The following is a 121,896-nucleotide window of genomic DNA, read 5'->3' on the forward strand; positions in this document are numbered from 1 at the left end:
TCAAGAAGATCTGAACTGCATCATCAACATGAAGGCAAGAAACTACTTGCAGTCCCTCCCTGAAAAGCCCAGGGTTCCCTGGGAAAAACTCTTCTACAAGGCAGACCCGAAAGGTACTGGAAATACAGCCTCCTCTTCCGCTTCCACTGCCTCCACAATGTTGTCCTTTCAGTCCAGTTCAGTCCTTCCAGAGAAAGATGGCAACGGCATGTTTTCAAAGGTTTTTTTTGTAGATCTTGAAAGACAATTGTAGGAGCCATATTATAAGTCATTAATGTCTGAGAATATGCTGATGTGTGCATGCTTGATTGGCACTTGGGTGGAGGGTGTGTCACTTTGGGTGTGAATGCACACGTTAGAAATCGTTGCACTCACCTGAGCGCATCGCTTGGCTTTAAGGATGCAAACGTGGGGTGAGCTCGGGAGTGAACTTTTTGTTGACCACAATTAGATGCTTTTGTATAGTGGCCTACTCGGCGTATTGTTTGTTCGTTGTAATTTATTTGAAGTAACGATGAAAATAAACAAACGCAAGATGGAGAACATACATCATACTGCGCGTCATCAATATCTCCCGTGTTTAGCCTGCAGCGGCTGAAGAAGATAATGGCGTTGGACAGTTAGCCGCAACAACAATAATTCGAAGCTTTGGACAAGGGCAAAACCATTACAGTTGGCTAAAGACAGTGAAACAATTTTGTCCAACTTTTCTTTCATTAAACAAGTAAAAATGGGTTAAAAAAAAAAAAATTTTGCTATAAAAACATCTTTTGTATTGTTTAAATGAACAGTTTAGCAAAAAAAGTTCAAGAACAGTAAGGAAAAATGAACTGTGTATTGTTTTACTAATCTGTAATCTGAACCAACTGAAGCTCTTGATTTATTCCAGCCCTGGATCTGTTGGGTCGCATGCTGACCTTCAACCCCATCAAGCGTATCAGTGTTGAGGATGCCCTGGCCCATCCTTACCTGGAGCAGTACTATGATCCCTCAGATGAGGTAAAAACACATATTTTACAAACAATGTTTTGACTTCAGGAGCTACTGAAAGGCTAAAGAATGCTGTTTGTATGAAGTTAGAAAAACTGTGCCAGCTGCATAACAACATGGAGGAAAATGAGTCGGCCAAGTATTAAAATCTGTCCAAATGTTTTGCTTTGGCTGTGAACAATGACATGGGCATTTTTACTTTCTTTCTACTACAGTCCAAGATTTAATTGTGAGCTATTTTGCTTTGAGCTGGGAAGCCTCTTAACGGTGCATTTGGTATTAGGTTTGCTCAACAAATCAGCTTGAGGGAGATTAAAGAATCTGACCATTAATGGCATCTCAATTTTTGAAACCACAAACAGAATCCCAGTACTGTACTTTGAGCATCAATGGAATCACTTTTTTTTTTTTTTTATACGCCTCAAAATATAGATACCACTTATACACTTCCAACATCATTCCCCCCTTTTCTGTTGTACGTTATACTGATTTATCAAGCTTAATGATGCAGTGTTTTGCATTGCTATGGTGCGATGATTGTACATGGCATACACTGCATCTTTTGTTGAACAATGGCTTCTGAGCTGCTGTTGATAGTTGGTCCTGTGTTTGTTTCAGCCTGTAGCAGAGGAGCCCTTCACTTTCAGCTGTGAACTGGATGATCTTCCCAAAGAGAAGCTGAAGGAACTGATCTTCTCCGAAACGGCTCGTTTCCAAGACAACTACCAGTGCCCCCGTGACCCAGGTACATAAGAAGTACACAAGAGCACACTACAACACAAGGTTGTGCTATTAAAGGAACAATAGTTGGGTCATATAGCATGTGTTGGAAAATCTAAGGGTTTTATTTCTTATTTATTTGATTTTAATTCACATTATTACCTCATTTGCTGAATCATCTATGGATGAAAATTTTGAACATTGCTATTTTTTCTCAATGCTTGATGCTATTCCTGGTTACTCAGCCTTAAGTGCATATTTTAAACTTGCTGCTACAAAGAGAGTCAAATTTCCTTTGCCTGAGTTTTATCTGGTTGAAAAGAAGTTTTTTAGTCCTCAAGCCATTTCTTCTTGCACAATTGTGGTAGCTTTTATTTGAATTTGATGCATGAGGCAAGCAGGATCGATACAAAGCAGGCTAATTGTATGAACATTATTAAATTGCACAATACATCAAACAAGACTTTATATTGGACAAGAGCAATACCATACTATCCCCCACCCATCCACTCCAAATGAAGAGGAAATGGCTTCCAATCATTAAAACGCTGCAGAAGACAAATAGCTGGGAAAAGAAAGCACAAACATTTATTTATATAATGGTCAGTATGCTAAAGAGTTACCTTTCAATGAAAGGGTTCTATTATGCTATTTATAGTTTTCTGAGCGTTCTACAGTGTTATAGTGTTGAATATTCATCATACAAATGAGTAGCGCTGTTTTGTAGCACCTACTTTTCTACTTCGAAATTTTAGTGACGTCCCGGGGAGGGACTCACTGATTGGTCATCTTCTCTAGGTTGTGCCAGTGCCATTTAGTAAGAGAGTTACGACACTCTTTGAACTCGCCGGCACGCAGTCACGTGGTTCATGTAGGTCTCAATAGTTCCAAACAGTTCAGCACCGTCAGTCCATTTCAATGGGTTCTGGCAGGAGGCAGCGCAAATATATAAATTTTCCTCCCAGTTTACCTCAATAATGTGTATTGATTACGATATTATACTGTCTATATAATTTATCAAAACTTTATTTTTGGAAGCAGCGAAGACTAAATTTATCACAATCAACAGAAACGAGATGGTAAAAACACCAGTAAATACATTTACAGATTATACTTAGTGATTTTATATATATATATAAAATTACTAAATTTTAATTGTCTGTGTGTGTGTGTGTGTGTGTGTGTGTGTGTGTGTGTGTGTGTGTGTGTGTGTGTGTGTGTGTGTGTGTGTGTGTGTGTGTGGGTGCGCGCGCGCGCGTGCGTGTGTGTGTGTATATATATATATATATATATACATACACACATACATACACATACATTTATATACACACACACTACTGGTCAAAAGTTTTAGAACACCCCAAGTTATTTCTTGAAATGTGTGCATTTTAATGTCTCATTCTATTCTGAAATAAAGCATAGTACAAAAAAATCAAAAAAAGAAATCTGAGAATCGATTCATAGACCAAAATTCATCATAAACTTTCGACTCATCAAAGTAGCCACCTTTGGCAGATATAGCACATTTTATTATGTAAATTGAATAAATACATGTGTAACCTTGTTTTTTATGTTCTTGCCAGAAACTAACATAAAGTTTCAACAAAAATATCAAATCTGAAATATTAGCAAAATAGTACATGAACAGGAACATCCATGAAGAAGAAAAAAAAAAAAAACATCAAGTGTGTTCATTTCCCTCAATAACTTTTTTCCCTTCTTAAACCAGTAAGTATACTTTGAATGTTTTTTTTTATGCAAAGACGTCTCTATTCATCTGTAACTTATGGCAACAAGAGGCAAGTTGGCCACTTATAAGCTAGTTCTTCTGTGAAAACTAAAGTAATTGGTATTGTTGATTCCCTGGCTGCGGATGTGTCCCTTTTGGATCCGGCATCCCTCTTCCGAAGACTCACTCACACACACACACACACACACACACATACACACACACACACACTTTTATACGGTTATGTCGCTTACTTATAAAGCACAAGAGACATATTATGTTGTTAATAACTTGCTGCCTGACAGTCCTTCACTCCCACTCAGCAAAGCTGCCAAAGCTCCTTTTGCTAGAGGAAAGAAGTCCCACTCTTTATTTTTTTTAACTGGCATTAAACTGAAACTTGCGTACAGATTGTCTATAGCGACACACGTTGCACTCTAACAAGTAAAATAAATGAACAAATTACCATTGTGTTTTTTTTTCCTTTTTTGCTGTTGTAACGAACAACACGACAATCAAAATGTATCTGAGTAAAAGTATCATAGTCATCCAAAATATGTAGTGGAGTAAAGTGGAAAGTAGGAGAGAAATAAGTGATACTTCAATAAGTAGAGATACCACATTTTACTACTTAAGTGCAGTAGTGAAGTAGTTCTACGTGGTTACTATATATCTATGGGAGAGGAAACCTGGAGGTTCACCAGGCTCTGACATCCACTAAAAAAACATTAAACACACATTAATGCTATCAAATATTTATTTTTTAAACTCATAACATGCAGATTTATCCAGCAGGATCAGGCTGTCTCTGCATTAATGCTGGTGTTACTGAGACTTTTTCTCTTCATGGATGTATAATTCCAACTAAATTAACCTCATTAGTCTCAGAAAAAAAGTTATGTATGTAGTTAATATTGTAATGTCTAGTTTACAACCAGTAATTAAAACCAGGCAAAATAATTCAGCCATAACCAAAGGATAAATCTAAAATCCAACAAAAATCTTTCTATGCAAATAAACAACTGATAACTGCAATAAATTTATTATAAAAACAGATTTACTGACATCTTCTAGAGTCTGACTCCTGTTAGATAACCATAGTTTAAACTACCACTAGTAACGCAACTACCGAGAGTAACGCAACTCTCATTGGAGCACTCTAGGTTGGGTATGTTGACGAGAAGAAAGCCACGCCTACCTTCACTGCTCAATAAAACTCCTCCCAGCAGTTGACCAATCAGACGAAATGTGCATAATAGAGACACTTTAAGTGTCAGGGTCTCTTTGTTCTTGGTCTGATTCCCTACACAATCCTGCAACACTCTCCTGCAGTTTGTGAGCCATAGATTTTCCTGCCTTGATGTAAGCAATGTCTGATAGCTTGCAGAATCAAAACTTATTTTCTGTCTTTTTGTTATGAGGATTATGTTGCTTATGTCTCAGCGATTGGTAATAACTAGTGTTGTTACTGATAACCATAAAGAAATGTTTGTGCACTTTAGTTCTAAACACAAAGTGCATGCACTGATCAGTTTGTGCCAATATCCTGTCTGATTACTTTTCATTTGACTTCAACATTGTGTAGTGGTTTTAGGCCACTAGATGTCAGTGGAGCGCAGTCATTAAAATACACTTTAAACTTGCATATTTTGCAGCCTGTGAACCTGTTACAGGCCTAGAAGGTGGGAATGTGCTTAATACTGAAAGCCACAAAGGAAGATTTGACTGCAGAAGCTTTAAGACTCACAACAAAGGCTATCAAAAACTTTATTTATTGCTGCTGTGATGTTAATTTAACGAAACTGAAGTTAAAATTTGCACATGCTTGGAGTAAGAGAGTTGTCTGAGAAACATGGAAATTAAAAACTAGTATTTGTTTTTACACATTTTGGCATTTTATTTTATTTCCATGAACACTGAAAAAAACTTTTTAAAAAATTATATTGCTGATTAATCAAAATGAAACCCTGCTCAAGAGTGTTGTGGTTTTTATGTTTTAACAGCTAAGAAGAATATGACCAGTAAGAAAAATGTGACTGAAAGCAAGATGACTGTCGCCTATGATGTAAAGAGTGAAGCCCGTATGGTTGTTGAAAATACTAGGAAAGCAATATGGCTGTCGACAGGAATATGGTCAGCAACACCGTTCTGGCCGCTGATGGTGAATCGGATGACATTATTAACATCTTTCACCTGCAATGATGCTGGTAAATTACATTGGACCAGAGTAGTTCTTAATGTTTGCAGCTTTCTTTGCTATTTAGCAATGACAAAGGCCTTTGCATTACTTCAAGTGTTATAATAAGTTACGGGACCGGGGATCAGTGTCTTAGGCTTGAACACTATCACAGGTATCAGGAGACCCACCTCATGCATAGAAGTTCATTTGTGGAATTAATGCGCTGAGATGTATTTTTTTTAAAGCATTATTACATGCACTGTTTCACACAATTAAACACTCAGACACTGCATTTGGCATCCTACACACCTTCCACCTCCTCAAAGACACTTCTTCTGAATTGTCTTTATGTATATTTTCTTTTTTCTTCCCCTCTCGTAGTTCCCACTGTGTGACAGAGCAAGATCAAGACTTGGAACTGCAAGACTCTCAAGGAACATGCTAACACAAAAGAAAAAAAATCTAACTTTTAAGGAACCAACAGAAAGTGAAAACAAGAAATATGAACATTTACCTGCTTATCTTTTCATTTCTACTACAAGAGAGCTAAGTATAAATTTGATTTCTGTGGTCGGGTTGGGTGGTGGGATCTGTCAAACTCGTAATGTTTCCATTACATCAACGTTGGACTCTTCACTCACATCATGTTTGCTGTTTTGTTTGTTTTTTTTTCCCTTTCTCCTTATTGGTTTACCGTCTCAGCTTGTCCAGTCCCATCCACAGTAACTCGATGCCCCTTTCCTGATCAAACCTTTTCTTTAGCGTCGCTGATGTGTGTGAGCTCACCTGTCCCTCCTTTCTCGGTAGCTTCCCCTCATATAAATACATACTACTGTATTAACCAACATCATAACTCTATTATCTTCATCGATGTAAATTAAAACTCTGAAAAGTTGAGGGCTAAAAGAACGGTGATGCTACCTGGATGTGTGTTTGTACATAATAAATATATAAGTTTTTCTTTTTATATATGTGCTTGTCCCAATTCTCAATTGTACAAGTGTTTACCATTGAGTTCAGTCGTATGTTTTGGAGTTTATATTTGCAACCCTTGATTTTGAGAAAACATTCAATGTTTTTAATGGCATGTTGGCGGGATTTCTTTAGTCTCTCTTTAAAAGAAACAAAAAACAAAAAACAAAAGAACATATGTGTATGATGTTCATATGAATGCATGCATTCCTGAAATTTACCAAAGTGGCAGAAAGTTGAAAGGAACTTGGCTGGGGAGAAATATAGGAAGTTTGAATCTTAAACAAATGTCTTGGTCTGCAGTTTGTCCCAGTATCAAAACAGTTGTAATCTCCCTTCTTTTGTGGAAAGCTTGTTATATCCAGAAGGCATTATAGGATTTAGGCAAATTGGATTAAGCAAATACATTAAATTTTCCATAACTGGAGATACATAAAGGTAGTGCAGCTGTGATACCAAAGCCCTGTTTTCCAGAACCTTTATGGTGCTCTGTGCCATGGCAAACAAAAAGTATTCCTATTTTTTTCTCTCTGCACTGCTTCCCAGCTGCACCCAAATTATCAGTAAAACATCAGAAACTGAATCACCAGGGACCTACCCACGTTCTTCTTGTGTTCCATTACATTGCATCCTTTCACCATGCTGCAGCAGCCTACTGCTACAGAGCTGAAACTCAGTTTCTCATCTTATAAGCCAAATGAAAAATGGGTCTGGTTGACATCAGCCTATCAGCTGTTTTATTTATTTTTCTCCTTTTCTGTTTGCTACTGTTTGACCCACGATAAGCTTTGCATTTAGGCATTTCCATTGACGGCATTAGCGAACCAAATTTGTCCCACTGAGTCATGGCAGATATCCAGCTTACAGTAACACAAACCTTGAGCTAGCTCATTTAAAGGGAATGCACTTGTTCTTAATGTGACTAATAATACTTGTGCGTTTCTTGCTATGACATGTTGAAACATCTGCGACAAATGGCCAGTTTCCACAGAAGACTGATTTTACAATCTCAGTGAAGAAACTCTATTTGTTACAGATTGATCCTCAGTAAATGGCTGTAAACCCCTGCTCAGTCCACAGCCAAGCAACCTTCATCCCTCTGGGTGTACAGTACAGATCTGAGTTTTCCCGTCTGTGCCTGTTCTGTCTACTCCTGCTCTCGCTTCTTGTTTTGGGGAGTTTTTTTTTTTTTTTTTTTTTTTCTTTTCTCTTCTCTTGTTAAAAAACTGGATGTTTATTCGTTCATGTGGTGATGTAGTGCTACGGTGGTGCTCATTCCGTTTTCCTCAGAGATGGCTCCTCTCGTTTCTCTAAGTGTGTATGTGTCTTGTTCTTGCCTGTTCATTGTCAGTGTCTGCTTCTTTCCTCTCTTCATTCAAGATGCAACTGCACTAATTGCTGCTTGGTGAAGCATCCCTCATGGGTCCAGCTCAGTCCGAACCAATTTTTCTTTATTTTTGTTCCTTGTTTTACTGGGACCAGTAAGAGAAGCCTGCATATGAATAAATAATGGACCAACGCTGCACTGGATTGCACCCAGCTCTTGGCAGGCCGGTGATGCAGATCTCGCTGACCTCACCGTCTTGCACCAGAATCTCTTAAATTTGTTTTACATCTCTGGCTCGATGTTCTGTCAGAAGCCATAGCCAGCACTCTGGGATCAGTCTGAGGTTTTTTGGCACATGTGTGGTGATACTCATGCTTTTGTTCAACCTCCAAACCCTTCACCACACTTGACTCAAAGGGCTGCCTCTTCTTCCTGCCTCCTTCCCCTCTGTTTTTATGTGCCCACCTCTCCTAACCTTTGTCAATGACTGCTTCCCTTCTCTGAAAACCATAAACCCCTGGTTCACCTGGACATCATGGAGAGTCACATGCAGGAGATCTGCGCCAATCACATGACTCAATCAGCACGTCTGCACTTTGTCTTTTCAGCCACGTCGCCCTGCCCTACTCCTCTCCCCGTTTTGAGCTTTTTATTTTTTTCTTAATCTGCCGTCATGTATCTAGCTTGATGAGCTTCTAAGTTTTACATGCTGCGTATGTTAGGACTCTCGGATCGTCAGCAGAAATATATGTCTGTGTAAAAGTGTTTGTGTATCTGCTCATAAGTAACCGTTTTGTGAGTTTGGATGTGTCCATTGTTTCCTCAGTGCTTGGGGCGCCTCCCTGCAGTTACCTTTTGCTTTGTAAATCTTTCACACAAAAACAGTTGCACAGATAATAATGCTCTAGTTATTTTGTATTTGGCCAGTAGTCAACCAGGCCTTAGTTTACTGCTTTTTTTTTTTTTTTTTTTGGAAAAAGCTTGTTCTTCTTCCCTCTAATCTACCAGACCAAACATTTCACTGGGTAACCATGATAATAAACCAAGAGGACCATGCTCTGCAATCCTCCTGACACACAGTCACACCTTCTTTATTTTTAAGTAGTGTGTCCATGTGTTTGTGGCAAGTTGCACTTAAACACTCATCTACATTCATACAGTATTGAGTAAAAAGGCCCGCCTGTCAGGAGGCCTGTTTCCAGATGTTTTTAAATGGCTGTTCTTATTATTGCTATTGTTAAATTGGTGATTTTTTTTTTTTTTAACATAAAAGGGAGTTCAAGTTGTTTTTTTATTAGTATGTTTTTATTTGTATTTTTTTTCTTTCTCTTATGAGTGTAATAATTGGCAGTGTTTTCTTTCGTCTCCTTGAAGTATACTTTTTTGTTCTTTTCTTTGATTTTTCCCCTTCAAGATCTTATGAGGAATTATTTTAAAATATGATATACGTAGATTGTCAAAGAGATATGAGTTATTGAGGGATATAGTCTGTATATTCTTTGGGTATTATTAATTAAACAATTAATGAAAACAGAATTATACATATAAATAAAGTTTCCTGATACTGTTAAACCATTTTGTTGTCTTTTTCTTTGGGTGTTTCTCCTCTTGTCTGTTGGGTGTTCTGTTTTAACTTAAAAGCTTTAAAAACATATTCCCTTGAATACACTGATGATGTACAACCTGGAATTAAGTGATTTCCTTCCTGTCAACAAAAGATGTAATTATGAAGTAAAACTGAAAATGGAGGGAAAATGAATGGAGATATGACTTGAAAGTATGACCCTTTAACCTCTAAGGTATGTTTGAAGATGGAGAGTAACCCATAAGAAATAAGATTTATACTTTTTGAATCCTAAAAGGGAAATTAAAATCAGCACTGACCCCTATGTGATTTTTATTCATAATTGTATCATTATTTCATTTTAATTTTTTTCAATGTCAAAAATGATGTAAGTTTATACAATGATTTAATTTACCAAACCTAGTACTGGTAAAAATGGCATTTTCCCACATTATTATGCATGATGGTTTCAAAAACTGTTTTTGCATTAGGTAAATAATATTTGTAAAAATATAGAAAACACTTTAATAGATCCAGTTCTGTGTCAACGTAGAAGCCCTTATTTGACGTTACCTTCATGGTCTGGCTGGCTGGATTTTATGTAAGATACCAAAATGGCTGTTTGGACGTTTACTGCTGCCTTCCCTCATGGAGCTTCTTTAGAAGGATACTCCGCAACTTTCTTTAAGGTTAGGTCACAGAATGATGATAGCCATTTCATAAAGGTTTTCTCCCTTTTATAACCAGAGCAGACAAACATCCAATGGTATTTTTTACATAATGGGGTGATTTGTTGTCTTGTGTGACAAGAACTGAACCTCAGAAGACACTGTTCTTTTTATACCATGGTAGGTAATGGTCAGTTAGAAAACACGTATTTTGCAATGGTCATTTTTAACATTTTTCAGCACTCTAAGGGTGTTTATATGTGCCTTGTTAGTACATTGTGGCCATCCACCAATTGGAGCTCCGTCCATCTGGACCACCCAGTGAAACACAGCATGTATGTATTAATATAACTGCTTGAAAATTAGTGTTCATGTATTTGTGAGCCCACTGTGAACACTTGTCTTTTTCTCCATTTCTCCGTGCAACTGGCTTAATAATGTAGAACAACCACATTAAGTAGTTTCCCTGTGATTAAGCTCACCTGAGAAATTATTTGTCAAACCTGTTTGAGATTATCTGTGATCTAAATGAACAGGGAAAACAATCAGATTCTCCCACAGCAAAACTAAAATCAAAACATGAAATGAATTGAAATCCTACATGCAGAATGACTTGGAAACAAGGGTAAAATGTGAAAAAAATACAGAATGCAATGATGTGTAAATCTCATAAACCTGTATATTATGCCCAGTAGAACATAAACCATTGTAAGTTGTCATGGTTTTGATTTCTTGTGTCGTTTTAGTTAAGGTTTCCTGTTTTATTTTGTAGTTTTCCATGTTTAGTTCCCTCATCTCTAGTTTCCTGTTAATTTGGTCACCTAGTCTGATTTTCTGATTCATTTCACCTATTCCTATAGTTACTCCCTCCATGTATTTATACCCCTTGGTTCATGTTCAATGGCTGGTTCATGGCTTTTGTTTGCTTCATGTGTTTTTGTTAGCTTCATGTGTTTTGCTTTTGGGTTTTTTGGATATAAAATGCATCTAGATCAGGGGTAGGCAACTCCGGTCCTCGAGTGCCATGGTCCTGCAGATGTTAGGAGTTTCCCTGCTGCAATACAGCTGATTCAAATTGATGGCCAATTGGCAGACTTGTGCAGAGTTTGATGTCAAGCTTTGCACAAGTCTGTTAATTAAGTCTAATGTGTGCCAGGTGTGTTGCAGCAGAGAAACTCCTAACATTTGCAGGACTGTGGCACTCGAGGACGGGAATTACCTACCCCTGATCTAGATTCTGCAGTCCTGCCTCCCGTCCTGCAGTTGGGTCCAGCACCACCACCTCCTCGTGACAGGTGGTGTGACATTTTACCATTTGCATTTTGGAGCTGTAATTTGGCTTAAATTCATATTGCATGCTCTTAGTTGGATTTAGATCTAAGCTTAGATCAGGCCATTTAAATCACTAAATGTGTCCACATTTAATAGAAATTGTAATATTCAAATTGCAGCTTCAAAATCATCACTTTCTGTATCGGGATCCTATTTCTCCGTCTCACTTCTTCAGCACAGCAGTGTCCAGCAGGTTTTCAATGTCTCCCTGTTCTAACACACTTGACTCAAAATAAATCATTGTACAGAACGTCATGGGCTGAGGTCAGGTGTGTTGAAACAGGGAAAACACTGAAAACCTGCGGCCCTTAGGGTCTCTTTGGACACCAATGCATCTTGCAGATGGACCAGATTTTTTTTCTTCAAAGGTTTGACTGTAATAACCATCATTTATTTATTTTTTCTATCAGTGTTAAACTGTTACCCAGACCATGTGCTGATTATACCTTGATAACACCTCTCCCACTGTGAAGCATGGTTGAGGCATCATCACACTATGGGGATGCATGCCATCGGCAGGGTCTAAATTTGATGCTTGTGAACTGCAGTTTCTTTAATAATTTTGGGCAACTTTTCCATAAAGCCCAACTTTGTGGTGTTTATGGCAAAGCCACCACTATGGAGCAGCTTTCGGGGTTACTTTTGGCCTCTTGTTTTAGACCCTTCCAATCAGATCAGGGAGTTTTTAATATCCCTCTGAAAAATCTAAAGGGTAATAAATGTTCTTCAAAATGTTGTCAACAGCTATTACTGGAACTGTCTAAATCTTGTGTGAAAGCTGCAGCAGGAGTGAACTTTCAGTTAACTTGCTTTTCCTGCTGTGCTGCTTTTCCTTCGAACTTCATAGCATGTCTCAGCATGGCTGTTTTTCCCTCAAAGATTCCTAGAGCCTCATAAAAAATAAAAAAATAAAATAAAAAATGGATGACCATAACATTGTTTTGTGTGTTCAAAAAGACAAAAGCTGTACAGGTGAGACAGTGCTGGAAAGTTTTATTGCTCTGCGATGAATAGGTTTCTCTGTCCTGGTGAAAACCATTTCAGAGTATGCTCGGCTTGTTGCACCATTGTCACATTCCAGCTTTGGTGTTGAAACTGAACAATATAGTGCATTCTGCTGACTCAGTAGTGTATGTAAAGCAAGCTGTCATGCTTGTAGACATCTCAGTTTTCATATTTCTCAGCCTACAGATCAGGTGGCGAGATAGAATATCCTTTAAAATTACAGTGCCCTTTAGGAAGTTTTTAGTGACGTTTATGTCCAAATTGAGGACTACCTCTTATATATTCTAGGCAGAAAAGTATAAAGTAGGTGGTAGTCAGAAAGCTGATTTAGTCCTTTGAAGGATCATACCTGTAGCACTTTAATTTCAAAGAAATCCTGAAGTAATGTTGGCAAACATGCTGCTTTCGGGCGCAATGAGCACACACGCACACATATACACATACACAAACATTCCCAGCTGAACAAAGGCAGTGCGCAGAGTGATATGGTCTTGCTGTTGGCAAGGGAGAGGTTAGAGAGAGAGCATAATGAGGTTACAAGCTGGTGCTTCATTAACTCATATTTACAGCTCTGAAGGTTTCAGCAGCATTTTACCAAGAAGGGAGACATGATTGAGACATGATGTGATTGAGACATGAAGGTAGGAGGCATATTGTTTCATTTTAACCAGTTTATCTAGTCTATCTAGCTTTTTCCCCCTTATTTCTCAATCAATACCTTGGTGTGTTTTTTTCATGATAAACTCAGATCTTGTCTTTTTCTTCAAAGCACAGATGATTGATGGCTAAATTACCCTATGCTGAACAAGAACACACCTTTTCCACATTTTTTTTGCTTGAAAGCAGCTCTCTGCTTCCGACTCAGACTGACTCCCTCTGCGAGATCTTGCAGAAACTCTGTCATAGATTCACAGGACGCACTTGAAAGAAGGGATGAGCGGCTTTCTGTACTTTGTCCTCCCAGCTCTGGGAGGATACACTCTTACCTCTCTTTACCTGCTCAAGAACCCACATGTTCTCCATAGGAAGAAACGGACTGCTTTCCACTGCACACACATTTCACACAGAGGAGGTAAGAGGTGACACTTCATCTGATAGCTATAAAGTTCTAATATTCAAGTTTAAAGCCTGATCATGATGTACAGCTCAAACTGGTCGCTGGTAGTGGTGAATGTTTGGTGAAGAGTAGGAAGCCTTTATTTTCCCTTATTTAAAAAGACTAACTGACCTTACCATTTGCAAACTGGCAACATGTGGATTAAGACATTTTTACTTAACTCTGTCATGTCCTGTAATGCCTAGACACACAAGCTATTTTAGACCAAGTTCAAATATAACCTTTTGGACTAAAATATACCTGTAGTTGATGTTGAAAACGGAACAAAAAGGAAAACAATCAAAACATTGGCATAAAGCAAGTAAGCCATACTCTGGTTGTAGTAATGCAGTTAATTCAGCAGATGCTGTGTATTTACTGATCAGCATCCCCTGCACTCATCAATAAAGCTGATAACTTGATTTGTTTTCAGGAAGTGGAGAGAGGATAGAAAGCACCATTGAAGCATTTGAACAGTAAGTACTGAACTTACAAGCCCAACTTTAGCTTTTAAAGCAGCTCTGAAGTAAGATTACATTTAATTAAGTTTTCAGTGTAAACATTGAAAATACATTTATACACATACATACATACTGTACATACATACATACTGTACACACACACAACGATTGGGGTCTAGGGGTAAAAGGGGGTGGTAACACAAAATGAAAAGGGAACTAAAGTAAAAGTTTCATCATGAATTTATTTACAAGATAAGCGAATTCAACAGAAAATCTGGGTTTACCTCAACCAGTTCAGTAAATGGTGATAGAACAACATAAACAGGGAATATTCAACCAAAAACGCAGTTTGCACAGGATAAATCCCACTTAAAGACAAAACACAAAGAAACCAAAGTCTGTCAGCCAAAACACTACCCAAAACCAACAAATATGTGACAGCAACAGGGTCTTTAATTCTGCAGCCAAACAACCAGAAAAGGCTCTGTAAATCTACAGCAAAACCAAATCACAAAAGGCTCTGTAAGTCTACAGCAAGCCAGTCTTTGCACAAGCAGAGTAGTAGCAAACTGATTCACTGCCCAGCACAGCTGCCCCGAATGATGGTGCTGATTGTCCTTAAGTAGAGTGGTGGAGGTTGTAGCCAATAGATGAAACTATGCTACGATGAAACTGAGACACGATATTAGAGGCTGTATTTTTCTGAGACACGATATTAGAGGCAGAGACCAGGGAGGGTGGCCTATCATCGAAGTGTGCTAGAAGCATATAATTTTGCATATCAGCCTATTCCATCTGGCTGTACCTACCTGGCACCCTTTTCATTGTTGTGCCCTTCTGGATCCCTGACAGTTGACTAACTCCCTTCGAGTTGCCTTGACCTTGGTTTCTAACCTCCTCTTCCATGGTACCTCCTTCTTGCTCTTGATATTATGTCAGCCAAGCTTCTCCAGGATCACTGTTTCTGTACTGTATATCACCTTATTTGTTTCAATGATGGTCGCGGTATGGATTGTACTTATTGCTGCATTCGACTCAGTTAGAAGGCTTTCTGGTGGTACATCACTATTTCTTGCCAGTGGGTGCCACACTCTTATCTTAGTTATGATGCTGTCTCTGAGGCTGATTCCCTCACTTATCTCTATCTCTGGGGCTTATTTTTATGCATGAAGAAGAAAAAAACAGCAAAGGAGTGGAAGAAACTATTTAAAAAAAAGAACTTTCCAGAGTTAAGAACTTTTAAATACATTATTTTCAATTGGAAGGACAGTGGGGAACCATCAGCTTCAAGGAAGAGAAATATGGTCAGAAAAACATTTGGAATGATGGTGATTGGTGATCACAAACGTTGGTGAAATCAGATGGTAAAAGAAAGCCCACAGATGCTCAAGGCTTTGTTAAAAAAGGAAAGTAAGAACATTTTCATATGAAAAAGGTAAATGAAACTCAAACCATTTATCTACATAGCATTAAGCAAACCACTAATCAGTGAAGCTAACGGGAGAAAAATGCTTAAATTTGCTGGAGAGCATAAAGATTGACTTTTAAGAAGGAGGTCATGTGGTCTGATAAGTTTAGGTTTACCCCCTTTCAGAGTGATGGGAGCATCAAGGTAAGAAAATGGATAGCTATCATGTGCAGTACTTACTGTACAAGCATTTGAGGACAGTCTATGATCTGAGGTTCCTGCAGTTGGTCAGGTCGAGGTTCAGCAACATTATGTGCCCAAAAATGAGGTTAGCTGACTAGTTATATAATCAAAGACCAGGTTTTTCCTTCAATGGATTTGTTTTCTTCCATGATGTCACAGCTATTTTCCAATTTTGACAAAGCCAGGACTACACAATGTCATAGTTAATCTGTGCCACAATCAAAGCTAAAAACAGTCCAATGAAATATTAGCGTGTGCAACATGTTTATTTATTTTTTATTTTGTCTGTCTCTCTCTCTTATTCTGTATATGTATGTATGTGTACATATATATACCTTACTCAAATCAATTAATAATTAGCAGTTTGATGTCAAGTGCTGCACAAATCTGCCAATTAAGTCTAATGTGTATCAGGTGTGTTGCAGCAGGGAAACTTGCACTGAGGCTCTCGAGGGCAGAAGTTGGCCACCCCTGAGTCCTATCCCTGATCCTGTTTTGATATCCCAAATGTTCACTTTACATGTCACAGAAGATTCCCTCTCCTTGCCACAAAATTACATTCATGAGGGGAATGGGCAGCAACAGTAGCCAGAAAGGTCAGACTGTTCTTAATGAGTAGATTTTGAGAGATAATCAAGTCCATAGAGATAATGATATTTTACGCTACCTCCCCCTACAGGTAAATACCAAAGCAGGATTTCTGATTTTTTTTTTTTTTTTTCTTTCCACTTCTTCTGCTGTCAGTGCGGTCAAACAGGGCACAGAGATGCTGGAGATGGACTGTCACTTGACAAACGATGGATATGTGGTAGTTTCTCATGATGAGAATCTGCTGAGACAGACCGGCCACGATGTCACCATTTCCTCACTCAAACTACAGGTAGGGAGGACAGACCCTGCAGGTCTGTAAGTAAAAACAATGCCATTTGCTTTTACAGAGGTCAGGTTTCTTTTACAACCCCAATTGCAATGAAGTCAGGACATTGGGGGGGACATATCTAGAAAAACAGAATACAGTGAATTGCAAATCTTTAATTTAAGCATTTCATCATCTACATTCTATAATATCACCAGAATATTTAGAAAATTAAGCCTAATCTCTGCACGGAAGTGGCAAGGCGAAAAACAAGGAGTGACTTTTGATCCCTCAGATAGCACTACATTAAAAATAGACATCATTGTGTAAGGATATTACCACATGGGCTCAGGAACACTCGGTTAACAATTCATCGCTACTTCTGCAAGTGCAAGTTAAAACTTTTCCATGCAAACCAAAGCCATATATAACCAACACCCAAATACGCCACTTGGCTTCTTCAGGCCAGAGTTAGTCTGAGATAGACTGACGTGAAGTCTAAAAGTGCGATGTGGTCTGATGAGTCCACATTTCAGTTTTCTTTGGAACATCATGGATTTTGTGTCTTCTGGACCAAAGAGAAAATTACGATCTGGATTGTTATCAGCACAAACTTCAAAGGCCAGTATCTGTGATGGTTAGTGCCCATGGCATGGGTAACCTGCACATCTGTGAAGGCATCATTAATGCTGAAAGGTACATTCAGGTTTTGAAGCAACATATGCTGCCATCCAGGCGACGTCTTTGTCAGGGACATTCCTGCTTATTTCAGCCACACAATGCCCAGCCACATTCAGCATGTGTCACAGCAGCATGACCTCATAGTAAAAGGGTAGACTGGCCTGCCTGCAGGCCAAACCTGTCTCCTATTTTAAATGTGTGGCATATAAGGAACCGCAAAATCCAATAAGGAAACCACAGACTGTTGTGTGAAGGTAAAAGGAAAAAAAGGAGTTGTAAATCACTGTATTCTGTTTTAGTTTATGATTTTCATATTGTCCCAACATCACTGGGACATTGGGTGGATGTAGCTCAGGAGGAAGGGCTGTTGTACAGCACGTTGAGTGGTCAGCATGACTAGAAAAGGGCAACAAGTCCATTTACTATTCATTTGGATTGGGGTTGTAAAAACAAGAAAACTGTAAAGTTGGGCTCACAATTACAACACATATGATGTGGCTTAACTAAGATTTCACTAAGTGAGCAATAGTATTCATATGAGTTTGTAAAAACGGTTTTCAAAATTGAACTGAAATTTTTAAAAGGGTGTGTGCTGTTTGAATTTCATCCATTTAGTTTCTTAAGAAAGCAAGCTGTTGCCTGCGTGTTTGCTTAAGTTATAAATGTCCTTCAAGTGAATGATCACATCCGGTTACATTGCAAGCACTAACCAAGAACATTACCAAGGTTTATCTTTTTTTAAAGCACTTTTACAAAGACTAATGTACAGTTTTATGTGTTGATTAGACATGTCTGTGAATAATATAATTGTGGATTTAACAAACCCAGAAAAAAGTCACACAAGATACAAATCTAGTATGTGGAGACACTGGCACGTGAGCCTCTATGCTATGCATTGTAGTGCATTTAGACATTATGTGAGCCTCTTTTATGTTCATGTAATGTCTTATGTACTGTTTTTATACGAGCCTGTTTTTGGGTCTGAAATAAACTTTTTCCAAGAATATTCCAAGATGTATGTTAACTCATTTCACTTCCAGCATCAGTGTAACAAAATTAGTCAAATTTGATCTATTCTTCAATCCTTGTAGGATTTGCCCCTGTATAAGGAGAGACTGGATGTTACCTTTTATGCAGGCCAGTATCCTCTCATTATAAATTCTTGCCAGAAATCCTGTTTGAGGAAGGAGTTGGATAGTGGGTGTGTGTTTGTGCTTGTGTGTGTCGTGTGACTTGACTTTTCACACTTTCCACCCTTCAGGTCGTTACAGCAGCGGCACAGACAGGAAGTTTGCTCTGCTGGAAGATGTGTTCAGGAAGTTTCCTGAGATGCCCATCAGCATCGAGATCAAAGAGAACAATCATGAACTGGTGCAAAAGGTGAAGTGCAATCCCAAATGACCTCACTAAATTAATATTTCTTACTAGTTTCCCATACAATATGGGAAAAAACAGAAAAAATTAGTCATTATGTCCTGTTTTTTCCTGTGACCTTTAGAGATGTGATGACGTTGGTTTTACTCTGGTCCAGGGATCCTCAATCCTGGTCCTTGTGTCTTTAGAAGACATGTACAGAGCTTGTCTGAGTCTGAGTCAGGTGTTTTCCAAAAGGGACACCTGGAAAACCTGCAGGATACCGGCCCTTGGGGACCAGGATTGAGGAGTCCTGCTTTACTCTAAGTCTTGCATTTGGTAGCTGTTACACATATATGATGTATCTTTTCTTAGCTCTACAAAGATCAAAATCTCGTTTTCACTTTGAAAACGTATAATCATTTAACCTGTTTACTTGTAGTTACACAGTTTGCTTTCTGTCTGCAGGTGTCGGATATGGTTAAAAGCTACAACAGAGAAGAGATCACTTTGTGGGCCTCTGTGGATGCCACAATTTTAAAAGACTGCTGCAACACTGTAAGTTAACCAGCTGAGGGAGACAGTCTCCAGTACAGAAAAATACTTCATCACGGTACTTATGCAACAAATGCAAACACACTTTTGCTTCCTCTTTTAAAGCACTTGTTTGAATGATTGGATGATTTCTGAAAACGTGAAAGAAATAAAAGTTTTTCTTTTTCATAAGTTGTATCATCGTCACACACATTATTTAAAAAGAAAAGAGTTTCTGTGTCAGGATTGACAATCAGAATTTCTCTGTGCTTTGCAGAATAACTCCATGCCATACAGTTTCTCGATGAAACGAGGTGTCGTGCTTCTGCTTCTCTTCTACAGCGGCCTACTTCCCTTTGTGCCGCTTGGAGAGAGTTTACTGCAGTTCTACCTGATACGCATCATCAACAGGTGTGGTTTCCTGCTAAAAGGCCCAATTCTTACACTAAATGGAGTATCTCATCTCAGACTTTCATGTTTTGTCTGTCCTCATTATGCTGGCAGTTAATAACTGCTTTTTATCAGTGTAGTAGAAGTTAATTTTCTATCTTGTTTTGTCAACTTTATTTAATGTTTAATGCAAGATTTAAAAAAAAAATACAGATATGTCTTTTTCTCCCATCTCTGCACGCTGAAGGACTTACATTCCGGAGAGTAGCATCCTGAGGAACAAGCTGGTTCTGTCTCTCCTGGAAAAGTAAGTATAGTTTTGGGAAAAAGCATGAAAAGCTTACTTTTTCCTGCTTTGTTTAGTTATTATTATTATTACTCTACTGTGTAATATGCATATGGATTATAGTCCTGAGGAAGAACATAGAAAGAGAAAATTGCTCTCCTGGAAATAATCTTCCATTTAAATGGTGCAAAGTTTTATCAAATATTAAAGTCAACAGATAAATGTCCAAGTCAAGCGCAACATACAGGTGTCTTGCACTGTTTTACATTTCATATTAAAGCAGTATGATGTAACCAAAGCTGAAGTTCAGACTGACTGCAGATTATACAACTGTTTTTTATGCTTTCATTTCAGAGTGACTATGAGGAAAAGTCTTTTTAGACACCTTGCAGCCCGTGGAATACAGGTATGATCGCATCAAATCTTTAGTGAGTAATAAAATAATGTTTGAAAAGCTAAAAAAAAAAAAAAAGTGGGTCCTGTGATGGACTGGTGACCTTTCCAGGGTGTACCCTGCCTCTCGCCTGATGATTGCTGGGCCACGACCCTTCTCAATGGTTAATGAAATGCATGAAGCTGAAAATTTTATGAAAACTGTGATTTAAGACTGAATATACTAACTAACATAATTAGGTGCAGTTAAATGGAGCTGTTGATAAGGAGGGTTTTGCCACTTTGTGTGGGCAAATAGATGAACAAATTAATGAGCATTTTCTCAAAATAAAGCTGCACCACATTCATCTGTGGTACATAACAGCAATAACGTAGCAAATGATATAAAATCTCTCTACACAACTGACAGGGCTGAAAACCTCCTTGTAATTGGTATTAACCCCCCAGGCAATGATGATTTATAAATACATTCAGACTGGGACTACTTTGTGATCCATTTATTGCTCAAAAACAGACATTTTTCTTTAGCTCTATTGTACAACACAACAAAATAAGATTTGAAAGGTCAATTTAAAACAGAATAATAAATATACCCGAGTTAAATAGCAATGAAGCATAAAAATAATGGTAGAATATTTTATAAATATACAAGTGAAAATAAAAATAAATAAATATATGCTAAAACAGTCTGTGCTCTGGAATAAACAAGAGCTCTGGAATATATGTGCTCTGGGATAAACCCTGTAAAACCTGTTTAAAGAGTTATTCTTTAAGCAATGTCACTGCTGATGCCATGAAAGGCTTCTTGTAGCTCTTTTTTCATGGCCAGTCTGCATCCTGATGGTTTAAACTGCAGAATGTAGTAGGCCAGTGTGATTTTAATAACTGGATTGCTTTTGTGGTTGATTTTTTGCTAATGTAACTCCTGAAGTGACAGCTGTTTTTGTCCAATGAGCCTGTTGGCCTGATTAATATTTTGCAGCAGTTTCCTTGTTGGTGTTTCACTGAAAGATTTCAGACTGTCTCAGTTAGTGTTTTCTAGACCACAGCCAGAGTGCACTGGCTGGTGTTAAACATTTCCGTTTCCTGGGAAGAGCAAGGCACTGTCTCCTTTTTTGTGAATGTAATGAACATTTTCTTGGCATTTTGAAAAAAGTAACATGCTTCGCAGATTGATGCTTCATGCTGACTGGCATGAAGGTAACATGGAACCTGTGGCAAACAGAAATGATTTGGCAACAGAAATCTGGCATGATCTCTTAAACAGCTTAAAAACTACTGAAAATAAGCTTCTTACTGCATCCACACAATGCTGAATCTCATTCTGCACATATGTAAGATTCCAGGTGTAAACTGGCCTGCCAACAATCCAGGTCTACACCCAATAAAATAAACAAAACCAAGAACGGTCCCAAAGTGCTGCACAAATACTTTAATTCATCTGACCTTTCTGTTGAGAGACCTTCAACTATTTTATAATACTTCTGATCATTACTAAGAACTTTCTATAACCCTCTTTCACTTAAGATCTGGTCCTGCATGTGAAGATAAAATCACTGATCGGTTAGGAAGAGGAAAAAGTTCACAAAAATATTTTAAAACAAGACAGATTTGTGTCTTGTTGCTATGTAGCTAAACACTGCATTTTCAACTAAAAGGGCTCATTCAACCCTCTAGCACAGTGATGTAATGTAGAAAACACTTTGGCTATGACACTGTGACTTTTCTGAATTGCATCACCTCTGTCAATCCTGCTATGATGAGATCATCTTCATTGTTAGACTATGAGTGGTCACCCAAAAGAAGTGACCATGTACTGAAGTTACACACCCTCATCTTGATGCATTTAAACATATGTGATCAGGGAAGAAAAACATTCTCACTGTTAGCTTCATAAACAGGAAGAGATGGTTTGTTTGTTTTGCAAAAGTTAAGTAGTTTATTTGTATAACTGATGAAAATGGCAGGATACCTCATAAAACTGGTTTGTTCTCCATGCAGTTGTATGCTTTGTCATTCAGTCACCTGTCAGAAATTTTTTGATTTTAAGAAATAAAATCTAAAATTAAATCAGCTTTTTATCCAAATATGATAGAATCAATCACATACTGGACAATGTGTAAAATACAAGTAAATGGACTGTATATATTAGCATGAAAGTCCACATTGTAGCCTAAGCATCTGCTTCTTGATGTATGTTTTCTGATTATCACAATGTCTTAACCACAACTCCACAAAATATTCTTTTTAACTTGAACTGTTAATGTATGTATGTAACTGCAGGTGCATTTATTTGTTTGCAACGAAGAAGAAGACATAAAGGCAGCACTGGACGTGGGAGCCACAGGAGTGATGACTGATTACCCAACTCTGCTGTCAAACTACTTCTGCAGAAACAGAACCCAAGATTGATTCAGATCTCATTTCAGCTGTTGTAATGGCTTTCTTTTAAATAATGATTTTATAAGTACTTGAGAGGGGGAAAAAAATCATTTTTAAAACTATGAGACCCCTTTCCTCAACCATGACATGATTAGTTGAGGGATCAATGAAACGGCATGCATGGGGAACAGAGCAGTCATTCAGCTCTTGGATCATGAAAACCTCTTAATCACTGCTGAAAGATTAACTTGTGTGATCTTCTGTTTGATCATTTCTACTGTATGACTACAATCAGATCAGCATGTAAAGAAACAGTCACTGATTTTTGTCTGTAGCAAATCACAGGGGTTAATATTAAACCAGCTCTGCTGTGTAACCCATGATAGGACTGTAAATAAACGTGACTTTGTTTTGACTGTCTTTGATGTTATTTTCTGGCACTTTTGATTCATCTAAAAATTCTGAACTTAAGAAATATGTTTTTTAAGCAAATTACTTTTTTTGCTTTGGGTGTTTTTGTAGAATTTAAATGAAACACAAGCAGCAATAGACACTGAAGAAATGTTTATTGATACTAAGTGGCTACAAATGTACAGTATATTCATACAGGCCTACAAATATGCATATAAACATTCTTATAAATGAGAGTGGATGCATTTTCAATCCATTTATTTTACCCTAAAACTGAATATTTACACATGCAGTGAATATCACCTGTGTCCTTGTTTTCACAGGCAGCCACGGTCAAAGTCTGGCCATACGGCTGTGATAATAATCAACCAGTCTGTTGGTGAAACAAAGGCTGTATTTTCTGCTTTTGCTAAGTAGAGTGATGACTAAGTTAATGGGACATAAAGCAAAGTCACTTTAAGTTTTTTTAGGAACCTGATGTTTTTGTTTTATCTGTAAATATATATTGTTGAGTTTAAATTTTCACAGATTACAAGGCATTTAACACCTTCAAATGGATCTTTTAGGCAGATCATCTTAACAAATCTACTCCTTGGCTTAGATAGTTTATTAATCCAGTAAGTTATTTATTGACTTTAGCTGCTTGTATGTTGATATGAGCATGTTCATCTTTGTCCTCTTGACACACTTTTTGCTTTTTTCTTTTTCCTGGTCTGTGGGTCAAGACAAAACAGGACATACGGTATGCAGTTCGGTCAGACATGCAAATCAATCAGCAAACCACAACCAAGCCCTCTCCATATTATTTCACGTTTATTTTGGATTTCCTGAATTATGATTAGTAAGTATCATTACTTTCATTGTGTGTTTGTATTTTGTCCACTAAAAACAGTCTGGTCAACGAACTGACAAGTAGGAAATAAGATCCCACCAACAGCCTTGTGGCATAAAACTGGACCAACAGCGCTCAAATTGATAGCCATAAAAGGCTCATGTGAAGTCCAATCTGATTGGTTGACCCACATTCTGAACGTCACTTGAGCGTTCTGATTGGCCGTCAAAGATTTGTTTTGCACTCTTCACACTTCCTCCATCTGCGTGTTTTCATAAACAAATCCCATTTTTCTCCCGCCGGGACGCTCCACTCTCTCGCTGTCAGCCTGCCAGCATTGTGAGCTTCTAGCTTGTGTTTTTAGAGGGACGTAGAAGAACTTTGAGAGCTGGTTCGGATTCAAAAGAGAAACGCGGGTAAACGGGATTTTCTGCAGCAACCAAGGACTGGTTGTGTTGTCTTTTTTTCCCCCTTTTTCTGTTTTTTTTTTTTTTTTTAACCGAACCGTCAGCGCATGGTCGACTGTTGCATCTGCTCGAGCTGCACGAAGTACCGTTTTACCTGCTTCTTTTAGTGGGTGGTTTTAAACTATCAGTTGCATTTGGCCTTTGGGTCGATTGTGAAGAGTTTCGGTGTTTTCAGGTGAGTGGACACAGAAGGAATATCCTGCAATGCGCATCTGCTGCTGCTAGCGGTTGTGTGTTGGTAGTGCGTAGCTAGCAGGCTAGCTCCAGACAGGCTAGTTTGTAGCTAGTGGCTGTTGTCCTTTATAGCTGACAGATGTATGTAGGCCACTGAATGATGACAGACACACGGCCATCGGTGTTTGACATTGTACAAACGCCACTGTACGCCTCAGCAAGGCTTGAATTTAGGTTAGCTGCTGTATGCAATGAAGCGAGAAGAGTGTGCAGACAGGAAGGGCTGTCTGGTGAACTGTGTCCTAACCGGTCTGTTTGGTCCTCTATTACTTTGACTCACCTTTAACATGAAGAAACAATGCTCACCATGTTTACAAATGGTGGAAATAATTAATTTCCTTTGCTTAAGCTAGGCAAGTCTTAGCAGTTGCCATGAAATGAGAATGTGAATCATTGTAGTTCAATACAAAGTCTCAGCTGCAAAAGTTTTTATTTCTAAAGTCAAAGTTATGACTGAACAAGTCACACCTCTTCATCTTGAATCAAATTTAAAGTAGTTTGACACTGGTCAAGTTTAGGCCAAAGCATGGGCAATTTCTAAGTTTGCACTGCATAAACATGATATGTTCAGTAAAAACTCAAGTCTTTTCTGCACATAATCCATAACCTTATTGGCTCAAACTCCAACAATTGGATCAGATAATGATAAGATAAAACAGAACAGTCTTGTTTTTCTTATCAGAAATCCTGCAATGAACTCCTAAATCTGTTTCAAATGTCCAAGACTTGCACAATATTTCAACTTCCTCTACTGGTCTGATGTGAATTTTTTTTTTTTAACCAGATGGAGGCAAATTGAATTTATGCCTAGATGACCATATACAGTTATAAACTGCCTTCTATCTGCCCTCATCATCTTCAGACATGGTGAAGCTGACAAAGGCCAAGACTTTCCAGGCTTACCTGGACTCCTGCCACCGTCGCTACAGCTGTGTCCACTGCCGCGCCCATCTGGCTAACCATGACGATCTCATTTCCAAGGTAAATATGCAACATGCCAAAGTCGTCGGTGATAATTTTCAGTGGCTTGTACACCGCTTCATAGTTCATAAACTGTTAAAGAAGCTCTTAAGAATGAAATAAAAGAAACTCCCAAAGTTAAACTTAATTAAAAGATTTGTTTATGATGTACTTTGCAAGTTTGCATTCCTCCTTTTAATTTAGTCTTTGTGTCTTGTCTCGTAGTCTTTTCAAGGTAGCCAGGGACGGGCCTACCTCTTTAACTCTGTGTGAGTACTTTTATTCTCTCAAAGTCTTAATGCAGTTGGCACACTGGCCATTTTTTCCTTTGCAGTTGACACACCCAATGTTGACAAGTGCAAGTTCTTAGTTTTTTGTTAACCACCAAAATCTCTGTGTAAATGGGCAAAAAGTGACGTTAGTTTACATATACCTTTTGTCTTTTTAGTAGAATTGTTAAGAATCCTTAAATATCCTTTTGTGATATTTTGATCTTTACTTTCCGACTCAAGCACTCCTGAAACAGCCTGTTTTTCTTCTAAACAAACTCCTAGTATCAGACAACAGTGTTAACAGATAATTTGATTTGCTCTAGATTGGACCTTGAAGTAGGGTGAGTTCATTTTAGTCACACTCCTCCTGGGTTAGTGGGTCAGGAATACACATGAAGAACCCATTTAATGTGAGCTTGTTAAATAACAGTAGCTCTTAATCTAATATTAGCATCTATGTTGTTTAAGTCTTGATCTTTTCTGGTAGGGCTCAGTTTAAAACATTTGCCTGGAAAGGTAATTGTTGTATGACCTTTTCTGTTATAAATATAAAGTATTGATAACCACAGAGGGGGGGAGGGAGTTCTGGACCTGTTTATTGCTGTAAGGAAAGTAGTCCAGTCAAGAATAGATTCTTTATGGATCAAAGACTGGCTGCTGTTTGATAACACTGCTTTTGGTTTCAGGGTCAATGTTGGCTGTGGTCCTGCAGAGGAGAGGCTGCTGCTTACAGGACTTCACGCAGTGGCCGACATCTACTGTGAAAACTGTCACACTACGCTGGGCTGGAAATATGTAAGTAACTTTTCCATCATATTGTTCTGTCACTGTGCTGTGAATGTTTCACTGTTTTGTACTATGCATGTATGTATGTATATACTTCTGATTGGTTAAAACTCATTTTATACTAATCAGACATGTGAAACAAATGCTTTTGTTAGAGAAGTGTCAGATTAATTACTTATCAGACTTTGAATAAATTTGTTCCACTTCGATGAAATAAAGAAAAGGGAGAAGAGTCAATACAAAAGGTGTGTTTTCTGTGGCAGGAAATTCGAGTGTCAACATGGGTTTGTAACTTTGCTGTTTGTTTAGATAGACAGTAACACTGTATAGTACACTCACTGGGTTTCCATCTACAACTTTTATTAGTCGTATTTTACTATTGCATAAAGGTTGAGAGCAAAATTCAAACAAACCTTCTGAATACAGCAAAATAGTTTGTTTACATGATGTGGTTGAATCATCTGAAACACTAAATGAGTATCTTGCATAAATGATCACATGAACCATTGACTGCAACTGCTTTTTTAGGTCTCTACTTCCTCAAAGTTGTGTTTCTAGTTAGCAGCTTTGTTTAGTTACGGGATGGCCTGCAGTGCCATCTGTTGACAACACCGCTGACTCTAGTTTATTAGCTTCAAGACAACAAATAGAAGAGAGATTCTATTTTTCTTTTTAACCAAAGCGCTGGTTTACATATCCTAAATAACATCATTTGTTCATTCATTTTGTTTTTTCAGGAACAAGCCTTCGAACTCAGTCAGAAATATAAGGAGGGGAAGTACATCATTGAGCTCTCCCACATGATAAAGGATAACGGTTGGGACTGAGAGGGAAATCTCCAACTTTCTTCATGACTTTTTTTTTTAAAGAGTTGCATCCCTTCAACTTTAAAGATGTAGCTTCCTCATCCCATGTTCGAGCTGCTGCTGTGCCACACTTTTCACTTCATACAGCTTTGCCAAGAATAGCATGTGATGCCTTATCTTTGTCTGTTAATGTTTCTTCAGCATCCACAACAACACATTTGCTGATATGGCTATCCCAATTATTAGCAGTGCTGGGAAATGAACTGAATGAGTGCATGGTTTGTTTGTGTGGGAGATGTAGTCACACAGGCAACAGTGCGTGTTGGATTGTAAAGCATTCGTATTGGGGATCAATAGTTTATAATGACAACTAAACAGTCTCGCTGTGTGGTGGCGGGGCTGATCGCTGTCCATAGGAATTTGATCTTGGACAACAAATGCAGGTATTTGAGTTTTTCTTTGAGTTTAAGGGTCAGAATTAGACGTGTCTGGCCCAGACGGAGACTATTATCAAGGCTTGTTCAACCCACAGATAATTTTCAAGAGAAGGAGATAAAAGACTGTGGTAACGCACTGAGCAGCAAGAGGGTTTCTTTCTTTTAATTAAAGAACTTGGATTTCCTTTTTATGGTAAAATGAGTAACATTTAATCTTATTTTCCAAATGCTATCGGGATATCAAATTAGTAATGTTAAAGTTTGCAAAAATCTCCTGCAAGAATTCCTAAATCTGTAGAATGAGTCTTCTGTTCACAGGTATAACATTTAGGTTGAGTGTGTGTCTGCATGGATTTTGCAGTGTATGCTTAGGCCTCTTTAAGCCGGACAATGTTGAGAAGCATTGGTCCGGAGTTGGTTCACATCTGGAGTTTTCACAGTACACTTGGAATATCTTCACTTCCATTTAATGCTAATGACATTTATCCTTTATGCATTTGTGTATTACTTAACACTGAGCTGTCCCTTCAGATACATTAGCTTCACGGTGTTAGTGCGAAGTGTGATTAGCATATTGTAGCATATTTATGGTGATTTTAATGTCTGCTTTCATTTAAGTATTTTTATTTTAACCTGGGATTTCATTAAACTATGGTTTGCCAGTAACATTTGCTGTGAAGTTGTGCTTTTTGTGCTGTGATCATTATGGGTTTGTGTTGGCAAGAATTTGGCAATACAATATGTGTCATACTACAGGGGTAATGATAGGATATACTGCGATACAAAAAGGAAGTTGGTTTATTAGTTTTCTTTACTACAATTTTATAGTAAGAAACTGCTATTTGCTTGACTTTGACTTGACTGAATAAGAACAGGACGATCTACATGTCATTACAGAGTTAATAAAAAAAAACTTTATGGACAAGATTAATAGAATTAAAATCTGCCTCATCAGTAAAGATCTGTTAAAAAAAATAAATAGTGCTCTGAATGTTGATATTGTCACAAAATATTGCAGGATACCAATATTTTCTTACACCCCTGATGTACAGGTGTTTTTGTGTATCTGTTTTTGCCTCATCTCCCTTTTAATGCACCCTTTTCTTTTGATAATTTATAAAATACATGCTGAGACAGTTTGTCAATGTAAAAAAGACAATGAAATTAGGATAAATCATGCATAACATCATGGCTGTAGGTGATTTCTAAGGAGCTGCTAAGAACTGATGGCCTATGCAAGCCAAATCCATTTGTAAAGCACAATTCAACAACTGCCTACCTAAATAATCCAAGTAATTCACAATATTTTCAGGAGAAACTGCAAAAGAAAGACCAGATTATCTGTTTTCTATGTGGTGACAAAACTAACCAAACCTTGTATCCTGCACACAATCCCTGTCACTTAATTCTAGTTTCATTTTAATGACTTCTATTTTGCCATTTCAGATTTCTGATATGCTCATACCCCCCTGGTATGGAGCCTTTGGTATGTGCCCCCATACCAGAGGCAACAAAGGAGGCCCACAGCATGATCAAACCATTCTTTCTTTTTACTGAAGGTTTACATGTGCCATTTATTCACCTAATGACACATTAATGCAGCGTATTAAGCTCCATTTTAGTGTCATTGTCAAATAATGTGTAATTTGCAGTGATGTCTGAATTGTAAGGGATAAATAAAATTTCTAATGATAAGAAGGAACGGAACAAGTAGGACAAAATCCTCCTGACTTACAGCTTTTTTTTTTTTTTTATCTGCTGTTTATGACAAAGTTTTACAGTGATGTTTAGAACATTACTGTAGTTTCACTTATAAAAACTAATCAAAACCAATTGACCGTGAACCAAATAAATCAACCAGCAGATGGCGCTGTTTATTGTATTAGACTGGTAGTGTATTTGAGCATTCATATGCAGCACTGCACAGAATTGAGGGACCTTCACATTATTTTCAAATTAAAGTTTAAACATGTTATTAGTATATGAACTCCAAAATACAACCTTATGTAACCGTGGAGAGCGTGATGATATAAATAAATAATGATTAAACAGGTTCCCTGATGATGTGTGGTTTAATACAAATGTGCTTATTCTGTGAGGGAATCATTTTGTGGTTGCAGCCGTCTTGTTAAAAAGAAAAACATACTTTAAAAAAAAAAAAAAAAAAAAAAAAAAAAATATATATATATATATATATATATATATATTTAATGATTATTTTAAAAAAAAAAAGAAAATTACAAAAAAGATGAATGAAAATCTAACATGAAGTAAAAGCTGCTAACCCAACTAGGTTCTGAGCATAGAAACTCCACAAAAACAAGTAGGTATTTCCCGTTTTTGTGCATCATTTTTCATCTGATGAAGCAAGTGTGATCACCCAATCCTCTCAATCTGGTTGTTTAACCACTTTCTAGTGACTCAAAATTACGAGAGCTGGTGTGATCAACTCAGCCATAATACCAGAAAAAATTGTAGTCTTGCGAGATCTTTTTTGTTTCTTTTTTAAGAAGGTTAGTATTTGGGATCTGTCATCCAAAACTTGAGCCAATGGAATCACTGAATCACACCATGTGTTCCCTTCCCATCTTATTCCATATAGTTCCCATCTTATTATCACACATCCATGGATTGTTCATAATTCAAATATTACAACATATTAACCCTTTACTGTTTCTGTTGAGATTTCCTGCTGTGTAAAAGTTTGACTGATACTACTTCCAATGCAGAGTTGTTTATTTAATAAAAAAAAAAAATAAATAAAAAAAAAAACTGAACTGCTCCCTTATGAGGGATATTTTCATACATGATGAGACAACTGATATATTTTAGCCACTATTGTGAGGCCTCTTTTTGGGTTTTGCCATCTATTCTGTTTTCAATCTTTTCCTAATATTTAGCCTTATATTTAGCAATTTCACTTAATATCTGCTTTTCATTTTTGACTCTGTTAATTCCTTTTTTTTTTTTGTTGGGAGCATAACATTTATTGGAATATTTTGTTTTTCATTCCTTCCAAAATGTTTCAGTATATCATCATGAGGGATTGGAAGCAACTCGACTTAATGAAAATAAATAAAAAATAATAAATTGTAAAAGAATATGGACAGAGAGATTCCAAAGTTGGTTTTCAAGCCGTAAAAAAGATCTTGATCATTCTTTGAGCAGGAACCGGTCACATGCTGGAGCTTTAAAATTAATGGTACGTTTTTCCTATGTGATGTGATGGTGGGACTACTGACAGTCATGTGTGTGCACAACATTTTCAGCTGCCCTACTTCCTCCTTTCATTCCTGGGAACCGTTTTGTATAAGCACAATCACATGATTGAAGGAGTTAAAAGGTTATCCGGGAAGCTGGTAATGCTGAAAGCTATTAATTGGTTCTTTCTCTCTTTAAACCTCAGCAGCATATAGTATGCAATAGGTCCAACACGTGGTTGTAAAAGTTTTTCAACGAAAAATGTCCAATTTGGGTGGTAGAAATAGAAATATTCACAAAATAACTTGTTAGAGGTTAGTTCGACAAATTTCTATGCTCAAAAATATTATGTTCTTTAAAAAGAATATATCTATTGCTAAAGAACTGCAAAGAAGCTGCCAATAAATAAATAAAAAAAAAAGATAGAAAGAAACCCAGGTTAACTAGCTGGGATGCAACCATTAAGAATGCAGATTTTTCACCAGGACTATCAGGAAAAAGTTCATATTAGGCCTATTAATGGGCTAAGTGGCTGAACACTGGAGGATTAAATGCCTTCAGAAGACAAAAATCAGCAGGAAAACTCATTAACACAGCAGAGTTTAATGTCAAATCTGTGCATATTTACATCTTTTGCACTAAAGTAACTACAGTAGTTCGGGTACATTCTGAAAATCCCTTTTCATTAGAGAGCACATCCTAAAGCAAATTGTTCTTCCTTTAAATAAAAGGTGAATGAGGATGTGACAGTTTTTCCTTTTGCCAATTCTCCAACTATTTGACTTGCTAGTCGTTGCTAAAATTAGTTAATACGCAGATTCTACCACAAACTCCTGTGAACCTGCAGATTCCAGGATCAAAATATTGTATTGTCATGATTAAAAATGTTACCACAAAGGTCACTCATTTTTTGCAGTAAAATTTGCACTCACAATTTCCTCACAGATTATACATTTGAGCCTTTTTTTTTTTTTACACGTTTCAAAATCTCTTATACTGCATAAAAAGGATGATCTTTGACAATTCCAAACAGCTGTCAAAACTTATAGAATAACTTGTAACCAAAACTTGTAAAACTGTATGATAAAATATTTTCAAAAAGAAAGAAACCCATTCACTTATTTTGGTTTTACAACAGCAGATGTTCAGTAATAATCTAAAGTTACCAAGGAATAGTCTGACGACAGTTTACAGTTAAAAGAAATTATACTGATTTTGAGGGGGAGAAGTATTTGATAAATAGGATAAATAAAGAAATGTTTTAAAGCTCGACCACATTGGCAAGTGGGGTGAAATAGCCCTTTAGGTGACATCAGAAACACCCATTTTCATATTCGTGTCACCTTGACCAAGGCAGCTCTGGGTTTTCCGCAGCTCGCTTTTCAAACCGTGACGCTTCCTCGATTATGATTTATTTCAGGTGTATTTTTCAATTAGAAACAACATTCATGGCATGTTGTTAATTTTACTGAACATTTCGTGCCCAATGATTAATACGCCAGCGTGCAGTGACAACTAGCGTTTCAGCTGCAGTCAGTGCACTTGCAGCAGAACATACCATAATACACAAACTATGCACACAATTCACGGAATACGTGGCAGTATCAGTCATGTCTGTGCCTTATAATCACTGCTACAATTCCTTTTTAATTACAATATAATCATACAGCTTTCCTGATGGAATAAACATCACTGGTGAGAATATTTACGGCTATCTGTATCGAGCACCCCCGCGTCAACACAGTTGGGACATTCCGAGATGGTTGATCATGTGACTTTTTCCGTTTCGCCATTTTCCTCTTCTACACCGGTGCTCTTGCTGACAGCTACATTGTAGTCCCCTTACAGTGTTTTAACCTGTCCAGACGTGACGGTGGGATAGGGGAACAATTCAAAAGAAGACAGTCTGCAGTGTAGCGCTATCGTCCCGGGAAAAGTGCGAGAATGTCTGAGGAGAGCCCCGAGTACTCGCCTTTCTTCGCTGTGATGGGAGCCTCTGCGGCCATGGTCTTCAGCGGTAACTAAAACAGCTGCCTCAAATGACACGTCTTGTTTCACAGCCGTAATATAGACTTAGAGTAGCAAGACACCGTGTTCACGCGGAGTTTTATGAAACGACAGCTGTCGGGAGAGAAACACGAGTCGGTTGGGCGGTCACGGTCGCACACCTGCCGGGGATGTGAAGGAGAGGCGGGGGAAGGGTTCTGGCAGCATCACGCTGCTGGGGCTCCTCTATCTGCTCCCCGTACAGGCTCCTCTGTCTGCCTGCATCGTTGCGATTTGTTTCCCTCTGTGGGAACTAGCAGTAGCTTGTATTATATCCACACAGTAACCCTGTCTTCTGGTTGTGGCTGGTTGGTGGCGCAGGTAAACGGCGAGGTGATGGTTTTCTCTGCCACGTCATGTGTAATTTTCGATAATGAAGTTGACATAAGAACAAGATGGACAGTCGTAGGTTATATTTATACTTAAAATGTATAGCCAAATCACTCGGTTTGGCTAAAGCAATCGTTTCTTATTTGTCTCGGATAAGGTGGTACAGAGAGGCAGCATCCGAGGCCTAAGTGTGAGAAGTTAAAGGGGAACCCCATCCATCAATTCATCCAGGTTTATACAGCCTATAGGTCTCATATATTCGTGCACCTCCAGCTTGTCAGAGAGGAGACGCCCTCTCTGAAGTTGGTTTCAATACAAAACATTTTTTAAAAATGTCTGGGGTTTTGGTTTTTTTTTGTTTGTTTTGTTTAAATGATTTTAAATTCCGGCAGATGCTGGCAATTATCACGGGAAAAGGACGACCTCAATGAGTAACAAATGGGGTTATTTTTTATTAGTGTCTATAGAGATTAATATAGCAATCCTATTGCGTCCCATTTCAATATTTCCGTTTATTTTCTGTTTATTATAAGGATTTAGTACAGGATTTGTTCAGCCCATTTTGCATATCTTCACTCACTGTTGCTGCCTCTGCCAGATTAAAAATAATTTTCATTCAAAGCAAAGTGACCAGACATTGATATACCAAGTGTGTGTGTGTGTGTGTGTGTGTGTGTGTGTGTGTATATGTGTGTGTGTATATATATATATATATATATATATATATGTGTGTGTGTGTGTGTGTGTGTGTGTGTGTGTGTCCCTTTTGAAAACATTTTTAAAAAAAATTGTAGTGGAAATGATAAATGTGGCCTTTGGAAAAGCAGCTGTTTTTTTGGTCCCCACCAGCTCCAGTAGTTGGGATTTCTCCATCATGCAAGTCTTATTATATTATTAATTAGGCCTAATCCATTGGCTCTGCCCTGTAGGAGCCGTCCATCCATAATTAAATCAGAATTAATCTGACAACTTCCTAACAATTTCATTTTTGTGGGTCTTTCGTAAATATCCTCTCAATCTCTCACAATCTTTTCCAAGAAGACTTAAGGCTGTCGTTGCTGCTGAATATCTTTTAATAAAGTGGAGGGTCTGAAGATTTATGGTAATGTTATAAATCGTCTTATTTTAGATTAATATACAAAACACTACAGTGAAAAAGCTTTCTTTTTGATATAGTGAGGTATTTTTCCAGATTTAGGGAATTTGTGTTATAAATAAGATTTGTAACACAACATAGAAAACGTTAAAAGGTTTGGTGACTTTCAGCTCGATTTAATTATTCTTTTCTCACTCATTTACAGCTTGTGTTAGTGTGGTTTGCTTACATTTATATTCTTTTGACTGCAATACTTTAACACTAATTAATAATTAACACAAAAGTCTTCCTGTTGTCAGTTTCTGAAATCTGTCTTTACACTTCAGTTTGCAGCACAAAGTCAAACTACAAGTCGCTTTTCCCAGCATAATTTTGAACTAAATGCTGCCACACTGATCAGGGATTAACACTGCTGTTAAAACATTCCTGTTTCATGGTTTTCCCAACAGTTTTCAGGTGCAGCAACATTTTTTAAAATCTCCTCAGGCACAAAAACAAGACAAAATTCTGCTCATGCTGTTTGGATCAAGCTGTTGCTGTCCTTTTTAGTGCATGTGCAAACAGTAAAAATGTAATGGTGAAGATGGTAAAGAAAAAAAACTTTTTACAGTTGATGGTAATGTAACTTTTTTTTTTTTTTTAAGTACAGTTAATCCGTAAGAAATGGCCTTCAAGGCAAAACAATGTGGTGTGAAGACAGCAAACGCTTGAATCTGCCAAAACAAATATCACAGGAGACAGTTCACACAGGAGATGTTGAGTGTTAGAATTAATTGTGAGCCTCTCATATATTTACCTTTTTTTTTTTAATATCATGGTTTAAAAGGACATTTTATTCTAAACATCCAGACCAGCTTTGTCATCTCTTCCTGTTTTGCTGAGCTGCAACTATTCTTGAGGAGAACATAGAAACCAGCTGGAATCACAAATGAAATTGAGCACAGCGTATCATCAGTGCTGTTACATGATTATGTTTGCCAGGCCTAGAGCGCTGACAACAGGGTCGGCCTGACAGACGTCAGATGTGGAGCCACAGCTGTTGACATACAGGAAGTGTTGGGATTTAGTACTGTCCAGTTTTCCCGTCTCCGGAAAGAGATGCTAATACACAAAGTCCTTTACATCGTATCCATGTTAGGGAGGCAGACTGATGTCAATCTCACCTACTAAAATTTAAATCTGGATCAAGTAGCCTCCCTGCAGAAACTAAAAAGTTTGTAAGCCAGGAGTACATGTTTACTGTTGCATACTCTCTCCAGTCACCTAACCAGATGCACTCTCATCATCCGAGTCTGTGAAGGCAGCTGGTGACAGTTCTTCTGTTGTTGTTACACTTGAGGTGTCAAAAGAAAGATATAATACATTTAGCATTACTGTAGCACATTTTAGATGAGTTTCCCCTTTAATTCAGAATAAAGATTAAATCCTTTTTACACAGATTGAAACTTGTAAACACCCAAAAATAATGAAAATGACCATTCTGAATGAAACTTTAATCTGAAGTAAGTGGTAAGTTTATTCTGATTTTAAATACTAATTTATCGATCGTGTCTGTGTTGATTACGCTTTATATGAATTCCAGTCACTCTGCGCCTGCTCGTTCCCTTGTCCTGTCGCAATGATTCACATATCCCGGGCTGTTTGACACACATTCCCTTCTCGGTTTCCTTTCTCCGTCTCATCTTATTAAAGTGAAAAACTATGCTCGTGTCAAGCTGCTGCTTCAAAAATAATCAAAGCCGAAATGGTACTTATGTGGTCTTCCATGTTGTAACACAAAAGAAAGGAGCAGAAAAGACTTGGGAGTTTTTCTGTGCAATAAGAACCCCCCCCCCCCCCCCCCCCCCCCCCCCCCCCCCAGGTATGACGTGGAATTGAATAAAGGCAATTTAAACATATTTTCCATGTAAAAATCAATTCAGAATGACTATTTCCGTGTAAATGTGAAGGACAGAACTTTAATTCAGGATGATTTAATTTTGAGTAATTCATTCCAAATGAAAGAACATGTAACATGTGACTCCTGTAAATAATACTGAGGCAACACTTGTGTATGCTGCTGTATGATAAAATGCATACACCTGCACTGGTCCATGGTTAATGTGACTAGAATATTCATGGGATGGGTGGTCGGATTCCTTGGCTCATAGGTACGTTGACATCGGTCAGGAAAACATTTTTGCTTTTGTTTTGAGTTGCTGCTCTGTAAACCGCCACATATCAGCAGATTGATATCAATGTCTAAGTACCCGCGCTGTGTTATGCATTGAGCTTTTTTAAATTGCAGATTGTAAGAGGGCGGGGTATAAAGCTAGTCCATATTCATGTTTCCAGGTAGATAAGAAGTTGACCATCAGATGTTACCTGGGGTGGTTTAAAGATCATTATCTCTAAACTATTCAGAACTTTGCTCATGTGTCGTCACACAAATTGAAATGTAGAATTACTTTGACCTCACTTAAAAACACACACTTGAACATCTACTGTGTTCACATTTAATTTAAAAAATAAATGCTAAATGTCATGAAGTCTGTCATATACTTCTGGAGAAGACTTCATGGTGCATTCAAGTGTGCCACACAGGGTCAGAAAAGTATGTTCTAATGGTCACAAAGGTTACATTATATGGAAGTATACATTTGTCTAGTTTGTTCTTATAGAAATGTGTGTTTATTACTTGTTTCTATGACCTCAACCTATATGAAATATTAGAAAACTGATATCCAGTCCAGTCTTTATATGAATGGCAAATATGAAATATGTGCTATCCTGTTGAAAGTAGCTGTAGAGTGTTGCTTTTACAGATGGATGATAAATTCTAGCACAGCATCCAAAATAAACTTGTGAGCAATCTGGTAATGGCTTTCAATATAACACAGCCCTCAATAAAAAGGTTATTTGTTCAGTTGAAATATTCTAACTAAAAACAAGAATATACTCCTGGCAAAGCGACAAATAGATAAGCTTCTATAATACAAATTCCATGTAGTCGGATATCAGTCTTACATGTCTAGACTTATTTAAAAAAATATATATATATATCTTTTGAATTTGTAGGATACAAAAAGAAAACTGTCTACTCTTTCAAGTCCAGGGATTTTTTTTAGCCAGATATGTTGCAGTAGTTGCAGTTGGTTTATTAAGGTATTATTAAGATGTAGAGTGACAGCAGAGCAGAGAGGAAAACTGCATGAGAAGCTCCCATCTGTAACATTAGTCATTAATATCACCATGGGATTCAAAGTGGGTGGTGTTGTTTTGGTAGTAGAGCCACAGAATGAAAAATATAATCACAATTTCTCCTGTTTCATCAAATTATACAAATATATTTGGTGCAGTGAATTCTACAGTATACAACTTTGATCTGTTCTTATATTATTCATGTTATTAAAGAGATCAATCAAAGGATATTCTCTGTTTTCTCTTTCTCAGCATTAGGAGCAGCGTATGGGACGGCAAAGAGCGGCACGGGTATCGCTGCAATGTCTGTGATGCGGCCAGAGCTCATCATGAAGTCCATCATCCCTGTGGTCATGGCTGGTATCATCGCCATCTACGGACTGGTGGTAGCTGTACTGATAGCAAACAACATCTCTGAGAGAATCACCCTTTACAAGTAAGAAACACCTCTGATGAACTGATACTTTCAGTCTTGTAATGTTTTCATTTCATTAAATGGAAAAGATAGGGGACTTATTAGCATGTTTCTCACAAGTACTTTGTATTCAAGTCACATGACATGTTTTTATGGGCTCAGTATGAAGCTATAAAGATTTTGCTGATGGAACTGAACATTTTCAAAGAAGATGTTTTTTATGTGGAAACTGGGTTTTTTCACCTGCACAAAAAAAGTGCCTGAGGAATTGAGGTGTGTGAATGTGCACAGTTGTGAAAAGATAAGCATTGTAAAGAAAAACAGATTTTCTTTACATAGATCTGTTCTTGGATGCAAAGCAGAAACATGGTGCATAGGACACTAAAGTTGCAGATGCAACGTTTGGGTCTGTGTGATGTGCCGAGCAGTAAACGATAGTCAGGCACAGTTTTAAAGTTCAAAAACTGTCCAAAACGAGAGCAGACGGTTTCCTGTTCTTCCACCCCACTGCAGGCTCTGAAGAGGAGCAGATGGTGCTATTTCATATAGCACTCGACCTTTAAGGCTATGGCTACTGGGTTTATTGAGCAGCACTGAAACTTTAGACCACCTACTGGGTGGACCCCATTTCTGCCTTGAGTACAAGTTGGACTGAGATCAAACAATTGGCTCTTTTTTCTTTAGCCTCCAGAGCACTTACACGACTAGTAACTACACCCAAACCGAATGGAAATTATGTGCAGTGGTGTCCATCAGGGTCTGGTCTGCTAGACCGGCTGCATACTCTGTGACGTGTGACGGCCACTTCAGTCTGTTGCACGCCAGGATAGCGCTGGCTCCTCAGGCTGCCTGCCCGTTCTCTGAGCTGATCCCTCTGGAGGTGAAGCGGCACCAAGTGAAGTTCTTCACCTTAGTAGCTGAGGACATTTTTCCCACCATTGGACCTTCATCAACTGCTTTGATGCTTGGCGGTGTTCGGATAATTTCACCCTTATTTGCGGTTCCGGGGGCTCGAAGCTTGTTTCGGAAAGATTGGAGCAAGGTTTGTAATGTTATGTTAGGGTTCTGATTGCAAAGTCCAGCTGAAAGTGTAATGTGTACAGTTTGGATGAGGATGCAGGATGAGTCTTGAGAACAACTCCCGACCGGCTACCTTTCAAACCCAGCTCGTATCAGCTGGCCGTGTGTGACCAGCAAATGATTTTGTGATACTTAAGCGCCACAATGAGCCCTCGATTGTAAAGGAAACTATTGAAACCAGGTGGCTGAAATTATTTGCTAGCATTCACTTACAACTGAAAAACCTCTATGGTCCAGTTTCCATGGAAAGTAGTGAAAACATTCACCGAGGACCAGTGAAAGCTTGGGCTGTAGGCGTTATTGGCTTCTCTCTCTTCTGTTGTGCAATTTGACAAATTCACAAACTTAAGATTTTTTTGTTTCTGCTTCTCCCCATCAGGAGTTTCCTGCATCTCGGAGCTGGTTTGAGTGTGGGCCTGAGCGGTCTGGCAGCCGGTTTCGCCATCGGCATTGTGGGCGACGCTGGTGTGAGAGGGACCGCTCAGCAGCCTCGGCTCTTCGTGGGCATGATCCTGATTCTGATCTTTGCTGAAGTGTTGGGGCTTTATGGCCTTATTGTGGCCCTCATCCTATCTACAAAATAAGTGTCTCCATCCAACACCATCTCATTCATTCCACATCAAAGCAGCAAGAACAAATAGGAGATTTTCACCTTCTTCCATGGCACCCTGTGAGTCTGACAGGATGGGATGGCAACAGAAATATGTTGGCGGTCGACTTTGACAGCTCTGTCCTCAGTAGATGTGATCTATTCCATATTGTTTAAAGCCATCCAGTTGTGTCAGGTCTTGTGTGCAGAACGGGCATGAACATGTACTGTTTGTTGTGAGATGATGTGTGGACAGTCAGCCTGGTATATTGTCTAATCTTTAAATTGTACAGTGATCCAGAGTCCTCCCACCCCCAGTAAATGTAGTAACTTGTGCTGTGAGTGTGAGTATCAACGTTGACCCCTCTGCCCACGCCCCTCCCTTTGATTTTTGTTTCCTTTTTTTTTTTTTTTTTTTTTTCTTTTTTTCTGTCTTTTGTTGGTGGTTTTTAATTGTCATTCTCTGTTTTTGAGACTGCTGAAAAATTGTGCACACTAGTATTTTGTTTTTGTCATGTTCTTTTCGGGGACCATTTTTAAATCTTTTTTTTTTTTTTTCACTATTTATGGAAAGCTATAAAGATTTTGAAACTGTCTAAATGGGAAAACTGTTTATTAAATACCCTATATACATGAAAAAATAATAAATTATCTGTGTATAGTTAGATTAATTGCACTGTGGGTAATTGTCTAAGTGCTCAGAATTCCTCTGGATATAGTGTGATTTATTAATGGAGGATGTCCACATGTTCACATGGAGTTGACAGTGTGTTTTGGGATGTGTGTGTGCGTGTGAGAGATGTGAGTGTATAATGTGTGCAGGTGGATTTATGTTTAATATGACATTCTCAGACACTAGTATCGTTTACCTGTAGTGCTGCTGTATTGATTTTTGTTTTTGTTTAAAGTGAGAGCTCACTGTTCAGCCATGCCTGTCAGATTTCCAAATAAAAACTCAACCTCCTCCAAAACACCTCTGTGCAGCCAACTTTCTTTTATATTAATGCTGTAACTGCATATAGAGTTAAGCAAGTTAGTTCATAAATTGTTTAACTATAGTCTTAAATATTAATTTCAGCATATTGATCTTAATCAACTGGATAAAGGCATACTTTTCTACTGCTTGTAGAACTGCAATTTATTCAGGATTACTAACTACTGATTTTAGGTAACAAGTTTGTGGCGTCGTGAAGGTCACGTTGAAGCAATGTCTTCTACCTGTCTTTATGTTGCCTGATCTGGAGCCATATTCCTTGAGAGCACGCACATTTATTGAGACAAGGGGGGGGGATGCCAAAGAAAAATGTGTTGTATTTGTATTTGGTAGCAAGCTGTAATGTCATTGGGTAGTGAAAATAATAAAATGAAATAAATTGATATTTTTAATCCTAATGAGAATTTGAGATTAAGAAAGAGGCAAACCCACTGCAGCTATAAACTGGTTTGAGCTCAAAGAGTAAAGCAATAAATCTGATCAGAATTCACTCAGTCCTGGGAATGACCCCATCCAAGTCTCCATGCAAAGTCCAAAAGACTTACATCTACATTTTGATATTTATGAGATACTTTTATACAAAATAACAAACGCTGACAACCTTTTATTAACTGATAAGTATCAACTTATTAAGTAAGGACAGAGTACAAGTGGGACAAGTAAAAAAAGCAAAGTCAGTTTGATTTAGTCCTGTTATGTTAGAAGTGTTGGGAAATCTTCAAGACAAATTCTCACATCACAGCAAGGTGTGAACTGGTGAGAGGGAAGGAAAGGCATTTACTTAAAAGGCATCATGCTTCAGCTTATAAAAGGTTTGAGCCTTAAAATCCCTAAAACATAAAGAACATAAAGATAAACTGTAAGCTGAAGGCTATTACACTTAAACAATTAGATTTACTCCAAATGTTACATTCTGCTGGTCAAATTATAGACTAATCTATGCAGTTGGAAAGAAAAGTTAAACAAGAAAAAGACTTATTGTTTTCTGATTATACAGTCTAAGTAGACTTTTGCAGAAGATGCAGGTTTATTTTGGTTTCTGTACAGCAGAAACACACTCACTCTTCCTTTCTATTACACTTGTAAAGGAAAACATTCAGCTCTGAAGGCAAGTCACCCTTAAGAGTATTCTTACAAGTACTGTCTTACTTTGAACAGTATTAATTACCATTTAAACCTGAATGGATTTAGGGTCATTTTTGCACTGTGAAGATCACTGTATTTTCCTCGTCTGCTGTAAGTCAGGTTTCATCACCGAATGCTTGTATATAAGACATCTGAGCAGGGCCCTGCCTTCTCCTCAGGCCAGAGGTGGTGGTGTTGCTCTGCAGACTGCAGCGATGATCTGAACTATGTCAGATCTCCTGAAGGCTGGGCAGCTTTAACAGGTGTGTTTGGCACCTTGTCAGAATAACCTTCTCTGTGTTTGCTAGCTGTTTTATTGTGGAAGGGTTGGGCCTCTGTTGTGCACAACCTGTCTGGTGTGTGTATGATCAGGATTCCAGGAGAATGAGTTTCCCCTTCATGTATTTTGGACTGTGCAATGAAAAACCTGCGCTAAAGCATCTTGTACTTAGATGGTGTATTTAAAAAAAAGAGTTCAGTGTTGTGATTTATTCCATAATAGCTCAAACATTGGGTCCCTTCTGCTTGGTCTTACAACAGCAGCAGCAGTAGTTCATGCAGGTCAGCACCATCATGAGCAGGACCATGACTGTGGGAGGACACAGAATCAGTATCCTGATCAGCTGATTAGGAAAACTACACAACAGATGTGCAGCAAAAAAAAAAAGAGCTGAAACCTACCGATGAAGCTTAAGATGATGAAGAAACCTCCCATCGTTAAAGGGTGAGCATTTGGCAGATCATTCAGCTTCAGCCATAAATTGCTCAGGAGGCTCTGCGCGTCTTCTCTGGCATCCATCCTGGTGAGGACCTTTTCTTTTAAAAAAAAAAAGAGAGAGAAAAAAAGAACAAGTACATTGTGATTTAGTGAGCTCAGCATAACTAAAACCATGTTAGATTCGATGAAAGACATTTAAACAAAAAGATCATCTTATTTTTTTGTGCTGACATACATCTCTTTGCCTTCAGCACAGAGTGTGAAATGGGGGGGAGGTGGAGTATCAAGTTTAATATGGTTGTGCTGTTGTGTTCTTGATGAATTGCTGAAATGGGTGTGACAGTCTGGTTTTATAATTTAAGGAGTTGTTATACTGTATTAAATAAAACATTTAAACATCCAAACGCAGTTGACATCACTGAGTAGTTTGTAGTTTGAGCTTCTATCTATATATCTATATTCTATGATAAATAGTTTATCATAATTCCAGGAAAACAGGGAAACAGCGAATCTAAAATACCCAACAGAAGCATTTTATGTTATATACATGTTAGCATTTTATCTAGGTTTTAATAAAAATAGAGCAGATTTTATCCTCATTTTTAAAAGTTTGAATATACCTCCACAACTATGATATGGAGACACAAACACTGTAAATAAGTTTTTACTGAACATGCTTTGTTGATGAGCAATCCAGACTGTGACATGATGTAATGCCAATTTCCAATGACACAAAGTTAAAGAAGACTATAATCCGACTGCAGTTACCTTATCCTGTTTATTTCAAAGCAGGTTCACTTAACTTTCCATATTTTACATCCATTCCTCATATTCCTCTTCAGCCCGCAGTATTTCTAAGTTGTGTTGCTTCTCATGCGACTCTTGTACAAACAGCAATAACTTACCTGTAAGAGTATTGTCTGTTTTCTAACACATCCAATCTAGACTATGGGTCAGAAATTATAAGTAGACATGGTAGAAGAGACATAATGAACATGACTTTTGTTTCCCAGTCACCTGTCAAATCTTTCCTCTGGAAGTTTGTTTGCTGTCGCAGATTGTCATCTCAGAGGAGAGCTACTCAGATGCAGCCTGAGACTCTCAGTTTGACATTGACTGATGATAGCCGGATATGGACTTGGAAAAACTAGGAAAAACTGAAGACGCACAAAAACAAATCTTCCTGCTTTTCTTAAAGCTTCTTTTAATCTTTCAGTTTGAGTCTTTTCATCGCCTCCTCTGTTTCAGCACAGAAGTCCTCAGGTCTGTTGTTTTCTTCTTTTTGGTATTTATTGTCAGCGACACACACAGGAGTTTTCCGTTGTGTAGTTTGAAGGTCTGAAGCCTTTGTCCGCGTCAAAGCTCGTTTCTTCTTGACAGTCCTGTCTGGGAGTGACTTCTGCTTCACACAGTCTTTGTGTGCCTCTCCGTCTTTCCCCTCCTCCTTCACTGAGTTTTCTTGTTTAACACAAGAGAAGGTGGAAGAGTTTCCACTTCTAGCATGGTAGTTAGTGGGTTGTTGAAGTGGCTCCACTGACGGACTGTTTCCCAAACAGGCTTTGTGGTGTGTGGTTGCGTGAAGAATAGCTGTTACATAATCCTGGTTCTCATATTGGAGCAGCCTTTTATAAAGTGAATGATAAAAATCCCATCTGAGGAAGGAGTTTTATTAGGAAGTAATTTGTAGAAGAAGAAGTCAACCTCATGTTGGAAGTGATCTGTTGTTGTGAGTCCAGATAACTGGAGAAAATGAGTCTTTTCAGATGATATGATCTCCTGTAATTTATTCCACATGTTGGAACATTTGCTGATCTGTAGTCAGAGGCGAATCAGGAGCTCAGATCTGTTTTTTGTTAGTAACTGGAATATTTTTTATGCCATTAAAACAGATTGGACACTTATTTTAGAACAAATTATTGATTATGTTTGTGTGTGATGTTACACAACAACTGATAGATCAATGATGCTGTGTACTAAAAACGTCATCTGAACTTAGTTTACTTGTTTGTTTAAACAGCGGGAGCTGCGATTTCTGTCTATTTTATAAATCAATATTGCTGTTTTCACATAAATAAACACATCAATAAGAAATTAAAGAAAGCTGTGTCATACCTCCTCTTCAGTTGTCGTCATGCCATCATCTCCAAGTTTTTTGGGGACAAGACGCCAAACTGTGCAGGTGCCTGCGACTACTGTCGTAACCCCAAACTTGTGAGGGCCCAGTTGGAGAGAGCGGCTGCACTCAGCACCAAGACCGAAGCAGCTCAGAGCAAAGAACCCAAAGGACCGTTTGGGTTCCAGGTGGACGCTTATGGAGGAGGGAAGAAGGGTTACGGCTTTGAAAGGCAGGATAGTTGTGACACTGAAATATCATTATATAATACATCCAATATGAAATAACATCAGCTTGTTTAGTAAAACTGATGTGACAACTTGCAGGTATGATGAAGGGTCTGAGTCAGGCAGTGGTGAAGATGACTTCACTAAGAGGAAGAAAGAGTTTTCTGACCTTTTCAAGAAGCAGATGAACCTGCAGAAGGTAAATTATAAATATCACACAAACTCTTTTGCTTCCACAACTTTTTGTTCAGAGAAAACACAACATTATTATGTATTATGTCGTATTGCATCTACATCTGTATTCCAGCTGTTAGCAGAAAGGGTTAAAGGGGCCCTTGTATTTGCTTCTCTTGTTAAATCACTCCCACATGTTGCATGAAACTGGGACAACGTTGCAGTTAAACTGTTTCTGAACAGGTCCAAGTGGAAGCCGGCCAAGCATTTGCAGCATAATGTTAACCCTCTGATGCATGAATTATTATTTTAAACAATGCTAGATTTTTTTCACATGAAATATTTTACTTCTACAAACATTTACAGAGACCATTATCTTACATTGTTTATCTTTTATCCTTTCAATTTTATATAGAAATATTTATAATTGAATATATTGTCATATTTATATAGTAGAAATACTCTAAAATTTGACTAGTATCATTTTTTGTCATGTTTATCACTAAGGTCCAGTTGGTCCTTATATGTACATGTATATTGTAAACTATATTTGTTTATTCTTCAGTGAGAGGCAATGTGTTGGGCGACTCTCTTAATATCCTCTGATGTGGCTCACTTATGAATATACTACAAAACAGCCTTTAAATAGCTGTCCACTGTAGAGGACATGATGCATCAAAGGGTTAAAATGCAGGAATGTAGCAACTGTAAAACAGAAGAAACAGAGTAAAAATAAAGAATAAATTATGTCAGTGGTGAACATTTTAATCATCATATGGTCTGTTTACAGTCTTCACGAGTTAAGTTAAGGCAACCTTTTTGTCTTTCTCTAGAAATGAACTGGTTTTAGATCAACAGTGCAGAGAAGCATATCAGCATCAGATTATTCATAGCATGAGAAATATTCAGTTGTGTCAGAATGCTAATGTGTGCTAATTGCTAAGAGTGCTCAGGTTTCTTCATCTGACAGTCAAAGGGAGGAGTTTGTTCCAGCAGGTGCTGTCAGTAGAGGAATAAGGAGAGAGTCTTCAGGCTGATTTGTCGTATAACCAGTGAGTCCTGCCGTACAGGTCCAGATTGCCCACTTAGAGGTCAGCAGCCAGAGGATCCCCAGGCTCACTGTGAAGGTACAAGATAAAACTTAAACACTGCACGCACATTCCTCACATCTGCTGCAGTTATTAACAAGTCTGCAGGAACTCTGCGAAACGTGTGACTTAAGATGTGAATGCTGCTCAATGTCTCAGATTTAGCAGACTGTTGGTACAGCTAAATATCATCCTCTGTGAAATAATAAGCCTTACTTGCACTTGCTCTTTGGCAGAAACTAGATTTAACAAAAACAAAGAAAGAAAGGGGGTGCAAGAGATCATAGCCCAGTGAATACTGGGAACATGTTAATCAAACTAAATATTGTAGCTTTGAAAGAGAAACATTTTTTTTTAAAAATTAAGAAATGGTATAATTGATCATTTTCTCTTTTTTAAAAGAAGGAATTATGCATATTATCTTCTAATTTGCATTTCAACAACAAATGCCGATACATATATGCAAATGAGTCTGCAGATATAAGACAGTTCTTTCAGATCTTAATGAGAGGTTGCATCTGGTTGACCGTGGGCAGGTAACTGGTCCATCATAAGACCTACACAGAGAGACAAAATAACCAGCCACACTCACACTCATTCCTAGGAAGAGTTAGAAACACCAATTGACTTAACATATGTGTTTTTGGACTCTAGGAGGAAGCCAGAGTTCCTGGAGAGAGCCCACACATGGACAGGAAAATCCACACAAAGACCCTGACTGTGGTATAAACCAGGAACCTTCTTACTATGACATGACAGTGCTCACCACCCCACTACCATGGACACATGATAAATGATAACAGCCGAAGGAAATGGGATCTAAAGCCAGCAAAGTCTGAAGTAGTCATCCTTAACACCTAAACATGGGAAAACAAGGTTACAGAAGGCCACAAAGAAGCACCATGGACCGTGGAGTAATCAATAATAAATCACTTATCTGAATTTGGCATGGAGATGATGTTGGAACTGCAGGTTTGGTGCAGGTCTACTTCAACATTTATAGGTGACTGCCTGAAGAAAAAAATCTACTTTTTATCATACTGTGTTGATTTTAGGCAAAGCACCAGGTGATACAGCAGTCATTACAGCGGTATGCTGACATTTTAACACTTTGCTCTTCCCTGTCATTTGAGAGGTTTGGTGATGCTGAGGTCATGCTTCAAGTTGAAAAAAGCATAAAGTCATGGAGTCCTCTACAGGACCAACATATCAGTACAAAGACATGACCAGCAAACAGTACTGAAAACAATCTGACTGAAAATATATGGTAGAAATGTAAAAGGGTTCATCCTGAGCTGATGAATAAACATCAAGAGTTGGAATGGGGTTTTTTTCTGTCTCGATGAACTGAAGATGTCAGAAACGCCAGAGCTGCCGTCACAACAAACTGTTTTTGTTCTATCTCCATTTTTCTTAAGGAGTGAAATGAAATAATTCTATTGTCTCTTTCCTCTTGATCAGAAAGAAATCGCCTTCTCCTCATATATCACTTACAAAGCCGCTACGAAATCCTCCCTGCAACACTGAATTAGATCAAGCGATTTTTCTTTTTAAAAGTAGGAACCCATTAATCTAAACTTTACTGTATTCACTCTCCATGTTGTCTAGACACTGAAATTGCCAAAACCACACATTTTAATTGTATAACCTGACATGGATATGCATGCATTTAATAGAAAGATTTGGGTCACACTTCTCCCTACATAATTGAAAGGTTATCAACAGTTAGAGTTTTGATTATATGTAAGCAATACAGGATGAATTCATTCCACTTGTTTACTGTAGTACTTTACATGTTTGTACATATGTGCTTAAAGAAACCTTGATAGGATCATTTGCAGGTGCTGATAGTGAAATATCTTCATACACAACACTGCGCTTACATACATCCTAAGTAATACCAACACTGAAAGAGACAAGATAAGCCTTTATACAGAGATGGAAAGTTTACAAACATACAGATTCCTTAACCATTTATAGGGCTCTCGATTAAATACCTTAAAATTAGAAATTTTAACCTAAAATTATCTTTCTGGTATGTACCAAGACCTCCATTCTGTTGTTACATTAACAAAAAATAAATAAATAAATAAAAAATAAAAAAAATTCATGCTGAATACGAAAGAATACAAAGTGATCAAAAATAGTCACTTGCCCCATAAAGGGTTAATTTATTAGAAGATTATAGAAGTGAGATTTAGAAGAAGCTTAGACCACATTTTGTGAGTTTTAGACTCATAAATCCTGTAAATCAGAAAGGTTTTACAAACTTTTTCTGGAAAATCTACAGCCATATTTCACATGATTATTTTTAAAAAGAATACACTGGGAACAAACACTGGGAAAAGGGGCGGGGGGGGGGTAATTTAGACAAGTTTATACAGACGTTTATGTTCCTACTTTCTGCTTAAGGATTGCACTGCAAAGGGTAAAGATCAGAGTTCAACTTTGTTGAGTAAGAACAGATATAACAAGGCTTTAAGAAAAAATACACAAAAAAATATTGTTGCATAAACACACCAGTAAAAAAGAAAAAAGTGAAACAATAAAACTATTGGCATAGAAAATCACCTTTTAAAATGAAGTTGTTCAAGAATGCGTCAAGCTTTTCTGATGACCAGAGTTAAATCACCTACACTGTACTAACGGATGCTGCCATTAGAGTAGTTGTTAGAAATAAAACAATAATAATAAACGAGTAATTTAAGCAATCAGAGGTGTAACTTACATATCATTAATAGACACAAAGAACCATTTTAGTTTTTAGAGGACTAAAAGCTGCAAAGTGCATTCAGGTTTGTCTTTAGTAAGAATATCGACTGATTCTCTCTTTGACAACCTAATAAAATAAGTAGATGCCAGTGAAACAGGTAACAGACTACGTTGGTGACATACTGGTAATATTCAGGTTCAGAACGACACATTATTTGCATACAAGACACAGAAAATATCGGCTTTTCTCAAAACCACCATTTGCAAATATACCATGACCATCAAAATTTGGCCGTACTTGACGTCAGTGTTACACTGTACATATAACATTCCTGCACGTCACTAATCCTCACACACAAATGGCAACGAACAAAGCAAATTATAAAAAATACATCATATATTTGCACTTATTACTGGGCTGGTCTGGATACTGAAAACATGATAACTGGAAAATGTCTGAATGACACGAGTGAAGATCACAGTAAATAATGTGCAGGCAGAAAATACACAGCTTTCCAGCGATGCATGGCTCCTGACGCTCAATCAGCTCTGGGTTTTTTTTCCTTGACTACTGAATTACACTGAAGTTGAAAACAGCTTGAGGCAGGAAGGTAACATCAGACTGGATGCCACAGAACAGTAATGTCTGCCAGTGTTTAAGAGGAGGTAGCGTTCATGCGATCCAGTCATGTCCAGCGGCATCTTTTCCTCTGACAGGCCTCAGGATCAGATGTGCAACCCTCAGAGTCACTCTCAGAAAAAGACGGTCCAGCCAAAGGAGGGCCGGGAATATGTGAGGATTGCTCAGCTCCATCTGAGGATTCTCCTGTGGCGCCACCATTTAGACTGAGCACCCAACCCAGTTTGTTGTGGAGCAGCTGACGCAGGCCTGGCGGCAGAGGCAACACATCCAGGGTGTCTATACAGTCTGGTACCAGCTGGCGAAGACGTGCACAGCAAAGGTACAGCAGTGAAGTGGGCACGGAGCAGGATCTGATCACCTTCATGCTGCTCTTGGCTGCTGTCGAGCAGGCCATTGGATAAAACCTCTTATTGTGTAGCTCTGTGGCTGCAACACCTAGACGAACGGATGTAAAAATGTTAAAAATGTCCAACAGAAAACCATTTCTCATGGATTAGAACAAAAGAAAAAAAAAAAAACATACTCACAGTTTTGGTCATTTTAACTACACAAAGCCTATTTATGTAACAGTTTTATAACAAATATGGGCTTGAAGTCTTTCAGCTCTTTAATATGGAAAAGGTTCCTCTTCTGTGGTTAAAATGGTGTTATAAACACAGAGATTGTACTGTATGCAGGGTGGTGCGGGACTCCTATCTACTTAAATTTCAACAATTTCTTCAAAATGAACAGATCATTTTCATTTATATGAACAGATAGCAACAACTTCCAAGTTTGCCTTCAAATCATTTATACTGTAACTTTGCTTCACAAGTAGTTGTGTGGTTGTCGTTTGTTTGTTTGTTTAAGAACTTTGGCGCCCTCTAGACATGGGTATGTGTTTTCTTCATCTCTGTCTTTATGTTAACATCTATTCTGTTTTGCTATTTAGTGATGAAGTGCTAACTATTTTTCATAAAATAAAAAAATGATCAATATAAAAAAAAACTTTATTTTAAAAATAAAACATCGCCCCATAAACATTAGAATTGCACATTATTTACATCTGTAAATATAAAAACTAAATCAATTTAAAAAGGATATTATATTATTAAAGTAGGAGACCAATTCCTGAACACTTCACTCTCTTTGTTGCATTTCAGCTACTACTAATGTCATTAGGGAACAAATCAAGGAGTCTGATGACTTTTGCATTTGGCTTTGCATTTCACTAGCTTCCACGTAAACTTACTTTGATGTAATGTAAACGTTCCTGTCAGTTCTGTTCAGTGGCCCAGGTGCTTTCTGATCAAATGTTTAAGGAAATTTTCAAGATATTTTCATTCCATTTTATGGTAACACTATATAGCTGCATTCCCCTACCTTTATTTTAATTCATCACATTTATAGTCTCTACTCTTTTCTGGACTACCTCCACCATTCACACTTTGCAATCCACACCATCTAATCCAGTCTCTCTGTCAGCTGATTGAAATCATATGAATTAAGCAAAGCTTAAATGAAAAATATTTTGCATCAGTGCGATGTAATTAGTCTGGTCTTTAATCAACAGTGGACTTTGTACGAACCTATGCACTTTCGATTTTTGAAAAAAGTCAGTGTGCCGTGCCATGTGTCCAAATGTACTCCAATGATAGATCCTTGTCCAAACCGGGAGGAGAAGTTAATCTTGTCACCTTTATGGTGCAACAAGCCTAAACAAATAAACAAACAAAAACACAATTAATGATAAATCCATTTTCAGCAGCCACTCGTATATCATCACACCTCCTGTGAGTCTTACCTGTATAAGAAAGACCCCAACTGTCTGCATCTTTTCCCAGCAGGCTGCAGAACGCATGCCTATATTTGTCTAAATTGACATCAGATGTTCCAATACCAACCATCTGTTGAGAAATAAATAGTCACTTAGGCGCAAATAAACTTTTGCAAAGCCGGATTTCTGTAAAGAAGTTCAAAAAAGGAGTTTACCATGTCTGTTCCATACACTGGAGATGTCATCTTGATTTCCCAGAAGTGCTGGCCTTCAGCCAGCTCTCTCGAGCCCCGGATCGCTGCTGTACCACAGCTATACTCTGAGTGAAAGTTCACTTTACGATTGTCGCAGCTCAGTAATGTTGCTGTTGATCGGCTGCTGGCATCCCAAACCCAGTCAAACTCTAAGACATCAGAGATCATGGGTTGAAGACAAATGACATAAGATTTCAAATGTCATTGTGAACAGGTATTTCGGTGAATACCGACAAGTACAAAACAATATTATAGCTATTTATGATAGAATTTTACAGCAAAAACTAAAAATAAAAAATAAGATAGAGAGCGACAGGCCTATAAATAATGACATAATTAGTTCTTATTTTAGTTATCTCTTGAAATACAGTCGTTGTATTACAAGAGACCTTGGTCATCCTCTCCACAGTGGCAATCTTTGACTTGGTGAAAACCTCGGAGACGAGGGTTGTAGTTAGTCTCTGCCTGGGAATCACAACCACAGTAGGATTCTCCTGTGACAGGCACTGCACTGGGGACGGGAGGAATCATCACTGTTGAAAAGTCTGCCTCTGAGTCGGAATCACTGTACTTTGTGGCAAAAAGATTCAGAAAGACAGAAAATTAAATGTCAGCAAAATTGTTTATAGAAGACAGTAAATATTTTATATCAGCATGTAAAGGCACAAACTGGGCATTGCTTTTGAAATATAGATGTACGCATCTCTGGTCTCTGGAGCTAAAAAACTGAGGTCAGACACTGCAGGGCTTTACATGAACCTGTGCAATGTGAATAACCTAAATCGAACTTGTCTCTGTATTGCAGTCATCCTTTTCTTTGCACAGCCCATGAAGTCTTGCCTCTGAGTGGCTAGTGTTGGAGAAACTTGTGATTTTCAAAATAAATCAAATGGTTCAAGGTTGAGTGAAAATGTCAGGCTTTAATCCATGCAGAAACAGACTGGGGGCAAAATGCGACAAATGTTCATTTCAGACCCTGATGACACATTCTATCTCCTGTATCATATGTACAAAAATGTATATTTCCACTGATGCTTCATACCTCTTCATGGGATGTATGCTTACCTCTAGGCGTTCATAACCCCAGTCTTCAGTTTCAGAAGCCAACACAAGAGCCCGGGCATCAGCATCCCGGCGAATCCCACCCCAAACATATCGCCATGCACGGCTGTTCCTGCTTCTCCTGGACATGGCAGCAACAGAGTGTCACAGGTAGAATAGCTTGCCACTGAGTCACGTTTTAGTCCAGATGTTTAAAGAACAGCATTAGTCCAAATGCTGAAAAAAAACAGGACAGGATGATTATCTAAAAATCTAAGATGACAGTGTCACATAACCAGTTTCCATTTTAATCACTGCTTTTTATGTACAAAACTGGAGCCCATAAACGCCATTATAGCACAAACTTTTGTGCTTTGTTTAGTTTTTTGCTTTTCTAACAATATGTTTACTTTGTTATTTGTTACTAAGGAATACTGTAATGTAAGCATATTTGTCTGCACTAACATAATAAACATGCTTTGATCAGAGGTATGTATATATATATATATATATATATATATATATATATATATATATATATATATATATATATATATATATATATTTGTGTGTGTGTGTGTGTGTGTGAGATAAAAAGCACAATATCTTGATAAGCAAATTTTATAAGAACAACATAGCTGAAGGCAAAACAGAAAACACATTTTACAAGAGTTCACAAACAAGCAAACATATGGGGGAAAAAAAAAACAAACATTACGTGTGACGAAACAGAAATTAGTCGTCGGTAAGAGAAGCTGAGAAACATGTAGTTACTTTGTGAAATTGAGTTTTGTATTACAAAATGTTGTCTTAACTTTATCTCGAGTAAAGTTTTCCAACATGTAAATGTATTTCTACCAAACAACCACAACACTGCACACATTTCTATTTTTAAAGAAATGTTATTTGATCCCACATCCTCAATGCTGCGATTTGAAGGATCATCACAAAAACATCGTCCCTACCATATCACGTAATCCTGCCTGATTAACTGTAGACTCATAACTAATCACAAATCGCTTAAATAAGCTGAAAATGAACATCTAATGCATTGTTTTCTTTCTAACTATCTTTAGTTAGGCACACAGCCTGGTTTACGCGAAGCTAACGCTAGCTAACTCCGAGGATTCAGTCCGCTGAACCCCTCATGCATTAAAATTTAAGGAAGCTAAAACGAAGCTCAGACATTTATATTTAAGTCGGTGCATTGTAGTTATTGTATATTCCAATAATCATAGTTTGGTGCATTAAGGTTTTATTAGACAATCAGTTGACAGGACCTAGCGGGTTACGCTAGCGTAGAGTAGCTAGCTGTTGTTAGCTGTTTGCTGCGATCAACCAAAAGACTCGCGTCAACCTTACCTGTATGTTGTTAAAAAGCTGCATCACATAAAACCGATAACACGAACAAAATGTTGTTCCTTTACTTAGTGTATTACTAAACAATTAAGACACTATTACTGAATAAGTAAGCCGCCTCCTTCCCTTTTTCCATGACCTACTTCCTATGAGTGTGACCGTAAACAATAACAGCCAACTCAGAGGAAGCTCGCGGCACATCACGCTCCTTCACAGGAAGTTTCCAGGGATGTTATTAAATTCACTCAACCTATATATACAATCAATACGTGTGTGTGTGTGTATATATATATATATATATATATATATATATATATATATATATATATATATATATATATATATATATATATATATATATATATATATACATATATATATATATATACATATACATACATAAATGACAAGTTCAACTATAAAAATAAACGCAGCAAAAAATAAGTGGCTATCATTCTAGTGGAAAATAAATCGTGTATTTAAATTATAATATTGTCATTACAAATTAATATTCTTTCCTGCATGCAGATGGTAAAGGAAATTACAGATACAGCCATGTTTGTCTCCAAAACTAAAAACATCTTTTAAAACACATATTAAACCAAATGTTATGGCTTAATAAACCAAGTCGAGATTATATTAGTTGGTCTAAAAAATCCTAAACGTAAAATTAATATGATTAAGGGGGGATAAAAAGCATCGAGCACAACTGAGAATTTCTGTGGAGTATACAGTATTTTACCTCTATGCAATGACACATATTTGTTTGATAATGATACTTAGGATATATTAGAAGTTATTGTTATTTTAATGTATTCTAAAAAATATTTATAAAAATAATATGTAATTATGATTGTATTATGTAAATTTTCGATTAAATTTAACTGTATCATTTTCTTTTCTTGTTCATTGCAAAGGTAAACTTGCGTAATTACATTAGATTTAATTATATCATGTATTTAATTATTCTCCAGTGAGTGGAAACGTATTGTATGACTCACTAACACCCACTGAAGTTTTTTATTTAAAAAAAAACCAAAAAAAAAAAAAAAAACCACCATCCTCATTCATGAATATGCAAGAAAAAAGCTTGTTTATAGGTGTCCACTATATAGCCACTATACATGAAAGGGTTGAATTAACTTTTGCTTCATCAATTTGTGAGCACAAAAGTTACATTTGCAACTTAGATTCTGTGTAGTATTTGTAAATGGAAGGACGTGGGTTTGAAAGGACTTTGTCCACCATCATTATTACAAGATAAATATGAGACAAGCAAAAGGGCAGATTGTTCAAATTATTCTCTGCAACCATAAGGCTTCAACAAGTCATACAAAACATGACTATCTGAAAAACCTGAAACTGTTAACTACTACAAAAATGCTTCAGAAACCTTAACAATTTTCTTAAAAAAAACAAAAAACAAAAACAAACAAACAAACAAACAAAAAAACTTTTTCCTCAACATCATTTCATCTTACTGTCTGTGCAAGCAGGTATGCAATCAGTAGGCACTTATACATGTCACCTGACCGAGTTATTATACTCACATTGTTTATTATTATGATTCTTATTCTTATGCTTCTTCTTCATAATAATAATAATAATAATAATAATAATTCATTCATTTTCCGAACCGCTTATTCCAATTCAGGGTCGCGTGGAAGCTGGAGCCTATCCCAGCTGGCTTTGGGCGACAGGCAGGGTACACCCTGGACAGCTCGCCAGTCCATCGCAGGGCCACACACAGAGAGACGAACAACCACACTCACGCTCACACTCACTCCTAGGGGCAATTTAGAGTGACCAATTAACCTATCATGCATGTCTTTGGATGGTGGGAGGAAGCCGGAGTACCCGGAGAGAACCCACGCATACACGGGGAGAACATGCAAACTCCACACAGAAAGGCCACTGACCAAACCAGCGACCTTCTTGCTGTGAGGCCACAGTGCTAACCACTATACCACCGTGCAGCCCATTAATAATAATAATAATAATAATAATAATAATAATAATAATAATAATAATAATAATAATAATAATAATAATAATAATAATAATAATAATAATTGTAGTAGAAGTAGTAGTAGTAATAGTAATGTTGCGTTTGGCAGGGATATTTCTTTATTTAATAACGTTTTCAAGCTATTTCATAATATTAAATAATACCTTTTCTGCGGAACCAAAGTACACTAGCAATTCACACGGAATCATTTTTGTTCGGACCAGCTGAGCGGAAGTTGTGTGCCTTGCTTGATACTCGCCGAGGTCAAGTGACAGTACGTCTCTCCAGGTACATTTAGGCATTTTAAACAATATATTTTTTTATAATAATTTGTCCATATTTTTTTTATTTATTTATTTATTTATTTTTTACAATTGCACACTACTTCTTTAAGGTACGCTAGTAGTTTTCGATTCTTTTTAACATATTTATTTTTGCACTTAGGTGCACAAATGGAAAATGGAGTTGTATTCTTCTTGTTACTGTCTTCACGTGTTTAAATCACTTTTATATTAAGCAAGTGAGCTTATGTAAGTACTTTTTTTTTCCATTAATAGTATCACAGGCCTCAGTTTCTGTAGTACATCACGCAGTCATGGCGAAGAAAAAGAGGCTGCGACTGATCGCCGAAATGGCTCGGAAGATCCGGGTTTACAGAGAGCTAAAGTCACGGCCACGGGAATCCCAGAAGTACGCCTTGGATTATGAAACGATGAAACGGCCTCTTACTGGGAAGATGTTGCCTGTGTTGGCCTGGCAGGATGTCCGCAGGGAGAGCCGCCTCTTCTCTCTTCTGGCGGGGATGAGAATGTTTGGAGTAGGTCGTATGTTCACCAGAAAATCCTGGTTGGAAGACCACACAGAGCCCAGCTACTGGCAGATCACCAAGGTGAAGGTGGACTACACAGCCCAGGTGAGAGCAGGGATCTTTCTTTTGTTACTGGCTGTAGTAATAAGTCTCTACTGCTCACATACACTTGCTGCTATTTTTTTCTCACACTGGTGAAATCTCAGTGTGTGGGTATTTCCGTTCTCTGGTGAATATGTGCTAATCCTGATTTATCACTGCTCCAGACATTGGGTCAAGAGTGCAAACAAGTGAAAATCATGTTTGTATTGAGTAAGATATTCCCTGTAACTAAAATACATGTTTCTTATTGTTTGCTAGAACATGGATCATGGCAAAGCATGGGGAGTCCTCACCTATAAAGGTAAGATTAGATGCTGTTGATTTAATTTAAAACCAGAGTTCAACAGTTATTTTGTGTTAATCTTATTTATCTGTTGTTATCTTCGTTTAACAATGGGAACTTTTTCACGTGGAAACAACAATAGCAACCAAAGTAATATTAGTTTTAAGAAAATGAAAGCAGTATTTTTAAACTTTAAAATACAATAAATTATATGTCCTTTTGGCTAAGAAGAAACAAAAAAATTATTAAATGAAATTTCTTAGTTTAGTTTTTGTAATTTATATTTAGTTTCTTGAGAATTATAGCACTTCACAAGCTGCTGCTGCTGAAGAGTTGTTCATGCAATATTTGTGATTTCTGTGTATAGTTCTCAGATTAATTTACCCTTTGTGCTCAAAACAGTGTTCTGCATGCCAGCATTTCAGTGAATTTTTTCACTCATACTCATTCAGACATTTAAGTTGTATTGATTGAGAAATAGAAAGTATGTATTATGTATGAAAATAAACTAAATGATTTTATTTTAAAAACTAATTTTACTTGACAGGAAAACAAGAGAGTGAAGTGAAGGAGGTGGACAAAGTGATGTACCATGACTGGCGCCTAATTCCTAAACATACAGAGCAGCTGTTCAAGGACTTCACACCACTTCCTGAGCCACCAGTGCGCTACGTCCCCTACCCTCCCCTGCTTCGTGCTATGATGCTGGCCCAACACAGTAAAGCAGGACGCAACACAGTAGCAGAGGAGCCGGCCTTGCCACTAAAGAGGGATGTGCTACTCAGCAAAGACTATTTCCGCAATCAGGAACAAGAGCGTCAGAGTCAAGAAGGGACAGCAGTTTGAAAATGATGTGCTTCTCATCTTCAAGGGAAACACTCTTTGAGCATATATTTGATATATACACGTATATGTGTGTTTATCTGAGTGATATGTGCTAAATATTAAATTTGAGATAAAACATGGATCATTCATGTGTCACTTAGAAAAGAAAGGACACACTATCATTGAGTTTGACAAATGCTCGATCTCCTGTCGACAGTGTGCAAATAGATAGAGATAGAATTATAGAAGTATTTCGATCAGGAGGAGAGGAGTTTCCCTTCTGCAACAAACTTATTAGTAGACTTGTGCATATTTTGATGTCAAGCTCTGCACAAGTCTGCTAATAGTGTCTGGTGTGTGTTAGATGTGCTACAATGGGGCAACTCCCAAACTCCCAACACTTGCAGGACTGCAGCTCTCAAGGAGCGGAGTTGCCCACAGATTTGAATATTCAAAGTTCGTATATGATACTCAGTAACAGAAGGTTAACCTACTTAGAAGGAGTAGGCTAAAGCAAGATGTGCACCTGTATATAGATGTTCAATCAATACATTCTGATACAGTATAATACAATGTTACAGTGGTGATGAAAGATTTCATATGTATGTATGCAATAAATGCACACAAATCATGCATTGTGTTGTACCTCCTGGCATACTGTGAAGTTATATCCCAAACCTCTATCTTACAACATTCAGACTGGACAACTTTAAGACTCCTTAGTAATACTTGTAAGACAGTCCTTTTTAAAAATAATTTAAAAAAGTCACTCAATTGAAAGCATCAGTAATTATATTAATCATCATTTATTATGGTCTTGAAGTTAGCTTTTTCTTTTGTTTTAAGCTAACCCTCTAAAAAAATAATGGGAGACCATTTGGTATCAGCATTATAGTTTGTAAGACCTTTTCTTTTAATTTTCCAGATAGATTGATGGCATCTTCACAATTCCAGGATTACAAAAAAACCCAAACAAACATTGATACCAAATATGTGGGTATTGATAATTAGGAAAAGGGTGAATTATCTATGAAAATTTAAAAAAAAAAAATTAATCATTTTTCTATCCTAATGTCAAATAATTGTCAGTTATAAAGTTGATTACATTTTTCTTACCTGTGTTGTCCCTAAATGAAGTCTGTTTTTCCTTCATTCTGAAACAACTACTGCATTGTATTAGCCCAATTCCTTTCCTTTCATTTTTCCTAGCCAGATTTCCCTTTTTTGGTGAATGACGTGTGTCGTGTCTTCTTCCCCCCCCCCCCCCCCCCCCCCCCCCCCCTTGCCTTTTGCTCCTTCGGCTATAGGAGAACTTTAAATAATACATTTCGTCCTTCTCCAGGTTGGAAAGATGGGCTATTAGTACACCAGCTGTACAGGTATGAACTTAACCATTTGGCACATTTCTGAGTGGGATATGGATCTCAGAGAACGTCAATCTTTATTGTAAAAAAAAAAAAAAAAAATCTGCTAAGGGTTTTTTCAAGGTGTTCTAAAAATACACAAACACACATTTTCACACACTCACACCAAAAGAAATAAAAACATAAATACAACATAAAAACAGTTTGTGGCCGTTCCTAAGCAACGTGCGCCACGCGTGCGTACGTCTCCCTCCTTCAGCCATATGTCCTGCATACTGCAGTCTGCACAGCAGTGTGCTCCTTCTACTAACGACAATGATTTGCTTGATTCTGACTATTTTTGCTCACATCTTTAAGTCAGGTTGGTGTTTGTTGTTTGTTTTAAACGTCTTCTGACATGATCTGACCCTCAGGGAGATTTCTTCCGAATAATTTTTATCAGTTTTCCAGGAGATGCCGGGTAGACGCCTTACCACTTAGCTAAAGCGCAGACATCATTTAAAGTGGTACAGTGATGCTATGAAGCTCTAATGGAAACATTGAGTCTCTTTGTTGTGGACAATGACGAATAACACCAGACTGTCTATGCTTTGTTAACATAAGTATTAAGATAACAATAACTAACTACAAATAGCTCGTTAACTAATCTCTGTTTACAGGGTCTAGCTTTCTAACCGCACGGACTGCTGTCCTTGTGTGAACTTTAGACATGTTTTAATGGTATTGTGGTGCAATGAAGCTTTCTAAATGTTAATAGAAACATAGTAGCTGCGTGGTTGGGAAGTTTGACTAACGACTAACTCCCGCGCTCTGTTCACGTTTTAGTTACCGTAACAGCGTAACTGCAGTTAGCTAGTTACCTAATCTCTACTTATAGCGGCTAGTGTTCAAAACTAGCCCATGTGCGCTACTCATTGTAATAAAGTTGATTCATCATCCTATTAATAGCTCGTATTTTAGAGAGGCTGCCATTGGTTATATTCGGGCTCGTGCACAGACAGTGAGCGCTGATTGGCTGCGCCGCCAGAAGCACGAGCGTCGTGACGGTTCTTGACGGGGTAACACATCTCGACGCAACAGAATCGCCGCAATGAGGCCGAAAAAAAGATCTCAAGGAGATCTGCAGGAGTTGGAAGATTCTGCGTACAAACACGCGCGGATCGATGAATCTGGTGAGATTCATCATTTCCCAACTAATCAAATTATTCGTGCAGCTTTCTTAAAACTGTGTGGCGTTTTCTATGCGTCTTCACAGGGTGGCAAGATTGCAGACACTTAAGCTGCAAGATAATTATTAGGCACTTGCCCTACTAATGTCTTTTTTATAGACTATCCTATTGTCGACTTATAGCAGCCCTCTTGCGTTTTTATTCAATGCTTGTGGTTTCACCCAGTTTTCAGTTTTTATACATTTGAACTCTGGGGATACATGAGAAAAATATTACATGATTTAATAAAAAAGAATTGTATGCTTTAACAAAACAAAATATTATGACTGGCTTTCTGTAAAGGGGGTCAGGATAATCAAATCATAGACGAGAATGACAATTTAAATAATGATACTCATTCAAAATCCAGGAGGAATGAAGTTAAATATCTAACATGGAATAGAAAGTGGATGTTTAAACTAACACAGTGATCATGACTTACCCACAATGTGTTTTGATGTGTGTGTGTGCATGCTGCTCAAAGCTATCCATTTTCAAAGTTAAAAGCTCATTGTGGAATTGCTTTTTATATTCTAGGATGGACTGGAGTGAATGAGCGAACCTTTATTGCTGTTAAACCGGATGGCGTGCAGCGGAAATTGGTGGGAGAAATTGTCCGTCGTTTTGAGAAGAAAGGCTTCAAACTTGTGGGGCTAAAACTTATGCAGGTATATCTGGTACACATCTAAAATCTATTCTGGAGTCTCAGTGATCCAAATACATAATAAATTGATGACATCATCTAACATATTGTGTTCCAGGCATCTGAGGATCTACTTAGTGAACACTATTGTGCCCTGAGTGGTAAGCCTTTCTTCAGCAGACTGATGTCCTACATGCGCTCTGGACCAGTTGTTGCAATGGTGAGCCATGCTGCCCACATGTCCTCAATATCCAAAAGCATCAGTAACACATAGGGCTTTTAAATTTTTAGTACAGTTTTTGCAATATTTAGTATATATATAATTACAGCTCACTTCTTGTTCTTCTCAGTTGATGTTAAGCTCATTTGCACATTAAATTATCAGATATGCATGTAGACCCATAAATTACTGTGTTTGTCTAGGTGTGGCAGGGTATGGACGTGGTAAAGACGGCACGCAAGATGCTGGGAGAAACCAACCCTGCAGAATCACTGCCGGGAACCATCCGTGGAGATTTCTGTGTGGAAGTGGGAAAGTAAGAGCTGACAAGGGTTTCTCATTACCGTGCAAGACTTAAAACAAAATCCAAGTTTAATGAGCAGAAAAATGTTTTGAGAACAGTTTCATTGTTATTTCTAGTCATGATCCATGAAAGAGTTTTTCTGTGGTTGGAGCAAAAGCTGTTCCACTGCATACACATACCATCCAAAGGTCCCAGATCAAAAACAACCAAAAATAAAAGATGGAAATCGGGAATTTCTTTGCAGAGATATACACCAGCACACACACTAGTAATAAGCTATACAACAGAATTATGTGTGATTGCTTAAAAAAAAAAAAAAAAAAAAAACACACTTTACTGAATATTAGAATGTAAGAATCATGTTATAATTACAGAGGATGTTTGGGTTTACTTTGTTCCAGTTTAACAATTTTAGTTTATTGTACATAACTGGCCAAGAAGTTTAACTTTAAGACGTTGATACATGTTTCTTTTAAGCAATCTCTGGAGTTTGGTTTAGTCTTACATCTCTAACATTTATGCCGTCTATACGTTACAGAAATGTGATCCACGGCAGCGACTCTGTGGAGAGCGCCCAGAAGGAGATCTCTCTGTGGTTTCGTCAGAATGAGCTCCACCGCTGGGAGAGCAGCAACCTTCAGTGGATCTACTGATATGTTCACACCATCCTGTGTGTAAACTAGTGGTACTAAATGGGTGTTGTTACAAGAAGGGCATCATCATACCTCAGACAAATGTTTTTCTGGCTTTAGTAGTATGTTGGTACATCATACTACTGTTACGTCATCTCTGCCTTTCTGCATTTCTCTGTTTACATTTTTGTCTGAATTATGGTGAGACTACCTTAACAAAAAAGAAAACGTGCACTAAGGGAGCAATAACTTCTGTTTTTAAGCAATAAGTTTGACAGCTGAAATAAATTGAGGATCAATTCTGCTCATCCCAACATGAGACATTTGGAAAAGGCTGATTTAAATCTACTGTTAACTATTTTTAAAAGGCAAAAGCATTTTGATGTGGATTTGATAATAAGGTATCAAATTTTCCATAAATGTATTTAAACTGTCAGAAAAAAAAAAGTTTTACAAAATGGCTGTTTCTGTTTTCAGATTTTTGCACTTCAAGAAAACATATTTTTTCCTGGTTTTTGAACACTAGCTGTTCTTGTTGAATGACATTTTCTTTCTTGTATCATTCATTTTAAAATCTGCAGGATTGTAGAAAGAGATCTTATGGAAGTACTTGAATGTAACATTTCCAGCTTTCAGAGCAACTAGCTTTTAGTGCGATTTTGTAACTTCATGCAACAGTCACAGCAGTCTGTGTTTCCACTTTGTTAAACTACAATAAATGTCGCTTGCTAAAATCTTAACTTTTACTAAAACCTGGGCAGGGGAGTTGTAATCATGCATTTATCAATTGCTATGATGTCATGTATCTGAATTTTCCATAATTAAATCTTGACTTTTTAAAATATTTACTTGTGTGTCGTTGGTAAGAAAAACAAACTACTACCCGTTCAACTTGTTTGCTTTAAGCACACAAATATGTTTAATATTTAATTCACACAGATAGAGATCAATGCACAAATTTCCATATTGAACAAAGAGGATGAGCTTCAGTGCATCTGGAGATTTACAGTGATCCCTGTACATATCATAACATGCCACCGTTCACTTGCTCCACATGGAAACGCCCCATCAGCAGCCAGTCAGAATTAAATGAGTGCATTACTGATGTATCGTCACATTAAACTCAACCACTTTGAAGGGATTTGGACTCCAATCAGGTTATTGCAAGTGCACCACGTATTTCCTTGTGTTTCTAATCCCACACTGCAGCAAAACACCCTGAATCGGAACATCTTAACTAGATATGACTGAGAGCTGTGATGCAACAGCTGCAACTGTGATGCCCAACATCCGTATTGGATCATTCTGACATCTTATTTTGTCCATAACTGCTCATCTTCACTTATCCTCCACATTTTAACAGTCAGACATGTTTACCTTTAACACCAGTTGTAAAGGTAAACCAAGGCTTCGGGATACTGTTTACTTTTGTCAGAGATTATGTTGATCCATGAACCAGTAACATTTTTGTCCACTAATGTTACCAATGGTTTTTAATCAACTTGTTGATAAAAACTTAGTTTCTGGTGGGAATGCAAGTCAGTGTCTTCATTCACTTTGCCATATCAGATGCTTGTTTTTCTTTTGGTACTTGTTGGGGGTCTTGGTTTTGCTTTGAAATGAACTGGAGTTTTCACAGATGACAAATTAAATGGAAGAGGATTAGGAACATCTCTGGGGCCAATGCAGGGCAGCTGAGGTAAATATAGGGGTGTACAAGGTGAGTATGAGATCGATGCAGAGGAGGGAGGTAGTTATGAGGCTGGGTTACAAGGCTCATGATAGTTACAATGCCCTGTGTGGGACAAACAGGATGGCAGGCAGATAACTAGGTCAAAGGAGGTACTTACAAGGCATCAGAGTAACAAGGTGAAGGGGCAGGAGGGGATATCATAGTTACAAGGAGCAATGCACAGTTCGGTGGGTTGGAATTTTTCTTCAGAGCCAAAGGGAAACTTTTACATGACCGGGCATAATTACAAGGTTTGGGTGCCTAGAAGCTTCTGAGGAGGAGGATGAGACTGAATAACCAGATCTCGGAGTCACTCAGGTATGTAAGACACCTGCCAGACAATGATGTGGCTTCGCTCAGCTTTGCTCAAAGCAGGTTTCATCTGTGAAGCTCCACCATTCTCTCCTTCCTCTGTCTCATCATCCTCTCCATCACCTGAGAAAAAAAACAGATGGTAGAGCTGAACTATTTTATTTCCACAATATAAAGTCGACAATATCGATTTTGTTTAATAAATAAAAAGGATGTTACTCTGTTCATGCTAACATTAAATGATACAGCAGCATACTGAAAAGGGATTGCCATCTCTTCCTGGTTCAGCTGTTTGTTGTGTCACAAAGCTTCACATAATTCACGTTTGTGGCTTCTGCTTCATGGATGTGTGATTGCTCACCAATGCGGAAGTCAATGTAGCCCTCGCCTCCGCTCAGCACCAACACGTTGTGAACGCTTTGCGCCTCGGTCTCTGTGGGCGCGGAGGAGCCCTGCCCTTCTGATGGACTGTCCAGAACACTGCCATTTAGGGTGGCCAGAACATTGCCTGTTGCATGCACACACACACACACACACACACACACACATAAAACAGAAGATATGGAAAAATACAACTTCAGATAACCTACTTACAAATTTTCATTTAAATGCACATGAAGACCTAAACTGAGTTCCTTTTTGTTGAAGCAGATCTAAAGATGATGTAATGTATCCTGAGTATGAAACAGAGGGTTATTTGGGTATTGCTTAGAGATATTCTTAGCAATAGCAAACTGAACTTTATTGTTATGTAAAGAAGCAAACCCATGTTTACTGAAAACAGTGTCAAAATAGAGTATTATTACAGAATTATTGATTTTATTGTCAAATGAAAGAAACCTTGACCACGATTATGTACAGAAATGAAACAAAACTAATAAAGAGGTTTGAAAAATGTTTAATTTAGCTCCAAAGCTCTAAAAACAAACAAGTGGTCTTTGCTTTGGGCTTACCTGGTACAGAGACAAAGAACTTCACAGCATCACGGTGTCCATGGAAACAGAGCTGGGCTTGTGCCATTGAGCAGTAAGGGATGAAGCTGCCGCTGCTCTTCTCAGAGCCGTCATCACTGTACACGTGGATGATCCCACCAGAGGACGTAGGAGACACTTTATTGGCTGATGGAGAATACACATATTGGTGAGAAACCAATCAGAAATCTTCACAAGCAAACCATTTCTTGGCAGCATCATAAACATAAATACTCAAAACAAATATGCTTTTTAAAAATTATTCTAACAAAACAACTGCTTAATAAGACTCTCTTGCATGCAATGAATTTCCTACAAATATGACCAAAATAATTCACAATGACAGATTTCGTGCAAAGCATCTGGAGTAAAACTCCTCACCGATAAAGCAAGAGACACAGAGACCACACAGAATACTTTCTGTGTTCTTCAGAAAATATTCTCATTTAGAAAAGCGCAAATTAAGTGAATATGTGCACCTGAATCACAGCATAATAAACAGTAGAAGCATGCACTAGAGCGCACTTCTGCAGACATCACTGTCTTAAGGGGGTCCAGAAAGGTTTGACTGGGTGAGAACAGTTAGATCACAACAGCAGGAGGTTTTGGAGCGCTCCCACTTACCCCTCAAACCCAGGAGCTGTCCCCGGTGAAGGACCACCGCTTTGGGAGGTGGAAGAGGAAGAGGGGGAGGGTGGAGGGAGAGCAGGAGAAAGAGGACAGTAACAGTGACAGTTACGACCAAGACTGTGTGAAAAAGGTGCAAACCACTGAGGGAGGAAAGAAAAATTAAGGTGGGAAAAGTTGTGGGACAGGAAAGGGTAAGCTAAAGAGGGATAGAGATAAACAGAGCTACAGCTCGAAGACAAGAGTCTCTGTGGATTAAAAAATAAAATAAAAAGCTAATGGGGTTTTTATTTTGAGTTACTATAGAGAATCTGAGACTCAGAGAATCAATTAAATGAAACGAATGAGACAATTTGCCCAAATTTGGAGGCTGTTATCTGTTTAATATGTTTAAACCTACGTAAAGCTATCTAAATAACAGATTAGTAGAATAAAATAAAACATGGGCAAAAAAATACATCTTTAAACAAGACTAAGTTTAAAACAAACATATAATGGAGCTGCTGGATTATGATTGGTGTAATAACGTAAATCACTTGTTCCTTGAGTCAGGCTGCAATTTTTGTAAAAAGGAAGCCAGAAAAATCTTTTTCAGAAATTATAATAAAAGACACAAAGAAATCCCAACAAAACAACCTCCTAATGTCCACAGACTGTTTATTTCTTAAGATTTTGTTCATTATTCCCCCCTAAGAATGGTATTCAAACGTATATTTTGATGCGTATGTGTTTAGTTGTGAGTCATATTGTGTGAATAAGTGATAACTTACTCTCTGTCAGAGGGATTGAGATGATCACACCATTTCCAGTTCCCACCCAGAGGCGATTTCCACCAATCAGAAGGGCTGTGATTCGCACGAATGAGAAGCCAAGTTTGCCAGTACCTGCATTAACCATACAACCAGAGTGAATGGGGAGCTCCTCAGGAGCAGAAGAATAAAACATCTTTAGCATTGGATACATCAGTAAAACCAGATCAAAACTCACCCAACATTTTGCTGACGTATGGCTCAATGTCTACATCCTGGAGGTGCTGGTGTGTGTGTGCATGGTATAGACGCAAGGTTGAATCCAGCCGGATGGACACCCACACACCATCCCCGATCCATGCCAGCTGCCGCACCTGACTTTCCCTGCGAGGGTGGGCATCAAAAGACTTCTGCAGAGCATCAAAGAATCAGAAATGACCGAATCGCTACGAAATTACAATGCAGGCATCATAAAAAAAAGGGGATAAAATAAAGTCAGTAAACATTGCTGCAACACAAGAATAGGCTACATTTTGGACAAAGTTATCAGCAGGACAGGATGTAAAAAAGATATGAAATTCACCTCAATCTGCATGCTTTTGGGCTGAATGACGTGAATCTTGTTCTTGTAGCCGCACCACACTTTGTCATGGACTACAGCCATGCAGCGGATGGAGTGATGAGGTCGACCGAGATCCATGAGGTGGTAGTTGGACAAATCCCACTGTCCATCTGTTGACAGAAGCACACACACATACAAAGTGAATGAAAAGTTGTTCTCCTTAAACACTTAAAGCAGCTCCTGTGTCAGATTCAGGTTCTATGGAGCATCAAAAGTGTCAACACAAAACATTGTAGGGCTTTTGTCTTAATTCCTAAAACCAAGGCCGGATTATCTAATGGACATTATGGCACAGGCCCCACTTGGGGCCCATGTGAGGCCCACGTAGGGCATATACCAACAGTTTGGACATTAAATAAAATGTACATAAAATCCAGATAGTTACACCACAGTGTATAGTGTACTGCTATTGGTACCATTGGCTGAGAGATGTTAGAAATGCCGTTTCACAGTGTATCATTCACAGTTTTTACAATGTTGGGGTGGGGAAGGGGAGCCTGGAATACTCTGGACCCAGGGGCCTGCGCACTTTTACTCTGGCCTGCCTAAAACACACATGAAGTGTGGGAGAAGAGGCATTTTGGTTGACAGAAAATAAAGCTGCTGTACCTTCTGATCTGTGGAATATAGCGAGTGTCCCATCAGCAAGGGCAACCAGCACACGACCTTTCACGTGCCTGAAATCATACAGGAGAAAGAGGAAGTCGAAGTGCCGCAAAATAACATTTTCCCCACAATTAGACATGCAATAAGATTTTTTCTTACACCAGACTGAGCACTGAATCTTTCAGTTTGATGGAGTGGAGACACTTCTTCCAGTTTCCAACAGCTGAGTGGACATAAAGCCTGAAAACAAAAACAAACAAAAAACAAAAAAAAAAACAGTTTGTCACTGTGACATTTTTTATGTACGGAGATACATTTCCAAACAATCTGAGGGATTGGGACATTTCTCTTCCTTTCATAGTTTTTATAGCTTATATTTTCGAGTATCTGCCAAAAGTCAGCAGAAGTATTTCAGATGAGCGACTCACCAGCCATTCTGCGCCCCGAGCCACATGGTGGGGGCCACGCTGGTGTAGTTTTTGGTCTCTTCTCCTCCTTCCTCTGCCTCTGTTGGGTGAGAGGATTCCTCTTTGGACTGACCTGTGCTCCTGTGTGAACAGAAGGTATTTTTTTCCATATCCACCCTTCTCACCCTCCAAATCCATGACATTCCTGATTACTTATTTCTGCAGGGACACACATGAGCTCCTAACCTGTCAAAGGCATCTGCTGGACGAGGCTGAGGATCTGTGAACACATGCTCAGTAAATGGTCCTGGAGGTCCAGATCCCATTTCTGTGTGGTTTGCTGTTGATTCAGAGACCTCTGTGGCCTCTGTAGCTTCCTCAGCTGACTGGGCCGGGTGAATCTTTCCATTCATGGGGGGAGCAGTGGGGGCTGAAGTACAACACCAGTGAAATGAATGATTTTAATAGATGCACCCCTCATCTTTTTATACGACTACAAAAAGGCTGAAGATACACACACCTTGTCCTTTGTCCACTATAGGTGTGTCAGTACGCGATGAGCAGTTGCTCCGGGCAACGCTGCAGTTTGTGGCACATCCAACAAGTGTGATGCCGGCCAACATACCCTCCACTCCACCAGTGTCCTCCCCACCCCCTGCTCCACCGTCTCCTGGATCCAACACTATTTCTCCTGCAGGATAATCGCTCTCACTTGCAGCTGAGTTACAAACACACACAGAAGCATTAACACAAAAATACAATACCAGTAAACATGCTGGTGTGCAAAAATGGAAGAGTCTGGCTTTAAGCAGCTCTTTCCATCTGACCTGGAACACTAGAGATGCAGAGAACGTGGGCGTTGCAGACGTTGAACTGGTCAACCAGCGAGCCTGGCTGGTTGGCATCGATGATGACCACCTTGCTGGCAGAGTGGGTGCTGGTGAGGATCCACACTCGGCTGTTCATGCTGTCTGTCTCTTGAAGCTCCTTTGACTGAAGGAGAACACAAGATAAAGGGAAAAAGCACACATGCAATTTGTCATATTATGTTTCATTAAAGACAGCAGTAATGGGACTGACTGTTTCCTATACATAGGAATTATAAACAAAAGAATATCACCATATGTGCTTGTCTGTCTCTTTAACCTAGTTTGCATACATGTTCAAAATGTGCAGATTGCTGAGGATGAGGAAGTATAGAGTTGATTTTGAAGTTGTTTGAATGACTAAATGGCTAAAAGTTGTTTTCTGTAATGGATTTAAAACAAATAATGAGATGTTTTAGACACTTCTGTAAATTCCAGTTACAAAAAGCAACCTGTTTTACAATCTTCCTTGGCAAACAAAGCATTAATCTGCAATTACCACATATGAACAGCACCAAACACTAGAGGTAATCTAGTTTCCTTAGATGGGTTTCATGGGTGGTCTACCTTTCTCTTCTCAGGGGATGTATGGCTGTTCTTCTTGTCTGCTCCTTCCTCCTCAGCGTGAAGCGGATCACTGCTGCCTGATGCTGCTTTGGGTAGTGCCTCCTGGTTGCTGACCCGCCATCCTGTCAGATCCACGCCTGCTGCGCACCACAACTACATGCACAGACACACAAGTGCAAAAATAAAAAAAAGATGCACAGGATTTTAAATACTGTGGAAGCTTTGGATGCTAAAGACTACTGTGCTGCACTGTTTTGTTTTGGGTTTTTTTTTTTAAAGATCTGAACAAGGCATTTTACACAGTGGAATATGGCATTTTATGTCAGAAACTTTAAGTTGTAGGCCTCTAAGAAAAAGTTGTGGGCTGATTTTCAAAATGCCTTTGGAGTTGAAAGTAGTGTGGTGCAACTCATCTTAGATATCAGAACATCAACATTATGATGCCCCAAGGGTCACCTTTAGCTCTGTGATCTATCTTAACAATATGGACTAATATATAACGGTTAAATCATTTAATCTTTTCCAAAAGTCAAGAAGCCCATAAGGTCAAGTGGAGAACCGTAAGCCTTTTCTAATTACCTTTACTTGACTTTGAAGTTGCTTTTTTATTCACTAACTCTGCATTTGCAATTATTTCATTGACTGCTTATTTATACCAATTTTATCTTTGTTTATTTACTGATATGACTGTTTTTTATATTGACTTATTTATGGATGGTTACTTATTGATTATGTGTTGTCTGTGGCAGATCCCCCTGTTCATTCTCCAAAGGGAGATCAACAACAATACTGTGAAAAAACAGAAGTATGCTAAATGAACGCCTCTATCAGCCTTCTACAAATGCTCTTTTTTTGGAAGACAAAATATGTTAGAACAGGAAACTTCTAACCTTTCTGTTGGGATCTTTTTCCACCAGAGGGCGACAGTATACTGGGACAGGAACATTCTTCATGCGGTTATCATCTTTCTCATTGGTGGTCTGAAAACAAATGTGATGTGCGGTCAACAGACAAGAGAAGTTATAAGTTAATATCTGTTTTTTTCAAAGCATCTCAAACATCACTGGACGCAGATTAAAAAAAAATATTTGGTGTGTTGATGCACTGCATGAATGTGCAGTACATACGATGCAGGAAATAAAGGAAAAGTCCACTGCTTTCATCAATCTGTGACAGGGTCACTCTCCTCCATCTCAACCTGAAAGTGTCAGGGTACCCTGAGACTATTCACAGAGTTTTTATTGCATTAATCAGGATAAGTGGATAATTAATAACAAGAAGAGTAAAAGTGTTCCTGGATAAGAAATTAAATAGCATTCTCACTTACTCAAAACTTGACACATCTGAAAAGAGGTGTCAGAGGTGAAAATGACACATCTGCTGCCTGCATATTGCACATACCTGCTTATTGCTGCAGAATATCTTGTTGTAAATGTGTGCAGCAGGAGACAATCCTTTATTTTTAATTTATCTCCTATTTAAATTCATTTTGACGGTCTTCAGAAAGGTCTGATCCATCTTCATTTCAAGAAATTATAAAATGCATGTGGAATGTAGTAAGGTCTAGTAATCAGTAATCAGTGATTCCGTTATTGTATTTGTAGAATTTTACAATGTACTTTTTTGTTTTACACAATGCAGGCAACCAAATTTTCCAGTTAGATCACAGAAACAAACAAAAAAACATCCAATTAGACACCAAACAATCGGAAACATTTCATAATGACATAAAAGCAACACCTTTTCACAATCAAAAACTATTTGAGTGGATTTTTCCTTTAAGAAAAAAATGCTCAGATAAGATAAAGCACAGGAGTTAAGAGATGAATATATCGCTTTGTTAAGTAGGGCAGGTTGAGACAGACAGAGGTTAAAGGTTAAAAGGCTGCACAACATTGGCACAGGGAGAGAAAATCAGTTGGGATCAACTCCACACAAGTAGGATTTCATCAGAGAACTGCAGTCAACATGTTTACTGAATATGCGCACGTCTCTTCTTTGCATATATTTAAAATGTGCGATTCTGACTCATACCATGCTAAAACTTTAATATTCATGCATTTCTAGAAGTAAAGTTGATCACAACTCATTTGTGATCTTTTCTTCAGATTTTGTACTTTTTTGGGGTTTTAACTGTTGGTTTCTGCAGGGGTTGGAGCTTTAGGAGGAAGGTTAAAGGGAGGGGAAGCCATAAGGCACATGCTGGCACTCTGTCGGTCTCACTTGCCTGTTGTCTCTTCAGCGGGCTGTCCTTTGCGCTGTCCATCTGACCACCAGTCTGTGGGAGACCAGAGTTAGAGCTGCCTGCCTACCAACACGCTCTGCTCTCCTGCGTTTGCACCCAAGAGCTAATCTTTTCCTGCCAGCCATGATTTAATGCAGTGGTTCCCAACCTATTTTCCTTGTGGATCATCTGCTTGCCCCATGTTGAAACTTTGCCTGGTTTTATGCATTCATTAGCTTGCTTCTCAACATATTCATTCTGGCTGTCGCCTTTCCTTTAATAAAACCAAAGTTATGATAATGTAAATATAATATAGCTTTTATTTTCAAAATAATGATGAATCAGCTGTTCTGTGTAATTTCTCAGACATATCTCATTAATTTTCTGGTGCAAAGTTTGTGTTTTCGGGCTCTCAAAATACTGGTTCCATGTGAATGAAACCTTAACCCCCAAATAATAATAATAATAAGAAGAAGAAGAAGAATAATAATAAGAATAATAAGATAATCTTAGGTAAATACAGCTCAACTCATATATGTGTGGACACAGCCTTAATTTATGTCACACTGGCTCAGAACAGTCAAAGCATCAGGGACCCTCTGTGTACTTTGCGGGGCTCCTTGGGGGTCCAAGGTCCTCAGGTTGGGAACCACTGTTTTAATGTATACTAATATGCTATCTCTTGTCTTCATACCTGACACCAAGTTGGAAATAACAGAGTGAGAAGTTTCTACTCTTCTCCGGGAAGAGTCAGCTTGGAGTCATGCCAACAGATGTAGGCTAAATCATAACAGAGGTTTTTATGGGATTCATGTGCACCCATCTCAGAAAGAAATTCTCCAGCAAAAGAAATAATTACTTTAATGTAAAATCCCAATATAGTTTAGGGAATCGTGGAACCTCTAAAATAACTAACATGCAGCACAAAAAGTAACAAAATTAGTGTTTCACTGACTATTTCTTTGTTGTAACAATGTTTCTTTGCAATGAATCTTCTGTTAAGAGGTCTGTTTACGTCCCGCTAAAAGGTGCCACATGTGGAAAGAAAATCAATTAGCATGTTGAGCAGCAGAGTTGAGTCTGAGTTGCACCCATGCCAAAACTTTCCAAACCTTCTTTGTGATCTATAATCCTTCTTCATGCTACTGAGGCCTCTGTTTGTTCAAATAATAAATAATTAAATTACTAATAAGTTTTGCCTTATCAGACTTCAAACATCAAACCATACAAGCACCACTAAACAAGACTTGGTAGCAGACTTAGCTGTTTGGCGCTGGCAGAGAAAGTTTGGCAAGTCTTTCAAGGGTCACTTTGGATCTTTTTTTTTTTTAGAATTTCTCTACAATGAGAAACACTTACATGTAATAGTACATCTCAGCAATTCTGTATTAGCTGATAAATTAGACCCTTTGTTTTTAAATGGATTCTCCTCACTTCATATATGTGCTGCAATGTCCCAGTCTGACACTAAATATCGACAGCAGCCAACATTATCAGGTTTTGATCTAAAAATGAGCTTAATCTCTCCAATAGTTGATTTTATTTCAAAGTAATTTTTGTTGTGGACCATTAGAAATTTATTTCAAACTTTAAAAAATCCAGATTTTTGAATTTTCCTACCACAGCAGCATAATGAATGATACTGTTTGGTGTCTTTGACTTTGGCATACAAGCACTGACTCTAAGCAGACTTTAAAGGGCTCAGACAAACAGCAAAGACATCCTTAAAGGAGTCATAACCTGGTCTATTCATGTCTCCACTGCTCTCTAAGTGATTTTAAATAATTGTTGAAAAATGTATTGAACCAAAAAAATTTAAAAAAGGGCTTTTTCTGACCATTTATTCACAATAAAACTTTTCTTGTGAGATTTCATGTGAGGTTTTAATAAACACAGATATCTGCGACTGAGGCAGACCCAGCAGGTGTATTTAGTGTAGAAGAGGGGTGTGTTTAGACCTAGAACAGGGATGGGTTTACGCAATTAGCTCCCCAGGATGACACATTTCCCGGGGCAAATAAAAAAAAAGAAAAGCGTTTATGAGACTTCAGCCATGTGGGCAGTTTTGCTGCGAACAAATCGCAGAGACGGAAAAACTCAACCATCTTCAAAGAAAGGTTTTCGGGGATGTTAACACTTCCAGTCAACGCCAATACACACATTTTGACTTGAAAAAGTGCAATTCCTGAATGATGACCCCTTAAAGTGAAACAATGCTCAGGAATCAGGCGAATATCTGTATTGTATTTTGAATCAGCCAACATGTTTTACTTCTCTTTCTCAATGTTGTCATTTTGTTCCAACCATGTCATCAAAGACAACTAACCTGTAAATACATATAACAAGTATTCCACACGTTCAAAATCCACCAGGTTTACATTTCCTTTTGCGTTCAGTGTCTCAACCTTTAAACATCTGGAAGCTTTGCTTTTTTTGTGTGTGTGTGACGCCTACAGGGAGGTTCTGAAGAGTGGCTGCGTACCTGTTTGAAGCGAGATGGTACACTCCAGCCACAGGCCTGCATAATGCCGTCATCACGGCGCATGTGCTCACGCACCTGCCTGTACTGTTCGCGCCGCTGCTCTCGGCGGGCCATCAGTGCTGAGTCACTAAGAAGAGACGCAACACCGTTACTGGCCAGTCTGGAAGCAGTGGGAGGGAAGGGAGAAAGAGCGAAGCGTTAGCAGCCTGGCCAGCCAGCAGCAAGACACAGAGAGAAGAAGAGATGAGGTGGAGAGGAAGTCAAGAAAAGCAGCAGCAGTGGAAGTATGTGTTAACAGCCTCTACTGGGGCTCAAGCAAAGCCATATGTTCCATCACATTACACCCAAATTCATAGGAAGATATTAAGTTGTTCATGTAACATTTAAGGCGTAAAAGCAAAAAATTGGAGGACCCAGCTCGAGCCTAGCTTCTGGGTGAAAAGTTAGTGACTTGTTTGAAACACTTCTTTGTTTTGGGAAACTTAACTAATAAATTTTCAGTTCAGTCTCTGTAATCCAGTTGCCTTTTACATTTAAAACCATAAAGTCTTTCTTTAACAAAGATCGTGTTCATTTATCTAAACTTTAAACAAACAATCGTAGCAATATAAAGCAAAACCAATAAAAAAGACTATTTTTACAGTAACATTTGAGATTGTATTAGAACATGATGGCAGTGTGTAACTTTAAACATACAACCTCAAGCTGAATATTTATTAAACTTCTGGAAGCTTTCTACTCTGCAAACTGCCTCAAGCGAGCAAGCAACCAGGCATTAAGGCCAAAGGAGAGAAGGAGACAAGCAGGAGGTTCAGTGAGGAGAAGGTTGGAGCTGCATGGTGCTCACTCTTCAGGGAAGAACTCCAGCGTGCGGTTTGAGGTGGAGATCTGACACATTGTGTGGCTGCGTCTCTGAGTAAAGCCGGCCGGTGAGGGAGACTTGTAATGAATGTTGACGCTGTAGTACGGCCGCTTGACGGGCGGAGGGCTGGACGATGAGCTGAAGAGACGTGCAAAGCTTGGGGACAGAAAGCAAAAGAATTCCAGGTTTTACTTTTCCCAGTTTTGTTGAATATTAAGATTTTTTTTTTAATTTGACTACATTAAATATGTTCTCACAACTGCCATATGGTGGATTTCTTTTTTTCTTGGATTGGCGGACTCTCTCGGGATGCCCTGAAAAGAAACAATATTATGAGGTACTTTATGCAAGAAAAATCAAATAAAAATCTATTTTTGAAAAGAAATAATAACAAAAAACAACCATACTTTTTTTTTTTTTTTTTAAATTTAAAGAACAATAAAACAAAAGGCATAAACTTGTTATTCAACATTCTTCTCCTTTAGTTCAGGCACTTGTAGTGCCTACCTGATCATCTCTGTCCACCGTACCGCCTCCTGGAGCTCCATCAGTCTCTCCTTGTACTGGTTCCTTTCCATCAGAACACGGGCCATCTCCACCCGGGTGAACCGCCGCCGCTGCGTCATTGTCATGTCCCCATCTTGCATGGGTGATGAAAACTAGGCACAGGAAAGGACAGTGCTATTTTTACAATTATTGTAATCTAAAAGACATTTTGTTGTAAATATATTAGTTCTTTTTGTACAAAAAAAAAGACCATTATGAGCCCAACCTTCAACTTGTCAGCTGATCCTTGGTTTTATTAGATTTATAACAGTTAGAGTCTCATAATTCAAAGGTACATTGACGGACACAACAATGCAAACAGGACCACTGTATATTTTTACTTACATCATCACTTCCTTCATCCTTTGAGTCCCGAGATGCTCCAAGAGCCTCTGCTCGTAACCTACAGCCAAAAAACATAAACACAGTTGATCATTTTACATGTGATGTTTCAACTGTTAGCCAGGTTAAACAGCTGATGTCAGTGATGTAAACACTGGGAGTCCTTAACAACAACTTCATGGAAAAATACAGGACTTTATAATGTTGAAAACTGCTTTAAACACCAAACAAAACAAAATGCAACAGCTTGGATTGTCCTTCAAAGGCTATTTTTTTCTGAACAGAAATATGCAGTATTATCCGGACTGGACTGATAGGTCAGTCTGCAGTAACTGGTTGTTTGGGTTAAGTTTTGTCAGTCAGCTGAAATGATTCAATCTGGCGACAGCCTAAGTATTGAGCTTTTCCTTTATTCGAAAGCCACAAGTCAACAAGTCTGACGTTAACTAGCTCATCATTTTTCTGTAATGCTGCAACAGATTTTATTGCATAATATACAAAATAATAAACAGAGCTTTAATAAGCATTTATTCTTCTTTTAGCATTTTAGAAGCATATCCAGCAGATTACAAGTTTCTCTAGCAATACGCTGATTCTTCTACAATCAGAAATGAAAGAAATTCAAAGTCTCAGTGTTCAACACCAAATGCTCCTTTTAGAGTTTGAAATGAACGGCTCCAAGTCTACAACATAGAAAAAAATGAGTAAATTTGACATTTTGTCCCTGGTGATGATAACTGGATATTTTATGTTGACATTAACAGTTTACCAGGTATACAGGACTTCTTCAGTTACTTCTTTAGTGTCTTTTGCGAAAATGAAACTATCACATGCGATACCCTTGGCTTTGGATTTCAGATACTGCGTTATATAATATCCTACATTTAGCCATTATCTGTAACATCCTGCAGAATGACTTATATATATCCTGTCATTGCCATATCACCAGAATTCTGCTTGTTCTCCACATGGCAACTACATGAAGCTACAACACAGCTTTTAACCATTTTCACCTCTTGAGTTCTTCTTCTAGTTCCTTGACTCGGGCATCCACCTTGCTCTTGGACTGCCGCACTGCCTCCAGCTCCTCCCGCAGTACCTCCTGCTCTCCCGATAGCTCATCCACTTTGGCAATAAGGTCATTTTTCACAATATTGAGAGCATTTCTGTCAGAGAGCAGAAATAAAATAGATAAAATGTCAAAATCAGAAACATGAAAGCTGGACCATCTCTTATACAGGCGGTCTTTTGGTTTAGACTCGTATAGAGTCGTATGGGTATGAACAGAAAATCAAACCATGATTCACTGCACATTAGAATTCAAAGCATTTCTATGACATTATATTCCATAATGCTTTTATATGAAGGGCAAAATCTGCATATTATATATAAATTAAGACTCAAACACAATCTAATTGTTACTGTGTCTCTTACTTGGTCTCTAGAAGCTGTTTGTTCTCCGTCAGCAGGTTCTCCACCTCCTTGCCCATCCCTGAAAAAGTCACATTCATGTCTTTGTAATTCATCACTGTACAACTAGAAATCAATCCAGCTAGTCGATTGATTCACAAGCTAAATGCATTTCTCGGATACAGTAGTAACACCATGTTTCAGACCTACAGAGCTCAATTCTTGTTGTAGAACAAAAGATTTTTTTTAAAAATTCACATAAAATGTATTTAAAGTAAAGTAAGTTTGTGTCTGCAGTGACAGTAAGTCACCTGTTTCACTTAATATTGTGTCTTAAAAGTAAGCAGAGACTATAGAAATAACACTTTAGACTTAATCTTCTCAACTAAAAACATCAAATGTGCTTTAATACCAGTTATCTAAATCAGTAAGTGAAACAAAACATGCAGGATTCAGGGTTGGTCTCTTATTTCCAACTATAACTGTGATAATAAAGCCAATGCTCAACCTATTACCTTGCTATCAGTAATCTGACTTATTATTGTAAATGAACAGTAAATGTTGAATGACAGCAGCAAGCGTTGCTGAACATAAGCCGAGCAAAAAAAGTAGAAGCAGAAACTTCAACACAGACATTTTCTGACGTTAAAGAAAAACATCCAAAACAAACTAAGCAAAAATGTAAGAAGCTCTTTCATTTTCTAAAGTTTTTTCTGCATATAGAGGAAGGATTTCATGGCTGAAGTGGATTTCAGAAGGTTTATCTTGTGGTATGGGATCTGATTGTAGAGAAAAGTTTCCTCTGCTCAGGTTCAGTCTGCAGATCAGACTTGAACAAACATTTAGACTGAATAACCAAAGGTTAGCTGCTAATGAAAAGTACAAAGCTCTCCTGTTCTTGATATGTGCTGAAGAGCCCAAAGCTTTAATTTCTGACAAAAATGTGCTTCTGATTAATTCTGTTATCTCAATTAATTAATTTCCCCTTTTTTTCCCTATATATCCTCAAAAACATGCGTTCTCTGTACTTCATGATTAAAAGTTCTGAATTCTCTCATTAGATTAGCCTGCTGTGGTGCTCCAGCGGCAAATATATAAAAATACATATTATTGTTCTTTAGTGAGCCAATACAGGTGGCCACAGGTTTAGTGCATGGTACCTAAATGATTTTTACTGCTGAAAAATGTAAAACACTTGGAGAGTTTGAGTTACAACATGTAGATATAAAGCCACATGACACAAGGAAGCAACAGGAGGGATGTGAAAGCCTGCCAGGAAATGACATAACAAGCAAAAGAGACCATGAGTGTAGGCATGAAGAGCCTTACCGAAGAAATCATCACGGACTGGAGGCAAAAGAAGAAAAAGGGAGAGGAGAGAACAGAGAGGATTAGGGATGAGGGAGAGAAAGAAAAAAGAAGTGGAAGAGAGAAAGAGAAGATGCTGATAAGCCTCTAATCATCTAGATTTTCAGCCAGACCAAAGGAATTGTACGCAAAAGCTGCAATTTTACTTTCCTTTTTAAAAAGGTTCAGCATCAGTGCATATTTATGTGATTCAAAAAGTGATTTAGTCAATTATTACCAAATGTCTTTTATAGTCCCAGTAAAAGTATTGATTTTAAACCAGTTAAATATCATTCAGGTAGATCAAACTGTTTAAAATCCCCATGAAAAGGCCGACTTGATCTGCATTACAACCCTAACGCTGATACAAGTTTCATGTTTAACAGGATTAAATTAAAACATACCCAAAACTTTTACATGAGTCCATTATTGAAAAAAATTCTTACTGGTAAATTTGGCGTACTGTGGTATACCAGCACTGGATACCCATGAAGCAATACAGCAATATGCACATAATTCCTTTTCCAAACTTAAAATCCATAATTTAAAATTAAATTTCCTTTTATAATAAAAGTATTCTTCAGGACACATACCGTCTATCAAACTCATGTTGGACTTCACATAATGTGGCTGACAGTGAAAATTCTCATTTAACACTTTCTCTTCCTATAAAAACCTTAGTCTAATCTAACTGGTCAGCTCCACTGACTTGTACTGCCTCCATCCTAAAATAGTTACAATACCTACTATAACACCTTTTTGTCATTGTTAAAGAGGATACTGGTGTAGAAGTTATGTATAGTCCTGGATGCATCATATAAATTAACTTAAATGCTGGATTTGATTTCATGGGGACTTAACTGGGACATCACCAACTGGTTGTGAACTTAAGGCACAAGTGAGCCTGTTGGAATCAGTAAATATGCACATAATTTCTCCGCAATTTCAAAGAAATTAGCTGAACTGCATTTTTATAGATTTAAATGTTCCAAATGCCTGATCAAGAATAATGAATTTGTAAGCACTATATTCTCTTAAATGTGGACTTTGGAGATTAGAAAAGAGTCCAGAAAGTAAAGGCAAAAAAAAAAAGAACTAAAGCATGACAGGATACACACCTGAGAACTCGCCTATGGGTGTCACCAGCAGAAGCACATAAAAGAGGAACAAAAAGAAATGGGTGAGAGGTTAACAAACCAGAATAAAAATGGATCAGATTTCCCTCCCCCTACTCCTGCTACGTAAATTTCAGGGATTTGAAAAGAAACCCAAAAATGACAAAATTTTGATGACAGACATCAAAATGAAAAAAAAAAAAAAAAATCCCTCACACTGTGAACACCTAAGATGGAAAGATGACTAGCAACTGTGCACTCACTAAACAAGCTGCACTGATAAACAAGATTATAGAAGAAACAGTGCTGATTTAACATGTGGTCAAACTAATAGGAAAAAACAGGGTGAAACTAGACTACATGCATAACTGACCCTTATAAAACACAGAAAAAATAAGCAAGTTACAAACACAAAGTATTATTAAGATAACACTGCAAGAAAGGGCTATAAGGGTTGTGATTGCAGCCTGGTGTATGAGGCTGTATAAATTTTTTTAAAAATGGTTTTGCCATGATGGAGTGCTGCAGCTTTCCATGCAAGGGAAAAAGTAACCAGTGCAGTGGCACATTCACACAGCCTCACGTGGAGCTTATTCTCTGCAAAGTATGATAAATGCTGCAGCTGTGCAAAACACTCATGCATTGGTCCTTATTTTCATTCATTTAGTTGTGTAATTTGAGGATTGGCAACTCAAGAGACTGAGGTCTAATTTGTGTTATTTGTGAGCTGATTTAACATGTTTTCAAGCATTTGATTTTAAAGAAATTATACTGTTTAAAATATAAGAATGTCACCAAGTTGTAACAAGAAACTAATGAATGAGTCTCTCAGATAATAGCATCACCAATGAACCTAATGAATAACAAATGATGTTTTAGCCAATGTTCTGGTCATACCTAGCAGCTCGGCGCCTGCATCCACATCCCCAATGATGTCCGACTTGGCGTCTTTAATTTCGTGGTACAGAGAGTCGGTATTGATGCCAAAGGCCTCGTTTACGATGCCCTGAGAGGGGCTGAAATACAAAGAAATTGTGATTTCATGAGGCAACATCTTTCTATTTTTTCAATTAAAATATCGGTTTTTTTTTATTAGAGCTTTACTGTTACACATTTGAAAATCCAGCCAATATAGCTAGTAGCTAAACAATTCAAGAAATATACATGCAGCTTGTTTCAGTGCAAATCAACTGAACTGAAAGTGGAAAAAAAAAATTTCTGAATGAGACTTTATTTTTACAAAGACGTAGCTTGGTGTTATTAAAGAAGACCATGGTCTGTGCTGTTGTTGAAACTGGTAAAATACAGTTTCTTTACTCCTAGAAATGTGACATTTTTGTCATCCATATAATCGCAGTAACCTGTTTCCTCCACCATATACTCGAGGATCCACACACATTTCCAACTCAGGGGTAGAATCAATGATCTCCTGAAATTCGGACCACTCATCGCTGCTTCCCATCCCTGGAGAGACGTTACAGAAAGACATCACATCTACATGTTAGCAAAAACCTTTATATAAAAGCTTTGGAGAGTGTTATAAGTGTGAGCCATCTTCTCAGAAACTGAAGCTTTAAACAAAGTGTGTATTAGGTGACGTCTTCTTACCAATGCTGACATTCCTGGTTTCCTGGGAAACTTGCACTTCCATATTCCGACTGAGGCGCTTGCCGCTTTTCCGGCGGTTCCCAGTGCGCATTATGTCAAAATCCGTGTGAGGGAGGAAGCCTTCGTTGATGGGGGTGACAGTGGCGGAGGGGACGGAGGAGGTGGGCGTGTTGGACTTGCTTCCCGTGCTGCTGGGTGTGGCGGCCACCGAGTCAGACTCTGATCCATCCTCCTTGTTGTGGAGCAGCAATGTGCAGCGGAGAAGAAGCAGTGACACAGGAACAAAAGACAATGTGAGCAGCAAAATAAAGGCAGAAGAGGCACTTGATGATTTTTTTTTTTTTTTTACCTTGAACATCTGCACTGTATGTCTGTTTGTTTTTTTTGTTTTTTTTTTACAACAACTGATCAGGTTTTCAAGCATTTGCAACAGGAGAAATGAGACCAGACATCTTTAAAAATGTCCAAACATGGTAGAAGAATCTTTACAACTCTTTGGGGGAGATAATATCTCATGTAGTTGATGCCCAACATAAAGTAACAACTTGATTAGAGACTTTAATGTGCCCATTTTCCCATGAAAGCTACAAATTGCTTTAAAAGCAGAATTAAAAACATTGCTGCCTGTATTGGTCTTTTAATGGCTTTTTTTTTTTTAAAGCTCTTGGTAGGATTATAAAGTTTTATGATAACTGCAGCTAGAAAAGGGAAAAAATGGCCTGAGCAGTTCCTTTTCCACACATAAACACTTAATAATATTCATCATTTTTTTAAAAAATGAAGAATATTTGGAAACACAAGCTTAAACTTGCAAACACAAACTAAAATGCAACAACACATGGGAGAAGCTCCACAATAATTCAGCAAAATAATCACACAGTTACAATAAAACTGCATGAAAAACAGAATCATAAACACGGCCCCTGCTTGCTTGAGTCAACAGATGTATAGAAGCATAATGATTTATTATAACAGGGAAGATTTAATACTGATGTGGTTGAAGGTTGTTTTCTTATAAGTGACACAAGCAGGCGTGGGAGGGGAGGTGGTCCGCGTGGGTGCGGCTAGCAGCGGTAGTGCTAGCCCCTCACTTTTCCACTCCCCGGGTTGCGGCTGTAGACGTGACGGGGAAGGACAGCGCCGCTATCTGTCCCACCTGATAGGCGGAGCTGAAGGTAGAATGGCTGAGCTCGCTGACCTGCCAGATGTCTTTCCCGGGCATCATCCTAGCCCCCCCGAGACCCCCACGTACCATTCCTTCGCCGCTGGGGTACAGACTCAACGATGGCGGGCGCTCCGCTTTGCTGCTGGTGGAGGAGACACAAAGGAGGGCAGACACTAATGTGAAACTGCTGGTTATCAGTATCACCATATTCAGTCACGTCTTCCTCTGCCAGGCTGGAGGTCTTCCTGACATGCATTAATGCAAAATTATCCGAACAGTCTGCCACTTCACCACAGCTCACTTGATAAGACAGTCACTCACATACAACTCAGGATTTTAAGAAGTTTGGCTTTTAGTTGGAATCCAGGAGACACTGAAGCTGTGCAAAGCAGGAAGGGAGTTTAGCTTGGACTTAAAACTGCGGGAAACATGTTGAAATTACCCAAACCAGCTCTTTTAAATTCAGCAAAAAAAACAAAAAAAAACAAAACAAAACTCATGCTTTAGTTATTTGCAGCTTTAGTGTAATTTTCGCCTTTTTTAGAGGTTTGTTACCTTTGAACATCACCAGTATTTGTGATAAGCTAAGCTAACTAGTTTCCACTTTGTATTCATTCCATCTATTTCTATATATACCATCTATATCAGGAAAGAGGTTAATATAAGCATGTCAAGTGTAAATACATCTTTTAGCGTCCAAGACACAAAAAGTGTCTTGGACACATTGTGTGGATGTGTGTGTGTGTGTGTGTGTGTGTGTGTGTGTGTGTGTGTGTGTGTGTGCGTGTGTGTGTGTGTGTAAAGCCCATTGAGTTGTCAAAAAATGCAGAAAAAGTGTAATACAAATCCAAACTATTTGTTCCTTTAACTTTAGCACCAGCAAAGACCTGCAATCAAACCAAAATGCCTATATGTAAGAATTCAACGACAAGACAAGCACAGCAGGCAGAGACGGGAACATCTGACAGGCAGACATAAAAAGTGAGGGTGAAAGAGGAGAAGGTCGAGGGAGAAGTCTGGGAAACATAGAGGCTCCTGTATAACATGACTTGCAATCAGTTCCGTATATCATTATTTGCTTTTCAATTGCAGGATCCCTCATTCTTTCAACAAATAGCCATTTCAAGCATCAATAACTACCAGGGCAAAAATGTACCAGGAAATATTTCTTATTATGGCATGCAAAAGTTTAAACACCCCTGACTGAGATTTCTGTTACAGTGAACAGTTAATTGAGTTGAATATAATTTTCAAAAAGCCAAGTTATAATTAAACATTGACAATTCTTGATTAATATGGTTTGTGTTTGGTACACTTTAGGGGAGGCATACAACTGAAAAATAAATAAACAGAATCAAACAAACAAACAAACAAACAAAAGCTACGGACACTTCAAGACATTTGAGCTCTTGAATAAATGCAGCCAAGGTCTCAGACTTTAATCAGATTAATAGGGTTATAGTTTGCTTGTAATCCCCTGGCTGTAGGGAAGGTTACTTGATAACAACACAGTTTCATAAAAAAAAGAAAATAAAAAAAAATAAAAAAAGAAAAACTGTCTCCTCAGAACCAACAATCTGCATTCAAGTGCTTTTCCAAGCAGCTGATAAGTACTGTAAAGTAAAAGTACCCAATGCTCACTAATCAGGAAGAAGATATCAGAAGAAAGCAAAGGTTTGAAGGTTTTCTCAATAAACGTCTCACTGCTCATCAAAGAACTTCCAAAAGGGCAAAGGTGAAGCAGCGCCCAGTTCCAAACAAGTCATGGTTTTATTGGAAAAAACTTTTCTAACTTTAAGGAAGGAGGTGGAATAGTTATGTTTCTGTTATCTGCTTAAGCCGGTGGTAATAAAAAAAAAAACCTCGCTGTGGTGGGAACTGACTGAAATTAAACAGCCATCATCTCAATGTTTGTGAAACAACTGAAAACAATAAGAATAGCTTTTTCCAACAGGATAATATTAACAAACATCAAATTCCTCATGATTTGCAAGATGAATGCGTTGCTCTGGCCCTCACAATCCCACCAAAATAAACATAAATCAATAGATAAACCTTTATAATTACCATTTGAGTACCGGTAATTTAAAAAATGTAAATAATTTAAAAAAAAACAAAAAAACATTTTATGGAATTAGTCATTCATAGTAATACTAATTCAAATCATGGGTGCCCAAACTTTTGCATGCCACTGTACACAAGGTGTTGAAGCAAAGCAAATAAGAAGGGGCATCAACACGTCTTAGTCACGTTTAATTCCAAGCAGGCCAGTTAAAGGACAGAGCTGAGGGAAGTGGAAGGAGGGCACCTGTTGGGACCACGTTGGGTTTACCTTTTCCTCCACGTGTGACGTTGACTGTGCAAATGGCAGCACAGAGAGCAAGCCAGCAAGACAGACAAGACAGACACCAATTAGAGAGAGACAGGTGACCGGAATATGCCATGACCCACAAGAATGTAAACTTTTACTCCTTCATCTAGGCTGAAATTCTCAAATATTCTGCAGCAAAAAGCAATTCATTGTCAGATGAATAGTGGTTTACTAATGCAGCTTTCAGGGTTTCAGTCCCTGCAAGAGGCAAACAAATGCCAATCTTTAGTATTATTTTTCAATTATTTCCTTCAAGGTTGCTGCTGTATATCTTTGAACACAACCCCTCCTCTTCATCAGTGGGACAGATGAGCTGTTTCTTTCAGCTCCTGACAAACGATGGCAGCATCAACACAATGAGTATGATGAAACATGGAAAGCCTAAGACGTTCAGAACACAACATAAAACATTTTCAACACAACAAAGGGTAAAAGTTACAGTTTACATCCACACACAGACGTAAAAGTTGACATGCCATTACGTATAAACGAGCCACTCACGTTCGTCCACAGCCAGGGCCTTCTGATTGGCTGTTACTCCCCGCCTGCTGCATTTTGGACCGTTCTATGTGTTCAACATATGTCTGAATCATCTGTGATCATAAAGAATGGGAAAGGATTGTAAATATTTTTACTTTTGGGATATGTGAAGGGGAAAGGGGAGAATCACAGACAGAGTGTTTGCTCACCTCAGTGTGGCGCTGGTGAAGAGCATTGTACTCTTTCTTTAGGTCTGATTCCCGCTCTTCCAGGCGAGTGACTGTCAGACAAACAGATCAGTGTTCAGAGCATGAAACCAGTTGAAACATTGCAAATAAATGTGTGTCATGTTCTAGGTCAGACAGTGTGAAGATGTCATAGCTCTATATTTTTCCACAACAGAGCACTTGATTCTCAGATTGGTAGTTTACCTTTCCTTCAAAGAGTTTTTAGAAGTCGACTGAGAGGCACACAAATTCTGCTATCAGACCCTTCTGCTCCCAGTTTGGATTCAGGAAGCAGATCCCTTCTCCACCATAAAGATTTTAGGCTTAAAACGTTAATTTTTTTATTTGACTTGAATGGCCCTTAGCTTTCCCTTTGTCCCTTTTAGTTTTGCTTCTACACATTTAGGCTGCTTAAGGATGTCTCGAAATGCTCTGAGCACTTCCCAACATTAAAAGGCAACTTTCGCTTCCTGCCCCATGCAGCTCAGGGTACGTTTTTTCTTTTATTAGTAATGAGAAGATTTGATGCAATCCACTGATCTCCTTAGTAAGAAAACTGTTTTCTTTGTATTGCTTTTATGAATATAGTTATTATAAATTGGAGAAATACGAATCAGATTATAGACTTGTTTTAATTGGACAGCAATTAATTACATTAAATTGAACTGTGTGTAAAACTGCTTGTAGATGATTTATTGTGAATTGGAGGTACACAAATTAATCTGAATTAAGATTAATTTAACAACCCTCATTCAAATACTTTGAATCTGGAAAAAATGACTATAATTTGCTTCCAACTGAATGGGCTACAGTATCATTTTGTTACAAGTTTAGTAACATAAGGTACAATAGCTCAAATGTTAACTTCTGTAAACTGTGGTAATGCTGAATTCTGTACTTTACTGTGAACCTTGAAGAAATAAAATGTATTAAAAAATTTCAATCTAGACAGCAAAGAAAACTAGGTGGAAAATGATGTAACAAGAGTGAATGCAAACAAATCAATTTTCCAGTTCAAATTCACAAATGAACTAAAAAGGAATCTTGCATTTACTTCACCTTCCATGTTCTGGGAAGAGCTACAATGAAAACATTTGTTGGGTTTGCTGTTATCCTTCCAGCTCTATGTGTGGCTAAACAAAGAGAATTTTGTGGAAACATTGAGAGCTACTGAATTTAATTTATTAATAATACCATTTCCAGGTTTTGGTTCGAGGATCTAAAAACTTTGATCTGCTTTCACAGTCCAGGCATGTTGCATGTTCAGCAAAATATGAGATGTCTGTCTACTCACTCTGGTCAGAATAATTCTTCGACTTGAGTTCCAGTTGTTTGGCGTGCAACTCCAGAGACTCCACCTGCACCTGCAAGTCCTTCTTTTCAGCTTCCAGCGAATCCTCAAATTCAATGAATTTCTGGCAGTAAAAATAAAAACAGACGATAGACTGAATTCATAGTTTGTGAAACAATTCATGTGTAAAAAAACAGACAAAATCTATCCCAGCAATACTTCATCATTATATATACATGATCCAAATCAAATTGCATGTACATATATATATATATATATATATATATATATATATATATATATATATATATATATATATATATAAACTAGTTTCATGTACAAAAAAGCAGATGTTCTACAGCTCAACATAATATCCTGATTTGTCTAAATCAATAACAAGAGCAGACATAACAAAACAACACAACACGCCTACTTCACCTCCACATTTTTTTTTTCCCAATAAAGCTGTTCACAATGACGCCCTTTTTGTCAATGCAGCTATTCCACAAATTCTTAATACTGTAATCCTCTGACTGCAGGGAGACCTTGGAACCAGTAATATGTAGCAGACATAGAAATAGCACAAAGTAGAATATTATGTCCTCCTGAACACACAACTAATGCTGATACTGAAGTCATTCTGCAACAGGAAAAACAGCAACCTTGTTTAAAATGCCCAGTTTGCTAAAATGCAGAACAGGATCTGAAAGAAAATATTTGTTGCAGGCTCATTCAACTACATTTGTTCAGAGAACATCAATGTATTACAGAAAGAGGTTCAGTGAGTCTAAATTTCATCACTTATCAGACAGAGTATACCATGGTTTCTGTGCATTTTCACTGCTAATTAAATAACTGAAACCTAACTCAATACATCAAACACACAACTTATACAATGCATGCATGTCCAAGATCTTTGGGAAAGTTAAATAATTGGTCATTGCATAACTGTGACTAAAGCCTTACTAAAGGAGAAACTTCTCCAAGACGCTAAAGCTGAGATCATTTCCAGTCATATTAGATGTTTTTTAGACTCAGAGTGTAAAATGTGTTCAGTGATGCCTCGTATAACTATTCTACTTTAAGAGCAGCTGATGTCAGCTTCCCAAAATATCTTCCATAGGATATAGGTAACATGTCCTGCAGACATGACCTTCAAATGCAGTCCCCTATCCTCTGCAATTACCTGCATTGTAGTGCAATCCTGTTTAGTTTAAACTAAACTTTACATTAAAATACCCAGATGAAGAGGCAAAGCTTACAGTATCCATTGTTTTTGTGACTAGAGGCATAAAACAAACAAAAAATGCAGGTATAACATGTAAGAAACTGATTCTAAATGTCAGAATAATTATTAACATTGTGACATATTGTATGAATTAATTCTTGACTGGATATATTGTGTTCATTCTGAACAGTACGAATAATACAATAAGTATCCTTGTAATGTGCAAGTGGAACTAATTTGTCTTCCTGACAAGGCAAGGCTAAGCGCATCTGACAACAACATGGTCACACTTTCTGCTATTTATAATGTGAGATACCTGAGAAGAGACCAAGATGACAATAGCATAAAAATGGTTTAAGGGAGGAAAACATTTGCATAAATATTCTAAATCTCTGGAGATGTGTTGTCAGGTCATTCGGTTTTTTTCCCCCAAGAATATAGACTAGAGCTGATTGTGTGTGAGTGTGTGTGTAAACTGATTAAAAGTAGAGCTGATAAGCTGTCATACTCCCACAAAGCAGAGGCAGAGATGATCAGACTTTTATGGTGATTGTACTTTGATAAGTGTAACGGTGCAGTTAGATGGATGCTCGTGGTATTGCTCCAGATGGAAAACCGTAACGACATACAGACATGAGAAAATGGTCCAATTTGATTAAAACCTCATTTTAACATCTAATTATTGAGGTCTTGCTACATGTGCATGGAGAGATCTGATGGCTTTGTTTGCCATTAGCTAGAGCCCAATAACCTTGTAATTTGAGCTGCCTTTTGGTCGCTGCTTGCTGTACCTTGTGAGAGGGTGTTTTGTTTTCCTCAAGCTCTATGATTCTCTCCTTCTCATTTTGTCTTTTCCTCGTATTAACTTCTTACACTACCACAGCTCTATAGAACCTCAGCCTATATCTGTTTTCTCTCTCTCCCCCTCTCCGTTGTTGTTGCTCTGTCTTCCCATGAGCACAAATCGGGTTAGAGTTCCAGGCTTCCTCAGTGTGCTCTGTGCGCTATTGATTTCCTTGACTGCAACCCTCAGAACGCTGTCCCATCCCCCATCGTGTGCTACTGATAATCTGTGAAAATGCTCATGTTAATAGCCAAATTTGTCACTTTAGGAGGACAAAACACAGATCTGCACATATTAATGAAGGTGTGGGCATCCTTGTAAGAGGTATATTTTTATTAAACGGGTAAACGCAAACAGCTGCAGACAGACATAAAGATATACTGTCCTTAAAGTACTTTTCCAAACCTAAGGCGATGATTGACACATTGGGTCTTCTAGAGCTGGTCAGCAGATGACAAACCAGGTCCTGTATTAACATTCAAATGACTAAAGATTAAAAAAAAAAAAAAAAAAAAGGTTAGCTGATCATACAAAGCAGATCTATTAATAAAAACCATATAAAACTGCTCTCCAACCAGCATGTTTCACTGTCACTACCTTTAAGGAATTATAATGAAACTCTGGAAATCAGGACATGATTTTAAGACCAGCAGCGACAGTTATTTGTGCAGAGCTGATACAAATACAGCACTACTATGGCAACTTGTCTGAAAGCAAATTTACTTCTAACATTGACGTGTCAGTGTTTGAAGTCAGAAGATGGAAATATTCTTCTTTGGTTGTTGAATAGGATTTCATGAAATATCAGTAAATTGCGGATTTATTGTAATCTGAGAAAAAAAGACTCAAATCCAGTTGTTTTATTCACAATACTATGTGGCAATATTGTAAACATCCTGTCTACAATACAGTTTTTAAGGTCATTTATCTGTTATAGAAGAGTTATAAGGCATTTTGCGGGTGGACTGCTAAAGCTCTTGCTGCCAGCTCCAATTAGCTGTCATAAAATGGTTCAACAATGTCCAGACAAAGACAAAGTATACAATTACTGGTGCTTTATGAACATTACTGAGAAAGACTGAAAGGCGAGCAGTGATGTGCCAATAGGCTCACCAAAATCTCTTGGAAAATTAATACTATGCCTTTAGACTTTGTTTTTAAAAGTTTAAGTTGTTTTTAAAAAAAACAAACAAAAAAAAAACACTCACGCCACCAGTGTCTGATTCAGATAACATGATTTCTGTTCCACCACTGACTGACATTGCTTTGAATGAAGAGCTCCAGCTAGCTGAGAATCTACTGTCACATGTTGGCATTTCAGTATTAACGCGGTACAATCCGTGAATTTTTACGATGAACCGGAAAGTAAACATCTTAGAGTGAAAACACACTGTTGGATTGAAGAAACACGGGGAAGAGGGATGATAAAACTGGCTAAAAGCTGAGCTAAGCTGATCAAAGCAGGGTTGCCAGTGATACGCTGAGGCCTCTTTGGATAGGAGGAGGATTAAAGTTGCTTTATGATCCCACGAGTGCTGTGACACCAGCATGGGATAAAAACTGCTTGAGGAGGAACCTGGCTTGTAATTCATTAGCTCTGTATCGATGTACACTTTTGAGACTTGTGTCTCTTTTCGTCTCGGTGTTTTTAAGTATAAATGTCCTCTGAGAGCGCTGCTGCACTTTTCACCTGTTGTTTGGCCATGCACTGCATGCACTGCATAAACTGCTACTATATCTATATTTTAAAGTTTGCATATTGTGTGTTTATTTGCATATAGTCTACATCCAGGTTCTGCTCTATGTGAGCTCAGAGAATCCACTCTAACAAAAAGTCTTTACTAGAATGAGTGTGTTTGCAGAAAGCTGATGGACGTGGTGTCAACCATAGCAGCTTTAAGTGGTGTGTGAGAGGTCCTAGAAGTAGTTGGGATACTTATAGATACAGGCATCATAAACTTATTTGAAATGTAATATGCAGTATTATGTTGTATTGTACATACAAGATAAACGCTGCTAAAGCTTTAAGTGGATTATAATAAGATAATGTAATTTTAGTTATATGTTGAGGTTTGTTTACATTAGTGTCTATAATGTGGCCTGAACATGCTGAATTTTTAACTTCTACAGAATTAACAGTTTGATATCAATATAGGTAGAGGATTTTGCATTTGAGGAACATTAATCGTTTTGCTTCAAACTGCATTAGCCTACCTCAAATAATAGATGGGCACAATATATGTTTTATACTAAAGATTATCAAATCAGTCTTATTTTTTAAAATTAGCTATATTTTCAGTTGCAAAATTTTAAAGATAACAAAAGAGTCAGGAGTGTTGATACTAAAAATAAAGCTCAAGAATCGGTCACAGGCCTGAACATGAGTCACATGTCTGCTGAAACATTTGCTCTGCGCAGACAGGCCAGTGACTATAAAGGGAGCAGCAGGAAGCTGGATGTGGTGATGCGGGTGAAGGCTCTGCCTGTTGGGGGGGTTTACTCACCTCCTCTGCCTGCTTACGCAGCGATTTCTCCCTTTCATACTGGGTGATGAGCTGTTCGTTGTCCTCCTTCAGCAGCTCGAGCTCCACTTCGTGCTCCTGGTTCTCGGTGAGCACCGCGTCCAGGTTTTCCAAGACATTAACAACCAGTGGCATCAGCTCCTTCACCACCTCCTCGTCATAGCTGCGTATCAGCCGCTCGAACTCCCGGTAGATGCTGCTGGCCAGGCCCGACACCCGCTCCGACATGACGGTACCGGACCCATAGTCGTCCTGGTAGACCACCTCGTCTATCTGCAGCTCCATCATCTTGGCAGCTGGAGAGCCGGCTTCTCTTATCCAGATGCTGCTGTGCTCTACTAGTTTTCAGGCCTATAAGGCGAGACTGTCACGGTGTTTGAATCCGCTCAGTATCGAGGAAAGTAGACATTAAATCATTGGTTTTCTTCAAACAGGCAACAAAAAGTACTTATGCCATGTTGCAGTAAATGTCGATTTACCAAAGAAAAGCAGGGTGCCGATGCGTATGCATAACCTTGAGCTCGAAATAAAATAATTGGTTTCAATATTTTGATCTGAAGAGTGCCCCCTCCTGCTCCACCGTAGTCGCAGGCTTTCGCCTCCAGACGCGGCCCAGCTACAGCTCCCCACCCGTGGAGCTCCTCTGATCCCAGCAGCAGTGGATGTGCGGTGATCCAGCCTGTGGTTCGGCCCTCGCCGAGTCCATGACGAGAAACGAAATGCCTTCGACGATGATGTTGCACCTGCTTCTCAGCAGCCGCAGCCATAGACCCCAGCCATTACTGGCAGGGGGAAACAAATTAATAAATAAATAGTTAAATAAATAATCTAAATCTCCCGATCCCGAACCGTCACTATAGTACAGTTTCATCCATATTTCTCCCTCTTCCGGCGGGCCGCCGATGCTGCTGGGCAGGTTCGGGCGTTGATGGTGATGTCTCCCTTTGGGAGAGGCTCTCCCTGCTGTTCAGATGGAGGAGCCAGCTGACCGACTCTGGCTGACGTCACGCCGTCTGCATTGTGCAAGCGGAGTCACTGCGTCAAGTCAACCTGACCAAACCGGATATCAGTTTTGACTTGTCAAAATAAACTGCTGAAGATGTCAACAGGGTTTAAAGTTCTGCTAGTTTCCCAGCAATGTCAATAGCCAATGAGTCACCTCATTTTCAAATTACTTGACAGGTAATCGTCAAATAATAGAGGCGCTGCCTGACATATGAGGTTAACTTGATATAACGCTGGCCTTAAATGGAATATTTAATACTAACTGGCAAAATTATCTGCAGCATTACCAGAGACGGTATTAGAAATTATTTTGATTTTGGGAGTGGGCTACAGATCGGCAAATGAGTGACATGTGTAAATGTGATGTTATTATTATTATATTTTTAATTTCTCTATTGATTTTTAAAGGGGCTTCGATTTAGGGAAATAATAAAGTGACTATAACAACTGTGTAATCTCTTGAAAAAAGCAAATCAATTTATAGATTTTTTTCATCACCTTTTTCTTAGGATGATCCTATGTTGTTTGCCTGCATGGTCCATGGTTTTCAGGCAACCCCTCTGGGCCTACCTTTCATCACTACAGAGCCACTGGGTCACTTCATTATTATTGTCAAGGATTCAAATTTTTCTTTGTCACCTTTTACTCAACTCAACTCAACTTTATTTATAAAGCCCTTTAAAACAACCACCGTCTAAACAAAGTACTGTACACAATCAGCCAAAATAAAAACGGAATAAAACAGTTAAAATGCAAATAACACAATAAAACAGGTCATACAAGGAATATGGAATTAAAACAATAAAACAAACTGAATAGATAGTAAATAAAACCAATAATAAAAATAAACTATAGCACACTGACCAGAAGATGTCTTACACTGGGTTAAGGGCCAACAAATAAAAATGGGTTTCAAGATGAGTTTTTAAAGTAATAACTTTTGGACAACAGTGGTGAATGAACAAAGTTGGTTTTGTTTTTCAGTGCTATGGGTGGCAGTAGCCCAGGAGGTAAAGCCAGAAGGTTGGCCGTTTGGGTCCCTCATGATGCAGGCTTGTGTGCCCCTGAGGGCTGGACCCAAGCCAGGATAAATGAGGGGGTTGTATCAGGAGGGGCATCCGGCGTAAATGTGGCATTCATGACAGGAAATATGAAGTTAAGAAACATACAAACTGGGGACTAAGTAATAATAGTAATAGTCATAACAATTTCTGGAATTAATTTCACATTTCATTGGAAATGATGTTCACAAATTTTAATGGAAATCCAAGAAATGTCAAACAAAACTGTTAAGGCATACACTCTTTAAAAGCTTACTTGCTCATGCAAGTCCATGTAAAGAAATAGTGTGAACAGTCCTCTTTAGTGTGTAACTTTGTTTTGCTTACGTTTATTTTGGATGCACAAACCGGAAGTCAGACTCTTACCTTCGGCGACCAGCTTGTCCTACGTCTTCATCAATTGTTGTGCCAGAATCTGACAATAACGACAATAAATGCTTTCAGTGTTAGGTAAAATATACCAGACAGAAAGCTATAATTATATCTGCCAACATGTTTGACTATCTTGTTAACAAATTCTCTTAAAGCTACAAATAAACATTGTGTTTGTATGAAAACAGACTTTCAAGGAGGCTGCATAAAAGTACCACCGCGGACTCCACGAGCCACTCAAATATATAACCTACAGGAAACAAGACTTTTAACTCATTTTTCACTTTGCATATTTGATTTCCTTATCAAAGCTAATTGACAGTTTTGCTGCTTTTGTTAGCTATGAAGTGAAAACTAAAAAAAAAACTGCAGCAGGTGGGAAAATAAGAAATCATAACCTTATGAATTTGCATGCTTTGCATCTGTCAAAAGGCGTTAAGCAACGTAAAATTAAGTGTGTTTTTTTGTTGTTTGTTTCATTCACTTACTTTTTTGTTTTAATAAGAAACACACTATGAATGATCTGCACATGGAATATGTTCCCATCCTTTACAGCTGGAGAAATTCACTTTCTAAAGCACTCTGTTGACAGTATTTAACATGAACACTTTGTTTGCTTGTCCAAGAGCCATTGAGTAAAGCTCATGTGTACAATTACAGTAAGAAACTTCTTATCCATCCAACCTTTGTTCATACTTGCTTATTCCAGTGGAGGGTGGAGCCCATCCAAGTGACTACTGGCCAAGAGGCTGGGTTGCCTGTCCATCACAGGGCCAACAAAAAAAGACAACCAACTATTCACACTCACACTGGTTAACAACTTTTTATTCAGTTCAAAAAGGTCATTTAATTAAGCTAAATATTATTTTAATTATTTTCAGTGAGTCTTTAATCAATAAATGTTCCTTATCTGCAGAATAATTATGTTATTACACAAAATATCTACAAAAGTGATGCCTAAAGGTCTAAGCAGAACATGGATTTGAAAACATCCTTTCAGAGGTTGCAAATAAACTGGGTTTGTGGAAATTACAAGAACAACTGGAAATATAATTTAAAGCAGCCTACAAATAACATTACTTTTACTCACATCATCCAAATTATTTAAAGTAGTTTTAATAAATGTAAGAATAAGAAACATTATCGCTCCAAAAGACCCCAAAATATAACAGTATACCCTGTAAGATTATAGTTGACAGAAAATAGCATTTTAAAAGGTGGATAATTGAGAGCAAAGATTTATCTCTTTATCTTTCCTTCAGTTAGACAAGTGTTGCCTAGGCTGTTGTCAGCAATGGAGAAGATGAACAATGGAGACAAAAACCGTCTAATGAAGCAGAAAAACTGCCAAGACAAAGGGCGTACACTTCCCATGCCAAGTACATCTTAAATATCTCCATGTTGAACAAATGATTAAAGCCCAACACAAAGTAAAAAGTAGTCAGTACTTTTAAAACTGTCAGGATATTCTATCATAAAATGTGTAAATATCAAGTGTTATGGTCTGCGTCTGATCCAGGGGTAGTAAGAGAATAGTTTTAGTAAATATGTGGGCAGCAGCATTCTGGGTGAAGTTCATGTTGAAGTTTATGAAGTGATTGTTGTGGTGAATGAAAAAGAAGGGAGTTACAGTGGTGAAGGCAGAAAGTAATCATCAGGCTGTGGACCAGAGTGGCCGTGGAGTGAGGGATGTAGGAGGGGTCAAGGTGGTTAATGATGGAAGTTTGCAGACTGAGTTATGTTATTGATACAAGTTTGAAAAGATATGGTGCTATTGATAACACCTGGACTCTTAAACCTAAGGGGAAGAGGAAACTGAAGAGTTATTGATAAAGAGTGGGAAGCTGGTAAGTTTTGGAAAGAGTCAGAGGTGTGCTGATGAGAATGAACTTAGTTTTATTTATATTAAGTTTGAGGAAATCCGAGAACAAGATTTTAAGTTGTCTCAACAACTGGTAAAAGAGTGGCAGGTGGGAAGAGGGAGTTATGGGTGCTGAAAATAAAGAGCTGGGCGTTATCCATGTAGGAAAATTAATATGAAGTAAAAAGTTTTACCTGAGATAAGGAGTGATGGACTTCAAACTGTTCTGGGGTGAATCTTGACTTACTCGGTCAATGTTGGATTTCTCAGGCTGGTTTCTTTCTCTTAGCCTTAAGATTTTACATGAACCGACTGAGTCAAGGCAGTGTGAAACAAACAAACATCTTATTCAAAACACTGCAGCGACTCTCTTTATCAGGGCAAAATGGCACAAAAACATCACCCATGTGCTTACTTTTCCGCTTAAACTCTTCCATTTTGTCCTGAATTTAAAACTGAACCAGTATATGGCCTTCAATGGCCCTGACCATTAAGATCTGCAGACTGCACCTTCATTATTCACTGTTTATGAGAAACAATGGAGCCACTTTATTTTCTGCCCACTGAACTTGGACACATCAAGTCTTGAACTACCTATGGATTACGTCGTAAAACTTGACATAATTTTCCTTTAAACATTTTGTAGAAGCAGTATACAATAATGCTTAATCTTAACCTTACACTTGTGTTAGACTGGAAAAAACAGCATTTCCCGTAATATCTCCTGTAACTTCAAACCTGAAGTCTAAATTATCAGCCAAACCAGGGCAGATTTTTTTATTTTATTTTGGGATTGCCTCAATACACCATGCTTGACCATTCATTCTGAGCACATCTCCCCTATTTTTGCATCTTAGCACTGGCTTCTTGTCCACTTTAGAGTTGATTTTAAGATTTTATTGTTTGTTTTTTTTAAAGGCGTTGAATTGACTGGCCCCTATATACATTTCTGCCAGCTTATGGTCCCAAAGACGAGGCTTAAAAGTCAGGGGGACAGGGTCTTTTCTGTTGCAGGACCTAAACTGTGGAATGCCCTGACCCCCCATGTTGAAACGGCCCCCACCCTGGAGTGTTTTAAGTCTCGTCTTTAGACTCACTTTTATTCTCTGGCTTTTAACGCCGGGTGAGATGTGTGGTCCTGTCTCTTTTTTTTAAAATATATTTTATTAAATCATTTGTCTATTTATTGTGTTTGATTTTTGACTTATTTGTATTTATTGCTATTTCAGTATAGTTGTATTTTTGTATTGTAACATTGTTTTTCTTTCACTTGTGCAGCACTTTGGAAACTGCGTTTATAAAATGTGCTATATAAATAAAGTGGATTCAATTGGTTTGGATTATAATTTGAGGTCAGCTGTAACTGTTCTTGTCTTTCCTTTTATATGCCATGCAAGTACTCATGAATCACAGGTTTGTTAGCACATTTCCTCATTAGACAATTAAAATGGTAACTACAGACAAGCTGTAGATAAAGGAAGCTTTGGCTTCTCAAAGTTTTGGTTGGAACGGTCAACAACTAACCTCTTATGTAGTCATTCAGTTTTACCCACAATTCCTAACACCAGAATGCTAGTGTGACTGTTTTAACTCCATGCAAATATGTGCACATTTACTGCTGCACGTGTAATTCTTACTCCCTTAGTAAGTGCTCCTGTGAGCTTCTAATGCTGGTTGTTCGATGGTGAAACACTACAATGCAGAAGTTTACCCATGGCATAAGTGGCCATTTAGTTTGTTAAAAAGGAAAAAGCAGCTCGTGCAGAGTGCTGCCTCAGGGTAAAGCCAAACACAGGCAGCAGTGTGTGCAATTCAAGAATGAACTTTATATCTGGAGCAAACAAAACCTAAATTGCAATTTAAATTTTACACCCAGAGAAATTTTTTACATACGTCTGCAAAAGACTGAACCTTTTTGGGAAAAAAAGAAAGAATTACCACTGATGGTTCATGTATTATTAAATGTGGTGTTTAATTCAACATCAGTAAATGTTAAACAGAGAATTTAATGTTTTTCTTATTTTGGAAGGCAAATAAAACAAGTCTAAATGCAAAACAACAGTTTTATTGAAATACACAGGTTTGCATTCTTCTGCTGCAACCATAGCCTGCCAGGCACATCAACAGAAGGGACAGGCTGGCACCAGAATACCATGAATGTGCGTTATGATGTGGATGAAAAGGTGATTATCAATGAGCCCACCTGGACACAGGTAGGCTGCGAGCTTGTCCAGAGTTCACTTGTCTTCAGCCGTTTTAATTTAAAACATAAACAGAGGCCTACCCCAAGCAGAGAGAAAGAAAAATAAAGGCATGTTCTCAAGCAATGAGGACAAAACAGAAAAGTACCTGCACAATACATTCACTTGAATTGGAATTTCTTTGATGAAGCAGAAATGTTTAGAAGTAAAACATTTTCATTCATCTATGTCTAAACTTGTTATTTTTTTGGTTCCATTTGACATGTGTCTTCGGAGACAGTGCTACTGACAGCAAATAATGTTACACATTTTAAGAAAAAATAACTAAGATGGCAAATAAGATGAAAACTGCTGAGCTGATAAGGCTTCTGATTATACAAACTTGTGTACCATTTTTCAATTTTGCCAAATAATTCAAAATCAGTCTGGCTGTACAAAAGCATGTACATGTTGAACTCCCTGAAATATTTAACACACCATACTGATGACAAAATCTGTCCAAACCTCGTGACTGGATGCCCACAATTAAGGTTTAAAACAAGCAGCCTGATATCTGAGCATGTCTTTAAATATTTTCTGCTAACTGCAAGGTTTGAATCCAGGTCATTAAAAAAGCTGAAAATACTGTGCAACATCTTTAATCTCAAAACCGTTTTGCAATTTTAAACATTGTGCCTTCAACCAAACTACATCTATGCATGCTTAAAACACAAAAAATGACAACAGCAACTGCAAAATGGTGGGTGATCACTGTTGTTGATTGTATCGTTGCAGGATTCAGTAAAAAGCAATGTAAGGAATCATATGAAGAGCTGGAAGTCAGAAAAAGGCGCAGAAAGTGCAAGAAATTGAGGACAACATGAAACCAGAATATGGGGCAAACAACTAAAATTTATGGTCTGACTTTTGCTGTTTTGTAAAGACAACATAAAGATTAGGAGACAAGTGTAGGAATGAGTGAAGATTAATAATGGAGCAGGAAAGGACACAAGCTGGAACAAGTGATGTGCTCAGGTGATCAGTAGAATACCACACTAGACTTTCCTCCAGGGGGATTGAGGACCCTGTTGTGAGAGCGAGGTTTGGGTCCCAGATGAGGCTCGTGGTTCTTCAGCGTCATCTCATCAGGAGCTACAGAAGGTGGTTCAACCTGCGGAGGAGTTGAGACAGCTGCAGGCTCTTCCTTAGCTGGCTCAGGAGCTGGGGGGGCAGTTTCTTCCTTCACCTCTGGTTCACTGACTTTGGCTTCAGAAGGTGCTTCAGGAAAATTAAAATGGGAAAAAAAAAATCTTTGAACCCAGCAAAGCAGTACGGTAAAATTCAACTAGCACCAGAGTGCAATTCAGGGAGGTCAGCTGACATATTTTAAGTGAAATTGAATAAAGAATGTAGATTTGATGGACAAACTTCTTCATTACATTGCCACACTTTCATTTCAGAGGCTTTAACATCTACATGTAAGTTCACATATTGAGGTCACCACATCAAGGATTTACTTATGAGGATTTTTACCAACAGCTTGTCATTCACTCAGGAGGTAAAACAAGTTTCAATACTGTACAAGAAACTTATCCGCATAGTTATGTTTGCATTCTCACTCTGAACTGGGGGTGAAAGGGTGTTGCAGTAAGTAGAGCTTAGTGGTGAAAATAGCTTGAATTTGTTTTCCTGAAAAGGAAAAAAATAACTGAGCTTCTTTTCAGCTTGCTTCATGTTGTATTAATTCAGAACACATAGTTACTGTTGGTATGGCATAAACCCAGAAAGCTGAATAAGCCTGTCTTTTGATAAGCATCCATTTACCTTACAATATCTCATTTTCTATATTTAACTAACAAGTTTTTACTGTGAACATTTTAATACAACAAATCTTGGTGCAACAAAAAATTATACCAACAAAATAAATACTGTGAACACACCGGTGACTGAAAGCTTGATGTTTTAAGTGGCCACAGAGCGTCTGAAAGCCTCTACAGAATACAGGTAAGATAATGCATCGTCTGAATACAGGTGACCCCCACTCACGTAGAGAAACATTTTTTTAAGATTCAGATCAAAGTCAGAACACACTTGTTTTATATATTTTACTTTGTACTTACCAGGTGATTCAGGCTCAGGTCCTACACTTAGATTGTCCTGTTCAAAAAACATAACAAAAACAAAGTTATAAGCCATTTCACATGATCAATGGAGGAAAAAAAAAAAAGAAAAGATACAGGTTGAGTTATTCATGATGCTTTAAAGCTATGCAGCAGTCACAGTTCTGTAAAAGACCATGTAAAATGCTTGCTATAAAAACGACGGCCTCCTTTAAGCCATCCTGACAGGCAATACAATACGTCAGGGTTTTACACACCTGACATCTGTTTTTACAACTTTCTTTATGCCAAATACTGTTGATTAGGGCTGCATGATATTGGGAAAAACTGGCATTGCAATTTTTTAAAAACCCCGTCATATATTTTGTGATGTGAAAAATACAAGAGTTGCCAACACATGACTTGAATATCAATAAGTTATACTGGACTCCTGCACACTTGTACCTGCACTGCTCTTACCTCTTTTTCTGAATGTTTCAAGTATGTTTTTTGTTTGTATTTGAGTGTTATCTTCACTTCTTTTTATTGTTCTAGGTCTCGACTAAATGTTTGGTTCCATCGTGTGCAAAACTGAAACATTTTACCTTACAGGCTTGTTTAATACCATTAGCAATAAACAAACACACATGTCAAGTACCCTTTAAAATTGATGAGAACATGCCAAGTTCATTTGCCTGCAATGTGCAATGTGACTACTGCACACACATATATTATAATGCCAATGATCAAATGATATATTGTGCATATCTGCTGTATTTGAAACTAAGTGCCAAATATCTATCCCAAAAAAAAAAAAAAAAAGACTGATCATATTAACCAACACATATTGAAGTGTAATTAATGGCTGGATCAAAGGGCAAAACTGCAACCATGTGTTAATTTGGCATAAATTATTTCAAGTTTTATCATTATGACACACTGTAGCTCTTTTTTGGTATTGCATTTGTTAATGTAATTGAAATTAACAAGCTACTTTTTTTTTTTCTTTCCTTTCTGTTGCTACATCTTTAATTTTTAAATTTTCACAGCAAGAGCATGGCATTATGTACAATGCACCACATGTGTGATCAAATTTAGATCTTGTTATGAATCAGCCTAATACTTATTATTCAAATTGTAAAAAAAAAAGAATAAAAAAGGAGAGGGCGGCTGTAGCTCAGGGGGAACTGCAGTCGGCTTGTAACTGGGAAGTTGGGAGTTCGACTTCCCTTGACTATGTGCCGAAGTGTCCTTGGGCAAGACACTGAACCCTAAGTTGCCCCCCGATGTGCCTATCGTGGTATGATCATGTATGTAAGTCGCTTTATAGACTTACATACACGAATAGAATAGAATAGAATAGAATAGAATAGAATAGAATAGAATAGAATAGAATAGAGATTAATTTGCCAGAAGAGCCAAGAGTAAATATGGTAAAATGCTGGAGGGAAAGTGCAGCTGTAAAACCAGTGGAATACCCAAATGGCCGCAGAGTATCACCAGCTGAAGTACCCACACAACTCTAAACTTAACAGAGACAACACAGTCATACAGCAACAGTACAATACACAACCCCTGCAGAGACAAAGCATCAACTCTAGTACTGAGGTCTTCCCAGATTTATTCCCAGCATTTTAGTGATGAAGGAGTTGGAACTACACATAGAAATTAAAACAAAAGTCTAAATTCAATATACCTATTAATGTACAGATTAAGAGTAAAATATGTTCCAATAACTAGCTACATCTTTGCCATATTATTTATAAATGATCTACTCATCAGCACAATGAATACAGTCCTAATCTAGAGTCAAATAACCCTTTCAAGACTTCTCAGTTTGTGTGTTTATCATCTTCGTGGAGAGACTTAAAAAGCAACAATAATTAGGTTACTAATTTAAAGTACAAGTTGAATTTAATTAAAATAAAATTTAAGAGATTCAAAGAATGCCTACCTTTGGCTTATTTGGGTGGCTTCGGCATGGGCTTTGGACAGATGCACTCTCTGCAGCCCCAAATATGCCACTGGCTGGTCCACCTGGAGGTACAGGTTTCTGTGCTTGAACTGGAGGTTCGGGTTCACCAAATATTCCACTACTTTTCCCACCTGGATAAGTAAAAGCAGGGTATATTGGGTTTTTTGTCAAATCAGTGAGGATGGCTTTAATATATTAGCCTCTATGTTCATACAAAAATTAGAAAAACAAACAAAAAACTTATATGTATGTTATCCTTCTGTCTAATTCTAGGTGAATATGAAAATGAGTAGTGCATACTTAAATTCTGAAGCAGCAGCAATTCAGTGACATTCACTGAGAATACTGGGAAAACGTAGCAAACCAGAGAGTATAATCTGTCAGATCCATTTTAACAGAAGATTGAAGTTAAACCGCCATCTCTTTTGTATCAGATACTTACCAAAATCTGGAGGTGGATTGTGTGCAAGCAAACAGGAGTCAAAGTGTTTGTACAGGAAAGATCGCAGTAAAGTAACAATTTTCACATCTTGGACATAGACAAATGTTGTAAGTGGTTCTGCAAATCCATAAACCACGACAAAATGGTCTGACCTGGAGGATTGGACCGTCTGGATACAGGCTGGGGTTCTTCAGCTGGAGCAAAAACTTTGGAAGCCATCTTATTAGTCCTCCTTGATGGTGCAGAATCATCTTCATAGCCACCAAACAGATTACTGGAGCCACCACCAGGAGGCTGCAACACCCTACAGGACAAACACACACAAACACACAACTTTAAATAAGCTGATATTGTTTTGCAGTTTGTAGCAAGTTATGAGGGGATGAACGCAAAACTACCCTCTGACTGACTGCAACAGACATGCTTATTTTCAAAACGTCAGATTATAATACTTTTAAACAAAACCATGTTTTCTTTCCCCCCACTTTGGCAGAGTTCACAAATAGTAAACACTGGGTAACATGGCTATAAATAAGTGCCAGTGTCACAAACACCAAACGCAGTCAAACAACAGGTTATCTGATTATATACCCAGGAATGGCACCATACGTCCGAAAACTCATTTGCTGGTTTGATGCTATTCTTTCTTACGTTATAAGAAATAAATATTTAAAAAACAAAAACAAAAACAAAGACAAGAAACCAAAGTAAAATATTTAGGCCATATAATCAGAAATGATTTATGTGATGATGATGATGTCCACCGGCAGTGCCGTAAACTGTATGCATAAGGAAATATTCTGGCTCGCAAGTTTAATATGTGTAGAGATTATGTGAAAATAGCCCTTTTTTAGAACATATTGTACTCCATTTTATGCTGCTCATTTATGGTGCAATACTAGCAAAGCTAAAATGAAAAAGCTTCAGGTGGCATTTCATGATGCTTTTAGAATATTGTTGTTACTTCCAAGATGGACGAGTGCAAGTCAGATGCTTGTCTCAAATAACCTTCCTACCTTTTATGCTGTGCTGAAGAATTTCATGTATAGATTTATGTCAGAAAATGTAATTGTAATGGTTATGACTGAGCCAAAATTAAGTGACAAGGTATTTCTCCTGTTTTTGGAAGCACTGGAATGAATGTCTGTCTTTACGGATGTTTTTATAATTATGTGTGTGTTTATATAGGCTATGTGTCTTTCAACAGAGGCACCATATGGGGGGGAAAGTTAGGAAGATTCTAAGGGCCCCACGACTTGATAGGGGCCCAAAAAGAAAATATTTAAGAAAATATAGCAATAATATAAACTGATAAACTATTTATATTAAAATAACCTAGTCAGATGAATGCACTGTGATTTAACCCTTTATAGGGCACTCAAAGAAATACCTTGAAATTAGAAATTTTAACCTAAAACTGTCCTTCTGGTATGTACCAAGACTTCCATTCTGTTGTTACATTAACAAAAAATAAGTTTCACGCTGAATAGGAACGAAAACAAAGTGTTAAAAAATAGTAACTTCCCCCATAAAGGGTTCAACACAGTCCTAGCTCTTTATTATTCCCATGAAAAGCTTTTTTTCCCCAATCAGCTTTAAGTAATTGAAGCAAAAACAAAGATCTAAAATTTGTGATCAAGTGGTGGGGTCTATGCCATTGTCTTTCATAGGACCCAAATATCCTAGCGGCGCCCCAGTCTATACATGTTTTTTTTTTTTTTTTTTTTAAATTAATTGCAGATATGGACCGATATGTCTGGAATAAAAAAATAAAGAAAAAGAAAGAAGAAAAAAAAAAAGTAAAAATCAATCATTTTATGAATCTGGTCCGGGAACTTTTGTTGTGGACGACACAAACAAAAACCACGTAACCTCATGTAACAAGAACAATGTGACCACAACGCTCCTGCTGGCGTCCTGAAGTGCACTTCCGCAGGCGCCGCAGACAACGCCTGATCGGCTAGCTCAAAAGCTATCTTCACTCTCTTCAAGTTTTCTTACGCGCAACTTGAAGCTACGTCGCTTTAGTAAGAATACCACAAAGCACTTTAAGAGAACAGTTTGTCGATAAAGAACAATAAGTGACACCTAAGCGCTTGAAGATCATAGCATAAAGCTATGACGGTGCAAAAACACTGAAGATATCCTGACAACGTTAAGCGACGAACTGATGTGGTTACTGTCCAAACGTCGGCATACCAGCGGAAAAAAAACACTCTCTCCACTGTTTATTTTACACAAACAAAAGGCATGACTTTACTCTTCACCTGGAACTTGGTTTTGAGCCGGAGTCCAAGCCTTGAAACATGTTCGTGGAAGTCATGGTGGTTTCGTTACGAGCAGTCAAGTTTCCAACAACTTCGTCTGTTTGCCACCTAGACGTCCAGCAAGTTCCCCGTGCCTGTATGTCGCCCTGCGCGTGCCCAACGCGGCCCAACTGAACTGAGGATGAGAAACTCAAGACCACCCAACTGTGACACACAAGGATATTATTGGTCGAAGGCCAGTCTGCTACGAAAAAGTGCGCTCAGTTTATTGCACCTTGAGTCAATCTTGACAAAGAGCAGAAAAAGAAAAGATTGCGTCGGACACTTTCAAGACATGAATAGTCCTTGACCACACACAAACGTATGCTATATGCAGTTAATTATACCTCAGATATACTTTTAAATACATATGAATAGTACGGAATTTTATATAACTCCGATATAAATTAGGAAAACGCCGTCTGACAGTGTGTAAACAGACTAGATAATTGTACTATGTCAGTGATTTTTCATTAAAACTAAATTATTTAAATGTCGCAGGTTAAAATCCTTGTCGATGTTTTCTGAGGTACCCTTTGGCTGTCGGGTTTTTCAGGATACGCTGATCACAAAATCAAACGCACCTTCTAAATTCTAACAATTGATTTGTTATTCGACTGTCAATCATTTTAGGGGCGGCACTTATAACCAAAGTACCATTTCCTTTAATTATGGAGATGCCGTTTTACTGGGATAATTTTTAATTACAGGACAGAAATGATTGAGTTACAGATTAGTAGAACACTGAGGGTTAAGTTTTCATCTGTAAAATTACTGAGTTAGACAGGAAGAGTTTGACAATTGGTTCTCTTGTGGGATCTCTTTCACTAACAATTAGTGGATCCTTCTATCAATCATAACTTCAACTACCGCCCACATGTACTTTCTACCAATCACAGTGTTTGTTTTTGAGTTGTAGTGGGCGTGTCCAAACGCGTGGACAATCACTCCGCAGGAACTGTCATCGGCACCAGGCAATAGGGCTGCAGTCAGTTAGCAATGTTAGCTTGTTTCTCGATTGGGAATACTATTAAGAAGCTTCAACTTCAGGTAAATCAATAAACTTTGTTGGAGCTGTCTATCTTACAAAAAGTTTAAGAATCTCTAATAAACTGTTACTGTGCTGGCATGAGTTTTTGTTTAACGGCGTTACCTTTCATGTTAGCTAAGCATTAAAGTAGCCTTGCTAGGCAACGCGTTTTGCATTGAGGCGATGCTTTTCAACATTTATTACTGTTCACATCTACAAATGAACTACAACAATGTTGAAACAATAACCTATAGAAATAATTTACAGCTTTAGTATCTATAACTTTATCATGTGAAACCAAAACTGAAGCGAACCAACGTTTCCATAGGCTGCTTACACTGTAACTTGTAGTAGGAAAGAAATAACTTTAAATAATATTTAAAGTCTTTGTGTAAGATGTTAAATCGGCGTGATTTTATCGTGAAAAACATTTTAAAACTGAAAATTCATAAATTTAGCTGCAAATCTCTGTCAACACTGCGAAGTATTTGAGAAATGAGAAACACAAAAACTCAAGAAAACGTGAATGTTTTGTATGATACCAGTTTCAGCCTCTGACAGCCAATAATCTCTGTTGCATTTAGTATCTGGTTTTACTGGGAGATGGTTCAACATGGCACAGAGGATTTAATTGCTCCTTCCCAGTTAAAATGAGATGTTACTCTAAGCCACATTCATAGTTCTTGTTTAATTTTTAAAACACCTAATTTGTCTCTTCCTTTGCTGTTCTTACTGTCCACAACTGTTTATATGGTGATTTATTAATAAATAAAGTAAAGGATCATATACAGTAGTAGAAATATGATGTTTACACGTTATGTTGCTGTTGTGCAAATGTAACATGCTGTTACTTAATGTCTCCCGTACACATAGCTTTGTTCCTGATTTCAACCTATTATAAATGAATAAAATACTAGACATTTTAGTGATACTATTAAGCTTTAGAGCAACAAGATGTTTGAGAAATTCTTATTTTGCAGAGATAAATGTTGAAGACAGTGATAGTGACGTAGTGACAGGCAAAATCCACTTGGACTCGGGTTAATATAACTATCTATTGTTATCCATTCAAATAAGCGCTACTGACACGAGCTTTAATAAATTATTCCTCGCTGCTGGGAGTGAATTTGTCACATTTAATGTGAATTTTATGGTTTTATTTGTTGTTGGAAAGAGACATTGAGTAATATTGTTACTGATAGAAAACAGTTGAACTGCGCAGAGTTCAGCTCAGTCGAAGCAGGAGCAAGGAGAGGGCAGAAAGCGGAGAGATTGGTTTCGGCTTTATTATGTTTCATTTGAGCAGTAATTGCCAATTTAATCGGTAGGACTCATGGTGAAGAGAAAGAAGACGTCGCATACTTCTGAAGAGCTTGAAAATGGGTAATTTATATGTGAAATAGACACTTTATTTAGAGGTCGAATGCATCGAGGGGTTTTCGTTGTCGTTTCTGCAGGGCGCTAAAGTGAAAAGCGCTCGCATTTGAATTTAGTTCAAAATATTCCGATATTTTACCACATCACAGCCGAAAGACACTTGGTAAAACCCCGTGGCCAGTCATTAAACAGTTTTAGTTGTTCATTGTAATTTATCTTAGCTAGTTAAATGCATATATTTGGTGTTGTTTTCACGGGACTGAAGAGGGGATTTGAAACAAACAGCGGCGGCCATGTTGAGAGACAGTGAACGTCGTCTTTAGAAGTTAATTTTACACACCGCTTTGCTCCTAATGTGACAAATTTCTGTGCATGTGTTTTGGCAGTATGACACCGGGCTCCAGGGAGGGGATCGGTGTCGATGGGAAGAGGAATCCGTCCAGAAAGCCTGAAGGTTGCGACGAGGAGGAGAGTGGAGAGCAGGCGAGCAGTACAAAGGGAGACGACAGAGTGGAAATTCTTAATCCATCAGCTACGGGTCTCAGCTCCGGTTCAGCCCCGGTCCTTACTGCCTCTCCACCGAACCGAACCGGGTCAGGCTCGAACCAGCAGCCCCAGACCTCCACAGAACCCGCCCCTCCGTGTCACGACCAGCATCATTTTCTGCGATCAAGCGTCCGACCTCCGAGCAAGCGGATACGGAAGGATTCAATAGGCTCGGCCATCAATGGACATGGCGGGGCAAAATCTAAAGGTACAGTGAGTGACCATCCCGGAGAAGATTCATCATAGGTGGGCTAGTCGGGGGGGTCGGCTCTCACTTTTATTCCCATCACCGTGTTTACAGTTTGGTGAGGCGTAAACAGACCGTTTAGCTGGTATTTTCTCTCTTGTTGCAGCCTTGTACTCAAGGTAGACTTCAGGCACTTTCAACCAAAGTTGCGACCCTATGTTGTGAATCACTTGTGTGAAAAGCATATGCCAGAGTTTAAACTTGATTTATGATACTTTTGTCTGTTTTCAATCACGATTTATTGGAAGCTGGCCACAGTGTCAGTCAGGAAACAAGGCTATAATGCATCATACAAATCAGTGTCGAAGAAACATAACAAATTTATGTTTAGAGCATCAAATAGACATGGGGGCAACAGGGAAAACATTTATTACTCTAAAGGGCTTCCAGTTTTGTTTTTGAATGTGTAATTTTTTTATTAATTGATTTATTTGATTATAAAAGACTAAGATGATACTTCAGACCAATATTTAGTTGATATTGTGATCTAACCCAGCACAGCAGTTTTGCTTTCAGAATTACTTGTGTGCTGTAACATTTTACTTTTATTCATGTAAACAAAACCAACAGTAATAAAATGTCACTGTACAGAAACTATAGATGACTTAGGTCTTCTAGGCTTCACTAACTTTTGAAAGCAAACTTTAAGGTTGCTTTTGTAAAAGGCTGATCCTAAATGCTCTGCTCTGTCTTTATTAACTGAAAGCTGACATGCAAATGAAGGATAATCATGACGTGGGTTTCTATTCCTCTGGTTACAAGAGAGGTTTCACAATGGGATAGGAGAATAATTGATATGAGTAGCTATAAAGCTTGTAGCTAAACTGTCATCTGTTCATTAAAAACGTGTGACTGAAACGGTACCAACCAGGGTTTTCTCTCCATATGAATTTTGGGCACAGCCTCATAAAAACTGAAAATTTCCCAAAGACTTTCATTTCATTGTTGCTGCTCAATTATAGCATTTCTTTGTCTCAAAATGGTTCTATAAATCACGCATCCTTTGACCAAACAGAGGTAAATTTTTGGAGTATGTTGATGAATTGGTGTGCTATGTCCAGCATCACTTTGTTTTATTGTTGCTGGCAAACAGAAAATGTTTTGACTCCTAAGTTTGATTGAAATTTTAGATTAATGCATTGCTATTTTTGTCGATACAACTCTAGGCTGTTGCCTGTGAGCCACAAATAAATTTGCCTCTATAAATGAACACCTATTTATGCTTAAAATACAGTTTGCATAACTAACACAGCGCTGCAACAGTAACGGCTTCAGTGTTTGTGTTAATGCCTCTTGGCATTGTGCTCTGTGCAGGGGTAAACTTGGCCAGGGTAGCCCACCACGGGTTGGTTTTGGATCAGTGCTCTGTAGACCTGGCCACAGAGACTGATTGCTTTTCCTGCCTCCCTGCCAGAGCTGAACCACTGACGGGGAAGCTCTGCAGGTTGTGTAGTGTAATGGCAGTCAGAGGTTTTGTGTGCATGTATTTTAGCATCTTCCAAACCACAGAACTCAGAACAACAACTGTTTTTATGTTATACTAAGAATGGCAACCAAAATCTTCAGCTCAGTCCTGGTATTTTTAATTTAAGATGTACTTTTCCACTCAGTGTGTCATTGCTCATAAATTTGTGTACCCCTTGTATTTGTATAACACAGGGGCAGAGAATGGATCTTCATCCCAGGGAGCTGTTGGACAGTCAGGGCCTGTGGCCAGCTCCACAGCAGGCGTGTCCAAGACATCCAAGGGTCAAGGGACTGCTGAGAAGGAGGAGCAAGCTGGTAACCAGAAGAGAGCACGTCGGCAGTGGGAGTCTTGGAGTGCAGAGGACAAAAACAGCTTCTTTGAGGGGCTTTATGAGGTAAACAGTGCAACTGACTTAAGCCAAGTTAAATATGTTCCCACAGCACTTTATATTCACCTCTACTGCTCTTGTTGGTAGCATGGAAAGGATTTTGAGGCAATCCAGAACAACATTGCAATGAAGTACAAAAAGAGAGGCAAGCCAGCCAACATGGTCAAGAACAAAGAGCAGGTCCGCCACTTCTACTACCGCACCTGGCACAAGATCTCCAAACACATAGACTTTGCCAATGGTGAGCATTCCCTTTATTACTCTCATGTAAACAAGGCAGACTTTGCATGATGATGTTATGTTTGTCAGACCTATCCACTCACAGTTGTGCCTTTTTATTACTTACCTGCCATAACAGAGGAGGAAATGCACAAGGGGTGGGAAAATCGATTCAAAGTATTGAAAATTGGGATTTTTTTGCTTTACAATTTTAAGCTAATTTTTTTTGTTAAATCGTTTTTTGTAAAAAAAAAAAAAAAAAAAAAAAAAAGATAAATAAAAATAAATAATCCATTATAAAATTTTTGTCATTTTTATTGTTTTTATTGATCTTTTTACTTGTCTTCTTGGGCATTACAGTCGCAGAATGATGGTCCGGCTACAGTGTTGTTTTTTCCGAATTGAAATCAAGAAAAATGAAAAAGTTGTATAAATTAATTTTGTTTTTAAGCTACAAAAATCAGCAATATTGAAGAATTGTGAGAATTGCAATTTAAATCCAATCGGCACCCAAAAACTCGTTATCGAATCAAATCGGGACAAAAGCATATCGCCAGCCCTAAAATGCAGTTTTTCACATGAAGACAAGGTCTAGTCTTTAATATTGATGTATTAGAGTAGGTTTGTGGGTTTGTTTTTAAAGTGCCTCTTATAGCAGAAAAGACAGTGTTAATTAAACTAATATGAATCTGTTAATTTATTGCATTCATCATATATTTCTATATCAGGTGGCTTTTTCTTCAGTGAATATTACATTGACATTAATTTAACATTTTCTTAAGCAGTACAAATCTCCCTGAACATGTTTTAGAAGTTCTCTAGATAAGCTTAAAACTCCTTTCCCTGTTTAAAGTTTGTGTATTACAATCATGTTATCTTTATGTAGCATACACACTCCTCCAAGTTACACCACACATCTGACACGTGCCTCCTTTCCTTTGCAGTATACACTCGTGTGTTGAAGAAATCTTCTCAAGAACTGTATGGGCTTATCTGCTATGCTGAGCTGCGTAAAAAAGTTGGAGGGTGTAAGTGAAGGCTGTCGTTTGAATGTTTTTCTTCTCAAGGTTGTTTTTTTGCTGTTGTTATGACGAGACACTGGGATGTGATTAAAAGAGTCATGCGGGCAGTGTAGTCCCTGAGGGATGATGTAATAAAATGCTCTCTGGGTTTGTGTTGTGTCTTTGACAGTAATGGATGATAAGAATGTGGCAAAGCTGAATGAACTCATCCAGCAAGGGTAAGTTCATAGAAAAGCATGTCCCCAAAAACATAGTTAAGCTCTTGTTCTAGTTAATAGAAACTAAACTAATCTCAAGTCATGATTGTATTTGCCAGAGAAGAAAAGTGCAGAAGCAGCTGGTACACACAAAAAAAAAAGTTTATATAACAGACAGGTGATTTTTTTGTATCTGTCTCTGTTTAATAGGGCCACCACTGTGCGCTCCAAAGGGAGGAACCTACGTATCAAAGCACCCATGTGTCGCGCACTGAAGAAACTTTGTGATCCAGATGGTGAGGATGTGCATGTAGATGCCGTTCACATATCGTTCATACAAACAAAATGCAAAGAAACAGCCATGAGTACTGAAAATACAACTCACAGAATCTGTGAGTGCAGGGTTTTGCAAAAACAATAGCAACGAGTGGGCTAGTGGTGTTTCCAAGGTAACGCTGGGAGTAAAATGAGGAGTAGGATGAAGATGGAGATGACTCTTTAAACTCTCATTACATTTCATTAACATTTACTTTATTTAATTAATGAATTATGTTGTTTAGAAGTTAATCTCATCACATGCAATGTCAGATGCAATGAGGGCGAATGAAAGGTATTGTCACTGTGCGTTTGCAACACAGTTAGTCATGCAGTCTAATTTATTTATGTGTTAGTCGGCATGTGAAACACACATTTAGACAAACTTTTTTTTTTAATCAAAGGTATTTGAAATCATTGACATAGTGTTGTGTTATATGTTATTTATCTCATTCTGACACACTACATGATATTCAAAAACCACATTAAAACTGTAGTGAACACTTTTTGTGTACATGGATCGGCAATACAGCAAGGGACCTTTCTTCTTGTCGTACAATATTTTATATTTAACAAAAAAAAAAAAAGGATCAAAATCCCTCTCTCATCACACATACACTCCTGACCATATCTGTGAAGAGGATGCCATTGATGATAACCATTGAATTATTATCTATCTCTGTGTTACTGCAGGAGTGAGTGATGAAGAAGACCAGAAGCCAGTGCGTCTGCCTCTCAAGGTCGCAGTGGAACTCCAGCCACGCAGTAACTACTCTTGGGCCCGAGTTCAGAGTCTAGCCCATAACCCTCGCCTCAGGTCAGGCAGACAATTAGCATGTCATATAACACTTTCTTAAGATACATCAGCTTTATTTCCACTTGAAAGTTTTTCAAGGCAGAACAGTGATTGTAATTCAGCTTTAAATCAGTGCATGTCTGACAGCATGTCCAAACATAACATGAAAAAGTGAAATAGACAGTAGTAGTATGGAATTATGTCCTGTACATTTAGTGTGAAATGGTTGAAACATTAGTTCTCAATACCCTGCTGAGAACAATGATCCATGTTTGCATGGTTGTCAGTGAGTGTGAAACTTCAGCTGGTGTGAGGAGAAAATGTGTACTTTACAATCTTAAAACAGCAGCTTTCAAATCATCACTATTAAGTCATGCTGTTTTGTTTTTGCTTTCAACACAGGATGGTGGTGGAGCTTCACAGAAAAGTCTCCAACCTCATTGAGTATTTGAAACAGAAGTGGGCTTACCAAGACCAGCGCATTGTATCCTTTAATGCTTACTTAGGTTACATATACAGTATAATAAATAGAAGCCTTAAGTGAAAGGTCTTAGGATTAGTGATCGTGATTGTATATCCCGGTACTATATTATGTATATTTATTTATATTTTGGGAAATCTTGTCTTGTAGTTTAAATTGGAGCATTTGTGTTGGTTTGGGGATTTATATTTGCAAAGGTGTCCAGATTATTGTCCTTTACTCTGTTATTTCAGCTCAAGAGTCTCACGGAGAGGGAGGCTCTAGAGAGTAGCCAGTCCAGCTCAGCTTCTCCCAGCAAGGCTCAGTCGGAGGAGCTTTTTCTTTTCCCAGCTGAGAACAGTACCTTGACTACACTCCCTGGTGTGGCACGAGTGGTTCACTCCAAGGCCTCCTGTACTGTACACTGGTTAGAGAGTGGCAAAAACCGGCCCAATGCCAAGGAAATCCCAGCTGCCCAGATCTTGGGCATTCACACAGCAGCACCACCGCGAAGTAGCAGCAAAACGGGACGGGGAAGTGGTGCTGTTGCTGGTACTTCGGTGGCTGTATTGGGTGATACTCGTCCTTCAAACCTCGAACCATCACAAGACAGTTCTGCAAAGGTAGATGAGAAGAGGCTGCCATCTCTTTCAGTTTCTCCTCAGCTTAGTGTAGTTCTTAGAGAAGAAGGAAATGGGATTGGATCATCTGAGACTGTCAAGACTTGCACTGGTGTGGAGGTTAGTAGTGGCTTACTAGTGGTCAGAAGCTCAGAGAAGTTGTGTAGTAGCGCAGAGAGTTCATCCGAGCAGTGCAAAGAGGAACCGAACACTAGCGCTTCCCCAGATGCTACCCAGACCCCTCCACCAAAACCTCCAATGACCAGCTCAGAAGAGAGTGTGTTGCAGGGCTCTGCACCACCACCCAAGGAACGCACTGCTGAGCAGATCAGAGAGGAGGGTTGGAGTGCCCGTGATGCAGAGAACGTCACCCTGGCTGAGCTTTACCTGATGTCTGGGAAGCCAGGCAAGCTTCAACTGGAGTATGAGTGGCAACCAAATGTGGTTCCTACCAGCGACCATGAAAATGGACCAGCCTTGGATCAGCCTAAATCCAGGAGGACAAACCGAGTGTTGCGGTGCCTGCTCAAGCTGGTTTCCACTGAGGTCAATCCAAAACCTCTGGTAAGAGCTCACTTTTACTGTTCCTACACTTGATGCTCATTTAAATTTACAAAAGCATTTGTTCGTTCATTCTTTCATTTGCAAATAGTTGATTTATTTTAGTTGAGTTTAACATGTGGATGTTCTTGTGCATTATTACACTAATTCACAGGAAATGCATCTTACTTTAAACCAGTCTATGTTTATATACGTGTTTCTGTCGCTGTTGCTGCAACCCAGAGCAAACGTGATGGGGTAATAATAACCATTGTAGATGGGCGACTGTGGAGTCATCCAAGAAGTGGACGGCCAGTAGCTCTTTTGCAATGACACTGAGGGTGCATTCATACTGGTGCTGTTTCGTCCACTTTAATCCAACGCTGGGCTGCCTCCTCGGATTGCATGGTTAATTTAGAACAGGGATCCTCAGTCCTTGTCTGCGAGTGTGGTGTCCTGCTGGTTTTCAAATCAAAGATAGTTTATTCATTCCCGAGGGGAAATTCAAGGTTCAAGCTAGCTCGTCCAAGGTTTGACATACAGACATGTAACATTAATGACAAAAAGAAGAATACAGAACCAAGCTGAAGCTTAGGCCCTGCAGCCAGTTTTACCGACGCCGGCTTATAACAGATAAGAACAGAGATATATTAGGATCATAGGAGATTGAGGGGAAAAAAAAGTCATGTAACTCCAGACCTGGCTTTGTGTTGGTGCAGGTGTTTCCAAGTTTCCCTGCTGGAACACACCTGACTCAGACTCAGAAAGGCTCTGCACATGTCTGCCAAATACACATAGATTTGAATCAGGTGTGTTGCAGCGGGAACACTCAGAAAACCTGCAGGATACCTCCCTCGAGGACCAGGATTGGGGATCTCTGATGTAGAACATTGTGAACACCCATTTGCACTCTAGTGTGGACCAAAGAAGAAAACTCTGTTTGCTTCAAAGTCAGGGTCTTAGTTTGCTCCAGAATGAACTCTGGTGCAGTTCACTTGCAGTGTGAAAGTAAACGGCATTCAGTGAGACAAAATAAGGAAGAGACGTAGATTTTATCATAGAGACATATGCTGAAAAGTTATCCTCCTCTACTGCTGGTTATACCGCCATGTCTTCAAGAGCAGTTTTGGGAAAGAATATTTATGAAAACTGCATTAAGTCCGAATTTCAAAGTAAAAACAAAAAATCCCTAAATTTATTTTTACTCCATTAGTGACTTGCAGTGAATGAGCTTTTTTAGGTCCTGGTCAAACAACGTCTCAGGTTTTCTTCCTCTTGCTTTTTCTTTTTCTTCATCAGTGATTGTGTTGGGAGATATTGCTCCTATTTATCCTATTTATTTGTTGTTACTGTTCGGCGTTGTCCAGGCAGTTTGATCCACTCGAATAAAGCACTGTGAAAGCAGAGCAAACCAAACCAAATGAAGTTAAGATTTCTTGGCATTTCCCACCCTATCAACTATCCTGGTGTGAATGTACTCTTAAGTATCGGTCAAAAGCTAATTGGTTGAAAGTTATCTCAAGCCAGAAGGAGGCCCATAGATACTGATTTCTTTGTGAAGATGACAAGTCATGAAAAATATTAGAGACAGAAGTAAAAATTGCATATTAGTTGTATCCCACTGTCATAATAATTTTTATGACTTCCTCCAACACAACACAGTGATTTCTGCCTCATCTGCAGCAGAGTGAAACTAGAGAAACAAAGATGAAAACAACACGAGATCACTCAAAACATCAGGTTTTTCCTAGTATGTTTTTAAAGTGCCCATGAAGATGGCAATGCACTGAAACAGCTGTGGGAAATAACAAGGCAAAGCACTCAGAAAACATGTACAGGACTCCTAAGTTGCCTCTAAATCAGCAAATGTTTTTGTTTTGTCAGAGTGTGGATACAGGCATATTTTTACTACACTCATCTTTCACTGTGAATCTGGTAGATTATACCACATGTTAACATAAATGTTTGCTCCTTTGTTGTCACATATGATGCTTGTTACTCTGTGTAAGGCTTTTGTGTGTTCTTTGTGTTTATGCTAAAACACTCATAAAAATTAAGAGAAAGTGTTTATTAATAACATTCATTCATGCAAGGAGGCCAGTTGAGAGCAAGCTCAATTTTTCAGTCATGTCCTTAGTGAATAATATTTAACCAATAAAATAATCACAATGCAGTTAACTCGCACTAACAGCAAAATAGAAGCAGATCAAATGCAGAATATCCAGAGCTGCAACAAATACATTTAAAATTAACATCATAATACTACATTGAAATCTAAATACACTCCATCTCATCTCATGCATTTAATCTGCAGCATGTCTTCCAAGATCTTAGGATAAAAATTTACAGTTTTTAAAAGTTTTTGTAAAGAACGTCACATTTTCCATTTATTCAAGCAATTAAACTTTATGCTGATTTATTTCTAGGATAATTGGCAACTAGAATGATTTGATTGTGACGGCTAAAAGACGTGGTACACGGTTTCTGTATGAGTTCACAAATTGATTGAAGGTCTACAGATACACACGAAGCATTATTCACAACCATTTCTTGGGTCAGCTGCACAGAAATCATGCATGAATTGGCAAGTAATCAATAGCACACAGTAGATATGTGAAATAATGGCAATTCAATGCAAAGTTTTTCTCTGAAAGTTTCTTCTGCTCCAAGCCATGTTTGTCTGTTATTAATTTATTTTTTTCTGAGGGGAAATTGATCCCATCCAGTCTGCCTAGTTATTGATATTTGGGCTGCACATGGCTGATCACCGATCAAACCATTGCAGATAATAAAAACACAAAGGCACAAATCAAACAAAGAAACCGTGAACTGACTTTAAGACTGGATGGTGTGATATATCTTCTGTAGGCTCCAGAGGTGTGCTCCACAGCCACATCGCCTCTCAAGGGCCACCAGGAGGATCAAAACCAGGCTGTCACACCTCCAGGGAAGGGACCAATCACAGGTGTCCGAAGTCCCAGCTGTGGTCGGCAACAAACGTCTGTTCGAGTGGCCAGGATACACCCACCAAACACTGGTGCCTCAGGTATTTGTGGCAGTCTCTTGCATATTCTCAAGCTGCTGCTAAAGGCACTAAAACAAGCCTCTGATCTCAGAGTGATTTTACTGATAACATGTTCTGATAATATAGCAGCTGTTTGCTGTTGACAAATCAACTTTTTTCTTCTCCAACAAATATTTAGTAGTTTGAAGATGTACTGAAATCAATAAGTTAGCTTAACATCTATTATAGCATCATATGCAAAGTTTTGATAACACTCTTCCTCATCAATCAGCTTATCTGCTCCTCTCCTTCTCAGGTGGGCGTAACCTTCCTCGTGCGCTCCTGGGGTCGACTGCAGGCAGTGAGTCGGAAGGCAGCGTGTTTGCAATACCTACCACACTACCCCCCAATAGCTCACGGCACAACAGAATGTTCTCCCCCAACAAAGAAGCTCAGCTCGCCTTCAGACAGCAGCTCGACTCCATCAGTGTAAGACAGAGCGACGCATAGTGTTGACATCAAGTTGTAGAAAGACTGAAATGAAATGGTCTGATAAATGCTCCGCTCACAAAGACTAACCGGAGACCTTTCCTTGCAGATGCAATCGGATCTTTTCCTATCGAGACAGAGAAAACCTCGGAACAGACAGCTTCGAAAACCGCTTGTAGTTCAGGTAAGACATGAAAAGACAAATACACAGTTTTGATTATCAATGTGAAGAAAAAAGTGTCTGCAATAGTGCACTGGAAGACTTCTTTGCATTAAGTTACTTTTTGTCTCTTTTACAGCGAACACTGCTACCCAGGACTACGGGAGACACTCCTCAACATGTCTGCTCCTTCTCTATCCTGTCCAACTCATCTGCAACAGGTGTTTTTTGAGACATCAAGATCCTAAAATTAAAATGATGTCCACTGAGGTTGGGCATGTTCGATGCACAGCACTGTGATGTACTTTGATACTTAGTGTTGCTCATTTTTGTATGAGGGATCATAAAGTACTTTGTTGATAAAACCAAGTATCAAACTTTTGAATTCCTGTTTCTCAACAAAACTGTAATTGCTCACTCACTCACTTCCTGTTTCCTCCCGCAGGAACTGGATCTTTCCGGCCAATCCATACTCGCCTGGCTCCTTCCTCCCGCCCTCCCCTTACCAAAACTAGTTCTGCAGTGTCCAGCTCTGCAGCAGCCAGCCAGCTCTCTAGTATGGACGTTTTATTAATCGACAAAATATTTTATTAAAAAGATGTTTTAATATGGATAGACAACATAAAGATTTGTTTAAGTATAAGGTGAATTTCTGCTGCTAATGCACATAAAAAGTTGTATGTATAGTAATTTAATTGTGTGTCAGTCATCAAATTTCCAAAACCGACTTAAAGGTGGAGGATGGAAGATTTTCAATATTTTCAAAACAAATTAAGAAAAAAAATAACTACAATCATAATTAGTTTTTTTTTAAACATGTAGGTTCCAGTCTGTCTATATTTGATGTGTTATTAAATTACAAGTTTAATTAATGACAAAGACCCTTCTTAAATGTTTGCCTACCAGTAAAAAAAAAAGTGCTTTTTGTCATTTGTCATTAATTAAACTTGTAATTTATTAACGCATCAAATATGGACATACTGGAACCTACATGTTCAAAAAACCATCTAATTATGATTGTAGTTATTTTATTAGTTAATTTATTTTGAAAATATTGAAAATCTTACATACTCCACCTTTAACAAAACTCCATAAATTACGACCACTTAATTTGTTTTTTTTTCATGTTTGTTAATGCTTGAAAATTATGTACTGAAAATTAGGATAGGGGTAATGATGTTTTTTCAGACATTGACTAATTTCAGTTACTGATAATACACCTTAGGCGTCTGAATGTGCAGATGTTACAAATACCTTGTGTTACTGACCCTTTTAACACTCTTGCAGGTGCCATTGACCTGGCAGCAAAATCTGCAGGCATCATACCCAGCAGTCCCTCTCAGGAGTTAGAATCTTCCACCGTTGACAGCAGCGCTCTCCTTGCAACAACACCCATTGTCGAGGCTGAGCCACACTCCCACCTCCTGCAGCAAAATGTCCCAGAGGTCAGAAACATAAACACACAGGCATAAGCATAAAAACTTACTGATTTGACTTTATGTAAACATGCAAAACTGTTTTAGGTTAAGAGTATTATGACATTGTATTAGTGAATTTCCTGCACATGTGCAGACTCAGAGGCGCTCATAGGTTAAAGGTTGTCTTTTTTTATTATTATTATTATTATTATTATTATTAATGATAATGATAATGTTGAATATATCTGAGTATATGGTACTGCAAGTGTTGATGTTGAAAAATTGTTGGTGAGCTTTGGATTTAACTCGCTCATTTCGCTCCCATTTCTGTGACGTATAATAGGAATTTTAACATTTCATGTTATTAATATACTAGGAAATCCAGATTTTTATTTATAGATACCAGTAATATTGTGTTTCTATGTTTAACAAATGAGCTTCTCTAAAGAAATTCTGTCTTATGTGATTACTCATATTGTTTCTTGGTTTAAATCATGTTGTGTTCACAGAATGGTTTGCCACCTCCGTCTCCTGAAGTGACTGGTGGTGGAGATTCACTCCTATCTCCACCCAGTGTCGCCTCGCTCCTTGACATTTCTCTGCCAGGTCCCCCTGAAGAGGCTCTTACACCTGGAGAACCTCAGACACACATCAGTGACTCCATTATTGAACTTGCCATCAACTCAACACACTATGGTGCGTTTGAATACATTAAATATATTGCAGGGAACTGATGAGTATTGCTTATAATAAAAGACCTGGGCTGTGAGCATAACTGTAAATGTATTTTTGCTTTATCTAAAGCATCCTCATCTTAATTCCAAAACAACTAGAAATCATCAAATATGTTGGATATTTTTTATCTTTTAAGTTGCCAAACTGTTCTGCTTTAGGCGAAGAAGCTGCTCTTTCTCCGGCCAAGCTGGGCAATGGTGACCACTCCAAACTGCTGGCCTCATCTCCGTCAGTCAGTCCATCCAGAGGCTGGATCCCATCACCCAGCCACGACCCCCAGTGGTACCCCAGTGACTCATCAGACTCCACACTGGGATGCCTCCTTTGTAAGTTTCTTTTTCCTTTTAACACATTGGCTGTCCTTTAACGTCTTTTCAAATCTGAACATTCACTGCCCAAGACGTCTAATGACATCTTCTGCAGTCTCTGTATGTAAAAAAGCCAGTTTGGCCAGGTGTGTGCGTGTCCCCAAAATGGATATCCGAGCACACACTCAACGCGTTGTGAATGCGCTTCGTGTGCACACCCCAAAAAAGTTCTTGTTTTTTTTTTTTGGTTTTTTTTTCTATATTTGTTTTTTTTTTTCTGTTCTGCTTCTGTCTTGTGGATTTAAAGTCAAAGTTTTATGATTGACATTAAAGAAATACGGTAGCTTTGAATAATTGAAATAACGGACTTATTTATAGTTCTCTGCTAAAAAATAAATCTTTGTGACTTCAAATATTAATCTTACAGGTGTAGTGTGGCAGCACAACAAACAATGAAACCATGTTTCCATCCTTTATTTTCTTGTCTATTTACTGTCATTTTTAAACCCCTTCCAGCCAGTATGGTTTCTCCTGATAAGGGCAGGCGGGCCACCCTAACCCCTTCTGGCCCCTCCAGTGGCACCTCTCTGCTAGGCCCCAGCCTCCTGGACTGCAATTCCCATGATTCCTTCCAATCCCGTGGCCTTCCTGATGTAGCAGAGGTGTGTGAACTTTTCAGAACAAAATACTTGTATCGTTTTAGGGAAAAAAAATAGCAATGCAGCAGTTTTTATTCCTTTTTTCTGTGCTTGGGTTTTGTCAAATTTGGAATTTGAATGATAATGAACTGAATACAAATAGCATGACCAAACTGACTCAGAAATTGTGGCTTTGCTTCGATTTTAAAAAGACAGATGGGAGGGATTCAAATTCTCCTATCTTGCTTTTCATATAAAGTATTTGTTTACAGAAAGAAAAATATCGTTTGGTTCTTTGGTTGTGATTGCAGATGGACTCACAGCTTGCCTGCATGATGAGTGAGAGCAGTGTGGACTACATCGCTCGCTTCAATGACTTGGCTCAGGAGCTGGCTGTGACAGAGCCTTCCATCCCACCTCCATGAAGAACAGAGGATCCTGCTGCACCAAGCCACCGCCATCTGGAAGACACGACTTGCTGAGTGGGAGAGTGAGAACGGGAGGATGCCTCCTCTCTTACTTTTCCCTCCTTTGGAGAAACAGCAAGTGAAAGTCTAACTTCCCCAAAGCCATCCCTGCCCTGTTTGTAAAAGTGCAATAATACCAGTGAACCTTGGCCATTGTTAGAGGAGGTTGGTCTCACTGAACTGTTCTTTAAGGTAAAATGCCCTTTAAAAACACTTTAGATGAGTAAATGGGTTTACAAAACACAACCTCATGTACAGGAAGATGCTATGCCATATCTGAACAAAATATTTTTACCAGTCTTCTGTCTTGTCCTGC

General features: G+C 38.2%; 10 protein-coding genes and 1 long non-coding RNA gene across 14 annotated transcripts in view; 7 read left to right on the forward strand and 4 right to left on the reverse strand.

The window, feature by feature from the left end:
- The window catches only part of mapk3 (mitogen-activated protein kinase 3), a 12,413-nt gene extending 5,459 nt beyond the window's left edge, over nt 1-6,954 (forward strand). Inside the window, exons 6-9 of the mRNA XM_079252567.1 lie at nt 1-113; nt 890-999; nt 1,609-1,735; nt 6,000-6,954. The exon at nt 1-113 is cut by the window's left edge and continues 19 nt beyond it. Coding sequence (XP_079108693.1) covers nt 1-113; nt 890-999; nt 1,609-1,735; nt 6,000-6,013 — 364 coding nt within the window. The 3' untranslated portion in view covers nt 6,014-6,954. The remainder of the gene's footprint in view (nt 114-889; nt 1,000-1,608; nt 1,736-5,999) is intronic.
- A 6,465-nt stretch (nt 6,955-13,419) lies between these two features.
- gdpd3a (glycerophosphodiester phosphodiesterase domain containing 3a) lies at nt 13,420-22,599 on the forward strand (the record flags this gene model as incomplete). Its single annotated transcript, XM_079253623.1, has 10 exons — nt 13,420-13,558; nt 14,016-14,058; nt 16,439-16,574; nt 18,323-18,368; nt 18,493-18,611; nt 19,053-19,142; nt 19,396-19,529; nt 19,756-19,815; nt 20,149-20,200; nt 22,471-22,599. 10 exons carry the CDS (start codon nt 13,420-13,422, stop codon nt 22,597-22,599), a joined length of 948 nt encoding a protein of 315 aa, XP_079109749.1.
- Nucleotides 22,600-24,104: 1,505 nt separating this feature from the next.
- On the forward strand, nt 24,105-28,442 carry ypel3 (yippee-like 3). 2 transcript variants are annotated; one of them, XM_079252380.1, is made up of 5 exons: nt 24,105-24,454; nt 25,376-25,494; nt 25,699-25,742; nt 26,432-26,540; nt 27,269-28,442. In XM_079252380.1, the coding sequence occupies exons 2-5, from the start codon at nt 25,378-25,380 to the stop codon at nt 27,356-27,358; spliced, it is 360 nt and encodes a 119-aa protein (XP_079108506.1). In that variant the 5' UTR covers nt 24,105-24,454; nt 25,376-25,377; the 3' UTR covers nt 27,359-28,442. The 2 variants fall into 2 exon arrangements, with proteins under 2 accessions (XP_079108506.1, XP_079108507.1); XM_079252381.1 differs by having other exon boundaries at nt 24,188-24,228.
- A 4,344-nt stretch (nt 28,443-32,786) lies between these two features.
- Nucleotides 32,787-40,633, forward strand: atp6v0ca (ATPase H+ transporting V0 subunit ca). The gene is made up of 3 exons (XM_079253261.1): nt 32,787-32,992; nt 37,880-38,063; nt 39,502-40,633. Exons 1-3 carry the CDS (start codon nt 32,920-32,922, stop codon nt 39,704-39,706), a joined length of 462 nt encoding a protein of 153 aa, XP_079109387.1. The 5' UTR covers nt 32,787-32,919; the 3' UTR covers nt 39,707-40,633.
- Nucleotides 40,634-41,472: 839 nt separating this feature from the next.
- Nucleotides 41,473-43,920, reverse strand: LOC306765525. The gene is made up of 3 exons (XR_013771568.1): nt 43,566-43,920; nt 42,512-42,646; nt 41,473-42,419 (listed from the first exon to the last, which is right to left on the reverse strand). It is a non-coding gene; the product is annotated as an uncharacterized lncRNA (long non-coding RNA).
- Nucleotides 43,921-48,267: 4,347 nt separating this feature from the next.
- On the reverse strand, nt 48,268-54,059 carry spsb3a (splA/ryanodine receptor domain and SOCS box containing 3a). The gene is made up of 7 exons (XM_079252885.1): nt 53,919-54,059; nt 52,581-52,793; nt 51,905-52,085; nt 51,477-51,664; nt 51,289-51,391; nt 51,074-51,199; nt 48,268-49,940 (listed from the first exon to the last, which is right to left on the reverse strand). Exons 2-7 carry the CDS (start codon nt 52,704-52,706, stop codon nt 49,549-49,551), a joined length of 1,116 nt encoding a protein of 371 aa, XP_079109011.1. The 5' UTR covers nt 52,707-52,793; nt 53,919-54,059; the 3' UTR covers nt 48,268-49,548.
- A 2,082-nt stretch (nt 54,060-56,141) lies between these two features.
- On the forward strand, nt 56,142-58,586 carry mrps34 (mitochondrial ribosomal protein S34). 2 transcript variants are annotated; one of them, XM_079252936.1, is made up of 4 exons: nt 56,142-56,211; nt 56,481-56,836; nt 57,092-57,134; nt 57,664-58,586. In XM_079252936.1, exons 2-4 carry the CDS (start codon nt 56,519-56,521, stop codon nt 57,960-57,962), a joined length of 660 nt encoding a protein of 219 aa, XP_079109062.1. In that variant the 5' UTR covers nt 56,142-56,211; nt 56,481-56,518; the 3' UTR covers nt 57,963-58,586. The 2 variants fall into 2 exon arrangements, with proteins under 2 accessions (XP_079109062.1, XP_079109063.1); XM_079252937.1 differs by having other exon boundaries at nt 56,176-56,317.
- Nucleotides 58,587-60,365: 1,779 nt separating this feature from the next.
- Nucleotides 60,366-62,951, forward strand: nme3 (NME/NM23 nucleoside diphosphate kinase 3). The gene is made up of 5 exons (XM_079252437.1): nt 60,366-60,477; nt 61,051-61,181; nt 61,275-61,376; nt 61,580-61,692; nt 62,219-62,951. The coding sequence occupies exons 1-5, from the start codon at nt 60,396-60,398 to the stop codon at nt 62,331-62,333; spliced, it is 543 nt and encodes a 180-aa protein (XP_079108563.1). The 5' UTR covers nt 60,366-60,395; the 3' UTR covers nt 62,334-62,951.
- A 1,152-nt stretch (nt 62,952-64,103) lies between these two features.
- Nucleotides 64,104-92,141, reverse strand: mapk8ip3 (mitogen-activated protein kinase 8 interacting protein 3). Of its 2 annotated transcripts, none has more exons than XM_079253339.1 (32): nt 91,818-92,141; nt 87,245-87,365; nt 85,933-86,003; nt 85,745-85,836; nt 85,205-85,228; nt 82,960-83,011; nt 81,708-81,939; nt 81,461-81,563; nt 80,997-81,115; nt 77,662-77,755; nt 77,241-77,393; nt 76,231-76,288; nt 75,847-75,998; nt 75,597-75,653; nt 75,325-75,495; nt 74,478-74,637; nt 71,990-72,049; nt 70,662-70,739; nt 69,772-69,924; nt 69,166-69,331; nt 68,859-69,056; nt 68,572-68,768; nt 68,360-68,466; nt 68,091-68,171; nt 67,935-68,002; nt 67,287-67,435; nt 66,942-67,113; nt 66,725-66,838; nt 65,952-65,990; nt 65,310-65,474; nt 64,718-64,864; nt 64,104-64,479 (listed from the first exon to the last, which is right to left on the reverse strand). In XM_079253339.1, the coding sequence occupies exons 1-32, from the start codon at nt 92,121-92,123 to the stop codon at nt 64,355-64,357; spliced, it is 3,984 nt and encodes a 1,327-aa protein (XP_079109465.1). In that variant the 5' UTR covers nt 92,124-92,141; the 3' UTR covers nt 64,104-64,354. The 2 variants fall into 2 exon arrangements, with proteins under 2 accessions (XP_079109465.1, XP_079109464.1); XM_079253338.1 differs by having other exon boundaries at nt 68,360-68,479; nt 68,552-68,768.
- A 6,076-nt stretch (nt 92,142-98,217) lies between these two features.
- jpt2 (Jupiter microtubule associated homolog 2) lies at nt 98,218-105,244 on the reverse strand. Its single transcript, XM_079252900.1, has 5 exons — nt 105,098-105,244; nt 102,983-103,134; nt 102,368-102,519; nt 100,435-100,471; nt 98,218-99,592 (listed from the first exon to the last, which is right to left on the reverse strand). The coding sequence occupies exons 1-5, from the start codon at nt 105,151-105,153 to the stop codon at nt 99,354-99,356; spliced, it is 636 nt and encodes a 211-aa protein (XP_079109026.1). The 5' UTR covers nt 105,154-105,244; the 3' UTR covers nt 98,218-99,353.
- Nucleotides 105,245-107,418: 2,174 nt separating this feature from the next.
- cramp1 (cramped chromatin regulator homolog 1) lies at nt 107,419-121,538 on the forward strand (the record flags this gene model as incomplete). The annotated part of the gene is made up of 20 exons (XM_079252709.1): nt 107,419-107,549; nt 107,930-108,297; nt 109,996-110,198; nt 110,280-110,433; nt 111,356-111,439; nt 111,603-111,651; nt 111,841-111,926; nt 112,639-112,762; nt 113,144-113,225; nt 113,456-114,385; nt 117,230-117,407; nt 117,682-117,854; nt 117,964-118,038; nt 118,154-118,235; nt 118,460-118,570; nt 119,302-119,459; nt 119,942-120,128; nt 120,326-120,493; nt 120,992-121,137; nt 121,425-121,538. The coding sequence occupies exons 1-20, from the start codon at nt 107,500-107,502 to the stop codon at nt 121,536-121,538; spliced, it is 3,522 nt and encodes a 1,173-aa protein (XP_079108835.1). The 5' UTR covers nt 107,419-107,499.
- Nucleotides 121,539-121,896: the final 358 nt, after the last annotated feature.

Source organism: Telmatherina bonti, assembly GCF_933228915.1.
Source record: "Telmatherina bonti genome assembly, chromosome: 14".
Classification (NCBI taxonomy): domain Eukaryota; kingdom Metazoa; phylum Chordata; class Actinopteri; order Atheriniformes; family Telmatherinidae; genus Telmatherina; species Telmatherina bonti.

Coding starts and splice junctions, on each gene's coding strand:
- ypel3 (XM_079252380.1), top strand. CDS start 25,378: ATGGTGAAGCTGACAAAGGCCAAGACTTTCCAGGCTTACCTGGACTCC. Junction 25,495..25,698: donor ATGACGATCTCATTTCCAAG/GTAAATATGCAA, acceptor CTTGTCTCGTAG/TCTTTTCAAGGTAGCCAGGG. Junction 25,743..26,431: donor GCCTACCTCTTTAACTCTGT/GTGAGTACTTTT, acceptor TTTTGGTTTCAG/GGTCAATGTTGGCTGTGGTC.
- atp6v0ca (XM_079253261.1), top strand. CDS start 32,920: ATGTCTGAGGAGAGCCCCGAGTACTCGCCTTTCTTCGCTGTGATGGGA. Junction 32,993..37,879: donor TGCGGCCATGGTCTTCAGCG/GTAACTAAAACA, acceptor TCTCTTTCTCAG/CATTAGGAGCAGCGTATGGG. Junction 38,064..39,501: donor GAGAGAATCACCCTTTACAA/GTAAGAAACACC, acceptor TCTCCCCATCAG/GAGTTTCCTGCATCTCGGAG.
- spsb3a (XM_079252885.1), bottom strand. CDS start 52,706: ATGTCCAGGAGAAGCAGGAACAGCCGTGCATGGCGATATGTTTGGGGT. Junction 52,086..52,580: donor GGGGTTATGAACGCCTAGAG/GTAAGCATACAT, acceptor TTTGCCACAAAG/TACAGTGATTCCGACTCAGA. Junction 51,200..51,288: donor TTGGGGTCTTTCTTATACAG/GTAAGACTCACA, acceptor TTATTTGTTTAG/GCTTGTTGCACCATAAAGGT.
- mrps34 (XM_079252936.1), top strand. CDS start 56,519: ATGGCGAAGAAAAAGAGGCTGCGACTGATCGCCGAAATGGCTCGGAAG. Junction 56,837..57,091: donor AGGTGGACTACACAGCCCAG/GTGAGAGCAGGG, acceptor ATTGTTTGCTAG/AACATGGATCATGGCAAAGC. Junction 57,135..57,663: donor GGGAGTCCTCACCTATAAAG/GTAAGATTAGAT, acceptor TTTACTTGACAG/GAAAACAAGAGAGTGAAGTG.
- nme3 (XM_079252437.1), top strand. CDS start 60,396: ATGAGGCCGAAAAAAAGATCTCAAGGAGATCTGCAGGAGTTGGAAGAT. Junction 61,182..61,274: donor TGGGGCTAAAACTTATGCAG/GTATATCTGGTA, acceptor ATTGTGTTCCAG/GCATCTGAGGATCTACTTAG. Junction 61,377..61,579: donor CTGGACCAGTTGTTGCAATG/GTGAGCCATGCT, acceptor GTGTTTGTCTAG/GTGTGGCAGGGTATGGACGT.
- mapk8ip3 (XM_079253338.1), bottom strand. CDS start 92,123: ATGATGGAGCTGCAGATAGACGAGGTGGTCTACCAGGACGACTATGGG. Junction 65,991..66,724: donor CTCAATCCCTCTGACAGAGA/GTAAGTTATCAC, acceptor CACCTCCCAAAG/CGGTGGTCCTTCACCGGGGA. Junction 64,480..64,717: donor CTACATTGACTTCCGCATTG/GTGAGCAATCAC, acceptor TTTTTTTCTCAG/GTGATGGAGAGGATGATGAG.
- jpt2 (XM_079252900.1), bottom strand. CDS start 105,153: ATGACTTCCACGAACATGTTTCAAGGCTTGGACTCCGGCTCAAAACCA. Junction 103,135..105,097: donor GGCTCAAAACCAAGTTCCAG/GTGAAGAGTAAA, acceptor TTTGTCCTGTAG/GGTGTTGCAGCCTCCTGGTG. Junction 99,593..100,434: donor ACCTGAGCCTGAATCACCTG/GTAAGTACAAAG, acceptor ATTTTCCTGAAG/CACCTTCTGAAGCCAAAGTC.